Source organism: Arvicanthis niloticus, chromosome 2 (assembly GCF_011762505.2).
Source record: "Arvicanthis niloticus isolate mArvNil1 chromosome 2, mArvNil1.pat.X, whole genome shotgun sequence".
Taxonomy (NCBI): Eukaryota; Metazoa; Chordata; class Mammalia; order Rodentia; family Muridae; genus Arvicanthis; species Arvicanthis niloticus.
This window is the reverse complement of record NC_047659.1, coordinates 39668795-39812973: the sequence shown is the minus strand read 5'-3', so window position 1 is coordinate 39812973 and position 144179 is coordinate 39668795. Positions and strand designations below refer to the sequence as shown.

At 35.5% G+C, this 144179-nt stretch overlaps 1 pseudogene; it reads left to right on the top strand.

The window, feature by feature from the left end:
* The first annotated feature begins 90621 nt into the window (after positions 1 to 90621).
* Positions 90622 to 126233, top strand: LOC117703137 (elongation factor 2 pseudogene; annotated as a pseudogene).
* The last annotated feature ends 17946 nt before the right edge of the window (positions 126234 to 144179 follow it).

Here is a 144179-nt window from a genome sequence, read left to right as displayed (position 1 = left end):
AGATTAATCGTGTCTTCATTGTATGTCCATATCCAGTCCAAGAAATTCAGGTACATGATCAGTTTTTTGTTGTTGTTGTTCAAGAAACCAATTACATATGAAGGCTTTAGTACACTGAGAAATCGAGTCATTCCTTAAAAATCTTACCCAGTTCTTTCAATTCTGCTGATGTCTTCCAGATCTAAAGCATAAATTTGATTTTCTCTGGTACATTTTAGCTAAATATTTAGTTGTTTACTGATTTTCATTGTAGACATTTTATTATAGACAGAAAGTGTAAAACAGTAGTATGCAAAGTAGTTTATCTTCTGTGTGCACAGTAACTGTGTTCAGACTTGAAACACTGATCATGATTTTGAGGTTAGAATGTGAGGCTCATGAGAGAGTTGACATATCCAATTGAACATAACATAGCACTTATTTTTATCTTTGGAGACGTTTATAATTTATGCCTATCTCTTTCATATTATGATATGCCATGCCAGGATTTTGTTTATATTTGCACTTGGTTTTTTTTGACACTTTTTCAGACAGGCTAGGTTGGTTTCAGACTATCCAAAAATGACCTGGATCTTTATATTCTTGGAGGCATATTCTTTCTGGATGCTTAGTTTATAGCTATGAATCATACATTCAGTTATGAGGTGCCCAGAATCAAAGCCTGGGCTTCTTGTATGCTAGGAGAGCACTCTACCAACTGAACTATATATCTACTTATTAAGTCAGGATTTTATAATTTCTGACTGGAGCTAATTTTACCTCTCAGTCCACCTCTATGCCGATTTGTTTTCACAGACAGGATTGCAATTCCACTGTGGAAACCTCATTTCTTCCTCTATTAATAAATGTTCTCTGGAAGAACAAAACTAAAAGAAAATTTAAAATAAAAGTGGATTTAGGAAACTGGCTAAAAAAATAAAAGGTGGTCAGTCAAACAATGGTTACCTGTGTACTGGAGAAGCAGAGGAACTAGTAGTTGTTCAGCCCATGAACTCGGAAGCCTTGGTAGTCCCAATCCAGTACTGAATTCCTGGAAAATTCCTTCAGGGTTGCTGGCATTGAGTCCATGTTGGAAACATGAAGAGATCTGAGTATTGTATCAGTGGAGTATGTGTTAGAAGCATTACATACTGACTTAGGAAGAAGGGAAGGTAAGCAGGTACACATAGCTTTTGCCGTGGACCCCTGCATAACTGGGCTACTATATATTGCAAAGTGTCTGAGGTTTGATCTTTCCAAACTGCAATTAATTGCATCTAGAGATACCCTCATAGGCATGCCAAGATGTATATCTTCTAAGTGATTTTAAAGCCCCTAAACTTTACAATTTAGACCAAAATCCACACTTCCACTAAGAATCTGCCAGAGCTTCTGCTCATTGTTTCAGAAGTGTTGTGTGCTGCTTCTGAGGACTGGCCTCTTATCAACTCTCCAGAGCATCTCCTGTATCAAGGATGCAATTCATGCATTCTGTACTTCAGCTTGAATAAGTTTTCTCATTTTGTTAAGGCTATCATTCTCTTAATCACTTCTATACATTTGTGTGAATACTTTCCCTCTTTGAACACTCTCCTTTACCCTTGTCTACCTGGGACAATATTGTTTTTTATTCATGTCTCAGCTCATCTGTGATTTTCTCTATCAACTTTCCTCTCCATCAGGTTTTAAGATATCATGAAATATATAACAGGATATACCTATTTATCATATATATATATATATATATATATATATGCATGCATCTATCTATGTATCTATCTACCTACCTACCTATGCATCCATCTATCTATTTACAAATAATCTACTAATCACACTAGTTTCCTATCTGTCATCTATATATCCGTCCAGTTCATTATAAGGTCAGTATTGGTATATAGTAGACCCTATTACATTATTTGCTGAATTACAATATAAATTCTGAGTATAATTTTCATCATATAATACCTAACCCTTGTGATTTTTAATCCAGTTCCAAGGTCATTTTGCTTCTCTGTAGTTTCATCATACCAAAAATTTCTTATTTGAACTTTGACCATGAAATATCCTAGTGAAAAATCACTTTGAAAAATGACATTTTATGTTAGTTCTGTTTTTTGTTTGTTTGATTGTTTGTTTCTTCTAGGTTTTCTTAATAGTTCTTAGAATTTTAACTTATTTCAAGAATTTTTGTAAAGTTGTAAGGTAACCTCTGTGTATAATGATCTTTAGTGTTTCTGGATCTAGCCCCTTGGCAGCTCCTTGAATGCTCAGCCATTCTAACCTGATATTAAGTATTTTTATTTAGAATAAAGTCACAATGTATTTTTTTTGAGAACAATTAGCCTGGAATGGATGTTATACATATGTAATTTTTGTGTGTGTTTAGAGAAAACATATCACATTTTAGTTATTTTCTGGTATACTTTTATAATTTAATAAATATTGTTTTGACAAGATTTAGATCTTCTAAATCTATTTTGGCTCAGGGGATAATGTCCCTTAGAAAAAAACTGATCATTCAGTACTCTATATCTTTTAATTACAGAGATACCAAAATGTCTTTTTCACCCATTAGTTCAGAATTTCCTTGCTATAATATACCAAATCAGATATATATAAAGATATTATACTATCAGGTGAAGCAGAAGTAAAGAACATAACCATGACCTAAAAAAAGGCAACCAGAGATTGACAAATTTTTCCATTTAAAACAGCCTGCAAAGAATGGGCATGTAACTCAGGGTTAGTTCACTGTGCTGGGAATACTTTATGTTCAGTCTCCGGCCTTGAGAAGTCCAACCAACAAGTAGACACCACTCCCATGGGGAAAAAAATAACTACATCTAAAAGCAAAACACTAGAAAAGTAACCTTCAGAGTCTTCTAGTCTGGAAATTTTCTATTTTAATAAAGAAAATGTCTTCTACTATCAGAGGTAAGGGATGACCTAGTAACAGATGAAATAATCTTGTCCCTTTTATTGTTATCTTATTAGAACCTATCATTAGTTTCATTTATCTCCTTTATATCACTTAAATATTAAAATATATGTACAGACATAGATATCTCTATTAAAATATTATTTTGTTCATATTTTAACCTATCTATTCTGAATTAAAAAGTCACTGGTCTCTATCTACCCATAGTGACTTTTGTGCTTTGATTTTGTTGTTCTACATCTTAAGATATGAGCAGCATTCAAAGCCAATGTAGCATGCGGTTCCAATAATAGAAGTATCAGCGTCACAATGAAACAATTGTTTCTTCAAAATGTGTCACAACAAATACCTTAGGAGATGGAGTGGTGACAACACTGATGTTGTGGAAAGGATGATAATATTTTTTATTTGAATATTGTGACAGGAACAAAAATGTCCATGTTTACAATTCAATATACTTTTTGTAAAGTAGACATATCTCTGTAAAAAAAAAAAGACACAAAGCAATTGATTAGGCAGGATAAGTGGTACTTTTCATGTCAACATAAACAAAACATGTCAAGTGTGTGGTGTCACTTTCTATCTGAGTGGAGATTCCCTTTGAGCATAGTCATAGATTTGGAAGTACCAAGATAAAATACAATACTGGTACTAGGGAAAAGATAGGTCAAAATATCTGTAAATTTAAGACATGAAACTGAGTTTGATCATTCAGACTTAGGGAGGAAAGACTTTTTAGATGATAGGTTGTGGGTTAGCAGATATAATTTGCAAAGTAGATAGACAATGAATATAGTTGGCTTGTCCTTCAAGAAGAATTCAAGATGTCTTTTATCCTTTCCTTCCTCCGTACTTCCCTCCTCTTTGACCTTTCTCTCCTTTCTCCCTCTTCCTCTACTCATTTCCTCTTTCCACCTCTTCTTATTTCTCTTCCAACTCTCTTACCCTTTTTTCCTCCTCATTCATGTTGTATTTGTTTTTGTGTATTCTTTAAATAGGAAACAATCACAGTAATTCAGTACTGGAGTATGTCCTTGCAGGATATTGCTCATTTAAGAAAATTATTCTACTGTAGTGATAAAACAAAATGCCTATAAAAGAAAATAAAGAGAATCCCAAGATAGCTTTAAAATATAAATGTAAAAATTCAGGTGTGTGTATCATGGCACCAAGTGTTTTACTTTTTATGTGATAAATCTTACAAAAGTGAATCACCTATAAATCTAAGCAGATTAAGTTATTTGTGACAATACTCATTTACAAGGTACACAGTCTGTGAATCTTCCCCAAATCCAAGTAGAGAAAAGGTCTGTTAATGTATACCCCTCCCATTAACACATTTTGTTGCAAGCACAAAAAGAGGAGAAACAATTAGAAATTTCTTTCACACTATATTTTTATGTGAGAAAACACATTTTCTTACTGGTTAATAAGATTAAATATCTCTCTCAAGTTGTACATTTAACATAATTTTCTGTTACTTAAAATAAAAGGATCCTATTGATTCATGAGAAAATAAATAGTTCAATTGTGGATTTCTTTTATTTCTCCATTTTCTTTTTTTATTGAATATTTTATTTATTTATAATACAGATGTCATCCCCTTTCCCCATTTCCCCTCCCTAGAACACCCTATCCCATCCCCCCTACTCCTCTATGCTTTTATACCATTTTGATTACATGCATGTATTAAGGTCTGTTACAGGTTGAGAGTCTAACAATACAATAGATGCAAATAGTCAAGGAACAATCCAAAAAATAAACACAAATAGTCAAAGAAAAAGCAAGGCATTAAACCTAGTTACCTGAACACTCCCACGATCACTGTTTCTAAGGGCTAATCAGGATGACCAAAGTATCTGAGCCTACGTCCCTGTCCTAGCCAAAGATCATTTTCATGTCTGAAGCCTACTTTCTTGTTCTAGCCTAAAATTTAGATTCCTGTATGAAATTACTTCTTTGTTCTAGCCTAAAATTTAGGTTCTTGCCTGAGATTACTTCTTTGTTCTAGCCTAAGATTTAGATTCCTACCTGAAATTATTTCTTGGTTTTAGCCTAATGTCAGATTCCTGCCTGAAGCCTATTTCCTTGTCCTTGGCCAATGTCATATTCCTGCCATGCAGCCCATTTTCTTGTCCTTGGTCCATGTCAGCTTCTTGTCAAGCAGCCCCAAAGGCTCTCCACCTCTCCCCCTTTTTTATTTCATTAACAAGACTGAATCTGTTTTAAGTCATTCTGACAAGAATGCCTTCCTTACCCATCATGGAATATGCATTAGCAAAACAATGCACTTCTGTCTTAGTTTGGTAATGCTCTGTGCAGAATCTAACCCGTCCTTGGCTTGCCAGCCTGTTTGTGTTGAATATACCAGAGGATTTAGATAGGCATTTGAGAGAAAGAACTGATGCTCTTTATCCTATTCAAATTAGTGGAAGGAGGTTCAGAATTTAAGAGTAAGGAGCCTTCATGCCAAATACCATTGGATTCATGTTAGTTCTACAATTTACAGTGGTAGTCATTATAATTAGGAATAAGTTTAATGACACTTGCAATTTATTTGGCATAATTCTATCACCTCTCAAGGTGTTTTAACAATACATAGGGAGCTTATGAATTTCAAGAATGCTGTTCTGCTGAGCATTTGATGTGGTAGATACTACAAATAAAATTACCCATGGCCTGATGTCACTATTTCTATTTTGATCAAACTTCAAAAATGGCATATATAGCTTGATCATGCTAGCCCTTTCTGTCCTGGGAATACTTTTAATCCTGCCCATTGTGTTAAAGCTTTTCTTCAACAACATCAACCTGTTGGCAGCTAAGTACATGGCTTGAACCTGAAAATGGACCCCCAACTGTGAATTTCTAAGTTTCAAATTTCAAAATTTTGAACATTGAAAGCAGGCTTGAGGGTTATAGCTAAAGGATCCTCACTCATAACCAGTAGACCTAGGTTGTGTGCTTCAGGAAGTACAAGAGGACAGGCACAGTTAAAACAAAGACAACAAGTGAATGCAAAAATACACCAGCAACATTTTCTATTAATCATTGTTCTATTTCAAAAATGTCTGATGAATGAATCTGATCCTCCTTAGAATTAAGGGAACTATTTTTTTTTTTTGTATCATTTTTTTTTCCTTTTCCAATGTCACTAAAGCCTTGTTTTATCCATAGTTAGATATGCATATTCTTAGATCCTTTCAGGGTCTTGGACAAATTCAAGCTTCTTGTTATTTCCAAAACACATGCTTTCTGCATCCTGTCTGGAATATTTTGATTAGTTTTTGTTTGTTTGTTGTTTTTTATTTCTTTTGTTGTTGTTTTAGTCAGCAAAGCTCCTCATTATTCTTCCAGGACCTAAGATAAGTTCTGAACCTTTATGAGTTATCCTTACACCATTTACTTACTTTCATGTTGTCAAAAAGACATATCTATGCGTTTTTCTAAAATTTTGTTCTTTATGTTTATACCAATTCATAGGCCAAGAGACATGGATGTACACATAAAATGCATATGTGTGCATATATGTTCTTATATTTCTGTGTTTTGTCATGATGTATTTACCTATATCATCATATGCATGTGTGCATTCATTTAAGATCCAATCATGTGAATATTAAGAGAAAATGAAGTCTTACTAAAGAGAAATATCCAGAAACACCCTGTTACATTCCATCCTTACTTTTCAAGTTGATTTGATCTAACTGACAAATAGCATTGCCCATGCTGTCCACATTGTATTTTTTATTTTCTTCAGCCGTGCACCAATATATGCTATGTTACTAATTCTTTCACCATAGACTACCATGACCACTCTTTGAGCATTATCCATGTTTGTATTCCTGTATGCCTACATCTTTTCACTGATGATTTGTTTTGAGATTTAACTACTTTTTTCTATGTTGTAATAACTTGATCAATTTTATTGCTGTATAGTTTACCATTTTAAACATATGACAATTATAATTAATTATAATTAGTTGGCCTAGTCTTGATGAATAATGTGGATTAGAGATCATTGCATATGCTTTTTGGAACAAAAGTCACACAAACACACACATGTTTTAATGGAAATGAATGCACTTGGAGGGAGCATTTAATTTGGGGCTCATGATTCTCAAGGGTAAAGTTGGCAGGCAGGCATGGTGCTGGAGTAGTAGAGTAACTCTTTGTCTGATTGACAGTATCCTTTGCTTTGCAAACCCTTTTCATTTTCATGAGGTCCCATTTATTAATTGTTGATCTTAGTCCCTGCAGTTGTTGTGATCTCTACAGAACATTGATTAATGTGCCAATAAATTCAAGGCTATTCCCCACTTTCTCTTCTATCAGGTTTAGTGTATTTGTTTTTATGTTGATATCTTTGATACAACTTGGGCTTGAGATTTGTATAAGGTGATAAACATGGATCTATTTGCACCCTTCTACCTGCATATATGCAGTTTGACCAGCACCATTGTTGAAGATGCTGTCTTTTTTTACGGTGTATTTCTGAATTTTGTCAAAAATCAGGTGTCCACAGTTGTGTGGATTTATGTCTGGGACTTCAATATGATTCCATTGATCAATGTGTCTGGTTTTATACCAATATCATGACATCTTTATTTCTATAGCTCTGGAAAATAACTTGAAATCAGGAAAAGTGGGACCTCCAGCAGTATTCTTAATATTCAGTATTATTTTAGCTATCCTAGGTTTTTTTATTTGTTTGTTTTGGGTTTTTTGTTTGTTTGATTGTTTGTTTTTTTTTCATACAAAGTTGAGAATTGTACTTTCAAGATTTATAAAGAATTGTGGTAGTATTTTGATGGGGATTATATTGAATCTGTAGATTACTTTTGGTACGATGACCATTTTTCTATGTTAATCCCACCAATTCATTTAAGTGTGTGATGTGATTCCATCTTCTGATACATTCCTCAGTTTCTTTCTTCAAAGGGTTGAAGTTTTCATTACACACATCTTTCACTCCCTTGGTTAGAATTACCCCAGGATACTTTCATTATTGCTACTGTGAAAGTTGTTGCTTCGCTGATTTCTTTCTTAGTTATTTTTCATTTGTATATAGAAGATTTACTGATGTTTTGAATTAATCTTGCATCTAGCCACTTCACTAAGGGTTTATTAGCTATAGGAGTTCTCTGGAGGTATTTTTAAATGTATACTATCTTATCATCTTCAAATAAAAATGCTTTGATTTCTTCCTTTCTTATTTATATCCCCTTGATCTCATTTGCTTGTCTTATTTAATAGATATGGAGATAGTATACAACCTTTTCCTGTTTCTGATTTTAGTAAAATTGTCTGAATTTCTCTTTATTTAATTTGATGGTAGCTATAGGTTTGGTGTAAATTGCCTTTATTATGTTTAGGTATGTACATTGTTACCTTTATCAGTGCAGGATTCTTTTTTTTTTTAAGATTTATTTATTTATTTATTTATTTATTTATTTATTTATTTATTTTATATGAATACACTGTAGCTGTCTTCAGACACACCAGAAGAGGACATTGGATCCCATTATAGATGGTTGTGAACCACCATGTGGTTGCTGGGAATTGAACTCCGGACCCCTGGAAGAGCAGTCAGTGCTCTTAACCACTGAGCCATCTCTTCAGCCCCCTCAGTGCAGGATTCTTATTATGACTGGTTGTTGGATTTTGCCAAAGGCCTTGTACCAATCTTGAGGTAGTACACATTTCTTCTATCTGTTTTGAAAATTTATATTAAATATATTTGAAATATTTCTTGTTGTTTCATTTGGCTTTGTCCTCTTTGTGGCTTCATTTATATAGTCATAAAACCTTCTTTCCATGAGCTTGTATCTATATATTCATAAGCATATATGAATATGTATATGTAAAATCTGTGCACTTCTTTCCATCAGTACTTCTTTCTGGAATTTCTAGTGGTATTACTATAGCTCTGACTAATTTGCTGTTAAATGTACATGATGATCCATCAAAGTTACTTGTGTTTTCTTCTAGAATTTATACTTAAAATTAGATTTATATAACGAATATTTTTTATTATTTATCCATGGTAATAAAATAACACCATTTCCCTATATCCTGAAATCAGGATGGCAAATGTTAGGGAACGCCCCCCCCCATGAGTTTCTATTTCCTTAGTAGATAAGAATCTCAAATCCCTATTGCCTTAGTTTTTGCCAATGTTCTCAAGTAAGACGTATTTGTGCTGCTAAGTTTTTACAGTTGTACTTGAGAAGATAAATCTTTAGAAATAACATACATCAGAAAAGTAGCTTATATTGGCACCCAAAGATACCAATTCATGAACACATGGAACTAGTTAAATTCTGTACTAAATTCCAGGTTTTTATTAAGCATGGAGACACTCTAAGAGTTTTGCAGGTGCCAACCTCCCAGGGGCATGATCCTGAAAGAAAATCGATAGTAAAATACAGGGGCTAAGTATTTCACTGCATTTGCAGCCCTAACAATGTGGCATGCAGGACAAAATTTGCTTTCATGATTTTAAAATTGTGGTAAGAGGCAAAGGAAGTCAAAATGAAGGTACTACATCTACCTTGACTTTGGAAAAGCTAATTTAAGGGAAATATGAAATAGCGGTGGTAAATATGGGCAGATGGGTAATATTTTGCATGGAAACACAGATTGGATCCTAATAGCATTTAAAAGGTCACATCAAATGTTGTAAAAACTTAAATAAAAGTCATGTGAAACTTTTAGAGCATTGTAAGCAAGGTAAAAAAAAATGCTCAAGCTCAGTGCTACCCACCCAGCATTCTCCCTGACCTTACAGAGGAATATAGTTAGTCTCTCGGTGGTATGTATTAACTTCATTCTGGCTTTTTGTTTTTGTTATTGTTGATCTCTTCCACTCGATAAGACTTCAACTAGAATTCGCACTGGAATTTTATTTTTAACTTAACAAGCCTCAGTTATGAAATCAAGCTATCATTGTCTACTTTTTCTTTTATTCTTAGCAGATGCAGCAATATTCTCCACAAAGGTGGTGATGGCATCTTCAGTGAGCAGGTACAGAGAAGGTCCGTGAGAGTCTCTGCTGGCAAGGGAGGTCTCTATTTAAGAATAGCAAGTGATTTAAGATGGCAATGCACTCATATTATACTGAACATGCTGCTCAATTTGGCACCTGTTTGACTATGGAAAGGGCTGTTCAGCAAAGCAGTGCACGTGTCTGCAAACTGCATTGATCATAAGATGTGGTTATCTGAATCAGCCCTGAAACAAGGATGGGAAGATTTCTCTCTTGCCACTATTTTTTCCTTCCTTGAATTCACTGTCTTACTAGTGAGTGAACTTAAAACTTTTTTTCTGGATTAGTTGTTTCACATATGAAGTGAGCCAGTGTTGAAACACTGGCTTTTAAGGGAAGGACAGTGTTTTGTCCATTATAGCCAAAAGCTCCAAATACTAGCTGTTAATTGCATTTGTGCCATTTTATAGAGAAGAATAAAAAAACTGGTAACCAGCAACTTTTAATAAATACAAGCTAAAGGTGTCATATAGCTTAAAAGGATTTACCATCTTAGAAAATTTAAAAGGCAGTATATGCAATCTAAAATTAAATACATTTTTTTTAAAGAAAAATTTTCAGGCTACAATGCTAAATAGATCACAGGAAGAACCTTATAGTACTTTGGTATTCTGTATAATACTTGCAGGGAGGCCATGTACTTTCATAATTTAGTGTGATTTATTTTGGCTTTGGGTCTATTAGAAATGCATGGCTAAAAAGATGACCTCTTTTTTCCCTTTAATTTTTAACAGCAACTCTCACTGTAAGTAAGAATGATGTTTGAAAGAGGAACATTTTGTTCAGTCCTAATAGCTTTCAAATATCTATCTTTGACAGTCCGATTGAGGGGAAACCTTGAAATATCTATTTTAACTCTTTACTCTGTTTTGAAGAGGAATGTGAAATTAGATCTGAAGTGTTATTCAAATACAGCCACAGCTATTTTTAATGCCCATCAATGTCATAGATTAGTCAAAGAAACTGCAGAAGTCAAGAGGATTGAGTTGGTTAGTAACAGGTTTTTGTCACTTCTGTTATTTTTAAATGATCAAGTCTTATATTACTGTGAATTCCTCTAGCTCAATACAAAACAAAGAATTGGGGACTGAAGAGATGGTTCAATAATTAAGAGTATATACTGTTCTTGGAAAGGTCAGGAGTTTAATCCCAAACACCTACCAGAAGGGGATTGAAACTGCTTGTAATTACAGCTCTGGGGAATACAATGCCCTCTCCTGGCCTCTGAGAGCACCAGCTTTTATATATACATACACTCTTCAGTAGACACACACACACACACACACACACACACACACACACACACCACATATACACATAATTTAAAATAAGAATATAAACATGAGCCAGGTAAACATTTCTACTTCTTTTCCTTTCCCCTTTTATGGCTCTTCTTCTTTTTAAAAAACATATCCATCTTCTTGTCTTTATCTTGCATTCCTTCTCCTCTCTTAGTTTTATTCTGTCTCCCATCTCTCACTATTACAAAAATAATAAGAAACTTGTTTTTTAAATCTACAGGTTATATTCTATACATGTTGAAGTACTTGGCTGAGTGTTGAAAGAAAATGTATGTGTGCTTTATCTTCCTCTGTCTGTGAGTTCACCCTACAGTTTTTTCTACTCATTTGTCTACAGTGTTGATTATTGGAAAATTACATGTTTTCATTGAATACAATTTCAGATCTCTTCATTAAAGCTCCCCATTTCATGCATGTCTCGGTGTCAGTAGTAATTACTGTTTATAATTAAAAACGCTGCAGAACAGTGTCCATCAGCACTAACTTTTACCAAGGAAATTGGCAAAACAACTTCTTCTGTTGGACCAGTCATTTCAAGTAAACTTTCTCCATAAGTCCTTTATCAGAGCATGTCCAGATCAACTCTCACAAAAGCAAGAGGATACAGGTTACTTGTGTGTGGTTATTCAGAGTCCAGGACTATGGAGACTTGGGAGGAAGTCATCCCATCTGTCTACTGTCAAAGACTGGAAAATGAAGCACTGGTAAATTGTTGGCATAAAATCAGCTATTTGGAATAAAATTTCAAATTTAAATAAAGCTTTTAAAATTGTCTTTATAAATATGTGATAAATATCATAATCTTTGCAAATATGTACAATTTCTGTTTTGTCAGCCTAGATATTACTATTTGTTCTGAAGAGTATCTATTAATAGGCACCGTATATATACTTACAAAATAAAATTTTATTTTATTAAATAAATTAAAACTTTTAGGACAGTAACACAGTTTTTTTTTTTAACAACAAAGGTTTCTCAAGTTACTAAACTCTTCATAACTTTGATAATGATATGTCAATGTCTTTTTAATTTATTTCTCCACACCCTATTGGTTCTACAATTCTGGAGAAACTAGACATACAACAGCTTCTGCTTCACCTATCAATTCTTTGATCTTTAATTCCATTCACTATTAATTGCCCTTCCTTGTCCCATATACATTTCCCATAATCAACTGAATATTAGCTGAGCTAGTATCTCCTATTTCTTAATAATTTATACATATATTCAAATAATAAGGTCATTCTTTTGTAGAACCATGATATAAGGGCCCAAACCAGGAAATTTAATATTGATATAGTTATTATATAATATAAGCTAGAATATAATGAAAATTAAATATTTTACAACACATTTATATTTGTATTTTGCTGTGGAATTCTGATTATCAGGAAGTTAATAGATGAGATAATATTACCAGCACATCCCCAGACATAGGTAGGTGAAAACACCACTGGTACATAAATCATGATGCTGACTTTGGCTTTGAGGATAGCTAGAATAATGAAACTTAACTGATGTATTTGGTGATGGGAATTTAGCTCCTTCTTTACTGCTATCAATTCCTACATAGAGAATTGAGAAGCAGAAATTGGAGGAGGGGGTATTAGAGGATTGATTAAGGAGAGCGAAGCATTAAGTAGACATTTATTAAGATAAGATGATGGGTGGATTAGGAAAATGTATTCCAGGTGGGAATTGCAGAAATGGGGCACTTGAGGTTCATGTTTGTTTTGTTTTTCATTTTATTTGTTTTACATCCTGACTCTACTTTCCCCTCCCTCCTCTCCTCCCAGTCTTTACTGCCACCTCTACTTCTCCCCCATTCTTTTCTCCTCCTTTCTCTTCAGAAAAGGTCTTAATGATTATCAACCAGCTATGACATATCAAGTTGCAGTAAGACTAGTTACCTCCTATTCATTTTGTTTTTAAGTTATTTTATTTATTTATATTCCAGTTATTGCCCCACTCAGTTTCCCCTCTCACAGTTCCTCCTTTCATTCCTCCTCCTCCTTTTCTTCGAGAGGGCATTCCTCATACCTCCCCCCCCCCCACACACACACCAGACCTCAGACCACACACAGACTCTGTGGCCTCAAGTCTTTTCAGGATTAAGCTCATCTTCTTCCAAAGAGGCCAGACCAGGCAGACCTCTGCTATATATGTGCCGTGGTCCTGGAGCAGGCCCGTGTATGCTCCTAGTTGGTGGCTCAGTCTCTGGGAGCTTCCCGGAGTTTGGGTTAATTGAGACTGCTGGTCTTCCCTTCCCTTAATTCAATCCTAGGGGTCTCCCACTTTAGTCCAATGTTAGGGGGTAAGTATCTGCCTCTGTCTCAGTCAGCTGCTGGTAGGTCCTCTCAGGACAGGCATACAATGCTCCTTTCTGTAAGCACATCATAGCATCATTGGTAATAGTGTCAGGCCTTGGTGCCCCACATGAGATCGATCCCAAGTTGGGCTGGTCGTTGGACCACCATTCCTTCAGTCTCTTCTTCATTTTTGTCCCTGCAGTTCTTCGGGACAGGAACAATTGTGAATCAAAAATTTTGACTGTGAGTTAGTAACCTTGTACCTCCACATGAGGTCCTTTACTCACTGGTAAGTGGATATTAGCTTAAAAATACAGAAAACCTAGGATACAACCTACAGACTGCAAGAACTGTAACAAGCAGAAAGGTGCAAGTGAGGATTCTTCAATCCCACTTAGAAAGGGAAGAAAATAATCATGGGAGGCAGAGGGAGGGAGGGTCCTGGGTGAGAAAGTGTAGGGTGAGGGGAAAGAGGGAATAGGATCAGGTATGGGATGTGACAAGATAAAAGCCAGAAGGGCCAGGAGAACGAATAGAAATAAGCAGACTAGGGTCAGGGTGGGGGAACACTCTAGAAAGTACCTGAGACCCAGGAAGTGAGAGACTCTCAGGACTCATTGGAGGATGGCCTTAGCCCAAATGCCCGACACTGGGGAGAGGGAACTTGAGAAGGTTTCTCCTATTCTTTTAAGCCTAGACAAGGCAATTCAGTATGGGCCAAAGGGTTCCAAAGCAGGCGACAATGTCAGAGACAGCTCCTGCTCCTACTTTTAGGAGATTCACAAGAAGATCAAGTGAGATAACTGTAATATATGTGCAGAGGGCCTAGGTCAGACCCGCGTATGCTCCCTTATTGCAGTATAGTATTTGTGAGCCTCTATCAGTTGGTTGACTCTGCAGGTTTTCTTGTAGTATCCTTGATCCTTCTCCATCAGTTGCTGGGTAAAGCCTCCCTGATGACAACTGGCCTAGACACCAAACTATGAACACAGTAGAATATCATTAGGAATCATTTCATTACATATCCCGCATGTGGTTGGTGATGAGCCATGGAGAAATATTTATAATCTCAAAAGCAATGTCTAATGTGCAAGTGCTAATCTGTATTAGTTGATGTAGGTCACAATAGTACAAGGCTCAGTCCTTTCCCAGGATCCTAAATATTTCTGTCCCTCTAATCTGGTATAATCTGGTATAATCATCACGTTGAGTGATGGAGGAACTTATGACTATTCTTTCTGGAGAATTTGTCATGAGCTAGTCTTGCAGACACCTTGCACAGAGACCCTCTGCAGACATTTTAACTGTTCCCTCTGCCCAGGCACTGGAAGAGTCCTTGAAACTGAGGGTAGGAGGTAACTGAATTCCCCAGTTGTATATCTTCTAGCTTAGTTAGACAGAATGCAGCATGAGGTATGCTAGTCAACAGTTAACAGATAGGGAGATATCAATACACACAAAAGAATTCTTTTTCTGTTTCTAAGTGTGGTGGTGTGTAGCAGGTCACATTACAGTTTCCTGCTACTGCAGAAAGGGCCCAAGATGCTGTGCCTTCCATGCCAAAAAACTGTGAGCCAAAATGAAGCTCCCTCCCTTAAATTTTTCTTGTTTATTGTGGTTTTATTCAGAATAGCAAAGAATTGGAACCATCTTAATTGCCCACCAATGGATAGATAATGTGAGATATATATATATATACATATGTCAGCTTTAAAGAAAAATTAAAAATTTTCAGGGAATGAGTAAATAGACTATTCTTTTCTACATGCATAACCTAACCAATAGTACATGTCTATATGTAAACAGATATACATAGGGGTACAATATATTTTTAAGAAAAGAAAACAAGAAAGGCTAAATAGCAAGGTTTAAGAAAGGGCTGATTGCAGGTAACAGACAGAAGCTACGAAAGGGGATATAAAGCTAATTGCTTTTTCTTTTTCTTTTTTTTTCTAATTGCTTTTTCTAGTTCTAATTCTGTTACGGATTTTTGTTTTGTTTTGTTTTGTTTTGGTGGTGTATAAGAGCACAAAATATATTTGACACGGAAAGTGTAAAATTTAATGTGAAGCTCTGCAGTTTCCATTCCAAATGCCTATTCTAACTCTACAGAAGTTTGCCGATGCTGGGTGGAGGTGGCATATGTCTTTAATGCGAGAACTTGGGAGGCAGAGGCAAGTGGATCTCTGTGAGTTCAAGGCCAGGTTGATCAAGGGCTACACAGATAAACCCTGTTTCTAAAAACCAAAACAACAACAACTGAAAGAAGTTCATTCACTTGTAGAAATTTTGGGTCTACTGGATTGGGTGTGTGATATTTTTATTTATTTGCATGTTTTAATTTTAATTTATTTGTATGTAATAAAGTTTATAAAATGATTTTTCTTTAAAAAAATCATTTCATTACATTTCATTAGCTTTTTTTTTTTTTTTTTTGTTATTTGTGTTTGGTTCTATTGTGGGTATCTGAGCTATCCAGTGTCTAGCTCCTGGTCCTCTGAGTAGTGTCAGTGGTGGGCTCCCTCTCAAGGCATCTCAAGATGGACCAGTCACTGGTTGATCATTCCTACAGTTTACCTTTGCCTAAGCATATCTTGTAGGCAGGATAAATTGTGTTTTGAAGGGGTGTGGCTGGGTTAGTTTCCAAATCCCTCCACTCAAATATTTGCCTGGTTATCCCATATTGTTGGGAGTATTGGCTAGGGTCATCCTCATAGCTTTCTGGGAGTTTGCATTGTCCTAAGTTTCCAGCTTGTTTCAGAGATTTCTCCCTCCTGATCACAGTTGCTTCTCTCAGTACTCTGTTTCTCCATCCTCCCCATATATCATCCCTCCTGTTCTAATCCCCACCCCAACTCCTAACCCCACATAACCCCCTTTCCCCATACACCTGAGGTGTCTATTCTGTTTCCCCTTCTTAGTGAGAGTCACTCCTCAGACCAGACCAGCTCCAGAGGCTTCCTTCTTTACGTCAGTAGATTGTAGCATGGTTATTCTTTACTTTATGGCTAGTATCCACTTATAAGTGAGTATATACCAAGTTTGTTTTTCTGGGTCTGGGTTACCTCACTCAGGATAATCTTTTCTAGTTCCATCCATTTGCTGACAAGTTTCATGACGCCATCGTTTTCAAATAGTTAAGTGATACTCCACTGTGCAATTGTACCACATATTTTTACCATTCTTTGGTTGAGGGACATGGAGGTGGTTCCCAGTTTCTGACTATTATGAATAAAGATGCTCTAAACATAGTTGATCAAGTGTCCTTGTCAGATGGTGGACTGTCCTTTGGATATATACCCAAGAGTCATATAGCTGGGTCTTTAGACAGACTGGTTCCCAATTTTCTGAGAAATTGTCACATAGATTTCCAACATGGCTATACAAGTTTCACTCACACCAACAATGGGGAAGTGTTCCCCTTGCTTCACATCAGTGAGGGGAACAGCATGAGCTGTTAGTTGTTTTAGAGTATACATTGCACTCATACAGATGGTTAACACCATTCTCAGGGAGATGCGAGTAAAATCTATTCATCTCAGATGGGGAAAAAAGATGACCTACCAAAGTAAGGTACCACCTAAGTCTAACTGAGTGAACCAGTAGTTGTATTGGTTTTTTAAAAATAAGAATATATGTGGAGAATCACAGGAGAAAAAAGGACTCAAAGATATCAGCATCACTAAAAGCTTGTTCTAGCATGGGTATTAGATCATCAGATCTGGAGACCTGGAATGTACTAAACAATGTGCAGGAGGTACAGCAGGTTGGAAACAGTCTCTTTTAGGCATCTCAGGTAGTCTGAGCTTCTTCCAGATTGTGCTTCTGATCTCTAATGGTCTTTTCATTATATTTGCAGCAGATCAGCTTGTCTGAGAGTTTCTTCCATCAGTCCCAGCAGTTTGTATATGCTTGGAGATAGAGAGGACTATTGATTCTATCTAGTTTCATGGAATTTTTGAAGATTGAAGCTGTTTCCTGGGCTTAAGGAGCTTCCATGTAGGATGGGATGTTTTACGTCCATTTTATAACAGTGTGACTTATGAGCTTCCTTGAAGGATGGAAGGCTTTGTCTTACACAGAGAGAAAAAAACCATTTTTGCAATATCTGCCTATTTTACTTTAGCCATGTTTGTATTTAGGCATGATGTTTCATACGAAGAAAACATTTGTGTTTAACCAAGGATGATACCTGACGTGGTTGTATAATGAAATCACTTACCTAGTCTCATGTGTGGAAAATAGAAACAGGCTAGAGATAAGAGAAAGTTCTTGACAGAACTCCCATCTTAGGAGAGCTGTTGGAAGGACCCTGTTATGCACATGAGTGCTGCACCCGAGTAGTGTGAACTTCATTGATGCATTTTATCTGTATCTAACAATGCTCCATAGCCGGAAGTAAAGAATCTTAAAGACAAACTCCATGTCTGATTCACCATGGTACAATAAGAGCTTAGCAGATATCATAAGCAAGATGCCACAAATTTTGGTATTGTATGAAGGCTGAGAGCTTTAGGACTTTAGTTGGAAAACATGGAGATGTATGTAAACATGTCAACCCTTGAATGATACAATTTATTTTGAATAGAGTCTAGGCATTGTTAATTTTCAAAATGATCCCAAAATTCTAATACATTTGCATTACTGAAGGCTATTGTTACACTTTATTATAATCAGTTACTGAAATAATCTTTATAAATGCCTTTGAGCCATGCATTAAATATGTAATTGGTGGCATGTGCATGATATTACATGTTGGAAATTGATGAAGTGACCCATATTCTCATGCAATTTATTTTGCCCAATTCTGTCTCTGTAGATAGTTTTAAATTAACATAGATAGTTGCCCCCTACAACTAAAGAGTTTCACGTTTCTTTGTTAAGATATCAAAAGAAATATAATTCCAATTAGACTTGGGCTATACCTGATATATTCAATACTGCATTACTCTACAACAGAATTTTTATTGAATGTGGTACTACATACCTGTTAGGCCAGCACTTAAATGGCCAGAACAAAATTGTTCCAAGTTCAAATTAGGTCGAAGCTTTGTAGCGAAATTTTTATAAACCATCCAGCCACCCAAAATGTACACATATGCCACACAAATTTTAAGAATCCATACTTTTAATGTATAAATTTGTATTAGTGCATGACTTTATTGCTTTGTGGAGACTCATAGAAATCAAAGTCTAAGTAATTGTTGATTTTTAAAACCTAATGCTCTTTTATAACGAATACCTTTCTGAGCTCTCCATTGTTGAAACCATTTGAAATGCCCACTTATGGCTTGAAGCTAATTTATGAATCTAGGTATTCTGAATTCAATCTCACATGTTTTACTACTCCCCATTTATGGCCATTTCTGACACCAAAGTATTTTTCTCTAAGTTGCCAGTAATTGTGGTTTGATGGGAAGCAACTTTTGGAGGACATTTAAAGATTCAATTTTATTATGGTCCCTATTAATTTTGATAAATCTTTCAATCAAGGCAGACCTCTTTCAGCTCCCTCTGACTATCCAAACTAGTAAAACTAACCAAAAGCAGAACTGTCTGCCATAAGACAAAATTTCAGTTTGCAATTATATGCACAATTTATTGGAAACGTCACTCCATTCTGTGGCAGTTGTTTCACCAATTAGCACAAACCCGAGCATCATCAGTCAGAAGCAAACAGATGGAAGATGTTTCACACATTGCTCACAGCTTTCCATTTATCATTGCACTAAGCACAGAATGCAAGCGCTCTAAATGCAGCACATCATGAAAATAGTATCCTCTGTAAATACAGTGTTGGATTTGTTCCTATTCAGAGGACATGCAGAAAGTGCTCGAGGATATTGTACTCTGATTTCTTTCAGTCTGCAAGAGCTACGCCCCTCCCCCCACTTATGGATTGATACAAGTAGTGAAATCACTCCCAAATCTTCAGGAAATGAAAGGCTAGATCACTAATCATTGCATGCACACTTCACTTTAATATTTCATTCAGCTTTGATAGAAGATTATAATGGAAGATATTATGAAAGGGCACCACTACAATTGTTCTCAGTGGGCCATGTGTAATATTTGAAAGTACATCATCTCTGTGGGTACTTTGCAAGTTGCAGTTGTTAGATGAAGAATAAATGTTAAACTAGATTCTTTTGGCCATCCAATCAAATGCATTTATTATGTGCCCTCTGTGTGCAAAGGACTGTATTAAGCACATAGTTTGGTCCCTGCCATTATTCTTAAACTATGCTCCTGGTGTGTGTTAAGCAGAGCCGAATGGATCTTTCTAATAAAATAAAATAAAAGCATTTCTGCCTGTTTCTAGAAAAATAGGTTACTGTGCAGAATTGTATGTCATATTTTTTTCCTGCTCATTTTTTTTAGATGTTTGATGCCTGTTCCTGGTGGTTAATATTTGTAGTTCATAAAAAGAAGCTATTAAGTTATTTAAGCAGCTGAATCAAATTTACAACTTATTTGGGTTTATTACATTTTAATTTTATGTTGTGCTATCATCAAGAAAATGTGAACACCAATGTAACTTAAATTAAGATGTCCTGAAAAATGAGTCTATAATTCCTTCAAGCTGCTAAAAGTCAGCAGTTTAGACAGTTGCCTAAGATATAAATATCTACAATATAATCTTATGTATTGCAAAAGAATTAATGCATCATTATAGGCAATTAAAGAGTGGGGATTCCCAGGAAGATTGACTTACTTCTTTTTACTTGTTTATTCTTCATTTTTTTTAAAGGTTGCAGTTCAATTGTGTCTATTATTTAAATGGCAATCATTTTTTACAACTGCTTCAGATCATTTATAGACACATTCTACACATAACATGCTTTGAGATTGTCAGACAGCAGCAAATCAGTATTTAAAATTGTCAGTAAAGAGTGATCACACATTTGGTGTCAGATACTGTGTTCTACGTTCCATGCCACTTTCAGACTTCACACTCACCCTATGGAAAGATGCTTTTTTTCTGACCTCCTTTTTCCATAGGGGAAATTGAGACACAGAGATGAAGTAAACTTAACCCTGTTTACATGGCTAATTAACGACAAACCAGGGATTTAAAGCCAGGCAGTTTGGCTACAGAATGTGGGTTCTTGGCAGTTAGGCTACAATAACATTATTATGAATGTTGTAATTATTGGCTCAAAAGTGTTGTATTATTTAGTTTAACTTTTGCTGAAACTATTATACTAACCTAAACTGCTGGAAACAAATAATTATTGGCTCATGTAATTTAAGGAGTGACAGTAGCAGTTGTCCAATGATGTCACTAAGAACACAGTTCCCTTTATTTTCAATGCTGTTTCCCAAGATGGATGTCAGCAGTGACAGGGAAGCTTTCCCTTATTCACATCCAGCCAGGAAACAAGACCCGAGGCTCACTGCTCCTTCTATGGAAATCTCAAGAACCATTCTGAATGATCCAACTTAAGAGCTGACTGCCTGGGAATCAATAATTATGGTAGGAAGTGAGTTCTTTGGTATAACTGAAATTCAGGGAAATAACCTATTAAATAATGTGAAATCACACACACTTCCCAGAAGCCATGGGATCCTTGATGGAGTTCTGATAAAGGAGGAGGTGGGCATTTCAAAGGCAACATACACAGTAAACAATATGAGATGTATATATGCAATTGTTTGTGTTGAGTACAATAATTACTAGGTTACTATGTACAGGTATATGTAACAATACATATTATCTAGCAATCAATCTATCTGTCTACATCTGTATCTATCAGTTATCCTCTAGTTACCACATTTCATTAAGAATTAATTATTGAGTGGATAAAGACACCACACAAAATTTTAGTGGTCAAAGGGAATTGAAATCAGAGATAACTATAGTAAACTCATTTTGTCAAACCATCATACAAATAATGTTGACTATTGAAAAACAAAATTTGAATTTGAAACAAAACAAGAATTTGATGCTTTAGATAACTGGAACACCTAATAAAATGGAGAAAATAACATTTTTCATAAAGTGATTGCTTTCAAATATTGCAAATTGATAATATATATATTTGTTATGTGAATAATATTCCTTGGTGTCATTTTTTGCATTTTTTGCATTTTTCAGGCCTTGTTTTAAGGGAAATAAATACTTCTCAGAGACATGAAACTCACAAAGAATATAAACTGAGAAATTTCAATGCTAAGGTTATAATAGCAGCTTGTGATGTACAGGAATAAAATTCTTGTCCAAAGTAGGTATATATGCTTCATGCTCTATGCTTAAAGAGAATCGTCATAAGAAAAACCCACCTCTGGATTCTCATGTCAAGGCTACACCATTTACAAAGCACAGTAGCAAACACACAGGTGGAAGAAGAGAGAGAGAGAAAAAGATAAGTGAATTCTTTGGTATTGCTGCAGTTCAGAGCATCCTAAACTGAAATCCTTGCTCACCCATTTCAATGCTAGGACATATGGCATAGACAGTCTTGTTGAACCCAGCAATTCTGAAAGAGAAAATGACCTTACTACACTTATGTAAAAAGCCTCTTTCCCTTGTGTTCTGTGTTTCTATATCAAACCAGTCATGGTGATATGCCTCAATAAACTGTAGCATTTTCTAGATTTATACAACAGGAAATATAAGTATTTGTGAATCATTGAGGTTTTTTTTTCCTCTTCCCACCTCTCCTAAGTATGGGAAGGTATAATGTACACATGAAATCTAAAATTTCCAAGTACTTTATGTCTTTTGGTTAAAAAAAAAAGACAAAAGGAAATCCACTTCAAGTACATATTTGTACACCCACAAGTTAAAAATCCGCTTACTTATAGAATTACTGCAAAAGTGGTAAAGCTTCTATATATTTTATAGCTAGTTTTATATACTGATAAGATTTTATATTAGATCCATACGTTTGTTGTGCTTAATAAACTAACATTGCTTTATACATATGTCCTTGAGTTTCGTGCATAAGATTTTATTGTTATAATTACACCATATATACAGAATTAGCTTGAAACAGTGCAGAGAATTCTCATGTGCCCCCAGTGAGTATTCCTTATTATTGACTCCTTGCATTAGCATGGTACATTTGTCAAAATTAATGAACCATTATAGATTAGTACCACCAAATACAGTTCACATTTCACTCAACTTTATTCTATTTTTCTCTAATATCCTGGTCTTATTTCAGGGGTCTATCTAGTATATCCTATGAGTTTTAGCATTCTGTCTGATTCTGTCACATCTACCTGATTGTGAGTTCCTTAGACTATTTAGGTTACTAACTACCCTGAAAGCTTTGGTAATTATTGGTCAAGTACTTTACAAGATGATGCTGTTCATTTGAGATTATTGTACGTTCTCTCATAACTGGACTGTTTCGAGTGTGTGTAGTGTGTGTGTATGTGTGTATGTTTGTGTGTGTGTGTGTGTCTGATATCACAGTGATAATGACATTCTTAAAGTATTAAGCCAAAATTTAATCTGGTATTTTTCTGAATAAAAATACTAAATTATAAACTACTGACTACAGACATTTTACACATCACATATTTTAGTAAAAGCTTCCTATCTTTGGTGGTGGCAGTGGTGGTGGTGGTAGTGATGATGATGATGGTTATGAAGTGACTATTTAGTTTGTAAATATATTAATGCAGCATTACATCCCCTTCTGTAGACCCTTCCTCATCCAGTAGGACCCTGTGTGGGTTTTCTATTGTGCTACTGCATAGTGACTATAGTTGTATTATAAGAATCAATGTATGGTTGTACTTTGTTTTCCTAACATTACTTGATGCCTAAGATTTTCATAAAATTGCCTAGCAATTCATAAAGTGATCATGATCACTAACCATACTTATTGCTATGGATAAACAAAGAATGATATCTTGATTTTAGCCTTCAATAGAAGTATGATTTGGGTTGAAAATGATGAGTAACCAGGTTAGACAAATCTTTATGCTAAGTGTAAACAGACAATGCAAAGGTTGGTTTGCGACAGGGATATAAAGGCTTCATGAAGGAGGTAACACCAGTTTATTATACCCTGAGTAAGTTGCAGGAGATTTGAATACAGAGTAAGAATAGAAAGCAAGTTGGCTACTGGGATTTCAATTTGTCTGGGACCTCATTTTGTATATCAAACACATTATCTACATGCCTTTTATTGTATAATTATAAGTCACTGCTTGTGATTCCCCTCACCTTATTCTCAGTGGGGGATTCTTGCTTTTAATAAGGCATTCTTGTGCTGGGATCTTCACACCTCCCTGTTCACCCAACTGTCATCTTAAAATTAGTCTGTAAAAATAGCCCCTGCTCACTTTATTAGATGAGTAGTAATACCTAAAATCACTTGCTCTGCTTTTCAGTGTTATGAATAAGACCCTGAACCTTATGGTAATTCTATACTGAGCTACTCCCTGTCACTGCTTTTATGAGAAATAGCACTTCATTTCACAATTCTAGCTAGATTTATATTTTCAATACTCTTGCCTCTGCTTCCCAAATGCTAGGGGTACAGGCATGTACTACCAAAATGGACCATTTTTTAGTTTTGACTAAACAATTTCTAAATTGGGATGCAAATAATATTACAAAATGCCTGACATCTTTTAGCCTCATTACCTTTAGTAAACCTGGCTGCTTCTTATGCTAAGGTAGGCAGCAGTTTTGTTGACATTAAGAGAAGTTATAAAAATCAAGTGTCTTAGTACACTATCATAAGAAAGTGTGGCTCATGCTAATTGTCCACATGGTTTGACTAAGAATACAGTTACTTCTTTGAGCACTAAGGACCCAAGTCTAACAATCACTGTCAATGAAACTCTTTAATGCCACTTTGCCCAATACTCTCAACCCTGTGGTCAGGTTTTTTTTTTTTTTTTTCTGTCATAGTAGTCCTGGCCTTCTTTCTTGAGTTGTAGTCCTTTACTGTTGGCTTTAGTGTTTATTTAATTTTTTAAAACTTTCTTTAGTACTCAGCACTATTTCGAGAATAACATTACTAACAGATGAAGATGGTTTTTCTCTTCTGCTTTAATCAAGTCTTTAATCTAATCTGCATTAGATGCTGGAATCTGAGCTTAGCATTCACCAGGCTCTGCCGTAAACTCTTGAATTATCTGTAATAAATTTCTAGCCTGACACATTATAGTTATCTGAAAACTCTCCTTCCCATGCTGCTGTTTTATTCCTCACAGTCGATGTTATTTTGCAAGTCCAAAAATGCATGCCTTATGTGTGATGTCTTCTCTACCAATGCTGCAATGGGTGAGCATGTGCTCACTTTAAGAACTTACTCCTAAAAGAGTTTCGACACAAAGCTGGCAACCTGTGAGTAAGTTCCTGCTGCAAACTTCACATGGCAATTTCCTAATACCTTAGCCTTCCCTTGCATTTACTTACGTACGCATCTCTCCCTCCCACCAGTGTATATGTTCCTTGAGAGTATTAATCGAGCATTTAAGTTTTCCTTTATTCTTAGATCTTAGCTATTTGAAAAAGACCCCTATGGATTGATTAGTAATTTAGCAGTCAAATATTAATACTTATTTTCTCATATTTCTTTTTATTAGTATAAATTTGTGAGTTTTTATTTATTATCAAAAATCAATGCTATGCAAGCAAGAAATATGTTGTCATAGATCTAGAACATTCTAGATCACTTGTGGATTGGGAGCTCAGTGCTGGTGATGTAAGACAATGACAACAGCACCAGCTATTTGTAATTAAAAAGTATGTCTGTTTTATTATCTCAAGCCACCAATTTCTGTTTTGTTTTTTTTTTTAAAACAAGTTTCATTTCTTTGTCAAAGTATTTCTACCTGTGTTCATGACTACATCATATCTTAGTGCTATGTTCTGGTTTTATGGCCATTATATTCTATGCACATCTCAAACCTAAGATTAGGTATGGTGATGAAATCCATCAAGGATGACCTGTGTCTTCAGAATTCAGCCTGTTACCAGGTACACTACAACAGACTTGCCCATTTATTGAGAATGAAATGAAGATAGCAGAACATTTATTTTTAATTGCCTCTGATGTTCACCATGTTGTCACTTCTCACTGGGTTTCTGTGACTTCCCAGCTAGAATTTCTCTTTCATGAAAACAACAGAACAGAATTGAATTACATGAAAGAAGCTACACACCGACTCCCAGCAGTATGTTTTGACAAAACATTTTGTCTCCTTAAATTATTTCAGATACTATCGTCAAAAAACCTTGACTGTAAATAATGGGTTCATAAAACCTATCTTTAAAATTTTACCTGACAGTAATGCTGTGTAAATATCTGCACTTCTACTTCACCTTCTTCACTTGTTTACATCAGGATTTTAATGGAGTGGCTGTCACAGAACAACAGCTATAAAAACACAGTGTTTAAAATGAGAACTTTTTTCTTAAATTCAGCCATCATAAAGGTGATGTGATGGTGTTTACAGAAAAAGAAATACTGAAGAAACAGGTTTCCTAGGAGGACCTCTATAAAATTCTTAGGGTTAAGTAATATTCTAAATATTCTAAACAGCAATGACTTTTAGAACATAAATTTTGAGTTGCTAATGCAACTGAGCAAGTTGTATTTATGAATATATATATCTTCATCAATATGTACGCCAATAGACAGATAAACGTGTGTAAGTAGAAATATGTATATTTATATATGCACTTAACAATTATTGACAAAGAGGTTATGAATTTGAAAGATCAAGGAAAAGTATATGGGAGGGGTTGGAGCAAAGGGGAGACTTGATATTATTATATTATAATCTCAAAAAGTAAAAATTAAATTAAACAATTAAACAACAATGTAATTTTGGTATATGCTTTTAAAAATGCACCACATGGTAGTTCCTCAATGACATATTATTTAACTAAATATACCATGTACTCTTTAAAATAGTAGCCAGATTGTCTGAATTCAGGTCTACCTGATTTCCTTCTTCCAAAGTCATGAAAATTTTTCTGCATGAAACTTGTATTCATATTGTAAATTTTAGTTTTTTTACATATTTATATATATTGACAATATGTAAATAAATTAACAAAATATTGGTGGCTAGTTTATGTTCTGTTTATTTGTTCTCAAATCTCCATGGGTACAAACAAGACCAGGATAACATTTACAGAGTGCTTTGTATCACAAGGTCTTGGGCATTTTAGATGGATTGTTTTATATCAGATAATGAAGGAATTATTCATGACGAATCGAAAAAAACTATTTCTTAAAATTGCCATTTGTCATCTCATTACAATGCTGTAGTACTATGAACTACTAAACAAATAATTTGGTGTATTCTCTGAATTACTTTCTTTCTTTCCATGTGCCATGACACTGAGTCTTATTTCTTACTGAGAACCTGTTTTTATGTTTGATGGTTCCTTCTAAAATAAATGCTGAAACTTCCTGTTATAACACATCTTCAAATCCTATTTTAACGAGGTGAATTCTGCACCTGCTTTAGTTTGGCTTAACAATTCTGTGAAATGTGCAGCAACACTGTGACTATTATCTATTTCTTAAGAACTTAAAATTGCTCTTCATTTAAAAATACAAGGTGCCATATTTACTATCACAATGAGATTCTGAAAATGTCAAATAGAAACTCCAGATGCTCGTGTACTTTGTCAAGATTCAACATTCTGATTCCACTTTATTTTCTGTCTGCAAAATGATTGTACTAACGACTAATCATTTCAATCTATGTTCTTATTCGATACAATTCTTTTTTTCCCCAAAGAAATTTGTTTCTTTGTAAGAACTCCCAGGACAGTGTCAAATGTGGCTTGATTGATTCTAATGACATAATCTTCTTTCTTGGCAAACTCCTTCTACACTGTTAGAGAACTTCTCTGGATTAACATTTTTGAGATTATTTTAATTCTCTTTTATTCTGAATAAATCAAATTTTCTGTCTTGTCCTCTCTTGCTCATTTTATTTCATCAGAGTCTATAATTTGAAAATGGGAAGGAAATTAGATTCTGATCTACAATGAGATGATATTTCGGAGATGGTGGCATCCCTTGTGCTATTAAGGACTCCACTGACGAAGAAATGACCATCCATTTTCAACAGTCTATTTTATCCAATCACTTTATGGACATGTTCCAATTCTATGCTGCTATCATGAAACCACTCACAAAAAATGTCTTTGAGTCGGCATGAGTAAGCCCTTGAGCCCCAAGGTTGAAGTGGTATAAACAGTACAGTCCAGAAACTATTTCACTACTTGAATATATACCATTTCTTCAATGCAAGTGAAACTTCAGAAAATATTGAATTCAACCTCATATGGATGCCCATTTGCCCTCTTGCTCAACAAAAATGTCATAGCAACTCTTACCCCTAAGCTGTTTTGGAGAGCGGAAGGGCCACTGAAGGTTATAGCCTATGCATATCTTGAGTGTAATTTATTTCATCAGGGGAGCTAAATTTTGCCTCCAGTACTCACCTATAAGGGAAACTCATGGGGAGGCCCCATAAAAAAAGGAACTTAGTGGATTCATCTATCCATTTTTCTCTGGTGTCATATTTGATACACCAAATAGTCTTTTTTTTTTTTTTTTTTTTTTTTTTTTTTTTTTTTTTTTTTTTTTTTTTTTTTGGTACAACCCCAAGGTGAAGGACAAACAAAGCAAAATTGCCCTCTCATTTTTCTTTTCAAGACCAAGAACTCTTTGGCAATTTCTCCTGCTTCTCTTTAGGATGTGCTAATGGTTTTGTAGAAACAAGTGAATCAGTACTATAATATTGCATATGAGCAAAGAAGTACTTTAATATGCTTTGGGCTTTGCAGCCTTGAATAAATTACACCTTTGTTTTAAACTACAGTGTTGTCATCTAAGATACTGGAATAATAGCAATATAATTCATGGGCTAGCTTTCAGAATCTGTTATATTAGCACATAGAATGGAGTTTTGGCAACACAGAAAATGTCCATAAGTGTTAAAAATAAAGTTACCTAAAATGTGACTTACAAATATGTATAGTGGAATTAAAGAAAGGTAGGTTAATGCTTCTCAGAAATCAGTGTGTGTGTGTGTGTGTGTGTATTTATTTAAAATTTTAAGTTTTATGATTGCAGTATACCTCTGGTGAAGTACTTGCCTAACATGCTGAAGTCCCTGGTTTCAGTCCCAAATACAATTATAAGTAAATACATATTAAAATAAAACATAAATTTACATTTATTAATTTATAACATACACGCATAACAGAAATTATATGTATTAAATTTAGATTTGCATATGATCAAAGTATATTTATAAGCAAACACTTAAGTCTACACATAGTGTGTACGTAAGTCCTCTTGCTATCTTCGTCATTAGTTCCTTAAAAAAAATCTCTATTTCCTAAGAATGTATTTTGTGTCTGGAGCATAAGATTAGTCAGTACCATTAAGTTTTCACTACATATTGTTTCTCATTTTAAAATGTACTATTTGCTCTTTGTCTATTGTAAGGGTGATGGATCTTTGGGTTGTTTTCTGTCTAGGTTCTTTGCACATAAAGCATCTATGAACATTCTGTGCAGTCATTTGGTGCCCATAAGTATGCTTTCTACTGTATATATACCCAGGAACAAATTTTCAAATTACAGTTTATGAAAGTGCTCAGTATGAATATGTTTCTAAACAAGCTAAGCATGGCAATGGTGGCATTTACCTGTAACCCCAGCTACGAAAAATCATGAGGAGGGAAGATCAGGGCTCCATTGTCAGCCTAATAAGGACCATGTCTTTAAAAGCAGACATTGTTAACCTATGCATACACATGTACATTATATGTAAGCAGTATATATAGAGTGAAATATTATTTGGCCATTAAAAAAATCATGCCATTCATGACAATATAATTACACTTATAATTTATTATGCTAAGTGAAACAAACCAGTGAACAAGTGTTGTGTATTCTGTGATATTGCTTATGTGTAGATTTCTAAAAAGCGAACTCAAAGAAGGAAAGTAGAGAATTGCCTTTCCAAGGCTTAAGTGGAAGGAAATGGAAGAAAGACATACTGGTCACCAGGGACAGGAATTACTTCTGGTGATCCTCTGCCCAGAGTGATGAATACGACTAAGAATGAATGAATATTTGAAAATTTGTAAGTAAATTTTAAATGTCCTGACTATAGGTATACCCCTTCACTCAGATGATGTGAGATGTTAACATCAAATATCTTGATTGATGAAATCACTAGGCCCATTAATGTGGTAATATATTTTACAGTGTCTCTCTGGAAATGTATCTGACATTGTATTCATTAAATATCTGCAGGATTTTAAACATAATTTACATCTCAATAGAAGAGATTAGAAGTGAAGTCCAGAAGAATTCCAGCAAACTGAACTTAAGAGGTTGGCAGCCTAGGTTTCTGAGGCTTTCAAAACACTTCCTGATTAGTTGGGTTGTCAGAAGAAGTTAATGCCTTGAGGGTATAGTACTGAGCTGCAAACTTTTTGTTGGCCATACAGGAAGGTTTATCTTAGTTTCTGGGGGTTATCATATTTTTTAGATGATAATAACCTTCTTCCTTCTTTAAAGTAGTAATGGTGGGTCAAGCCTTTGTCATGTCTTATATTCCCTACCCATCTGCTGCACTATTCTTAGCCCATACCAAGCAGCTGACATCTGCCTATAATTTCAGGTCTGGAGGACAGATCTCACGCTCTCTTTTGCCCTCTACGGGAACTTGAACTCATTCTTTCCCACATCCCCTCTCTCACACACAATTTGAAAATTAAAAAAAAAAAATCTTTTTTTTTTAGAAGAGTAGAAAAACATGGGATAGGTAGGAAGATGTCATGAAGACCCAAGTTTCCCTACACAAGCATGAAAATTCAGGATAGAAGTTTGAAGTCAAGGTGTCCACAGGATGACATCCTGGAGGAACTTAAAGAAGACCACCATAAGGATACAATTTCATCAGTAGTACCCACTTTGACCCATATCATCGGTCATGGTCAAGTGATTTTAAAATATGTATATAGATATCCCTTGTCCGCACCAAACTTGAACCACTAACCCCAGGCTACAAAAATGGTGAAAATTGCATATTGATTTGAAGATATAACATGGTACTGATTGCTGATTAAGAGTGGTCTTTTTTGACCCTCACAACTTCAGGAAAATAATTTGTATGATTGTAATTATATTTCTTTTTACCTGAGAAGCTGACACATATAGTAATGGTGTTTCAAAAGTTAATATGGAAAACTGAGTAATGATTTCAAAACCATATTGATATTAACTTCAGTCTACCTTGTCTTGAATATTAAAGTCTAGATAATATTTAGCAATTTATTAAAATGATAACTATTTTTAAAACTTATTAAAATATAATCTATATTATTGTTAAACACAATATAATCTATAACATCAGGTTCCTGAGAGGAAGACATGTAGATGCCTGCAATACCTGGCTACATGGATTTATTTCCTACTTCTTAATCAAGCTGCTGTATGGAGTCATCAAATTTCTGTCAACCGTGTGCTCATCTGCCACTCACTCCTTCCACCCCATCTGGTTGAAATTAAAATATTGACAGAAATAATTTTTTCATGGGAAGTGGAAAAGCTAATAAGGGTGTTGGGACTAAATTGGTTTATGCATGCATTACTGCTGACAGTACTCTGACAATTTTTAGTTCACTTCCTCAAGTCATGCAGTAATACACTGAAATAAAATATAAGTAAAGAACTGAGCTCAGTACAAACTTAGTTTCTGTTTTGAAAATACAAAAAAAAAAAAAAAAAAAAAAAAAAAAACCACCATAAAACAAAAAAAAAAAAAAAACCTCATCTTAGTCCATAAAAGGCTACCAAATATGACATCCCATACTTTCTGGTGACCCTGGCTAGAAGATGGTGTTAAGAACATGCTTTTATTTGCTTTCACAAATACATACTTACAGCAACAGCAATAAAATATAAGAAAGACTAAAATAAAAGGGAGAAAGCTCAAAATATGTTGACATATCCTAATTGCAAATTTGTTTTGATTTTAAAACTCATGTATCCCTTACTGAAAAGGTTAAGTTTCTACCAGTTCTGACTCTGAAATTCATTTTCAGTTCAGCACAGAATATTCATCCTCATGAAAATGTCTATGCTAAGGTTTTAGGATTTCCCTGGGACATTCCTTATTATACTTGAAGACATTTGAAGACCTTTTGTGCTAATAACTATCATTAAATGATTTAGATCTATTCCTCCCAAACAAAAGCACTGCCACTGGGGCATAGATGACTCATACACACACTGATAATTTGCTTCACTTTAAAAGCTGAAGTTATATTTAAAAAAAAAAAAAAACCAGGCAGCAGATTAGATTAGCAAGAGACACATTGCCAAGAAATATGGTGATTAAGATAAATCAGCGAGTGACTACTAGAAAGGAGGTATTATAGTCAGAGCAATCTCCAGAAAAAATAGAAACTCGAAAAATAATAAGTGTTTTTTCTGGTTCTGTGTCTCTATGATCCTTACAAGATGCTCTTCTACATCTCCTCATGTAGGCTTAATATTGTCTAGAGAAGATCTTGTTTCTGTTTGTCTAATCATGTATACTGCTTGCTTAATACCCGCTTCTCTAAACTCACCTTTCTCTTAAGACCTCATGAACATATTAATCCTACTATCTCTGAGATTCAGTTATTTTGGCTCCGTGTTAGTCTTCATATGTCTCTTCCAGTGTTCACTGAATTTTATCAAATTAAGTTATACATGACTATTCATGAGTTCCCAGAATTGAAGAATTTAGTCCTTAGAAGGAAGGAGAATAGCGACTATGTCTTAATTGCATTTTTCTTATTAGCATAAAGAACAGGTAAGTTGTACTGTAGAGATGGCTCTCTGATTAAAAACAATTGCTGTTCTTCAAGAGAATTGGAGTTCATTTTGCTGAACACATATTGAACAGCCCATAACCTGTTACTCTAGTTCCGGGGCAGCAAATCCATATTCTGGACTTGGTGGAACTCTTATGCGTATATCCACACAATATATACTTGAATTTTAAAGGAATCAGTAAGTCCTTAATATATTATATTTGACTTTTGTGGATGCACAGGGCTAGATATAGGTACATACTTTAAGTCTAGTGTCACAATCCACACAGATGTCTGCTTTTCACTCTAGATTAGTCTATTCTGTTCAACTTGTGATAGGCCTTTGACAATCAATAACATTAATAAATATCCCTGCTCCCATAACTGCATAGCAGTTTCTTTAATGCATTTAATGTCTTTTTTCTTCTCTTATCTGTGAGTCAACTTACAACACAACTTTGTTCTGATGATAAAACATTGCTCCTTTGCCTGAGCATTTTAGGGCAACTTACATTTTTATTTCTTGATTTATTGCCATATTGATTCTAGACCAGCTGGCTGCATCTTTGCTTATAGGGATGAGCTATACAAGAAAAAAAAAATACACTGAATTAGAAAAGAAAGCCAACATAAATACATTTGACAGATTTAACAATTCTGTATCTGGTATAGTTTTTAAGTTATAATATTTACTCAGTAGCCTAATTATCATTTGTAGTGAACATTGTCCTGGGCCCACTGTTGTTGATTTAAAGGTGAGACAAAAGAGCTCAACAATCAGTAAGGGCCACAGGAGACATGCTATAGTAATTAGACATTCGTATTTTCAGTGTAATTAGATGTTAGCAGAGATACATAGAGCCGTGATGGAAATGAGGTGAAGGAGGATGTTTTCCACAGGAACTAAGTTTGTATATGGCTTAAGTTTTAAAATAGTGTTGATAAAGTTTCATACAATACATTTTTATCATACCTCAGCCCCCCAACAAAATTTCTCCCAGATTCTCTCCACCCCCTAACAACACAACTTTATATCCTTTTCTCATTCAAAGAAATGCAAAATATTAACAAAAAGTAAAAACAAAAATCAAAACACTGAAAGAAGAGGAAAGAGAAGGAAGAGGAGGAGGAGAAGAATTAGCAGAACAATAATTTCTTAGTCAGGTGACATGGTGTTCTTACCAAATAGACATGGTGATAACATATGAGCAGAATATCGGAGATTCTTAACAGATAAAAAGATAGAAAAGATAAAGCCTCTGAGAACTACTGAAGATAACAGATTTCTAATCACTTTTGCTCTTTACCTTCTTATTGGTCCCAATTATATGTACCTTCAATTTGTCCCAATAAGGCAGTTACTGAACTGAAAGAAACAATACAATTCTATTTGCTATCTAGATACCATGTTCAGTGCCCACTAGTATCCATTCACTTGAGGCCATTTAATAATCTTTGTGGAATCAGTTTGGAGCAACACAAAACAGGGGATGGGAAAAATGAGGTGTCTTCCAAGGGGTTACTGAAGAGACTATACGGATGGATCCTTCTGGATCTATGAGGGCAAGATTTAGGAAAACTAAGGAAACATGAGGCATTTCCCTGGATAAAGAAGCAGTAGGAGAGATAGTAGCAACCTGAGTTCTACAGAGAGAAGGAGAAAGAACAAGTATAGGACTCTAGAGGGAATTTTTGCAGATCTAAGAGAGCAGAGGCCATGGTTGTTTTGCTGAAGTATAAAACCATAGCTATTGCTGATAGACAGGCAGTGTATACCCTCAGACCAATTCTTTTCTACCTTTAGGTATCTGTGTGCCTCAGTTTCACAAAACACCTGCAGAAAAGGAAAGAATGAGATCATAAAAACCAGCCTCCAACAACACAGTTTGGCTGTACAGAAGTGACAAAGGAATATGCAGCACAGAATGAATATAAATTTGTTACCCTGGCCAAGACCTCTCAGCTTCTCCCATCACACACTCTTCTTGGATGCACAGCTGTAAAAACTGGTCTGATTTCACAAAGTTTACCAACCACTACTGGGGGGAATTATGTAAATATGAAGAGTTTGGCTGAGCAATGACTAAGGAGAGAAAGAAACATGACCTCCATCTGCAAGCAGGGGTGGGAATGGAAATGATTTCCTTTGGGAACTCAGCTGGGCTTACTGTTAAATCATTTGTATACTGTTAAATGAGTTGCATGCTGGTGGGGCAAAGAGGTCTTGGAACCGTGTTTGCTGGCTCTCTAGCTACCTCCATCATTGTCTAGAAGTATCTGAAAGGTTGAAGAGACCCCATAGAAGGCAGTGATGAGACCAGGTGTAGGAGAGAAAAAGCAGAACAAAGATACTGGAAGCTAAAAAACATGAAAGTGTTCATGGCAGAAGAAGTTAATCTTTTATTAAAATATTCTAAAGGAATAAAATATGGGGAGAACTCTTCTTTTGCATATTTAATCTCAGTGTGAGCAGCACTCAAAAAACTTGCCATCGAGTATAATTTTGTGGAGAAAAATAGTGTACATTTTGTTCTATATTTGCATAAGAAACAAGTACACTTAACAAGATTAACAAGCATTATTAAGACTTACATCTAGGGTCTGACTAATTGATATTTACTTTTACTGTATGAAATACAATTTTTGATACTGAACATTTTAACTCTCTGAAGATGAAAATTTTTTTATTTCCCTTTAGGTAAAATGCTGAATATGTAATTTTCTGAAAACCTAACTTAATAAACATTTTATGAAAAGGGGTACTGGTGTAATGCTTGCTTGGAATGAATAAACCAGAGTGTATATAAGGCTTCCTATTAAAATTTCAATGATTGTAATCATGTATTGGACATTTTAAAATGAAAAAAAATTTCAGGTTTATAATTTTCCTGACTGATCTGATGTAATCATGTGTGCACATCTAAGCATTAATTTTTGTTATTATTTATATTACCCAGTATCATCACTTCACCATAAATTATAGTATAAAACTAGATTCTGCAATGTGACTTTTTTTTAACCAGTCATGATTTGGTTCTATTCTAGGACTCTGGAATATCCAGTTCAACTGGTTGTATGCCATCCAGCCCCTGTCCAGCCTGGGCTCTCTCTCATAGTGTGGGCTTCTAGTTAGACCAGCAAATTGTTGGCCACACCCAATAATTAATACTGCCAATTATACTGCCAGATACTATTCCAAGCACTTTCAATTTAAATATCTTAAATGCACTGCAAGAATTTATTTACAGTTGAGTAAACTAAGGCTTAAGGGGCTTTAAAACCTGCTTAAGAAGTGGAGGAACCAAAGCTCTGAATCATCGTTTGTTATTTGTTTGTTTGTTTGTTTCTGTGATTCTTAACCTTGGGACAGCATCTTTAGGACTGTGGAAAGACAATCTGAAAATTAAGAGGTGGGTTGCCCATTGAGAGTTTTGGCATGTAGAACTGCCATAATAAAATCTACATTTTTAAGAATACCATGCCTGTTTCTAAGGAAGACATGGGAAAATCATGGCTAGAGATTTTAGCTTTACTTACATTTACCTAGCTTCTAAGGCTGATATGATTATATATATAAAAAAATGATTGTTCTATAGCACGTTAGTTTTCAAATCTTCTTTAAAAATATTTATTCAAATGATATTTTCTGTGGACACTAAATTTATGAAGGCCAAGTTCTGTAGAGACAGGGTAGTTTTGGGGCAAAATGCATCTAGACTGGCTGAAAATAACATTCTCCAGCCTTCTCTGTAGCCTTTCTCTTTCCCTTCCTCCCTCCCTAATCCTTCTCTCTCTCTTACTACCTTCTCTTCATTCTCCCTCTTCATTGCTTCTCTACTGCCTTCTCCTCTCTCCCTCCTTTCCCTCTCTCTCCTTCCCTTTTTCATCTCTTTTGCTTTCCTCCTTCTGATTCTCTCTTTCCTGATTTCCACTCATTCCCCCGCCCTGTCTTTAAATTGAAATTTCAGTCTACAGTCTAGTTTATTTTGGAAGTTGAGATCCTCTTGCCTCAGCTTGCTGGTGTGAACTAAGATCACTGACATGCTCGATCACATGGTGTAACCTTCTTTTGGCAGCTTTCTTTGACATTTTATAATTGGTTGACAGTAACTTTGCAAATTAGAATGGGCTACTTGCTATAACAAGCATTGGCCAAAATGTAGGTATCCTCACATGCCAAAAGCTTCTGGTATGCTTTTTTCATTTTACAGTGCAGTGTACATTACAGAAGTTCTTAACTCCATCAAGTTATTTGGAGAGCCAGCATGATAGATGTCCCATCATTTTCAATGAGTGGAATTCATGTCTCACCAGCAAATCAGAAAAGCAAACTTGAAACACACCCATTCTTCTTATCTGCTTTCGCTAGGAGTTAACAAGCCAATTCAACTTTCATTTCCTTGGCCAGAATTCATCAACTGGAACTATCCTAACTCAAGAGGTCAGATTGCCATGTTTTTGCAAAACACAGAGAGAAGAAATATATGGATGAATATCTCTGCCACGGGACTGACATTACGGACTGATCCTGAATTTCTTTTGAGTCATGTCTCACTCTAGGTACTCTCATGCAGAATGAGCCAGATGTGGTTGCTTTACTTTTTCTTTTTCTTTTCTTTTCTTTTTTTTTTTTTTTTTTTTTTTTTTGAGTGAGAATTCAGTCTAGAAATGAAATTCAGATAAAGACCTAAATAAAGACAATGGTAATAGCTTAACTTAGCAGCCTTTTAAGGGTACATCTAAAAGGGATATCACAGTAAATAATTGTGTTAAGTGGAGAGATTCTTAGTGGTACTCTCTGTTTCATAAGTGAGGAAAATAGAGCAGGAGTTATGGGAAGACTTAACTGCTGAAATATGGAACCAGAACTTGGGCTCAGGCTGCCTCACTTGAGGATCCATGCCCTTTAAAAGGGTTTCCCAAAGTTTTGAGTCATGCCAGTTGCATGGCCCTAGGGGAGGAAATTATGTAGCCATCAATCTATGGTTTTCACTGGAGAATATGTCTTCAATACCCCATGAATGACAGGTACTTTTACTATTTTACTATATTAGTTTAGTTTCCAATAAAATATAATACCTCAAAAATGATTTTAAAAGAGATGGACTATTTGACAAGGGTTAGAGTGTGGAATTAATTTGGATGGACAACTTCCAAAGGCAAGAGAAGTATTTGTTGTTATTGTGTGTTGTTGTTTGTTTTGTTTTAAAAACTACAAAAGCAAAAGGTGAAAGAAGAAAAAGCAAGAAGACCAAGAAGTGATTACATGACTGGAGTGTAGAAGGAGCATTTTGGCTAGAGGACCATCCCCCTTTATGTATTTTTTTGTTTTTGTTTTTTATTTTTTTGTTTTGTTTTGTTTTAGAAGGATTGTCAGTAAATACTTCAGCCCCACATTTAATGAGTACAACCTTTTACTTGGATGCCCATTTGCCTTCTTCTACAGTGTATTAGCATCAACTTCAGTCTCTTTGTTCTTTCATTTGCTTTGCTCAAGTCAAGCCAAATCTGAAACATCTTTACAAAGCTTCAGAATTACCTTCAATTCTTTTTTTTTTTTAAATGGATATTTTATTTACATTTCAGATGTCATCCCCTTTTTCTATTTCCTCCCCACCCAGGAACCCCCTATGCCATTCCTCCTCCTCTTGCTTCTATGAGGATGTGCCCCCATCCACCCGCCCATTCCGACCTCCCCACCCTTGAATTCCCCCATACTGGGGCATCCAGCCTTCATGAGACCAAGGACCTCCTCTCCCACCTATGCCCAACAAGGCCATCCTCCCCTACATATACAGCTGGGGCCATGGGTCCCTCCCTATGTGCTCCCAGTCTGGTGGTTTAGATCCTAGAAGCTCTGGTTGGTTGGTATTGTTGCTCTCTGCATGGGACCACAAACCCTTTAAACTCCTTCCGTCTTCTGTCTTCTCTCTTACTCCTTCATTGGGAACCCCATGATCAGTTCAATGGTTAGCTGTGAACATCTGCCTCTGTATATGTCAGGCTCTGGCAGACCTCTAAGGAGACAGCTATATCATTCTAAAGGGATCAGTGAATCTGGGGTCTCCTGCCCACTGCCTTCTTCCATCTTGGACAAGACTCTAAGACTCTTCTGTATCTTTTGGAAGAATAAGCATAAAACATGAAAATTCTATAGTCTGCACTAATTGAAATGGTTCTTCAAAATGTCGAAATCTCTTAAGGTTGTTATACTTAGTCATTTCTGTTTTCAACATTTTACTTACTATCTTATTTTTGGGCAACCTCATGCTGTGTGCCAGATTAGTTTCAAGATACAAATGTTTATGTTTCATTCTGTATATGTAGGTGTTATTTCTCTATCTGAGCTTCAATATTTTGATATAAAGTGATCCTGTTATACCATTAACCTTTCTCTTTACACATTTCATTGGCTTTCTGTTTTCTTTCTGTTTTGGTAACTAGGAGTTTTGTTTTGTTTTGTTTTCTTTATATTTTTCACAGTTATAATTCGGCAAAGGGATCATAGAAAATTTTAGGGAATAAAGACCTCCATAGAAACCTTGAGTGGGACTTGAGTGGGAGGAGTGAGAGTGTGTTTTCCAGAAGTTAATGGAAGCAATTTAAAAAAACCAGACTGACAACAATGTTAAGAAATGACACACTTTATTGATGAAAGTTTCTGTGGTTATTTTAGTGAAAGATGAAAATTAGAAACAAAATGAGTTAGACCTTGGCTGTAAAAAGCCAATGCTGTTTCTTCTAATTTCTGTACTTAAGAAACAGAGCGGTTTCATCTATTAAATTAAGCTGAAGCATGCTATCATCAACCTGCATACAAAAAAGGAAGTCTGTGAAACTTCAGTCATTTTGAACTCAGCATGGCAATACCCCCCGTGTAGTTTTATAATTCTCAATTACAATGAGTAATTTTGTGAAAGAATAAGTCCCAAAAGGGACAAGCCAAAAGGAATTGCAACATTATGGAAACTTTTATATTTTTGTGTGGAAATCACTGCTGAAGTTTCAAGCACACCTATAATCATCATGCTGTCTGCAAATTTGGAAAAGGGATTTCAAAAGGTAGAATTTTCCTTTGCTCATTGTGTTTTGTCTCTGAATTTATTTATTTAGTTTTATTACTATTAGAAACAAATGAGATGCCAGACCTATTGGAACGATGATTTTTTTCGCTTTTAATTTCACATGTCCTATTTGCTTTGTTACTATTTTTCTATCACTTCTTTATGGTTTGCCACAGATGCCTTGTTTACTCTTCAGAATAACCCTGCATTACTTAAGTGCACCAGGTAACTTGGCTAAAGTCACAAAGGCTGATGAGCATGTGAATTGAACTTTTATAAAAGTTATTTTCTATGTGATTAGTTATATATTTATGTTTTGCTGTTAGACAACTGAATATATTTAGGTACAATAGAACTTAAAGAAGGGATTACGTGTAGTTATGCATATGGATTACAGTTGTTCTGACCTGCCTTTTTCTTTGAGAGCAGTAAAGCAAACCAGGAAGAGGCCTCTCTTACCACCCTTCCCAGGAAGTCAGCTTCCCTTCCTTCCAGGTACTGAGGACAAGAGTCAATGACTTAGTTAAAATGCCAAAAGTTTTAGGAGGTTCACTGGCTATTCTCTTGACCATAAATAGTCTGTTCTGAGTGGTTTTTCAGATCTTGTTCTCAAATAGATTCATGTGACAAATCTTATAGTAGGAGAATGTAATTGATAGATATATATTTTTAATTTAAAAATTAAATCCACTTTTTATTAAAACAAACAAACAAACCTGACAAAATAACAGAGCCTGCCAAGGATACAAGAAAATAAAGAGTGAGTCAGGCCAGGTTTCTGCATGTTCATTACTGAAATGCCTGTCACCTTTTGTGGACTACTTGAAAGGGTGGGTTTTCCAAGGATGAATTGCATGAAGTTACTCATTCTTGAATGTTAAATTATAAAAGGGCACCTTCTTTTTGCCTCTAGTGAGGGCCTGATAGTTGCTGAGGGGAGTGTGAGCTAGATTTTTGTTCCGTATGTTCCCTCTGGGTGGAATATCTTAGTATTTAACCTTATTTTGAGAACTTGGTTTTCTAGGATCAACAAAGTACATGAGGTTGTCTGACTCAAGAAGGGAGAAAACAGGAGTGCATACATATAATAGAAGAGCAGTTTATCATAGGATGATTTTCCTCCTTGGGAGATTCAGTGGCCAAGAAGTTCTAGCAGCTTGATGCTTCCTGGAGCTCACTGAAGCACCATTGAATGTGAGAGAAATAGTCTAATTAAAAAGAGATTTAGTCCAGACAGGATGGCAGGTATTTAAAGATACTATGAGTGGGACCTCTGCCATTACATGAAGCCTAGAAAATGATGTAGGTGATCTTAGTTATTCATAAGAGAAATATCATTGATTGTAGACTTTTGACTTATCATCATAGACCATGAGAGCAGATAGCAAAAATCTCAATCTGTTTTGAGACAAAATATAGTGAGATTCCCAATAAGTGACTCCAAGTTTCAGATTTGGTACTTGAGCTTGGATACTTCTAATTTGTTAATAATATTAAATGTGTGTCTATTTTGTTATTATTTTATTGCTCAATCATTTACAGTTGTCCTGTGGACACTAACTGCTTCTCCTCAGATTTACACTGTCTAGATTTGTGTCCATCATTGTCTTTTTCCTGATTCAGTCAAAATCTGTCAAATTCAGCTGTTCTTCTTTAGTTCTGAGGTAGAAGCTGCAAAACAAACAGAAGAGACATTGAGCATGAGACATTGAGTCTCCATTTTCTTCCAAAATCCGGATTCCTATTCTTTGGCCCTTGTTCTCCAACATTTTGACGAATCTTTTCACTGGCTATTTCTCGTACCCAGTTAGCTGATGAAAATTTTGTTATTCACAACATTGAGGGAAATAACTAAAGCCCTAGTGTTTGTTATTGACTTTAGAATCTCTTACTTTTCAAGAGACTCCATGATAACTTTCCTTCAATGCTTAAAAATGAAGCAATTAAACTGCTGGTTTGTGTGAAACTTCATTTCAAGAAGTTAATTTCAGTCACAAATCAAGTAAATATCAAAGACAGCTGTCTGAAGCTTTTAAAGCTCAGTTTGAGAATAGTCTGTATGTTTGTGAGAAAACACCTAGAGAAAAACTGGGTAGGTATGTATAGAAATATGTAGGTTGGAAATGAAAGAACTAGTTAGATTACTTAGGCTAGGACAAAGAATAAGAAAATTAAAGATTTTCCATTCATTATTTTCTGACACCCATACCGTATGGTGATGAAAAGGCCAAAATAAGCATGAATTTTATTTTAATTAACTCCCTAAGATTTGTCTACTACTTAGGTGCCCCCTCCTACCTTCATCTCTTAGTTTATTCTTTTTAGGGCCATAAATATTATTAATCCACAGAGATTTCTTTCTGTTCCCTTTAGTTAATTAAAGATACTCTAGAATTTATCTTTTGCTACCACCAGGAGGGCACAAAAAGTGAAATATTATAAGGCTCGATAGTTCATTCATTAGCATAAAATAATCAATGGAATTGTATACCTGATTTTCTAACATATCTGCCTGATTTTTTCTTTGAGGACCAATGTAGCCAACCAAGGAAACAAGGGAGAGAAAAGAGGATGATGGAAGACTACAAAATTATGAGCTTAGACTATTGTGAATACATAGATTAGTACTTTCAGAGACTAAGCTCCAACACAGAAATAAGCTGTAATAATTCCTGTCTGGATATATCATAGTTCCTCTTCATCTGTTTCAAACTGTGTTGCTCAGTAGGGGAAGGGGCAGGAAAGCATCTGTCAAAAAAAAAAAAAAAAAAAAAGAGGAAAGAAAAAGCATGAAAGTGATGTCTTTATATTTTACTTACCATATATTAATGGTTTTATTACAAAAAGAAACTATGATGTAAACTTCATGTATCATTCACTTACAAGATTTTATACCAAACCAAGCAGAACCCAAGACTAGACAGTTTCACTATTTATATTCCTCCAAGGAAGACTCATTCTGCCCTCTTTTCCACCCTCAGTGTTTTTCTTCCTTCAGGGAGAGATTCTATATCAGTGTTTCATTTCTCCTCTGGGTGGACTTAAAGGCCAGACACATTGATTATTAATCATTATATTGGGGTTTCTCTCCTGCTTGACCAATGACACAATCTGCCGAGCGTGATAGGTGTACTCTAACTGACATCTGTACTGGAAAAGAACAGGTTATGGAATATATATCTGCACTAATAAAAAAAGCCATTTTTCAAATCCTCCTTTTGTAAGTCTTTCTAAAGAGACCACTGTGCCACAAATGCATAGGCGCAGAACCATAAATCCAGAGACTGATCGGAAAGCCCAATTTGGAACATTCTTTACTCAGACTCTTGGGACACTGCAGGCTTGACTAGAGCCACTTACTCTCTTTCTCTGGGTTGTATACTGAGGAATATCAGGGAGAAAACTTGAAAGCCAAGACTCTGTTAATGGGTTTTCATTGTTTCCTTTATTTCATTTGGTTGTACTCATTTATTTATGTATACATCTTAGACTTGAAAAAAATCATTAGTGATATCTTAAACTAGCTGAGTTTAGGGTGATGGAAGATATCTGAAGTGTGTGAACATTCTCTTAATGTTTTTATTGCAATACAAATTTAATTCCTAGGAGGGCAGAGCAGTGGGGATGGCTTATGATGATTGTGAGCATGGATTTTTAGGAAGATAAGTCTGAGTTTTGGCTCTCTGAGCCTAAATATGTTTTTTGGGCACATCATTTGGCTGCTTAGAACTTCAGTTTGGCCACTATGAGCTGAGGATACTAATAATACAACATGACATCTCAGGACCCTTCACTGTTCTTGTCCTGCCTTAGAATACACCTTTCATATATGGAGTTACGGTTACTCTCATTATGGCAGTGGGCAATGGAGTTGGATTTTGGACAGTGAATAGTTCTGGCGTTTGTTTTCTAAAGAACAATTACAGAACAATATAGTAGATGTAAACCAGAAATGTTAAGATTCCATTGAGAGCGATAGTTAGACTGATTATTATAGATGACTTCTAGCTTCTAATCTAAGATTTACTATTAGATGTTGAATTACACATTTAGAAGCAATGTTGAAAATAACACAGAGATCACAGTAAGCACATGTATTATGTATAGAATATGAAATGCGCCCACAATAGGCACATGTATTATGTATAGAGTATGCAATGTGCCCTTATCGTAACAGGTTGAATGCTGCATCCACAGCTGGCAGCAGGATGTTGCAAACTGTTTGAAACTTTGGGAGGAACTGAGTGGAAGAAGTAAGTCACCAGAGGTGTGTCTCTGAGTGTTATACCCAGTTTTCAGCCCTTTCCTCACTGTCTGCTCTGAGTGATGTGGGGAGAAATATCACTGTACTAGTACTTGAAGGAACCAGGTCCAAACCATCACTAAACTAAACTCACTGTGAGCCCAAATAAGTGTTTCCTCCTTTAAATTATTTCTCTCATGGACTTTTGACACACTCACATGAAAGTGCAACACAGACAGGGTACTTTAGTTTTGGTTTGTTCCCTTTTATCAGTCTTAGGTTGATAAGATCAGGTTGCCTTAATGCCTCAGACTTTTCATACACACTTGTGTACTTACACACCTACATGTCCCTCCTTGAGTTCTGCCAAGTCTGACTGGAAAGGACAATATGAATTTATGCTTGGTGACCCTGTGCAAGTTTCCTTTCTTTGCAGGAAAATTATGGGGACCAAAAACTTGATTTATTCTGTTAGTTTTGAACTGTGCTTCCAGGAAGTAAATTGGCTCATGGTAATCACAGTATTCATTTCTATTAAATGATCATCAATCGAGTTATTTGCCCCTTTGCATATAATTTACTATGGCTTTCTTTTCTTTCTCAATTAAAATGTTGAGCTTTGCAATGTATTTCTTTTAAAGGGATAAATACAACAGAGTTATAATTCTAAAATTATTATATTAATAATTTAACAATTTAAATAAAACCATTATTTCTTTATACTTTATTAACAGTATATATTAAGAAATATTTTATGCTATGGAAAACAATTATTTATGTAAAACCTACCTTAGAAAGAGAGAATGCTGTAACATGAGGAAACACATTTTGCCTAATGATTTTCTTTCAGGAGAAATATTGCTATCATGATCCTTTTAATTAAATAAGAATTTAGCACATTTGCATGCATGTTCTTAATGTCAGACTCTTTGGTTATCGCACTTACACCTCTGTTATTAATGCTAGCCATGGTTTGCAGATGAGGAAAAGCTAGTTATCAATGAATAATTCAGATTCCATAACTGTCAGACCTCATTATTTTAAATAGGGCCTGGTAGTTCCAGTTGTAACCAGCTAATTGCCTCGTTTAAACTTAAACTCTTAGACTATTTCACATAATTCTCAATTTCTAAAAACTTTAAATATATTTAAGATTGCTGTAATACATAGAACAATTTGCTTTAAATCAATTCAGAAGAATAAAAGTTGCTCTGCTTATGATCCAACTTCAAAAAAGCATTGAAAGTTAATTTAATCCACAGTCATGAAATGCTTATTAAATACAGAATGACAGAATGTTTTTAATTTATAAGAAAATAAAAGAGATTGGATAATTCATTTTAAAAATTGATCTCTTACATTTAAATATATTAATGAATATGTTTTCAAAAAAAAAAAGCAACTGTGGTGGCCAGAGTCTGCAGACTTTCATGCTTCCGTTGCCTACATTTTAGGTATGTTTAAGACCAAAGCTTCTGTAAAATTGCTGATGATGTGAAAATATGCATAAAGTCAGTTTTGTGGCTGTTAAGAACACTCTGCTGAGATCTCTTTTTAGCAGCCACTATTGTATGAGACATCTGCTGAGACACAATTCCCATGACCAGACTTTCAGACATACCACACACTTAGGAGTCTATTCCTGCAACATAGAACTCCTGCAATGGAAATCCTGTTTACTATCCTTATTCTGAAGAAAGATGCTTTGCCTGACCAATACTTCTTCCTTCTCTCAGTTTCTCTGTGTCGGCTCTGCAGTATGGCTTGATGGTTGCCAGCACCACCTTCTGTTTGGTCTCTGATATATTATTTATTTGTATTTTTCTCAATAAATTTCTTATGCATATAATTCTATCATTTTCTTTTTCTTGAAAGCTCCAGATCATTCCAGCACAGAGGTTAAATTTCTTCTTGTCTAATTGAAGAATCCTTTTCACAAGTCCAAGCTCTTTATTTGGCATTTATTTATCTATTATTATTTATTTCTTCAAATGCAGTGAGCACTGAAAGGGTGTGTCTTCTGATAATAGATACGCCCTTCATGTAGTTGCTGAGGCATGTGTAAAGTCTTATTTCATGCCTGCATACGAATTAAAGACACTGCTGCTTGTGGTCCTTCTTTTTCCTGTCACGCAAGTCTTCTATATGCTCTCTCGATATAAAGAGTAGCATCTGAACAGTGATATTCCTTTGCTTTCAGGACTGGGACTCATACCCAGGGCTTCAGGCATGCTGTGCAAGTGTTCCATCCCTGAGCTAATGTTGCAGCCCGAGCTGCCCCACTTTGGGCGCCAAAAATGTTGCAGCCCGAGCTGCCCCACACTTGGGAGGCAAAATGTTGTGGACCGCTCTGTCAATGTTGGAACCTGAACTGCCAAAAGCCTTAGGGGATAAACTGTTAGAACCTGCACTGCCCCAAGCTGCTCAGGTCCGCGGGTCAGGGTTCAGCAAGAGAGAGAGAGAGTGAGGATGGTCTCGAAGAATGGAGACCAGACAGAGTGTGATTCAATCCCGTTTATTCTTCAGTCTCTCTTCTGCTCTCTGAGTCCCTAGTTCCAAGTCCCTAGTTCCTAGCACCTAATCCTAGTTCCAGTTGCTAGTCTCTTTCCCAGTACAAGTGTCTAATGTCTAATGCTTAGTGTCTAATTCCAAGTTCTTCCTCCAAGTGCCAAGTGCCTAATACCTAATAATCTGTTTCCTACTCCAAGTTGTACTCAACTCTTCTGTCTGCCTCTCGACATTTATATGTCTCATTTCTAAGCCATGCCTTTAGGTCATGCCTTTAAGTCATGCCCTTAGGTCTTGTCTCTAAATCTGATCTCTAAGTCACACCCTTAAGTCACACACCTTTAAGTCTCACACACCCAAGGGAAAATCCTGGGTATCTAAAGCAAGATGTTATCAGAGTGTGCTCAGCTGTTATAGGCTAATGTAATCAAGTCTGTTGTCAGGGTATATGGCTCAAGATGGCTGCAAGGATGATAGTCACCTTCTGTTGGCTCCCCACACTGGGACTCATACCCAGGGCTTCAGGCATGCTGTGCAAGTGTTCCATCCCTAAGCTATAGTTCTTGTCCTGCCATTTTCATAATTTATTTTATCTTAAATACTTGTTTAACTTTCTTTTGAGAAAGGTTATTAACCTTTGAAAACATAAATAGCATATGATCCACTTCTATAAAACACTTGCCTTTTATATGCCCTTCACTCTTCAAACATTTGATTTAAAGTAACACTTAGCACAATGAGCTTGTGTTTTCTTTTTTTCATTTTTTTCTCTGATACATTACATCCTGAGCACAATTCTCTCCTTTCCAGTACTCCAGGTCCCTCCACCATCCTCCCCTCTCCCCAGATTCCCTCATTTTTCATTTCCCTTCAAATAAATGAGCAGGGTCCCCAGAGATACCTGCTAAATATGGCTTAACAAGTTAAAATAAGACTAGGTACAAACCCTCATTCATATCAAAGGCTGCAAGAGGCAACCCAGTAAGAGGAAAAAGTTTCCAAACAAGAAAATGTGTTAGAGACAGCCTTTACTCCAATTATTATGAGTTCCACAAGAACACCAAATTACATAAACATAAGGTCTCAATATCATAAGTTATATATAGAAGACCAAGCTCAAATTCATACAAGGTCTGTGTCTGTCACTTCAGTCTCTGTGAGCACCCATGAGCTCTCCTTAGTTGCTTCTATGGGCCTTGTTTTCTTGATGTTCTCTACCCATCTGATACCCATATCCCACTCTTTCTTCTGGGTTTCCCTGGTTCCAGCTAGAATTTGTCTATGTAACCTGGTTTATTAAGATAAAGTGGAAATATTATAACTGAGGGCAATTTTTGCACAATTAAAACATGTACAGGAGTTTGAGAAATAATTCAGTGGTTTAGAGTGCAGGTTGTTCCTTTAGGGAACTCAGGTTTTATTTCAAGCTCAGAGAAATCCTGTAACTCCAGTTCCAGAAGGTCTGATACCTTCTTCTGGTCTCTGTGGACACAAGATGGGTGAGTCATGAATACCTATGAAAGCAAAACTCGCATATACAAAAACTAAAATATTTTTAAAACAAAACAAACAAGCAAAAAGCCTGTGCAAGTAAGCTGTCTTTCATGTAAGTTATTGCTGTTTTAGAGACATCGACTCCCCTTGGCTCTTAACAGTCTTTAAACTGCCTTCTCTATGATGATACCTCAGACTTGGGGATCAGGAGCTATGGTATGTAGATCCTTTTTAGAGAAGAGGATTCAATCTCCCATTCTTGTTATGTATACAAGAGATGTTCAAAATCAAAGCAACCAAAATATCATCATGTGTAGGGAAAGACCATTGAAAAGAAAAGCTCTGAGAATCTGTCAGTTGTTGGTGGCCAGTGGGAAAGGAAGATTCACTATATTTCAAAGACCTCATCACTAAAGTCTCCAAGCACTCCAGTAGATTGTCTAACACTCATGCACATATAGGTCACTCTAAAGGAACTTTTAACTTAATTTTTAACTTAACAAGTTAAAAGACATTGAGCATATGAAACAAATTTGAGAGAATAAGGGACTAATTGGAAAGGTGAAAATGGAAGGCACACTGAATCCAAAACATTACATGCATGCAGCAATAAATATTTAATAAAAGTTGAAGAAACATGAAATTTTACTGTTAATTTTCCAAGTGTTTAGTAAGAAAACAAATACTTCTTTTGGACACTCCCTTTTAAGTTTATAGATGTCTCCGTTTGTATATCTATATCCTTCATCATCTGAAGTGTCTTGTACTATTTGAGAGATGGGGAATGCAAGGTGTGGAAAATAAAATGGGGACTCAGAAATAAATTACAAGGTTTCAGGTATACTTAAAAGATACTTTAAAGTTTTAGTATGAAGATGTTCTTATTTTAGAAATAGAGACTGAGGCCTCACATGTTTTCATAGTTCACCTTTGAGGCCATTTTTATCTTGTTTGTGAGATCTTACACAGTTATAGATGGTATCTCTATTCATATTTCTTCAGCCAGGAACCTGGGGTTCAGATGGGCACAGGCCAGAACTGTAGAAATAATAACACTCTTGCCCAACTCAGTTTTTATTTAAGTAAATTTAGTTCTTGTTTACTTTCTTTAAAGGAAATGAGATGGTATTCTTTGTATGTAAAAAACATTTTACTTTGTTTACTTTTTAAATATAAATCCAACACTGATTGCTCAGATTAATCATTTTTCTTTTAGAGCAGTAACAAATCAACTTATTTCCTTTTCTCAGAATCATAAATATATGTATACCTACTTACCAACCTATCTACCTACCTAACAACCTACTTACCTACCTACCTACCAACCTACCTATCTACTTAACTACCAACCTACTTACCTATGTATCAACCAACCAACCAACGTACCTACCAACCAACCTACATACCTACCTATTTACTTATCTACCAACTTCATACCAACCTATGTACCAACCAACCAACTAACCTACCTACCAACCAAGCTATCTACCTACCAACCAACTTATTTACCTACCTACCTACCTCCCTACCTACCTACACACACGCATAAGTGTGTGCATGTGATAATATGTTAATGTTAGACCACCTTAGCATTTTGAAAGAATGAACCTGATTGTTTTAATTCTTTGATTTTAGACAAAACAAAAAACTTCAGAAGCATTAGCACTTCCTGGATCACTTGTCCCTGTTGTATTATCTTTGTGGCCTCTGACTCAGGAATCATTTTTGTCTGCTCACTGCCATTCTGAAAGTGTAATCAGACATCATGAAAAAAACATAGTAAGTATATTTTTGTGAATTCTTATAAACCAATAGGTACCTTCCCAAGCCCCAGAAAACCCAGTAAAGATGAGATACAGACACACACAATTAATGTCTATTACAGAGGGTGTGATTTCCTCCTGTTGTGGTAAAAATGCGCAGGCACTGAAGGGTTTACCCTCTGTAACGTTACGTGTCAACTTAATTGTCTCAGATCAAGCTCTTTTTTCAAACCAAGTGGTCTAAGGAAAACTCACTTCAGCCTTGAAAGTCACACATGTGACTACACTTATGTACCGTGATGAACAAAGGCCTTCCTTGCCTATCTTGATACTGAGCTTTCCTCTTTATCTGACCTGGGTCTTTAATCAAGCTAAACATTATGATAACTGCCCAGATTCTATCAAAAATGTTCTTAAACATAACTTCTCTATTTGGCACATTTGGATAATTGCGTAAGTATAACCTAATATTTGTAGGTGCTTCCCTCAGAGTTCATCTCTTTGATGCTGTTCATAGAAGTTTGTTGTAAGATAAGAAAGTTCTTATTTAATTCTATTGATTTTGTGCCAGTGTAGTTGAAATAAAATGCTTCAACTCTCTCTGTTTTGTTTCTAAACATTCCAGTAACTCTGATCTTTAAATTCGTATTTGTAGTGTAATTAGTAGATATGGGATATTTAAATTTGTAGCTGCAAGAAAGGAAAGGAATGGAGTCATTAGGTAAGTATTCGAGTCAAGCAACATTCTGGGTTGTATGATATACTTTGGCTATTGTTTAGTGTAGAGCAAGTGATAACCTAGAACAGGTTGAAGATGATTAAATGGTCCCTGGATACATAAATCAGATTCAAGTCACAGATTTCTTGAAGTCATTGGAGCCTGGCAGAAGTGAGAATCCAGATGAGTAACTTGTTTTCCACTACATGGAGCAATTGGAACACTCACAGACACTAAAGCATAGGATTTTAGAATAACTTCTTAGGGTCACTATTGACACCTGTTCTAGTGAGGACAAATCCCTTTCTATTTTAATAGTGTGACTATTGGAAAGTTCCAAGAAGAAAGTAACTACAGTTTTCTAATGATTGAGTCAGGTTATAATGTGTACTGTGATTCTAACATATGGTACAGACGGACTGCAAGCTGCACCTGAAAAAGTTGACTGTTTTTAGCATTTGGTGTTTATATTGTGATTTTAAAATAGCTATCCCATAGCCAGAGGGTGTGTGGTCTCTCTCTCTCTCTCTCTCTCTCTCTCTCTCTCTCTCTCTCTCTCTCTCTCTCTCTCTGTGTGTGTGTGTGTGTATGTATGTGCCACTTGGACAGGTGCTTGTAAGTATGCTTGTCTGTCTCTGTGTGTCTGTGTATTTTTTGTCTTTTTGGAGACACAAAATCTAAATGAATGTTCTTTGCCTTATAAAATATAAAAATTACCCCATGACACATTTGTTAGCAACTAACAGTTAAAGACTCCTTAGTTGACATGACGACTAGAGATCTTATGGGAAGGTATCATACTTTAAAATTGATACTTTCTACTTTAACTTAAATAGGATTATTCTTACAACTTAACACCAATAACCCTGAATCCTAAAGGCCATGTTAAGAAGCAGTTAACTGCAAGAGGAAAGATCTTCTTTGATAGTCAGATATATCTTGTATTTTTGATCTCAATTGTTTTAACAATATAAGTCCTGTTTATAATTCTGAAAATTTGTCCACTGTCCATTAGCAATAGATCATCACATTGCAATTAATATAATAAAAAAAAGCAGTAAGCAATTGTGCATACACACAAAAGCAAGTCCTCTAACCTGGGCTCTGACCTTGAGTAATGCTTGTATTTCACAAAAAGCCACACAGTCCTTCTGAACACACTGCAGCCTACTCACACACATGGCCTCATGAAACAGATATCTCAATTTATCAGCTCTTTGTATTATTGTATCATTGAACAATAGATGTTTTATTCCAAGGATTATATGGATAATGACTAAGTTTGACACTGACATGCCAATAGATTTCTAGTGTCAATAGTCTCTCTCTAAATTCAAGCAATTTTTTTCAGTTTGTAGTTGAGACTCTAACGATGTGATTTCTTTGTTTTCATTGTGTACATGAAGGCATGTAAAGCACTGTAAAAATATCAGATGAGCTTTGTTTAGATAGACTGGAAGTCTTCTTAAATCTATGTGAATACTATTTTGTTTGTTTAAAGCTTTTTCATTCACTATATTTGGTTACATTTCTAACTGTGATAAGTGGGAACCTACAAAATCAGATCATGAGAATGATATGTGCATCTATGTGCATTTACCCATAATATTATTATCCATAAGATAATAATTCATGGTCAATCTTCTTTCAGATGGTCATGCTAACCATCACAGCATCATTACTGCATTATTTTAAAACAAATCCTAAATAATTTAGCATCTATTCATTGGTTAGTATACACATCGTCTTTATTTTTCGTGCAGTTTAAGCATTTTTTCAATCTGAGTTAAACAAAGTTCCAAATATTAGTTTGGATTCACATTTTTTTTATTCAAATACACTGTTTGTACTGACTTGAATTCATTCTGTCTCAAAGACTGGCCTGGAACTCTGGACCCTGAAGCCTTAGGTTATTGAATGCTATGGTTATAGGAATCTGCTGCCACATATGGATCACATATTACTTTGAATACCTCAAATCAATAGCTTCCTATTTTTGATTGCAATTTATTTAAGATAAAAATAAGATTTTCCAACATATTGGATTTTGTTTAATACCAACATTTTTATCATTTGAATTGGCTTTGGTTTGAACTTCTGCAAGGAGGCTTAAAATGTCATGCAGTGTTTTTCTGTTGCATCATTCCAGGGGATCATAATATCTATGATTCCTCTCTCTGTCTTTTTGCGATAGTGAGATTGGTCTTGATTTTGACATTATCATTCTGATATGCCCATTGTAAATGATCCTACTCAGCTTTTTAACCAATAGAATTTGTAGTTGTTGTTGATTGTTGTCTAGTCTCAATTGTTCATTAAGAGATTACATTTAATTTCTGGGCTCCAGAATTACTCTCTTTTAAAGAAAAGTATTTTTCAACATACACTATGTTTATTAAGTAAATCAGAGTGATATGTGTGAAGAAGTAATGTTCTGTAACATTTATCTCCTAGAAATGGAGAATATCCAAACATTTTTTGTTGGAATTTTAATAGACATTACTCTTCAAAATATTTTTTCCATATAAATAACTATAGGGTTGACATTTATAAGAAGTATTATGACTTGACTCTTGCTACCATGTAGGCAATGGTTTACTTTTTAAACGTCTATTATAGGATTTAATCCATTAAATGATTGGTGGAGTCAGCATATTTTGCCATCTGACATGCTTCTTTCTCATAGCAGTCCTATCCCAGAAATAAGAATAAGAGTTTTGTGTTATGCTGATGTGTATATTAGGCAACAGAAGGCAGAGAACACTGCCCACTATTTGTGGACTTGGTGGCATACTTGTGATCTAGATTTTACTTCTTCACTTTTGGCTTTGTGTTCTGTTTTGTTTTGCAATTCTTCCGATATCTTTAAATTTAGCAACTATATACACAATAATATACACAACATTAAAACTGGTAAAATACTGTTAGAACTATTTAAAATAGAAGCTATCTATGCATTTTTATTTTTGTAGGCATTTCTGTTGCATTAGTACATTCTCAAAATCCCTTTTGAATTTTAACTTTGTGATAAATACAGAATGAACAAAAACCACAAAAATAACAGGACAATTAGTTGTCTACTAAAGGGACCCAGGAAGATAATATCAATTCATTATAGTAATGAAAATTTAGATGGTATTTAAACTTTAAAATTGTCAGTGTTGACATGGCTTTAACTTCTGTCTTCTTTATGGAAGTTAATAAATAAAATGAACAAGTGTAACCTACTAAAATGCATAAGGTTTATTACAAGAATGTAATTTTTGGCTTTCAAAATAAGCAAATACATTTATTTTAAGGGATCTTACATGTATTATTTAACAAACACCTCTAAAATATTTAAAGCCTTTCCCCCACACAAACACTCTTTTAAAACTGCCTCTGATGGGTCCAGTTAGGTAGGTGTTGTATCTAGTGATGGTTATAACTTTTACTATAATCACCACAATGAATTGGTTCCACTAGAAGCCCAGTGAGAAAGATGTGAGTCCCAAAATCGACCGTAAGACCAAATTGTTCAAGCAAAACTCTATCAGTTTGTTACTAAACCTGGATGATTCTGATGCATGTTTTAAATGTATCAGAAACAGATGAATTGGCTTCTGCAGCATGATGAGCAGCTATGACAGCAGTTGGTTCCTCAAGTAAAGGACCAGCATTCACCACAAGCACCAAACTCTTGTGATCAGTGATGGGTGACAGACATACAAAGAGAATGATTGGGAGGAAACTTTTATTTAGAAAAAAACCCAATAATAGACAATAAGTGGTAATATAAAATTGAGAGAAAATTGATGGATGTACTGTAAGTACAAACAGTAAACTCCTTTGAATTTTAATGTGGTATATGTTCTGCTTAGCATCCTCATTATCGTAGGGAAGATTTTTGTCTTGAAGATGTTCTGAAGTAAATGGGGAAACATCTATAAGACAGATGCTTTAGAATCTTTGTTGCATGCAGTGACCTTTGAATAGTATGTCACCACACTTTTAACAGGACGTAAAACTCAAGACTTGTACCTATGTTATGCATTTTTAGAAGTCTTAAACAAATCATGTATTCTTATCCTCATTTTGTTTCCTATATTTGATAACACTCTATTGTATTTACTGCATATCTTAGATGAGCATTTATCTCCCTCAATATATATTCATTAGACATGCCATTTCTACTTTTAAGATGAGGAAGCCAGATTGCAGCGAGACTGCAGTCCTTGGATACTCAACTGTGAATAGTGATAGGGTCTCTCTGATTCAAAGCCATGGGTGCTTTTTAGTTTTTAATTTTAGAAGGCTAATGTTGCATGCATAGGAGCAATGCTATAGTTTATCTGAGAAGTCATGTGTTTATATGAAGACTGGTAGACATAAATATATTTGCTGAGTTATATTAACCTTAATGTTTAATGTGGAGTGACAAATGAGACTAAGTAACATGTGCTGGCCCCACAAAAGCATAGTGAACTCACAAGTGGTGAGCAGACTCAGTAGCTACTTGATGTAATTTTGAAAATTAGAGTATAATTATCTCTCTAGAAACAACCAAAAAGAAAAAAAAGGACCTTGAAATAGCTCTGCCAATCTATAAAAAATAATTTTGTGATGTAAGTATAACATTATGTATCATCTTATAGGGAAATTGGCTGAATATTTATGCTAGTTATTTTCAAGCATATTTAAATTAATTATTTGAGTATGATGTACAATGGGCTTTGATCATATTCATCATTGCTCTCCCTACTCCTTTAGATCCAATCTCTTGTTCCCTGTCCACCAACCATTGTGTCCCTTTTCTTTTCCTTGATTTTTTAATTATGTAGAAGAATTTTAATCTGGCAACATGGCCACTTTGGCAAGGGTTCACACCAAAGACCTTCTAGGTCTGAGTGATCCAGCTAGAATGACACACCTTTAATCCTTTTGGCTGGAACAAAGACATGTCCTTAGTGTACACCTTTAATCCCAAACAATAAAGTTAAAGTTACTTTGTAGAAGAAAGCATTCACGTTTGAAAATGATATCAAATTGAGAGGCAGAGAAAGTCATGAATCAGAGAAAGGTTTGATAGAATGGGGTATGCTCAACTGTCAGGAGGACAGAGAAGAAAGAGAGACAACTTAAAAAAAAAAAAGCCGCAGAGAAAAACAGAGGGAGAGGAGGCAGTTTTACCAGGGGAGTTTTACAGAGATTAGTTAAAGAGAGAACAAGCTAGACACAGGTGAAGACAGAAACAGCCAGAGAAAGAAAAGCAGCCAGAAGATTAGAACAGATTGCTCCAGTTAGTTTGAGGCCAAACAGAGCAATTCAGAAGTAGAGAGAAACCAGTTTGAATCAGTCAGCTTAGAGAGGACTTTGAGCCAGAACATATGAGTTAAATCACTCAGCCAGATTTCAGAAAGAGCTAGAAAGTGTGCACTTATTCAGCAGTAAGCCTCCTAGATGACAATTACATCAGGAGAATAAAAGTTGTATTATCAAGTCCAAATGATGCTACCCAAACATTCCTAGAAAGACGCCCTTCCACTAGAATGTGGTCAGGTATCAGGGAATAAACTCTTAGAGAAAACTGACCATTATTTTGTTAGAACAGTTACAAATAGTTTCTTGGCTCTGGAGGTAGAATTGCATGTCCAACTCTCCAGACTTGCACTAATATCTTGCATGCTTTCACAGCCATTGTGAATTCATATGTGCAGTTGCCCTGCCATGTCCAGAAGACACCACTTTCCAGTAGTCATCCATCACCTCTGGCTCATACCATCTCTGACTACTCTTCTACAATAATCCATTGTCTTTGGAGTAAGCATCTGTGTATATATGTTGTATTCAGTGCTGAACATTCATAAGTCTCATATTCTTTTCACCTTGGCCACTTGTGGGTCTCTGCTGATGCAACTACTACAAAGAGAAGCTTTTCTGACAAGGGTTGTTGAGATATCATAATTTATGGATATAAAGATATATCATTAATATTTATTTTAATGCATTGACATTCAGCAGAATAACAGTAGTAGTTTCTCCTCTAGGGTCTGTGACCTGTCTAGACATAGTTTCTTGGCTTGATAATGGTGACAGGCAGGGGTTTCCTCTTGTGGACTGGGCCTAAGTAAAATCAGAAAGTGGTTGGTTACTTCTGCAATATCCATTTTACTGTTTTTCCAGTGACTATGCTCAGTCATTGCTATAGTGACAGAGTTTATATAGGCAGGCAGCAATTACTTTTATACTTAAGCCACACGCGTAACACCTTTCAGATTTATGACAGCTAGCTAGTGTGAATGAGTGTTCCACATCAGTAGCAACTTGATCAATCCATGTTGTAAGATACAACTGTGTGATATCCTTAGCAATGGGGTATTGTTGTGAAGTTCTGTAGGGATACCAAGAACAACCTCTAATGTTTGGGGTGCAGTCTTTGGGACACCACTGGTCAACAACTCCACAAAAAAATAACCATTTTTTGAATTTTTATTTGTTAGATACTGTTGTCTTCTGTGGTCATTATTACCCTCTTATAACTCCATTTTAGCTCTTTTTATGTCTACGTATATATATTTTATGAAACTTCTACAGTAGTGGGTTTTCACATGATGTCTTTTTAAGTCTTTATTTATCCCTCCCAGTTACCTGTTGTTCTCCTCTCCACTCCAGTTTATCTTTCTTAGTCTGCGATTTTTTTTTATTTACTTACATCAGTATAGAAAAGGTATGTGTATTACCTGGTTTTGAGTGTCAACTTGACACAAGCTGGAATTATCACAGAGAAAGAGCCTCCCCTAAGGAAATGCCTCCATGAGATCCAGCCATAAAGAAATTTTCAATTAGTAATCAAGGGTTGGAGGGCCCATTGGAAGTGTTGCCATCCCTGGGCTGGTACTCTTGGGTTCTATAAGAAAGCAAGCTAAGCAAGCTAGGAGAAGTGAGCCAGTAACTAATATCCCTTCATGGAATCTGCTTCAGCTCCTGCCTCCAGGTTCCTACCCTGTGTGAGTTCCAGTCCTGACTTTCTTTGGTGATGAACAGCAATGTGGAAGTGTAAGATGAATAAACACTTTCCTCCCCAAATTGTTTCTTGGTCATGATATTTTGTGCAGAAATACAAACCCTGACTAAGACAGTATGAGACTTTACAAATCAACCTTTCCATTTAGAAGGCTATTATTGAGACAATGAAACAAGGAGACACTGAAACAATGAAACAATTGAGACAATGAAATAATGTGAGTTTTATCTTCAGAAGGTACTTATTACATATTTACTATGTGCATGGAACTAAGACAATCCATAATATAATACTATAAATGGAATATGGAGTGTACTATTGATGAAAATTGTAAGAAAACACCTCATATTTACATGCTTTATGATTAAGTATAATTCATTCAAAAGCAGTCATATGCATTTGGAACAAACCTTCTCAAGCATGTAAACAGCCTGTTGATAATTCAGCACAAGGAATGGTTAGGGTTCTCCCTAATACAGAAGAATTAATCTTTGGCTTCAGGCACTGCCAAAAAATTTCCTCTGTGCTAACAAGATTAGCCCTCTAGAAATACTTTTATTATTCTGGTTATCTCATTGGATACCATGAATATTAAATATTTTGCAATATTGATATTTTTTAAAGTGGCAATAACTTGGATTGATCAAAATCTTCACTGTGCCAGAGTTTTACTTTTTTTTTCAGAGTTTTACTTTTAACTAATATAAAAATATATTTTGTATTCTGAATAAAATTTGAAACCCATATAATCATACCTTATACTGTGGCCACTAAACACACACACAATAACTACATAAGTTCAGAAATTACTATATGCACGAGGGTCAATTTTTTTTCTGTTTTAAAAAAATTCACTTTATACTTTGATTCAGTCCTAGTTTATTTTTAAATTTTAATACCTGCTTCTGACTTTAAGCAACTTTGCTGAAAAATTACAGAATTGAAAAGACTGTAAAGCACAAATCTCCTGCAACACAATGATACTCAATATTCATAAGAATTGGAAATGAGAAAGGTGATGGGATATAAGTTTTGGCTCAGTACTTTATACTTTGGCTACTGAGTGATGGCCAAGAAGAATATGCTAGAAAGATGTTTTCCCTATTGTTTGAATCCAATATGTACTGAGGTACTTATCCTGCTGAATTTTAAAACTAAACTACTCAAAATTCATTGAAATTAACTTTGATGTGGTGCAAAATGAATGAAAACTGAAAATTGAAATCTTTACAGAAAAAGTCCAAGTAACTTGTATATGTTTTATTTTTACATTTTGAAAGAAAAAGAAAACAAGATTGTGTGAATTCTATGAAGTTATATAGGGGAGTGACGGAAAGAGCTGGAAAGAGAGAAGATAATTTGAGGAATGTGTTTCCAAAGTTGTGGGCAATAGCTCAGAGAACTGTAGAGCAGGAATTAGAAGGAGCATTGGAAAGAGGTTGGCTAAAGGCACAGATGTTCTAATGCATGACTCCCTTTATACCACCATTGGGGGAAGCTATTGTGTGTTTTCATGGCACAACAGTGAAAGGGACTGTGTTTGTGATGGTTTGTATATGCTTGAGGAGGTGAGGCCTTGTTGGAGTAGGTATGGCTTTTTGCTTGTTTGTTTGTTTGTTTGTTTTTGGAATAGGTATATCACTGTGAGTGTGGGCTTTAAGACCCTAGTCCTAGCTGCCTGGAAGCCAGTTTTCTCCTAGCAGCCTTCAGAAGAAGATATAGAACTTTAAGCTCCACCTGCACCATGCCTGCCTGGATGCCACCATGCTGCCACCTTGATGATAATAGACTGAACTTCTGAACATGTAACATGTAACATGTAAACCAACCCCAATTAAACATTGTCTATGAGTTGCCTTGGTCATAATATTTGTTCACAGCAGAAAATTCTAAGACAGTGCTTCATATATTATCTTGCTGTTTATTCATTATAATAGAATATTTTAGGGTCTCTTAACTATGTGACCAAAATGTATTTTCTTATTTTACTTACCTTTTCTGTTGCTCCCCCCACCCCCGACCACCACCACAATAGAATGTTTTATCTCTTTGTTTTTATGAGAGTTCTTATATCATGGTTACTATCCTTTTCTACTTTCGGTTTTCATAAGACTCCAGTTTAAAAATGCTAACAAGGACAACACTGTTAAAAATAAGATGAGCTCCTGAAGGGGATGAGACATTAGAGATTCATAGAACTATGCTAAGCTCTTGAAAATTATGCCAGGAGTATTTCATGCTTGTGAGAACACAATCGTCAGTGCTGTAAAACTATGCATATTGTTTCATAAGCCATTATCAACAAATAATATTTACCGAGAAGCCCTTGAGAAAATGAAACTGTTAACTGAAGGCATAATGTATTTCCAATGGCTGGTTTCCATATGGGGGCATTTTCTCACCAAATGGTTAGATAGCTCTTAAATATATTTGCATTAATGTCATCATTATTTACCTAAAAATTTAATAGGAAAGCTGAGCTCCTCTTGAAAAGGAGTAATTTCATGATTGAAGAGTAGTAATTTATTCCAATCAGATTAACAAGTTTACATAACTGTGCCTTTTCCCTCAGGAACGAGTTTGCAAAATGGAGAAATCATGAAGCCTATATGTTCATTCTCACAATTCTCTAGTATATTTGCTCTTTGAAGTATTAGATGGAATTAGTAAACTGAATTTTAAAATGTTATTGTAAAATTCCCATGTAGAGAATATAAGAAGTATCCATAGTAACTTATCAATGAACCAAATTAAACTAAAGGCTGATTGTATCTTAAGCTGTAAACCATTATTTGTATTTAAAAATCCAATGTCATCTGAAACAGGTAAAGTTTTGAAGGCTCAGATCACAAACTCTAATGATTTTTATATAACTTTTGACATCACTACCATGAATACAAGTCAATCAAAACAGCAAATTCCCATTACACAGTCACTATAAAAGTATTTAAAAACCTTCATAATTATGAGAAGACATGTTTAATCTCCTCTCTAAGTCTCTCTGTTAATACCTTTGAATCAATGTTTCAATTGATCATAAAGCATAAACTATTATAAATTATAAATAGCTTATAAGGCAAAAAGTTGGTATGTGTTGAATGTATAAAGGTTTTCATCTTTGACACTTAATCAACAGAGAAACCTTGTCTCTGAGTTGGATCTCTGCTGAAACAAAAGCAAGTAATATTATATTGAGAGAGTATAATAAGAAATGAGTTCATGCTACTAAACAATTTAATATGTACTTGCAAATGTAAAGTCTATCTAGAAGGACATACACAAAGACTATGAAGGCAAATGTAAACAACATTACAAAACATTAAAAAGCATTTATGTGTAATATATGAATGATAAATAAAACCAGATAAATGCTTCAAAATTTGAGTAAGCATTAGAAAAAAGAGTTTTTTCTAAGAGTCAATGAAATAAATCACCATAAAGAGTACACACATGATTACCTGTGTATACAGAGTTTCTGAATTAAATGCGGCAAAATATATAAAAATTCTGGTTAGTTTGGAACAAAGAGCTTTAAAATATTAAAATTAATTATATGGATGACTAGTTGAACAAAATAAAGAATAAACTTTGTAAATCCTTCTATATTCTGGTTAGTTTGGACAATATACAACTGTTGATACATAGTCTAGAAATATCATTTAATATAGCCCATTGTGCTTTCTTACCTGAAGTGTATTGTAAAGGTTCCATCATGAAGGCAGAATTCTTGGTCCTAAAACAAAAATTGCTGATGGGAAATAACTGTCTGTACATTATAGGAATTTTATGTATATTATATTTAAAGAAAATCCTGCTTTTTATCATTGGTCAAATAACAATCTGAGTACTTCCAGTTTTTTGTTTCTGTGTTCATTATGCAGCCATCTGAGATATACTAAACTAGTAACCACAGATAAATCCACCATGAGCTAGCTTGTGACTATGATTTGTTCTTTGAGGTAAGTAAGCTCTACCAGGCACATAAAATAATAATTATAAGCACTTGGCCAGTGGTACAAATGATAAAATAGTAATAAATAGGCTAAGTAATGTTCTTTCTTACATACTGAGTTTGAAACTTAGAGAAATAATCCAATAGTTCTGTGTATATAATGAATCAGTGTTGTATTTCCAGAAAATCATTAAAAATAATGGTCAGAAATTGTTTTTTTTTTATTTCAGCAGAAAAATCTTTAGAAAACTTCAGAATGGTTAGAATCAACATGCAGCTCAAGTTGCAGTTAGATGTTGCATCCTGAAGACATTTTTCCTCCCTAAAATCTGTGAATACTGAGGGGCTTTTTGCTAATTTTTCAGTATCTTCAAACAAATATTAACTTCCGTTATTGAAATAAATTCTGTTCATTTTGATTAAAAGAAGTGCCCCACATAAATAAGAAGTGCAGATCAAGATTTTACAGAAAAAGGAAGCCCTTGCTTTTTTTTTTTTTTTTTTTTTTTTTTTTAATTAAGAAGGGAAAGAAACCAGACCAATGGTATTTGACTGTATAAGTAGTCTGGAAAAGCAAGGTTTAATACATCTTCTGAAACAGAGCTAGATAATATTAATTTTCATCCCTTCCTATTTGCTGTCAATCTCAATGCTCTAGAAAGTTGCTCCATCAATCATGTCTGTTGATTTGAAAAATTGGGAATACAGCCCTAATTTTTCTTGAACTTCGGTTTAAATTCTTTAAACTAGGATTTTACTTTTATGTGACACTCTTAGCCCATCCAATTCAATGGTTAGATTTTTTTTTTTTTTAGAAATTTTAGTCTCAAAACATGGTGATCATCCAAAGATTTAGGTCTATGTGAACCAGCTGGAATACAGATTCACCATGTACCTTTAATTTCTTTAGCTGGAACAGAGACAAACCCTTAATACACACCTTTAATTCCAAACAATGTTGATTAAGTTAGTTTGTTAAAGGATTCAGCCAAGTTTGAAATCAACATCTAATTAAGGGGCAGACAAAGCAGAGAAAGACTTGACAGAATGAGTCAGAGATAGGATACACCCAGCTCTCATGTAGACAGGAAAGAGGTACTTAAGAGCAGTTCAGGGAAAGCAGAAGCAGTTTTACCTGGACAGTTTTACAGAGACAGACATCAGGTGAAGAAAAAATGAACCAAAGAAAGAAGGAGCCAGAAAATGAAGAAATTGCCAGAGTTAGTTTGAGGGCAACCAGAGCAATTCATTCAGAAGCCTAGAGAAGCCAGATTGAATCAGCCAGCTTGGAAAGAAAACTGAGCCAGGGCAGCTGGGTTGAGCTAGCCAGCCAGAATTTAGAAAACAAAAATAAAACAGTAAGAGTGAGTTTATTGGTCAGTAAGCTTCTGAGATAACAATTATGTCTTGCAAATAAAAGTTACTTTTACAGTTTTCACATGACAGCCTCTTTTTTATTATCCTGGAATCTTAGCCTATGTGACAGCTTCCAGCTTTCCTCAATGTTGCAATGTAAAGCCTCTCTTACAAACTCTACTTATTTTAGATCTTTAAAATTGTACTATCCTACTGAAAGACCAGACCAACAACTCTATCTTGGGTTCAGACTCCATCTTAGAACCTGACCTAAGGTTGAACTAGAATTAACTAACAAGCCTGCACACAGGACTAGTTTCCAGGTTATTCTCAAACAAGCTTGTACCTGGCACTTTACTCCCTAACAACCACCAATCAGGAGGAAACCAGAAGTTAAGTGTATGGTTTCACTCCCAGCACCAGCCAATTTTAAAGGGCAACAAAACACGATAATAGTCTCCCAACCAGATGAGTGCCAGGCTAGATACCCCCTTACTTGTTTGCTTGCCCATATAAATGCTTGCTTGAAACTGAGCTCAGGGATTCAGTCTCTTGTCCTGGATCAGCTGGGAGCCCAAGCTGGAGCTTGAATATCTTAGTGAGATTGCATCTGAGTCTGCTCTTTGGTGGTCTTTTGGGTTTCCTCAACAGCCACAATACTACTGTTCATGAATTTCTGAAGCTCTGGTAAGGTTAGATTTCATGGTAACTTAGAAAATTCTGCAGACATCAGTCTTTCTTCCCTACAGATCGGTTGGCTGTAATAACTTAATTCAAGCATTAACATCTCAATAACCGGAACTTCCTAGAGGGTCATTCTGCTTCCCTCATCATTGGCCATGGGATATTTCCCTTAAAGCAAACAGAGGATAAGTTAAAACAATAAATTTTCACGGTCTTGCATCCTTCTTTTCCTATTTCTCTCTGGTAATCATAGTCTTTATGATAAAACGCAGATTTCTCTTTGTGGACTCACCCAACCTTCATCTTAAATGGTTCACCCATATTTATTTTTTCTCATTTTCACTAGTTTGTATTTCCACGCTCTTCCTGTACTAAGGCAAACAGACATTTCCTCCCCAACTCCCATCTTTTGTGTTGTTTCATTTTCTTCTGAGGGTATAATGATAAATGAATGTACTGCTTAAATTGCCACTCGGTGACTAATTAAGTAATTTTGAGTTATCTGCCTGAAGTCTGCAATTCTTTAAACAAATGATGCATATATATATATATATATATATATATATATATTCTAATATGCAGATAATCTTTATGAAATGTTCAGGGGAGAAAGTAATCTACAAAACTGTGATTACAGAAAGAAACTGTATTTAAATTACACATATGCTCTGTGTTAGTAAATATAATTTTTCATAATGAACCCCAAGCTATTATAGACACTCAGTAAATTCTATGCATAGGCAGGTGCCTCCATTGTAGAATTCTTAATGATTTATATTTCTTTCTTTGTATCTTTTAAGTCAATCAATCAATTAATTTTGATAACTACTACAAACTTATATAGGAAGCAAGTTCTGTGAATGGCTGCTTGAAACACTAGCTACATATAATTCAGCAAGATGACAATGAAGTAAGGCAAAGAATGAAGACTGACTCAGCCATGTAATTGTAACTATGTACATATTAACGAGGAGAAAAATACTGATAATCTTAAACAGAAGAAAGTATATATGTTTCAGGATATTTGATCACACTGTGAACCACGAGATTATGTATTTACTGGAAAAATCTGTTTCTAGTTTTGGTGTGACTCGGTGCTAAAACAGACTTAGCACTCCTTTAATTTTAGTATTGTAAACAGGATGAAATAAAGTCAACCATAGGTCAGTAGGCAAAGCAAGCATCAGTTTACAGAGAGTGAACATAGAAAAAAATAAACCATAGAGTGTAAGAGGAACTCAGGAGGATGGGTAGAGAGATGCACCTGAAGTAGAAGGGAGGGGCATTCAGTTTGAAGGGATTTTGAGACAGTGTGGAGAAACTGAGGAGAAAGCTCACCTGGGTACTTTCTCTACCTCTCTGGGCTAGCAGGTGTTCACTCCAGCATCTGGCTCCTGAGATTTCATTGATAAAATAGAAAGTTTGAAATTTTGTTAAAAACAACAGTATATGCTTTGCAGTTTGTAGGACTGAGTAGTCTCTTATGTTTACTTAAAACTTTCATTCATGATTTATTATTTCTATCATTGAAAGTATTTCAAAAATTGAAACAGAGTGTTGTCTCACAGGTGAAGGCCCATGCTGGTAAGTGTGATGTGCTAAGACCAATCTTCAGGAAACACACATGTATAGAGACATACAAAATAAATGAATGTGAAGAAGGGTTTTAAAGAAAAGATTTAGAATATAATCTGTATGTAGATTATCATCATTTTTAGGAGAGTGATGATTTACAGAAGAATACTGAGCTAGTGTTTAGACTAAAAAATTTATTGCTCAGATAGTAAAATACATTATTATCCACATGCGTTTATAAATAAATATTTTATATATAATATATGATATATTATTAAATTAGATATTATTGCATATTATATACTACATTATATATATGTGTGTTTCATATTAATATATTATTAATATATTGTTATATCTTAATATAACATAAACATATATAGAAAAACATGAAACAGGTTTAGTGAATCTACAAAATTCTTAAGTGTGTAGAGAAGTAAAGTCAGTCTTCTTGAATAGTACTCTAGTGAATCTTCAAATACTGTTACATCTTGAAGGCCATTCTACTCTATAGACTGAAGAATTCAGAATTCAGAACATAGACTTCAAAGCCTTAGTTCCTTTATATTGGCAGATGCACTTCCTTTACTAGTCAGTTCAGCACTTTGAACTATAATTGTAACTAATATAGTCGCTTTGCAAGATTTAATAGGGGCGTATATGCCATGAGTAATTCTTTGGGAATTTTAAGAACTTTGACCTGGTACTCTCTTTACAGTTACTTAAAGAATATTTAGGAGTTGTATAATAAAAGGAGAAAATCTCTATAAAGAACAATCCTTACAAAGAATATTCTAGGTAGCAAATCATGAATGCCTTTAATTCTCCTCAACAACAATTTTAGTTACGTCATATGGTAATATCTCACTTGTTGATTTATCAGTATTTCTCACACCTTTGGTATGCATCTTTGTTTACATATAAGCATTGCTGTATACTTTTACCAGGAGTACTGAAGTTGGTGACATTAATGAATTCCCATTTAATTCAGGAATATAAGAATGTACACTTACTTATTCAACTCTAAGTTCTCAAAACTCAAAACTTGCATCACACTTGTTTGATAGCATTTATTATAAAATGAATTACTGTAATTTTTAAAGCCTGATAAGAGAGAGCAGAGCACAAATGTTGTCTTCATGGATATTTCAATTAACTCATTTTGCAAGCAATAGAAAATGTTCTCTTTTTACAGTACTCATACCTTTTATTTAGGCATGGAATATATAGCATAGCATAGTGGTTTGTGGAAATATTGAATAATGTGATTCAAACAAAACTGGGAAGCTGTTGCTATGTGTTGAGGTCAGGAGTAACTTTAGAAAAATGAGGGAGTTACTGACAGTGGGTGCAGAAAATTTCATCCTCCCAGTGTGTCCTTACTCACCACCCTTGAGGCTTGTTTATCCAGTTTTCACTGAGAAAACAGAACAGTAGCTTCAACTGGAAAAATGGGCTGGAATGCAGGCAGGGGAACTGTGGGTGAAGCTTCAAAGCAGAATGAAGTATGTGGAGAGAAAATGGGCCTGCTCATTTGGTACTGGAAATTCATAACTTTTGGAAGGGGCTAAGGACATGAAATTACTGAATTTCCATTAATTCTTTTACTTGATACTTTCTAAATATTTGTGAATACATGGTAACTATATGATTATTGCTAGCAGTACAGATCAACTGGCCTAGATATTAGCTGATTAACAAAATTTTATCCTCTTTCATGAACTTATTCTTCCTGTTTGTATCTATTAAAAGACATGAAAAGCACTAAAATTTAATCTTACATTAATTAAGTTGGCTCTATTTCTTTCAAGAAACATGAGTGACTCAATTATATGTGAAAAAGTAGGACAGTAAAGTTTACAATAATTTATAAATAAAGAAGAAATAAAGCCTATTTGTCACCTATTTCCCTATCTATCTATCTATCTATCTATCTATCTATCTATCTATCTATCTATCTATCTGAAAATAATAGCCTACCAGCCTACTAAACTTTTAAAAATAGAAATTTTCTTGGAAATTGAGAGACTTCAAAGTTGTAATTATTATTATAACTTCTCTTTAAACATACTTTATTTAAATTGGTATGGGTGTTTCTTTAGGTTAGCCTTTAAGTTGTGCAATGGCTCAAACTTAAAATACTTCTTGCATGTACCTATCCACTGGGAATACTAGGATATGCCATCATCCTTAGCACGTGGTGTTCTATGTGAATATGGGTAATTATTATAGTCAAGACCTATGTAGTCTTGTTTCTGTTATGAGGAAAACAAATTTCAGCTCACTTGATTATTAAATTTTATGTATCTACTCTAAATCAATATCATAAATTCCAGCATTACAATATACTGCCCAAAATATAGTTCAAATTTGCTGCACTGAGTAGCATGGAATTTTCTTTTTGTTCAATAAAGTGTCTCAAAAATGTTCTAATACCTGTGGTCCCATTAGTAAATGTGAAAATCTCATGCTTCCCCAGAGATCTTCAAAATACTACTTACTGAGCCTTGCTAGTTTGCACATACTCTTAAAAAAATCAAGAGGCTGCCTTTACTTCTAAAGGTATAGCTACCACATATTCCAATTGTGTGGTAAAATAATAACACCCCTTAAATTGTATGGATATTGAAGCATTTTTATTCAGCGTTCTCCATAGTTGATATTCCACTCCTGATATAAATACATGCTTGAGCTATGGGACAGGTAAGTAATGTAGAATGTCAATTGAGAATCCTGTCTTTGATAGCACCTAGATATTCTAAATCTACATAGGCAGACAAGCTTACATTCCACACTCACTTTATCAACATGTGATGCTATTGGTATGCTTTAAACTTTTTCATTGGATTCTATCAAGAAATTTGATGAGAAAGCATTGTCAGAAACTGGATATGCTGTTTGTCACAGGGGCAGAGAGGTTGAGTACAGAGTCTACTATGTCCAGTTTTTTTTTTTTTTTTATTATGTTAAGGCATCCAACTATGTATAGGGGGAAAGGCAGACATTTTGCTCTTCCTAATTGAAACTTTGTTATACACACCCACAGAGGCTTAAAGTTTTTTCTTCTTTTTGTGTTTATTCTTCTCTCATACATTACATGCTGAATGCAGTTTTCCCTCCCTTATACTCCATTCAGTCTCTCCCCCCACCTTCACTTCCTCTAAGATTCACTCCTTCTCCATTTAAACTGAAATAAAGGAGCAGGCCTCTCAGGGAGATCCACTAATCATAGCCTAACAAGTTACAATATGACGAGGCACAAATTTTCATATCAAGGCTACATGGGGCAACCCAGTTGGGGAAAAGGGTCCATCACAGGCAGAGTCAGAGACACCTCAACTCCTAGTGTTATGAGTCTCACAAGAACACCAAGCTATGCAACCATAAGGTTTATGACAAGAACCTAGTTCATACAGGGTTCGTATTGCCACTTAAGTCTTTCTGAGCTACTATGAGCCCTGCTTAGTTGATTCTGTGTACTTTTTTCCTACTTGTCTTCTACCCTCTGGCTTAATGCAATCTTTCCTCTTGCCTTCTGTGGGGTTTCCCTGGCTTTGCTTCATGTTTGGCTGTGGGTCTCTGAACTGGCTGTTCTCATTTTTGCTGCGGCCATTGCAAGTCCTAGTCCAAATGTAATCTTATTCCTTTGACTTATATAAAAGTGTATGGTACATTTTTGATGCTACCAAACATCAGGCTTTTTAGGTGATTAATATGGTTGTGAGCTCACCAAGGACAAGAAATTCACCCCTTGATCTTTGCTAGTGTATTGACAATAGAATGAAGGTCTGAATTATCTAAGTTTTAGTAACTCAACCTGGAAGAAAAAAAAGCTAAAGCCACTGTCTTAGTTAGTGTTTCTACTCCTGTGAGGGTGGTGGGGAAGCACCTCCAACAAGGCAACATGTCCTGCAATAAGGCCAGATCTTCTAATAGTGCCACTTCCTATGACCAAATATTCAAACATACGAATCTGGGGGATGGAGGGAGGGGTAAACGTATTCAAACCACCACAGCCACCTTCCTCTTGGAGAAGCTAAAAGGACTGAATAAAATGATTTACCTACACTTTCTATGAGGGCATGACACAAAAAGCATCTATCATTGCAAAGCCATTATGAGTTTTTTGGCTTAACTTTCTTCTTACATCTTTGTATTTCTTTTTGAGAGAGTGTGGATGTATGTGTGTATGTATGTGTGTATACATATGCTTTATTTTATTTTTCATCTTTGTTTGATAGTGCTCATACATCTTTACAAACAAACTGAATACACAAAGGTCACTTCATTCATATGAACAATTGTTCAGAACGACTTCTTGTAGCAGGAATGGCAGGGCTGCATCTATGTAATACTGGGGGCCACACAGCTACAGAAGCATCTCCTGCAGGAGAACCTAATAGAGGACTGTCTGAGAGATCAAGGATTGCTGGTGCAAATAATGCCAGCCAATCAGGAACTGCGATTTAGAATAAATACTTTTTTGTTACCAATGGGGTGTGGGTGGAGGGTATTACAGGAGCTTGCAGCAGTGCTCAGATGAGCATGCTGTAGCTTTTCTCATCTGCTCTGGGAGTCTGTGTCATTGACTCTGCACCAACTAGTCCCCAACCCCCAAGAGCAGGTAGGGTCAGGAGGAGGGCTGTCTAGGGCACAGGAAACAACTTATGAAGCTCAGCTATCAGCTGTAAAGAAAGTAAAAATTTGAACAATGGTATAAAATTGCCAAGACCTATCTAGTGTGGCTTTGGTCTCAGAACCCTGGCTATGGTCAGTGAAGGGATGAAGAAAGGAAAGACATACAGACACATACATGTATTGTGAAGTTGGGATGAGGTGGGTGTGTTTGAATATTACCACTACGCTTGTAACACAGAACCTCAGCCTGTTTAGTATGTATAGAATATGAGGAGGGGGTGAGAGCTAGCTAGTCCCGTAAAAGGTCTCTGTAGGCAAGTGGATTCAAGCCGAAACAAGGTCTTGTTCAGCACTCTATCATATACGCCCAACTCTATCAAGTTTCTTTTAAAAAAATAAACATACTCAATGAGCATTTACTTCCTCCACTTAACAAAGATTACCTTGATGTAAGTTAATAATAACTTCTATATAACCAAGCACTAGCATCCCACGATTAAATCATTTAAAAAAAAAAAATCGACTCTGTTCCTCTTTTTTCTCCTTTTTTTTTTTTTTTTTTTTTCATTCATACTCAGGAGTACCATCCTGTCATCCTTGCTTCCTCAGCAGGTCCTTGGTGATGCCTCCTTTGCTTCCTAAACCGAGGGCAAACCTGAGAACTATCTTCAGATACTTCTGTCTACATGTCTTCTGGTTCTGGTTCCAGAAACACTTCTCTATCTTATTCTAAGCCACTGATGCTCATTTTTTTGTGTACTCAGTCTAGACTTTTGCTTTTCGCCCCAGAATTATACACACCGATAGTCTTTGTGTACACTTAATTAACATGTCAGAGCCACATGCTAAAACCAGGCGGCATCATCCCACCCTCTCCACTGATCTTTCAGCCTTCTTAACCTTTACGGATCTCCACTCAGCCCTCAGAGTCGCCTGAGTCTTTTCTTCACTTATGCCTCAACATTCCCTGATCTTTAGAAAACTTTGTAGATTATTTCTTCAAAATATGTTTCTAATATTGCTTCTTATTCCTTTTTCTCTTCGGTCAAGGCCACCACCATTGCTTGTCTATACAGCTATCAGCTTCTTTCACAGCTTTCTTTGCTTCCATTTTTCCCCCACCAAGGAGTTTATTTTCATCAGGTATTTGTTAAATCAGTTCTACTAAACTTCATCCCATCATGGCACATTCCTGCCCACAATGCATATTTCAGGCTTTGCCTACTGATGTTACTGGATGTGCAAGCAGAGATCACTGCAGAATCTACTGAGACCAAGCTCTAGTTGTTTCTTTTTCTTCTTAAAATGCCTTGCCCAGTTCTTCAATCTGTCAGTGATTCCAACTTGGGTAATATTTCTTAACCATGGTATGTGACTTGATGTGTTAGTGTTTTGGTGGTGGCCTCATCAACAGGAGTTTTCTTTCCATGAGTACTGTTATGGTGCTTCTTCTGTAGTTCTCAAGCTTTACTTAGAGATCAGAATATGAGTGAAGACTGTTTTGAATGCTCAGAGCTGAAGTCTGTCTCACTTTGGTACTCTCATTCCTGCTTATATACATACCTTTCTTCTGTTTCTTACTTATCTATCATTACTTATTAATCACGCAATATATGTGGTACATAACAAAAATCACATTTTTCAAATATTTTTAAATTTACATTTCAATTGTTTTTCCCTTTTCAGGTCTCCCCTTTGGAAACCCCCTATACCATCCCCCCTCTGTCTCTATGAGGGTACTCCCCCACCCACCCACTCCTGTCTTCCCACTCTGGCATTCCCCTACATTAGGGCATCAGTTGACATTGTTGCTCCCCTGTGGGAGTGAAAATCCCCTCAGTTCCTTCAGTCCCTTCTTCAACTCCTCATGCTCTGTCCAATGGTTGGCTATGAGCATCCTCCTCTGTATTTGTCTGGGTCTGGCAGAGCCTCTCAGGAGACAGCCATATCAGGCTCCTGTCAGCAAGCACTTCTTTGCATCCACAATAGTGTCTGGCTTTGGTGACTGTATATGGGATGGATCCCCTGGTGGGGCAGTCTCTGGATGGCCTTTCCTTCAGTCTCTGCAACAACCCTGAGATTCCACCTCACACCAGTCAAAATGGTTAAGACAAAAATCTCAGATGACAGCAGATGCTGGTGAGGATGTGGAGGAAGAGGAACACTCATCCATTGTTGGTGGGATTGCAAGCTGGTACAACTACTCTTGAAATCAGTCTGGCAGTTCCTCAGAAAATTGGACATAGTACTAACTGAGGATCCAGCTATACCACTCCTGGGAATATACCCAGAAGATGCTCTAACATGTAATAAGGACACATGTCCCACTACATTCGTAGCACCCACATTTATAATAGCCAGAAGCTGGAAACAATTCAGATGTCCCTTAACAGAGGAATAGATACTGAAAATGTGGTACATTTACACAATGGAATATGAATCAGCTATTAAAAACAATGACTTCATGAAATTCTCAGGCAAATAGATGGAAATTGAAAATATCTTCCTGAGTGAGGTAACTCAGTCACAAAAGAATACAAATTATCTGTTCATTGATAAGTGGATATTTGCCCAAAAGTTCGGAATACCCAAGATTCAATTCATAGACCACATGAGGCTCAAGAAGAAGGAAGACCAAAGTGTGGGTTCTTCAGTGCTTCTTAGAAGGGGGAACAAAATAATCACAGGAGGAAATATGGAGACAAAAATCACATTTTCTATTATCTCAATAAAATAACTATATTGAAGACTGTTGCTGAATACTTAGTCTTTTGTTCTGACTAATTGTAAGGGTATTTTGCTACATAAACATCATTATTCATAGCATTTTATTAATTCACTCTACTGTTTTTTCTATCTTGAATTTCCAGACTTAGGATTTCTGGGAAAACTATAATTTTTAAAGTTCTTGGAAATATTAAAGAATTGCTTTCCAAATGGATTGTTGGGTTAAAGCAACTTATACTATCACCAATATTATAATTCAAGGAGAATTAAGTTGTTATTTTTTTCAAAATTTACTTGATGAAAATATAATAATGCAAACTATATAGCTCTAATTTGTTTTATTTTAAATGTTGTATATGTTTTATTTATATTTTTATTTGGTCATTTCTTATGTCACCTGCAGCTGACTTTGGTAAAATTACAATTAATATTTTTTGCTTGATTTTCTTGTCAAGTTTTAACTGTATGGTTTATAATCTTTATATATCCTATTTTGGTAATAATATCATTACTATTATACCTGTATTGATTTTAGGAACTTAGACAAATTTCATGAATACTAAACCCTCAGCAGATTTATCCATAGTTATTGAAGAGAGAAAGATTTCCTGGGTACTGTTAAATGTTTGTATTTTCTTTTCCATCTTACAGCTTATCGAGCCCACTACATATCTATAAACAAAATCTTCATGAGAGAGTTTGAAGTATTTGTTGTAAAGGTTATTTGTGAGCAGTGTTTAATGGCCCTACAAAAATGTGGCAACAGCACAAGCCAGGTGGAGCATAGAAATAGGCAGAAGCTTGATGCCTGTGCAAAGATGGCCGAGGAACACAGTTCCATTGATAAACTGTCAGTATCAATTGTACTTTTAAATTTTCCTCATCTTAGAATTTGTTCTCTGCTACCAATTTCTAGTCTAGGAGAATGACATTGATTGTAGATAATTGAGACTGAACTTTTGGGGTGATTTTAAAGGTGACTTTGAAACTCTTTATATTTTTCTTGTTGGTATTTTAAAGATCTAATGATAATGATCTTACATTTGCAAGCCAGGCAAGCTAAAGGAATCTGTCATTATTGCAGAGACCCTGTCAGAGACAATTCATTCTACTAGATTTTCTTTTTTCAGCATCAGTAGCGATTGCCATATGGTTTTCTTTCCTTTATTGTATTACATGTTCAAAAACCTTTACCCTAAAAAGTGAATTCATACTGATAGTATGCAGAAAGATCAAGTTTGTGCCACAGGAAATGTTACCATCCTAGGACTAAATGTAGTCTCTATTTATCTATGTGTTGCAACATCACAAATGTGAGGTGAGAATAAGGGATGTCTTTGGACCTAAAAAGAATTGGAGTAAGTGCAATGTAATTACCCATGCTGGACTTAACATGGAATGACAGGGTCAACATCCTCACTAACATTCAGCCTAATTGAAGAAGATTGAACCTAACATCAGCTCCTTTCCCCAAATGTGAGTTATACACCTTTTCCAAGTCTCTTTTGTTTTACCTTTATTGATAGTCTTTGAAGCAAGAGTCAGATTTTGTCTACGTTAGTTGTCTGTTACTATATAAACTATTGGTTTGGGAGGGTATATATATGTAATCCAGTCGTTACGGATTCCAAAAATTGAGAAGATCTGTAGTTTTATCAGTTTCTAAGTTTCAGAAAAGTCAGAGCTAAACATTCCCTCTCCAAACAAACAACAACAACAACAAAAACTCACTATGGATCATGGCATAGTACCAAGATGTAAACTTTGTTATTATTTTGTTCTCGACAGTTAAATTGCCTAAATATGTGAAAATGTTAAAATGCAGAATTTTGAATAATCGGCCTTTTGAAACATCTCTATTCTGTTAGAACACCATCATTCCTGGAAGTGTAATAAATTACATTTGAATCATATTTATTCTCATTTTTGCCACTAAAATATGACATTTGGAGAGCAGAGACAGTAGTATGCTCTATCTGAATAGTGCTAGCATAATGTACAAACAAGTGGCACAAAATAGACTCTCAGTGCAAAGTAGTAAAACTTCCAATGAGATTGCTTACCTTCTCACCACTTTCTGAACTCCTTCAAGAAAGAAAGAGCTACAATCTCTCTTTCTTTTTGAGATTTAGCTTTTTCTTAATCCATTCATTTCCATTTCACTTATTTCCAGATTATTCTTAATTCATGGAGTTCTAATGTCTAAATCTTTTCTTATTTCTCTTCTACTGGAAGCAACTATTGCCCTAACTAACTGCATCGAATGAACAATAAGGTTTCCAATTCTTAATGTAATGCATAGGACTTTATATTCACATCTAGTTAAGAATGATGTGAGGACCTTGCCATTGTCTATGTGGAGAAAGGTATTATTTTATATGCCAAATGAGCTGCTTGTTATGTGTTCTGAAAATGGTTTTAGATACACAGTATGGTGTTTGCATTGTTACTAAGCTGGGTATACTATCAAGGCAATCTAAAGATGAAGGAGAACCTCAAGGAATCAGGGTAGATTTAGGTTTCCTTCTGGTTGAATGATTAAGTTTCTGGTGAGACTAGGCATATAATTGAGGAACTACAGTTGGGAGCCCATAACATAAGGCAGAGGTAGAAGTATTAAATAGAAGAAAATACCATAGAAAAAAAAGAACATGCAGAGGTATGCAAATGACATGAATACATTTCTATTTTGGATATTTAAAATTTTTAAGTTAAATATTTTTTTTTGTAATTTTACCTGGTCACACTGTAACAAATATTAGGTATTAGATTCAAATAAAGGAATATCAAAACTTTCAAGCCAGTCTCTGTTGATTAAAAGTTGTCTTATTTTGCTTTGTTTAGTGGCACTTTTCAGAGTTTTGCGACTCTGTTCTAGCTCTGTCTATTTCCTGAAGCTATGAGTTCATTGCCTAGTAAAGACAGCTGTTAGTCAGTAGTACTGCAGCCAGACAAGGGGTGCTGCACATGCACAGTTTACAGCCCAATTTAAACCGATCTGTTCTCAATGTCTTCAAAGAAATATTTGGTGTCATGGGATTTACAGCCCAATCTTCTGACTGGACAAGTTCACATGATTTCAAAAATTCTTACAATAATACTTGTGCAAACATTTTTTTTTTTTGCCCCAAGATATTTGTCTTAACCCCAACAAGTTGCTTTAGTAAATCCCATTTAAGGTTTGGCTAATTTATGTTTTTATGTTAATGTGGACTTAGTGAACTGTTTCTCTCATTTTTATGACCAATACTATTTTATGCTCATTATTTGATTAACACAGTCAGGATTAGATTTGTTGTAAAATTTTATGTGTGAGTGGAAAACAAATATGATGCAACTTACTACAAAATTGTTTCATTTTAAATTTAAACATTTTTTAAGAATTTCATATGAGTTCTGTGTTTACATTATTTTCATATCTCTCTCTTTTTCAATTCCTTTTGAGATTCCATATCATGATCTCTCAGATTCTCAAACTCATGACTTCTTCTTCTGTAACTATTATTGTCACACCTCTCCCTCCTCTCTCTCTCTCTCTCTCTCTCTCTCTCTCTCTCTCTCTCTCTCTCTCTCTCTCTCTCTCTCACTCTCTTCTCAATCCTTTTTGTGTTTCTTGCATGTGCATATGTTTATGGCTAATTACTTGAAATTAGATAGCAAGGAGGCATTTCCCCATAGAAAACTGATTCTCCCTTTTTAGCAGCACTGAAAACCTTCATCTAGGATTTCCTTGTTAAATTTGCCACATCTGCATAGTGTATTGTTTTCTATAGAATGCCTCCTTTCAGATAGAGACATGTTTTTCAGTCATTCTATAAGATGACATCCAGCATCTAATGCTCGTTCCTAACACTGTCCTACAGTGTCATATGTTTACTCAGAAGAGACACATGGAAAGAGGAAAATAAATCCACACATTAAGGTGGTTGCTCTCACATACTAGTACATGTAATAGACACTACCTTTAAAATTGAAATACTTTTTTTGACAAATCTAACAACATATTACTTTGTTTGTATAGCAGTGATATACTTTCCTTCTCCTTAAGGATTGTTGGGAGAGAAACATACTGTTCTCTCATTAGCTAATCTACTCTTTTTATACTATAGCCCTTAACTATTAGGTCTCCCTAATACCAAGCAAGACTACTGTGTTGGTTAGTTTTAAGTCAACTTGTCATCACTTAGAATCATCCAAGATGAGAGTTTCAAGCGATTGTCTTTTTCCAATTACTTTGTGGATATGTATATGGGTGATTTTCTTGATTATTCATGCAGGAATTCCAAGATTTTTTGTGGGTAGCACCATTCCCTAGACAAATGGTCTTGAAATATATATCATAGAAGAAATTTAAATGCAAGCAGACATTATGTTCTTCACTATGGATGTGGTGCAGCCACCTATCTCAAGCTCCTGATTCTATTACTTTCCTAAAATTGTACACTGCAACCTGGAATTTTAAGCCAAATAAACCCATTCCTCTCTGTGATGTGTCTGACCGTGCTATGTTTATGCTTTTGAGCTATTGTTAAAAGACCGTGGAAATGATTGAAACATTGGACTGAAACAACTGTTGAGTACTCTGAGTTTAGTGGATCATTCTTACAGGGGTGTGAATCAGAGCAACGTCTACTGTGGAAGCATAGCTCATGGGATTGATTTCATAGGGGATTAAAGGCTTGATCAAGAATTGAGCCAGGAGATGTTCTATTTGTTTATCTTGGAATCTATGTGTTAATCGTGTGTAGGCTGAAAAAGGAGCTGTAACTGACAAAGAAACAAAAATCATTGAAGTAAAATCATGTGTACATAATTGGAGCATAGGAAGATGTTTCTTCAACAGAAGCTACCAAGATTGCCAGACATAAACATTTAACAGAACATGGCAATGTATAAGTGTCATACATGTTGTCATGATTTTTAATTATTTAAAGTGCAAAACTTTGTCACCTAATGGCAAGGTTGGCATCATTGCAGAGATGCCCTGAGAGGGCACTGATGAAGAAGAATACTCAATTGCAAGAGAAGACCCCAGGATACTAGAGATACCAGGCCTGTGGAATGCCTGCCAAGGATAGCTCCCATTGTAGAGTAGAATCTGCCTGTGTCTTAAAAAAAACAAACAAACAAAAAAAACAAAAAACAAAACAACAACAACAACCACAAAACTGTATATTCTGCAGATGGTAAAGAAATGGAACTTCCCAAGTCTTTTGTAGCCCGCAAGACAACAATTCATGATACACACTGAGCCACAGAATTTGGAATTACACTGCTGAATTTTGATTTTATGTTGGTACGATTGAATTGATCTGATTATTCCCTTATTGAATTATAAATTTAAGCTTCTAACTTTGTTCTTACAGGAGGCCACATTTAAGACACTTTGGACTTTTTAAAATTAAACATTTAGTTTATTATACTGTGCTTTATATTTTGATAGTAACTTGTGACCTTGGGAATAAAGGATACTATATTATTATATTATATATATATATGTTATATAAATATATATATTATATATATTTATTAACTTAATAAAGTTAAGGTATAAAAGTAATGTGTTTGTCTGTGTGACAGTTTGACAAGGGTGGATTATGATGATTTTAAATGTCAAGCTGCCACATTTTAAAATCACAAGAATAAGGAATCTAAATTAGGCAATGTTTCTATCAGGTTGGACAGTAGGCAACTATAAGAGAATGTCTCAATTGTCCTTTCATGTCGGAAGACCTAGAACATTGTGATTGACACCATTTCTTGGTTTGTGGGTCCTGAAAAATGTACAGTAGGATTAAGTTAAAAGCCATCAGACATCATAGATATATTTTTCCCCTGTTCTTGACTATGGTTATCTGACCAACTCTCTAAATCTTCTTCTGCTGGGACTCCCCTGTAATGATAAACTATAACCTGGAATTGTAAGCCAAATTAACCCTTGTCCCTGACTAGTTGCTCTTTTGTTCATAGTACTTTTTCACAGAAATGAAATGAAACTAGATGGCCATGTTCAGGTATTTGCCCAAGAGTTCTAAAACCTTGACATTTCTCTGTTCTCATACCTTTTTCTCCATCCTCTGGCTCAATCTGCAATGCACAGAGATCTTCCTGCTGTGACCCGCAGAGGAACCATCATGCCTGAATCCACATGCTTTGTTTACTTTGATTTTATGTCTGTTTGTACTGTGATACAAACTTATTGAGGTGAGATTTTTGTTGTTCTTTAGAGAGTATCTGTTTTAAGCTGTATTCTATCCCTATGGTTTATAGTACTGCCTGAAATATAAGAGGATTTTACTAAATATGTATAAAATAAAGCACTGCCTTCCCTTTTTACTATGGGTAGAACACAGAGATCACATGGCATTTATTCCACCATACTAGACAATAGGATACATACAGGTATCTACTGAAAAGGAATTTTGTTTATATATTTGCAAATTGTTTCCTTTTCTCCATATGCAAGTTATTCTTGATTTTGTCAATGTTATCAGCAAATGTTAGAGCTCAGACTAAAGCCCACATCATTAAAAAAAACAGTCTTACCATGCTGCCTTTTAAATATGGCAACTACTCTCTGCCTCAGAAGAATCTAGGTGACAAGGCATGAGCATTATCCTTTGACTTTTTAACAGACTCTCTCCCATTCATGTGGATTTCCAAACTCTATCAAAAGCATGTTGGCAGCTGGGTTCATACAAAAGAACTGTGTAATCTGGTAGTAAAATATTGCAATGCAAATAGTGAAATTCAAGCAAAATACAGAGTATAATATTGACACAGAGCCTGGCTCTTTGCCACATTAACGATTATGTGTCCTCTTCGGGAGATGTGTGATGCATTGCTGGCTGGCAGTATCGCTTGCTCTAAGGATCAGAAGAAAAAGGTTTACAAATTTCCAAATCAAGGCATTTTTTTTTCTTACTTACTCTTTTGTTTTTTGATTACCTGGCTCCTTTCCCATGGATTGTTTTGATTTTTCAGGTAGAAAACTTTGGTAGAAAAATATCATTAATGTAATATTTATAAGCATGAACTTAAAACTTATTAAGATGATACGTATACACTTCTGCATGACATGCACAAAATCGAGTAGAGAAGATGTAACGCTCTTATTTTATGCTTTCTGTAGTTATGCCATCTGATACTTCATTTTATATGTATTTTCTCTGTTTTATATTCTTGTTGTCTCCTGGGAGAAGTATTGCTGCTCACAGCATGAGTTTTTGTAATTTGATTTATTTGTCATTTTCCTCAATATTTATCAAATAAACCATGTTTGGAAGCTTTTAGACTATCCCGGTTCTTCTATCATCCTTAGCAATACATTCTTACTTTTCTTTATCCTCCTAAGATTACAAAAGTCAGGGAATAAAGAAACATTCCCTTTCTTCTTATGCTAATGGTGTGTGCAATGATAAGCATTTTTTATGATCATATGACATTATTTTCAAGAGTCTAAGCCTTCAATATGAAAGATTGATGGTATTTATATATTACCTGCATATTTACTTAATTCTCAACACACTTTTCTTTGCTGGGTAGTATTGGTGGCCATGTTTGGTGGATGGGAATCTGAGACTAAGATTCATTTAATAATCATTTTAAAGCTACAGAATTATTAAAGGCTAGCACCAAAATTTAAACAAGAAACTTCGCCTTTTTCTTAGATGCTTAAGTATCAGTAAAATGAATAGTTAGCATTGTAAATATGTGAATCTCTTAAGCTTTCCTGACTCACAATTCCTTTTTTTTTTTTTTTTTTTTTTTTTTTTTTTTTTTTTTTTTTTTTTTTTTTTTTTTTTTGGTGCAGGAGCAATTTGTACTTGCTGCCCAGCACATAGATATACAAAACACATACTTGATTATTTGCTGCTAATAAATTATGATGAAATTAACTTGTAAACATTTCTTAGGTGTACATCCATAATTCTATCTCTTGTTAAAAACAATCAACTTTGCATAGTGATGAGATGATCTGCTTGTTTATTTCATGAGAATAATCAGATTTTGGCTGTATATTTGATTCTATATGTAGCACATTTAAAGCCTTTCAGAGTTGATTGATCTTTAATTTCATTATTGCTAATTTTGAGAATGCCACTTTAAATCAATTTGTGGACCATATTAGCAGAAATATATTTATGGCACTTTTAGAAAGTGTTAGAAGTTCTGCCCCAATCCAAATTTTGTTTAGTTATTTTTTTGCTGTAAGGTTCAAGCTAGCAACTACTCAAACAGCAGTTTTTAAAACACAACAATGACAAGAGATCATAAAAAAAATCCAAATATATGCTAACATGATATTTCCTTGCTGAAGAATGATGATGAACAGATATTAAGTCTTTGTTTTCCATAAATTCACCATAAATTTTCAATAGGATGAGAAAACTCTACATACACTCAGAACTGAAGGTTGTAAAATAGTAATGTCTAATCTGAGCTAGTATGTGTCAGTCAGCATTGCTGCAGTTGCAAGGCTTGATACCCAGATTAACCATACAACAAGCAATGATGTTACCAGAAACATCTTAGATTCATCATGTATTTCGTATTTTGAATTAACTTTTGCCATTGCACACCCAGAAACCTTTTACTATTGACAAATTTTTAATGACCCTCACATTTACTTTCATATGTAGACTTACTAACAGCTTAAAAAGTGTGTTTTAGGCATTAATGATCATTCATTTCAATCATATGTTAAATACATTTCAAAGTAATCCAAGTAGATTTAGCAGGCTATGTTAAAATATTTATTTCATTAAAATAGAAAAGTTTATATTGTACATAATTTTGTAATTAAATTCTATGTATTTTATACTATGATGTTAAATTACATTATTTAATAAATTTTCTCAGGATAAAACAAAATAATGGCTCACTTTTAACTCTAATCTCTATGTAAGATATATAAATAAGTAATGTACACACTATTCAATATATCTCTTTATTAACTGGGAAATTAACTTTATTAGTACAAAGTAAAAGAAGCTTATTTTTATCTATTTTATTTGTATTTATATATGTATGATGCACACATGTGTGTATGTACATGAGTATGTGTACACATGTACAGTTGTACTTGCATGCATGTTCTGGTATGTGTGTAGAGATCAGTAAACAAACTCGGATGCCAGACCTCTATTTCCACCCATTTTAAATTGGTACCTTTTTGTTCTTGTTGTTCACTGCTATCTAGTATGTCTAGCATGTCATGGCAGGCAATATGACCAATGAGCTTCTGGAAACTCTCTTGTTTCTGCCTCTCAGCTTGATATTGGGAAAAGCACGATTATAGACACATGATACCATACCCAGCTTTATGAGCATTTTGTGGTTCTTGTGCTCGTGTGGCAAGCATTTCGTCCACTGATCAATTGCCCAAGCTAGGAAATATTTCTTGCATGGTTTTGAAAGTCTCTAAGCAGGGTAAAGAATAAAATTATAGAGGTTCCTTCTAAGCTCCAACCAATTTATCTATCCAGGCAATCTTCCCCAACCTTTTCTAAGGTCTAGTTCCATGACTCTCCCTGGACTTCCCAACCCATGCCTTCTCCCAATACATTAGATATAGCCCAGGTCCAGTATTTAATTTTTATGCTTAGTCTGGCTTTGTCTGGCTACCCCTGTCTTGTAGCCTCTATCTGGGATTCTGCCACGACCCATCCTGACTGACACCATACAGGTCCTTTCTATTGTGCATCCAACCTCTCCACCCAGCCAGATTTCTCCAGGGTCATAACAATGAGTATTCCTGACTGTCCACATCCATGCTTTCTCCTTAGCCACGCCCCTTCCTGCCTGTGCCCATCTCAGTTAGTCCAGATCCCTTAATCTAATTCCCAGGCTTTATCTGGCCACACCTGCCTGTACCACAGCCAATTTCTAGATTTCCACCTACTCTCCAACCAATAAGCTCCTCCCCACTACTTCCAACCTTTCCATAAAGTCAGATCTGCCCTATTCTCCAGGCTTGGAACAAAAGGCACATCTTGTACACTAGCCCAGTGCCCTCTCTCTACTTGACTTTGCTCCACCCAAGCTATATCCAATCTCTATGTCTAAACCACCTGCATTCTCTCTCCTCTGCTCCAATGTGCTCTGTCCATGTCAAATGTAGAACTGACAAAAGAAGTTCACATCCCCAGATCTCATAGGAAAATCACTAACAAAACAAATGGTCAAGACATCTTTTCTCCAAAAGATACTGATCCTATAGAATTGTTTGCCAATCAAAATCATCTAAATGAGAATTATCTAAATAAACCCCAGAATAAAGTTTGTTAAGAACAACCAGAAAATACATCAAAGAATTCAAGAAGTTTAAAGAAGACACAAAGAAACATCTCCATGAAATTAAGGAGAAACAACTCAAGGAGAAAAAAAATAACAGCCTGACTGATTCCAGAGAAAACATAAATGACAAAGTATCAAGGATTTGAGATCAGAATTCCATAAGAAAATCAAAGTATTGAAAAGGACTTAGGCTGAAGTGAACATAGAATTAAGAACAGCAATGCATCAACTAGAAAACTTAAGAGACGCCTTGCAAATAGAATGAATCAAGCAGAAAATAGAATAGGAGGAGTTTAAGATAGAGTCTTTAGACCAAATAAGGAATATGAGAAATATACACACTCTCTTTCTCCCCCCTCCCCCCCCCTCACACACACACAGAGAGACACTCTCTCTCCCCCCTCTCTCTCTCACATACACACACACAGAGAGAGAGAGAGAGAGAGAGAGAGAGAGAGAGAGAGAGAGAGAGAGAGAGAGAGAGAGAGAGAGTACATACAGGGAATGTTGGATAGTATTAAAAAAAAACAATACCTTTGATTTATAGGCAGAGATGATGGAAAAAACATCTCAGGTGAATGGCATTTAACAGATCTTTAATAAGAGCACAGAACAAAACTTGCCCAAAGTAAAGAAAAACACACCTACACAGAACAAGCTCATAGGACACCAAATAGACACAACAGGAAAAGAAAGTCCCTAACACATGTCATAGTTAAAACTTTAAGTATACATAACAAAGTATAGTGAAAGCTTCAGAGAGAAACCTCAAGTCACATATAAGGAAACCCCTTCAAAATAAAAGATTTCTCAGTGGAAACTGAAAGCCAGAAGAGCCTAAAGCAATGCATTCCAAATCCATAAGATGATGACGGCCTACCTACACTGACACAACCAGCAAAAATATCTGCCATAAATGAAGGAGAAAGAAAAACTTTGAAAACATAAACAGCCTAAAAACCATATCCATCAAACCAAGCACAAAGAATGTACAAGTACCAATATTTCAGGCTGGAGAGAGTAATAGGTATATCAGAGGAACTGTGGGAAGAAGTATGGTGCCATAATTATCAAAACACAAATTACCACGGAGAACACAAAAGCAACTCCAAAAGTACCAGCAACATGATGACTACAATTAACTCACATGTTTAAATAATAACTTTAAATATAAATAGCTTCAATTCTCAAATCAAAAGACACAGATTGACTTAATGAATCAACAAATAAAATTGATCTATTTGTTGTCTATGAGGAAAAAAATATATCATTGTTTTAAAGATAGGTGTCACTTTAAGTAAAAAGATGGACAAAAAAAAAAAAAAAAAAAAAAAAAAAACTGAAGGAAGTAATGCTCAAGACAAAGAACAAATAAAAAACCCTAAGAGTCACAAGTCAGATAGTGCAGAGTCAAGATGTGCCAGGATTATCTTAATTTTAATTTACTCAGGCTACTTGTCCACATTGCAAAGTGTTGAGCCTTCCTGGGGAGTTAGAGGAAGAATGAAAAGAGGTAAAATGTCTCCAAGGATAGAAGGCACAAGTCCTTAAAGACCATTAAGAGTTTAACTTCGCTTTGGAAAAGTAGAAGGCACTGTGGTTTTTTGCGTAGATACACACCCCGATGTAATGAAACATTATAGTTGTCATTATCTGAAGATTGTACTATAGTATAATAATAGCAGTTGAAATACAACAATAATTATTGACTATTACAAAAATTAAGGCAGAGACCAAAAATTAAATCATACATTGAAGATAGCCCCAAAACAGGAGAATGGATAAGATGATGTGCTTCTCCAAATATCACATGTGATAATGTGAAGATGTGTGGCCCAGGGAGTGGCACTATTAGGAGGTGTGGCCTTGATAGAGGAGATGTGTCACTGTGGGGATGGGCTTTGAGAAACCTTTCTCCTAGCTGCCTGGAAGCCAATCTTCTCCTTGAGACCTTCAGATAAAGATGCAAATCTCTTAGCTCTACATACCAGCCTGGAAGCTGCCATTCCCCCTCCTTGATGATAACAGACTGAACCTCTGAACCTGTAAGCCAGCCCCAATTAAATGTTGTTCTTATAAGAGTTGTCTTGGTCATGGTGCCTAATAAAAGCAGTAAGGACTTGCACATTCTTTCTGTCCTTTCCTTCATTCTGCAAAGGTGTGCCTCTATTTTGTCAAAACGTATATTTTAGTAGAATAGAGTGAAGGAAGATTCTGAAGTACAAATAGAAATAAGTATATTATTGGAAGTCACATACAATACTCACATGAGGAGATGAAGATTCTTCTGTAGACCAGATTCCAGCTAGTGATTTTCTAGTAGTAAAACACAATAGGAAAGAATGACTCAACGATTTCTGATCAATACTTTGGGTGAGGTTGCCATTCTAAGATGAGAAAACACAGTAGAAACAAAAAGGTTGCATGTGAAAGAGGCAGGAAGACAATGCAAATTCGTTTTTGGAAGGATTGAATTTAGGGTTCTTGTGAGAAATTCAGGTGAACTTTGCAAACAAGTGAGTAAAATGAGTAAAAAAAAATTCAGAAATGGGACATGATGATGGGAAGACTGGCTCATTAGTAGATACATGCAACTATAGGAACACTGAAGGGAATCTAAGCAGGTTTGGAAGAGGACAAGCATAGTCAGTACATAACAGAGAGGGACATCTCCATTTAAAATGTAGGCTAAGCTATGAGGTACAAAAGTATCAAGAAGGTAAGGGACAAATGATGACATTTTAGGGTAGAATGAGAGTAAGTAGTTAATCATATCTAATATGGTGAGCAGTCACAGAATTAAAGAATTTAAAGAAACCCAGTCTATCCAGCAACAGAGAGGTAATCTGTGACTGCTAACATCAAACGCAAGGAAGAAAATAAATAATATCAGTATAATAGACCTGTTTGGTCAATTAGAGAAGGATTTCTTATAGGTTGCTACTGTATTCTCAAGTATTTATTATTCCTCTTTCTGGCTCACAGCATACAAATAATAGAGATTAGTGACTGAATGCTTGTCTGAACTGGTAACTTGCTTTGCGACAGTAAATCACTGATTCCATTTAGTTTGTGCTGTGCCCCTTATACGTCTTAAACATACCGAAAAACTTAAAAAAGAAAAAACTGGCAAATTTGTTGTGTTGACTTGCATTTGTCCCTCTTGCCTACCCATAGAGGCATCTTCTTATTTTTAGTGTCACTAAGAATATTTGCCTTTGGCTGCTAATCACTAAAGAGTTGCAAAGTATCAGTTGTTGGTGACTGGCGAAATCTATTTTGGTCACGCTACAGCCTGCGTTCAAGGAATGTCACATTCCACTGAGTGCTATGGTAGATCACAATATCGTTTTACACTGAATTCCAAATGCTTTACACTCCACCACTAATATATCTGGATATGAATGCCCTAATTTGTGAGCTACATAACTCCTTTGTCCCCTGGCAATAGATGCCATGCTACACTGTCCTTCATACCCCAAAGACAGTGTTCCTTCCTTATAAAGCACCCCATTATATCCACTAGCAATGTAGAGCTTTTGTAGTCTCTCTTAGTGCTTCATTCATGTCCTTTCTAATAAAGGCCTCTTTGTCACATGCCCGTTAGTAGAACTCTCTAAATCTCAGGTTCACTAGAAGAGCTCCATGTGGAGGAAAAGAGAAAAAGTTAGCCTGTGTATATTTAGAGCAAATATAAATAACAGAATGGTTAAGTGGTGTTGTCAGTTCCTTTGCAAGGATGGTGACAACATGAAGAACTTGTAGATCGGTTTTCATGCACAGCTCTAAAACAATACCTTGCTTTACTTGCCTTAAAAAAGTGTTTACCTACTTGATATACTTTCGCCTTCTTGTTCCTTAACCTTTGACCTGAAGTTTTCGATGTTAGAAGCTTATGCATATGCAGATACCAAAAATTTCCATAAGGTTTATTGTATCAAATGAAAAAAAAAAAAGGTTTGAGTCAAATGTAAAAAAAAATTGGATTTTAGAGTCCTGGTTTATCTGTATAACACTTTAAAGGAGATTAAAATTTAAAAAAAAAAAAACATTTCTTCTGGATAGATATCTAATATCTGGGGATACTTTGTCATTTTTTTTTTCTATTTGTTACAAGAAGGAAAAAGGAAGGAAGAGAGAAAGAAAAGAAGAAAGGAAGGAGGGAAGAGAGGAAGGAAGGTTAAAAATCACAGTGGAAATAGTCAAACCAGATATTATATTAAGCTCTGGCAAATGTGTTCACCTTTTATAGTCCCCATGTTTTATAATGAAGATACTTCATTGAAACAATGATGCATACTTCAAGGGTTCCCTGGAGAGCAGTGAATCCTGTTTGGAGAGATTCATGAATATGTGCATTAGTACAATTCAACTGGAACTTGCCCTTAAAAAAAAAAATGAACCACAAGAGAAGCTGATCAGGTTCTGCTTATGTATATAATCAGAAGGTTATCATATTATCTCCCTCTCCGTGGGAAAAGCAGATGCAAATTTCTCTTAGATAAAAAAACAACGCCAAACGAAACTATTTTCCCCTCTGTGATGCTCATCATATGAAATCCTATGGAGACCTTTTAAAACTGGGTGAAAAGAACAGAAAATAAACACAGGCTTCATTTTGAAATAAATCATTGTTCTCTTTTGCATGGCCTGAATCACAGTATAAACCTTCAACTATATCTCTCTGCCTTAATTTACTGAGTCACTATCAAAACTATGTTCAAAAGGACTTCTAGATATTTCACAAAATGGGACAAATATTTCAAGCTAAACACACACACATACACACATACACACATACACACATACACACACACACACAGAGAGAGAGAGAGAGAGAGAGAGAGAGAGAGAGAGAGAGAGAGAGAGAGAGAAAGAGAGAGAGAGAGAGCTATCCTAAAGGATGAATGAGGCACACATGGCATATCTTGAAGCAGTAGTTTATTTAAAGTACAGAAAATTCCAGGATGAATATTTCCAACCAGCAGTTGGTGCCATTTCCAAGAAAAATGGTCGACCCCTACAAAATCTGTGACAATGATAAAAGTACATGTAGGTATATTTGCAGATTTATCTTTAAGTCTTTAAGATTTCAAATAAATCTGACATTATATAAAAAGAAGAAACCTGTGTCCCCCAGCCCCACAAACACTTTCAGTCATCTTGTAATAACAACAGTATGAAATTATCATTATTTAAACCTGCACACAGTTAACGGCCATCATCTACACTGTGATAAATAGAAATACTATTTTAAAGCATCAATAACTGCTATAGGAAGTTTGAAGAGGATTCTGCTTAAATTTAGGCAAAATAATTCTAATAAAAACCTTATGTATTTACTTATAGATTGCTAAGTTCTGTTCTCTGGGTATAACTCCATCAGTCTTTACAGCATTGGTGTGCAAACTTGGAGGGAAAAATAATAATTGTCTCTAATCCCTCCCCTCAATTATACTAATGTTAAAGCCTGCTTAATTCTTGGCTGGCTATTTCAAATTTTGACATGTGCATTAAGTCATGACTCCGGAATCTGGTAATGAATTGCCAAACACTGTTTCAATTCTTCATTTCTAGACAGTGTGTACATGCAGAAGAAAACAATGTTTAAGCTTGTTCATTTTATCCTCAAATCTCTGGATCCAAGACCTGCTTGGATATCTTAAAAGGCTTCCAATGATGACTGAAGGGTTTTGCCACCATTTCAGAGTGCACAGTAAGGACAAAGAATTGCTGTTAATCAGAGAGGGTATGGCACTGTAACCAAATATTAAGTTATTGCTAACTTTTCCCTGACAAGTAGTATTCATGTTTGAGAAAACTAGTATTTTGCCACACTCCAAGGAAGAAAGCATTTTATTTAGTAATAGTTCAAATAATGCAGTAAAAATGTCTCTGTGTGCATTTGAACTGGCCCTGGTGGCCTGATTCAGTATTTTGCCCATTTTCTTGGCTTTTCCAGCTTCACACACACAAAAAGAAATTGTACAAAACACTTAGCACTGTTTTTTTTTTTTTTTTCCCCAGGGCTGGTAATGGGCCTTTCACTGCACAAAGGCAGGGACAAATTATTTGGAAAGGTGAGGGTTCTCAGAAAAACCGGAAAACTCTGCTCATACATTTTGGACTCTCTCTCTCTTCACTGTTGCTGTATGTTTTCATCCCTAGAATCTCTGAGGATTTATGCTTACCGTGTAAACTGTGGAATAAGATCATTGGACAGATCCACAAACACAAATTTCACATGGAAGAGTGCTTTTAAAAGAAGGAGGGCGAATAATTCATGTTATAAGGATTTTATAAGAGTTACCTTCTGCAGAAGGTAGTTTTCACGGGCAACACTTGCTGAATCCTCTCTCTCTCTCTCTCTCTCTTTCTCTCTCTCTCTCTCTCTCTCTCTCTCTCTCTCTCTCTCTCTCTCTCTCTCTCTCTCTCTCTCTCTCTCTCTCTCTCTCTCTCTCTCGGAGAGGTGTCCGTGAGCAGGTAGAAGGTCAAAGGGTAAATTCCAATTGCTGTGACATATTTTATGAGTGCAATCATAGACAGCTTTTAGCCTTGAACAGGGAGGAAAATCTTAGAAAGGGAAGGAACAGGACTGGGCTGGTCGGGGGAAATCAAGAAGTGCTCTCCCAAATTAGCAGCTAATTGCCCCCAACCTGCCATATTTATCATTTTATTGTGCTGGACTTGAAAAGATTCGTTTTCTAATAAAGGAATCTTAGTAAAATCTCAGTTGCAAAATGCGAAGTTCTCTTTGAGATTTTGACCTCACTTTTATAAAACAAACAAACAAAAAAGGATGTTTTTTTCCCCTTTCTTGGCGGGGGGGCGGGGGGGGGGGTTGGTGCCGAGGGTTGAAGCATCCTTGACAATTTGAAAGGAGGAGGAGAGTATGTGGGAGTTAGTTCTTAGAGCAAGGCTGACAAAGCACTGCAGCAGCGGCAGGAGGTGGGAAACGCTGAGCTGCTGGAGAAGAGACAGGAGGGCCGCGAGTCTGGCTTTGTTAGAAGCCCGAACTACTGTACCCTAGCTTCCTCTATTACTGGCTCTCCCCACTTTGTGAGGACCATTTGCTGCTTTGTAATAGGCACGCAACCAGGCAAAGAGAAAAAAAAAAAAAAAGAGGGAAGGGTAACAAGAGGGAGGGAGGGAGGGAGGGAGGGAGGGAGGGAGGGAGGGACAGAGAGACAGAGACAGAGAGACAGAGACAGACAGAAAGGGAGGGAGGGAGGGAGAGAGACAGAGAGAGACAGAGAGAGAGACAGAGTGGGAGGGAGAGAGAGAGACAGAGAGAGAGGGGAGGGAGGGAGGAAGGGAGGGAGGGAGGGAGGGAGAGAGAGAGAGAGAGAGAGAGAGAGAGAGAGAGAGAGAGAGAGAGAGAGAGAGAATGAATATGAATATGAGGTGTCCGGGGCGCAGTCCAGGCAGAGCAGCTGCCAGGCCCGCCCGGCATCCCACTCCTTGCGGTCTCCAGCATGGTAGCAGCGACAGCACTGGCAGCAGCTGCAGGGAGGCCCTGCTGGTCCCCAGCCGGCAGCATGCTGGGGTCAGAATGGGGAGTCCCTCTAGCTCTCATCTTCTGAGCAAGCAAATTCTTCAGATTCCTGCACTGGGATCCTCTGGATGTCAGCTGACCAGGCAGCTAGTTCCCTGGTTCCAAACCTTCCATCTCCTGGGACACCCTAACTGCTGTGGATCTGTTCTGGGTGTCCCTGCGCAGTTCATTCCAGGCTTCTCCTCCCTCCTGGTCGGCCTCAGGGTTCGGCTCAGCACAGCCCGACAGTGCTGGCAGGAGGCAGAGCCTAAACAGGACCATCATTTTCAAAGTTGATGGGACAAACCCAGGCATAACTTGAGATGGGGACCAGTCCCAAGGCTTAAAAGAAGATGCACAAATTAGGCAATTTCACTATTAGCAGAAGCAGCGTTATGACCCTTTTTGTTGTAAAAGGGACATAAATGTAGCTGTAGATTGAATGAAGTTATAGGCCATAAAAGGGCAAGAGAGAGAAGGGAACAGATAATAGGCGCTGTCCATCTGCTCCTCCTCCCCTCCCCGTGTCAGACCTCCCCAGCAGTGTTGGTGGCAAACAGTCTATCCGCAATAATAAATGAGGGAAGGCGGAAGGATAAATGCCACCGAGCGCGGCCGTGCATTTTAGAGTGGCGACAATTGCTGTTTATTTGCTTTTCGTTTACGAAAATGACAAAGGGCAAGGTTATATGTGAGACACATCTCCGCATTGTGTTTTACTCGCGGTTTTGGGAATCAAGGTGACTGGATGCACAGTCAACTTTTCTTTATGTGAATGTGGAAAGTATTTATAATCTTCTTTCTAAAGTACAGATTTTTCTTTTTTAAAGACTTTGGCAGAACAAATTGAGCAACTTTGGCACATTTAGTCATTCTCTTTTCCTGCACTAATCCCATACCCTAAGACCAATAAATTCTCAAAGTTTATGATAATTCCTATCTGTGAAGTTTAGATCTGCTGTGCAATCATAGATTTTTGAAAATATATTTGAACGCTTCAGCTAGGAAGATTTTAGATTCTGTTTATTTGATCAGAAATTAAGTAGATTTACTCTTGTGTTTCAGTTTTTGATCCAAGGTTAAAGTCAAATCAAATTCTCCACAGCTTGACAGCGACTACAATCCACAGCCTAGAGAAGGGAAACCATTTGGTTTAGATCGAACAAATAAACTAAACTTTAAATTTTCAGTCTGCATATATATATTTATATATAAAAATAGTTATTATATATATATATACATATATATATGTACATATATACATTTTAACTAAATGGGGAAATTCATAGAGTGAAAAATGGTTTACAATAATGCCAAAGTGAAATTAATAACAAAAGTAGTAGCCTATTTTGGAATTTTAATATGTGTCATATTCTATTTTTTTTTTTTTTTTTGGTTACTCAAAATGGAGTGGAACGTGTACAAATAATAACACATTTATCATAAGTTAAGGTGATTAAGGATACTAGAAAAACAGCCATATGGCATTTATATTTAAGTTATTTTTTCCTAAATATCAGCAACATGTTGAAGCTTTTTATAAAAACCTAAATTTTTTTTAAAGATTGAGAAATGAATATCAGAACATTTCATTAGTATATATTAATGTAAGATTAAAGGACATTTTATATAATATTTGAGATTAACAAAAGCCTACATTTATTAAAATATATTTTTTATGTACCTTTCAAACACGGTCAAAAAGCATAAGTGTTGATATTTATGTTGTGATATGGACAAATAGGATTTTTGTGTTTCTGATTTCATTCAGAAATATTATGTCCCACGTTTATAATTTTTGGTATATTTTGAGGTTTAAATTAAATTAATATAGAGTTTATTCTTTATTCTCTCTGTTGGTAGTAAAATTCAAAGGCTTATTTATTCATGAACTGATCAAATTTTGTAATATCACTAGTCTTCACTAGATATTAACAGTACATGAATTTGATGTCACTGAATTTCTATAAAATAGTATGAAATGAGAAACTGATTTCACATAATAAGAAACACACTCTTTATCCACACAGTTTAAAAACACACACCATTTAAAACGTGGCTGAAATTGTATTTCTTTATAGTCAAACAAAAGCTCTCTGTACGGAGATTCAGGGATTTCTTGGGCTTTGTCTAAATTTAAAGTGCCCTCTACTGTCCAAAGAGTATAGGAGTTGGAGAGAAAATGAGAAATCTGAAATCATCTAGATAGGTAGAGGCAGGTGGAGAAAAAAATTGTAGATAACATCGCTGAGCAGAACCTGGAGCTGTTCAGTTTGCACTTCAAGTTAAAAGTTACATTAAAATTATTTGTAACATTATAATGCTCTTGATCTTTCTCTCCCCTTGGTTTTGCCTCTAAAACTGAAATTCTACTTTGGTTTCACTGTAAGAGTTAAAGTGAGGACATGGTCAATGTACAGATATGATGACTAAACATCATATCTCTGTCTAAACATCAACACCTAATATCTTCATATCTTAACTATTAAGGAAGATAATCCAGGGTGCTTTCTTCTGCATATTTCTATACCAGGACCTTCTTCTTCTCCCCCTTCTCCTTCTCTACCTTCTTGTTCATAATTATATATATATATATATATATATATATATATATATATATATATATTCCAAAGATATTATGGAGTAGCACAGAGCTAAATGATCAGTTAATTCCCTGAGGGTTGTTTTTAACGAGTCTACAAAAGGTTGGGCACCTGTTTTGTTGTTGTATCTTTAAAAACAAAAATTATGCATCTTGTAGGGATGGTGTGTGCATTTTAGTATGCTTATTCCAATATTTGATTTCAAGGAAGTCATACATTAAAAATTTTGTCATAAAAGTTGATGCTGGAACAGGTTACAGAAGAAGGAATTATCATCTGAAATGAATTGTGTTTTGCATTGTACAACTAAGCACTGAAGTTTGAGATGAAGTGATCATATAGGTGACAATTTTAGAATGTTTTGTTGCATTAAAAGTAATTTGTAGCATTTGCCATAGTTTTCAGAATATTTTGATTGAATGATAATACATAACAAAATCAGCACTTTTATGTAAATTTAGCAGTATGACATCATTGAGGTGTGTAAAGCTTAATTTGTCAATTCCGTGACATAGGCAATAAGCCTTAGTTCAATGGTTTATGAAGTATTTGGTCTACACTATAAGAGAAACAACAACAAAAAAAGATAAATTGGAAAGGAATTTTGAATAAGCGTGTAGTACATTGTGAGCTTATTCAATCCCTAGGGATTTAATGGAGTAGCTGTGGGTCAGGGAGGAGACAGCAGGATGACAGGGAGCTAAATAAAGCCTCTAGCCAACAGAATCCTAGGCTGCTTTCTCATTTCCAACACTGCCCCTCATTGTCTTCATCTCTTTCGGTCATCTTTCTGACTTCTAACTCTGCCACTCCTCAAACGGTTGTCCTTATTTCCTGCTCTAAGGAAGAGCCCATCCAACTAGGATTCCATGTTAGTGCTTTTGCCATCATGGGCAATTCATCGGGGAAATTTCTATGCTCACAAGCCAAAAAAACAGCTGAATAATAAGTAAAAGAAAGAAGCCAATCCTATCTCAAAGTGGAGATTCTCTGGCAGTGTAATTTAGGGCTAGTGCAGCAAGGAGTCACCTACCAGTTAAAAGGACAGTAGAATATTTAATGTTGGCATTGCTGGGATCAAGCAAGCTGGTCTTGTCAGTGTTTGGAAAAATCAAGCAAATTCAATGTGTCTAAGTATTTCCTCTACTCAGGAGAAATTTGTTGAACCAAATATATTATATAATCTAGCTTAATTTCTCAGAATTAACATCTCTCTTGGTTAGTATTCAGTTACTTTCCACTTCTTGGCAAAGAATTACACCGTAACATGGTTTCTGAATTCCATTAATACATCATTTTTAAAAACCTAATGCTATGGTTCATGATGTGGGTAGCTACACGGTCTATGCTTTATATTTCCTTCTCCTTCTACAATCAATTCGTTTCTAAATTCTATTAAAGATAATCTAATTTCTATTGAATCTAATATGTTTAATAATAGACCCTTGTTCTTGGACATAAATACTCTTCCTCATTATCAGTATTATTTTTAACAAAACTTTAAATAAATAGCTTGAATTTCTCTAAGCAGTGAGTTACAAAAAGGGCCTTTGGAGCCTTTTCTTCTGGGATTATGGATTTTGAGTTAAAATCATATTGCAGAGATAGAAATAACGCAGAGTTCTTTAAAGAGTTGAGTCCTTATTTTCTTGGAATACAAGAGCTGCTTTTGTTTTAATCTTTATTGAAAATGAATTCTCTCAGACAATAAATCCCGATTATACATTTCCCAGCTACCCTCATATCCCATCTTCCCATTATCCCAGTACCCCTCATCCTTCCATCAGAAAAGAACAGGCCTCCAATTGACAACAACCAAACTGGACAAAATAAAATACAGCCAGACAAGGCAAAGGCAACTTAACAGGAAGAAAGAGTCAGAGATACACCTAATACCACACTGAGAGTCCCATAGAAACACCAAGGTACCGGGAACAACATAGATGGAGAGGACATGGTCAAGAGCCAGGCAGGTGCTCTACTTACTGCTTCAGTCTGAGTGAGCTCAGATGTATCCTGTTTAATTGATTCAGTAGGTCATGTTCTCCTGGTGTCTTAGATCCCCTCTGACTCCCACAATCTCTAGTCCTCCTCTCCCAGGGAATTCCCAGAGCTCTGAGGGGAGGAACCTGATAAAAACCTCAAATGTAGACACTCTAAATAATATCTGGCTGATTGTCTCTGTATCTGCTCCCATCAGCTGCCAGAGGAAGTCTTTTTGATGAGAACTGAAAATAGAGTAGATTTTGCAGATGGAGTAGGGGAAAGTGAGGATGAATCAGTAAAGATGGGGGGTGGAGGAGGAGAGTGTGGGAATAGACAGCTGGAATTGGTGAGCACTTGGGATGTGTGGAAACCTGGTGCAATGGAAACTTCCTGGGAGCTGCTTAGTGTTTGTTGTTGCTGCTGCTGCTGCTGCTGCTGCTGCTGCTGTTTCGTTTTGTTTTTAACTGCTCAGCTATGTTTTCTGGAAGTTTATGTGGGTTGTACAGTATCCTTCCAATACGGTTTAGCTTTGCATAAGTTGGATAGGAAGTTTCTTTTGTTTACAACCAAATAAATCTAATTGTCATGATGCATACCTTCCTAAGAGAGCAAGTTATAGATTCACAAATTAAAGTTTTATGAGGTTCATCCACTGTCTTCTCATAGTATGGAAGTGTGTGTATGTGTGGTTCTTTGCCCAAGCCAACAGCATTCATGAATAAAAGACTGGGACACAGTCCCAATTCTCCTGATGGCCAATGCTTTATACCAAAGCTTTATCTTGACTCCCATGAATAGCTGAGATATGTGTTTGTCTGGCTATTTTGACATAGTTTTTATTCTCATTATCTTTATAATCTAAAACTGAGAATATAAACTGAAGTATAAAATAAAAACAATGCTTAAGGCATTGATGAAATAATTTTAGAAAATGAAATATTAAGAAACATTTGTTGCAGAGGGACTAAATATTGTACTCATGTATATGAGAAAGTAAAATGTACTGTTTTTAAAGTATAGCATTCTTGGATTTGATAAATTTATATATCTGCATAAAAATGACTGTTTACAACTTAAGAACATCGATTGGAATCCTTTTCTTTTTCTTAAGAAGCACATAGCAGACAGAAGAAAGAATGAATTCTGGAAAATTGCCTTTCCTTAAAAAACAACAGTAACAGAGCATGACACAAACATTTAATAAAGGGATGGTGTAGACTTCCTTCATTCCTGTGAACCAACAAAAATATCTCAAGGGACAGATCATTAAATCCTCCTCGGTGTTAACGCAAACAGCATCTCAGGAGGCGTTTCTGAAGGTGTGAGGCATTTATTAGAAGGATGTTTAGAAAGCTCGACTGTTTTCTCAAAAATCACTCCTGCAGAAAATAACGGGATAGTTACCAACCATTTCTGAAAGCTGTATATAATGGAAGAGATTCAGTTCATTAGAAAAATAGTAAATTATAAATGATAAAGCCTGAGAAGGAGTAAGTTGTGGGGAGAACACTTAGATTAAATATGAAAAACATAATGCAATCATCAGAGATCATTTGGTATATATTACCTTATTATTTTGTATATGTGTTGAGATCTAGCAATTTACCACAGTATTATTTTATGCTCCACTTTATTTGAAGTAAAGAAAAAAAAAGAAAGAAAAATACAAAATAAAAATGTCCACAGCATGCTGCCTTCTTATTCTCATTTTCAAAAATTTTGCATTATTAGTTAAACCTTCTGACATTCATAACATAAACCAAATTTAGAATCCTTCATTAGCTATAATTAATTCCTGTTACTTTTTTTCATTCAGGAAGGATTATTACTAAAACCATGATTTCTCTCCCAAACCTTAATTTTTCCTTGACCCAGTAATTTACATTTATTTCAATGATTCCAGATAACAAGCACTGTGTGGTTCATGTGCATTGATCCAGATTTAGGAGGCATTTTCACCATCAGTTTATTTTGTTTCTCTTAAGGGTTCTTATTTGCAATGGATAGCACTTTCTTTTTGTGGAGATTTGTCTGACTTTAAAGAAGTGTGATTTAAGGATTAGTTCAAGATCACACACATATTAGAAAATACATTTTAAAAAATACATCTTGAGACGCATAGTCTGTCACTTCTTCATACAGCCCATTTACTTTTCAATGTTTGTAAACACATATTAACTGAGTCTGGACATCCATCCTTTTAGACTCTGGTCAGGACAGCTTTTTGCCTAAGGTGTGTCAGCCTGGAGTATCAGAAATGCTTGTTTTCTAGACCATTATGCTGGGATCAATTGAGGTTGCACCCTTAGATGACCATTTAGTAACTACAGGTAGACTCTGACAAACTAAGAATCGACTTACAATTTTTCAACTTTATGATACTAAACAAAGAATATTTGTTCAGTAGCTGCTATACTTTGTATTTTGAGGACTTTTCAAAGTTTGTGATTTGTGGGCATAATAGTATACCAGCATGATACCAGGAATCAATTATGAGAATAAAACAACCGATATTGCAGAATGAGCTCAGTTGCTAGAATGACATGTTTGATAGCTCAGATGCTTGGGAATCAATCCTATCATAAGTTGAAGAGCATCTAAGCCTATTAGCTACTAATTTTCATGGAAGATTTTATTAGTTTAAAGTTTATTATGAATATGATGCTGAAACACCTTGAACGTGAAAATGAATATAACAGGTAACCCCTAGGCTAAATTCCAGGCCAGCCACTCTTTCTCATCTGAGAAACCTGCATGAGTGGCTACCACCTCTGCCTTGCTTAGAAAGAACAAACTCAAGCTAGACCCTACATGCCATAGATGGTTCTTGAGCTATTTTGAGTTTGCTATAAAACAATAGAGTTCACACCATTTGAATGAAATTACTCTCCATCTTCAATTTATACCTTAGTTTTAGGTGTTCTCATGATGTTTGGTATCACTGTGAATTTAATTTAACTACTTAACATTGTATAAATGACAGCAACCACTCAACTGTTTTTCCCCCAGTGTTAATTTCTACCTCAGAGAGCCTACATCACAGAATTTACAATTTTAGTCATCTGCTGCTGTGTCTTTGCCTTTGCTTTAGATGTTCTGCATTATGATAATATCTACACTTCAGGCTCTGACTTGATCTTCTCCTCAGCATAAAATCATTCAGAAGGTTTTTTAAATGGTATCATCATTAAGCAGATAATGAGTAGCTCGTAGTTGAATGTCTACTTCTAAGCTTGTAGCGTTTCCAGAAACCCATGTCTTGGAAATATTCTTACATGGATTTTATCATCCTCAGTCTAAGATATTAGTAAAACTTCTTAGTTCAAGCTTCTATATATATTTCAACTGAAGTATTTAAAAGCTACAAGCATCATCCACACCACCATCATTGTTGGTCCCAACTCCTATTGGTACTAGCTCTTCAGTCTCCAATTTTATTCTTGTCCTATTTAATATGTTTTTCAAATAGAAAAACAATGCACATATTTAAAATGTAACTTAAAGTATGATCCTTCTGCATACTAAACTATAAATCTACTTATTTCAAGGGAAAAATCTTATAATAAAAATGTTGATTGAACAAATATGAATTAAAGAGAAAACAACTAATTACTTTTATTAATTTATTTCTGACAACTTTTCCATTTCTTTTTTAATCAATTATTTTATTTATTTACATTTCAAATATTGTATCTCTTCCCAGTCTCCCCTCCTTAAATCCTCCATCACATCCCCCTCCTCTTTGTCTCTAAGAGGGTATTCCCCTATCAACCCACTGACGCACTCCCACCTCACCCTTCTACCATCTCCCTTCCCTGGGGCAACAAGCCTTCACAGGACCAAGAACCTTCCTTCCCACTGATGCCAGATGAGGTGATCCTCTGATACATACATAGAGGGAACCAAGGACCCAACCATGTAAACTCTTTAGTTGGTGGTTTAGTCCCTGGGAGCACTGAGGGATCTGGTTAGTTGATATTAGTGTTCTTCCTGTGGATATGCAAGAACCTTCAGCTCTTTTAGTCCTCCCCCTACCTCTTCCATTGGGTCCCTGGGCTCAGTCTATTGGTTGGCTGTGAATATCTGCATCTGTCTTAGTCAGGTGCTGGCAGAGCCTCTCAGAGGATAAACACACCAGGCTACTGTCTGCATGCACTTCTTGGAATCAGCAATAGTGTAGGGGTTTTGGGTCTGAAGATGAGATGGATCCCCAGGTGGGGCAGTGTCTGGATGGCCTTCTCATCAGTCTCTGCTCCATTATTTGTCTCTGCATTTCCTCATTCATCAGTCTCTGCTCCATTATTTGTCTCTGCATTTCCTCATTCAGGATGATATTTTCTAGTTCCATCCACTTGCCTACAGAATTTGTGAAGTTGTTATTTTTAATAGCTGAGTAGTATTCCATTGTGTAAATGTACCTCATTTTCTGTATCCATTCTTCCACTAAAGAACATCTGGGTTGTTTACAGCTTCCTACTATTATAAATAAGGCTGCTATGAACATAGTGAAGCATGTGCACTTGTTATATGTTTGAGGATCGTTTGGGTATATGCTCAGGAGTGGTATAGCTGGGACTTCAGAAAGAACTACTTCCAGTATTTTGAAGGAACTGCCAGATTCATTTCCAAAGTGGTTGTGCCAGATTGCAATCCCACCGGCAATGAAGGAGTGTTCCTCTTTTGTCACATACTCGTCAGCATCTGTTGTTTTTGATCTTAGTCATTCTGACTGGTATATGGTGAAATCTCAGGTTCATTTTGATTTTCATTTCCCTGATGACTAAGGATCTTGAACATTTCTTTAGGTGCTTTTTGGCCATTCAAGATTCCTCAGTTGAGAATTCTCTGTTTAGTTCTGTATCCCATCTTTAAATTGGGTTATTTGGGGTTTTTTTTTTTTTTTTTTTTGAAATTAGCTTCTTGAGTTCTTAATATGTTTTGGATATTAGCTCTTTATCAGATCTTGGGTTGGGAAAGAATTTTTTCTAATATGTAGGTTGCCAATTTGTCCTTTTGACTGTGCCTTTGCCTTATCGAAGCTTTCCAGTTTCATGAGGTCCCATTTATCAATTGTTAATTTTACAGCCTGAGACATTGGAGTTCTGTTTAGGAAATTTCTCCTGTGCCAATGAGTTTGAGGCTCTTTCCCACTTTATCTTCTATTTGATTCAGTGTATCTGGTTTTATGTTGAAGTCCTTGATTCACTTGGACATGAGCTTTGTGCAAGTTAATAAATAAAGATCTATTTTTATTTTTCTACATACAGACTGCCAGTTGGACCAGTACCATTTATTGAAGATGCTTTCTTTTTCCATTGTATGTTTTTGGCTTCTTTGTTGAAGTTCAAGTGTCCATAAGTGTGTGGGCTTATTTTTTTGGTCTTAATTATATTCCATTGATCAACCTGATTGTCTCTGTACCAATACCATATGGCTTTTTTTGGTCAGGAGCTACAGATGCAAATATCACCAAAAGAGTATAAGAGATAGAAAAGATAATCTCGGTTGTAGAAGATACCACAGAAGATATTGACACAACAGTCAAAAAAATACAATGCATGAAAATTCCTAACCCAAAACATCAAAGAAATTCAGAACACAGTGAAAATATCAAACCTGAGAATAATAGGAATAGAAGAGAGCAAAGATTCCCAGCTGAAAGGTCCAGAAAACATCTTCAACAAAATCATAGAAAAAACTTTCCCAACCTAAAGAAAGAGATGCCCATAAACGTACAAGAAGCCTACAGAACACCAAGTAGATTGGAGCAGAAAAGAAAATCCTCTTGCTACATAATAATCAAAATTCTAAGTGCTCATAAAAGAGAAAAAATATTAGAAGCTATAAGGGAAAAAGTCCAAGTAACATAGAAAGGCTGACTTCTCAGAATTTCACCAAACTTCTCAATAGAGACTGTAAAAGTCAGGAGATCCTGGACAGATGTCATGCAAACCCTAAGAGAATATAAATGCCACAAATGTCAAGGCTACTATACTCAGTAAAACTCTCAATCATTATAGATGGAGAAACCAAAATATTCCATGACAAAACCAAATTTAAGCAATATATATCTACTAATCCAGCTCTACAGAGGATTCTAGAAGCAAAACTTCAACACAAGTAGAATTTCTATACCAAAAAAAAAAAAAAACCCACAAGAAATTAATCATCTTACAAAAAAAACAAAAGGAGAGAATCACACACACATAAGTCATTCTCCAATAAGACACATAACAGGAGCTAACATGCATATGTCTTTAATATCTCTCAATATCAGTGGACTGAATTTCCCAATAAAATGATATAAGCTAACAGACTTGAATCTCAAGAAGATTCAAGCATTTTGCTGCACTCAAGAAACACAACTCAATGACAAAGACAGACATTACCTCAGAGTAAGAGGATGAAAAAAAAAAGTTTTTCAAGCGAATAGTTCCAAGAAACCAGCAGGAGTTGCCATTCTAATATCCAATAAAATAGACTCTCAACCAAAAGTTATCAAACAAGATGGGAAAGTCTTTCTAGAATTCCATGAGAATGAGACACATCATCCCCAAAATTTCTGGACACAATGAAGCAGTGCCAAGAAGAAAATTCATAGCACTAAGTGCCCTCATAAAAAAACTGAAGAGATCCTACACTAGCAACTTAATAGCACACCTGAAAGCCTTAGAACAAAAAGAAGCAAATACACCCAAGAATGGTTGACCCAGGAAATAAACTCAGGACTGAAATCAACCAATTAGAAACAAAGAGAACATAAAAAGAATCAACAAAACTAAAAGTTGTCTCTTTGAGAAAATCAGCAAGATAGATATACCCTTATCCAAACTAACTAGAGGACACAGAGATAGTATCCAAATTAACAAAGTCAAAAATTAAAAGGGTGACATAACAACAAAAACTGAGGAAATTTTAAAAAACCATCAGATTCTACTACAAAAGACTTTATTCAACAAAACTCGAAAATCTAGATGAAACTGATGACTTTTAAGACAGATACTATGTACCAAATTTAAATCAAAAGCAGGTAAACTACTTAAATAGTCCCATATCCCCTAAGGAAATACAAGAAGTTATTAAAAAAACTCTGAACTAAAAGAGCCCAGCACCAGATGTCTTTAGTGCAGAATTCTACCAGACCTTCAAAGAAGAGCTAATACCAACACTCCTCAAACTATTCCATACAATAGAAACAGAAGGAACACTACCTAATTCATTCTATAAAGTGTTACTCTGATATTTAAAGCATACAAAGACCCAACAAACAAAGAGAACTTCAGACCAATTTCGCTAATGAATATCAATGCAACAATACTCAACAAAATTCTGGCAAAACAAATTCAAGAAGACATCAAAAACATCATTCACCACAATCAAGTAGGCTTTATCCCAGGGATACAGGAATGGTTCAATATATGAAAATCCATTATCTAAACAAACTTGAAGAAAACAAAATTACATGATTATCTCATTAAATGCTGACAAAAGTATTTGACAAAATACAACACATGTTCATGACAAACCTATTGGAGAGATCAGGAATTCAAGACCCTTACCTAAACATAATAAAAGCAATATAAAGCAAGCCATCAACCAATATCAAATTAAATGGAGTAATCCTAATAAAATCAAGACAAGGCTGCCCACTCTTTCTGTATGTATTCAATATTGTACTCGAAATTCTAGCTAGAGCAATAAAATAACAAAATGGAAATCAAGGGGATACAAATTGGAAAAGAAGTAGTCAAGCTTACACTATTTGCAGATGATATGGTAGTATACATAGGAGATGCCAAAAAATCTACCAGAGAACTTCTACATCTGATAAACAACTTCAGCAAAGTGGCTGAATATAAAATTAACTCAAACAAATCAGTAGCTTTCTTTCATACAAATGATAAGCAGGATGAGAAAGAAATTAGTGAAGCAATGCCTTTCACAATAGCCACAAACAGTATAAAATGTTAAGCCCAGAATACCTAGGCTAGAATACCCGGTGTAGCCCAGGCTGAGATAGTTTTATTTTTGTCTGGAATCTTTATCATTTTTTATAAAAACATTTAAACTAGATTCAATGTTCTAGTTTTTTTCCCTCTGTATACACAAAGCCTTTATACAGACATTATCATGTTCAGACTTCATTCAGTTTCTGCTCATTCACTGGTATAAGAAGGTATAATTGGCTGGGTAGGTGTGGTGGCACACAGCTTTAATCCCATCACTAGGGAGGCAGAGGCAGACAAATCTCTGAGTCGAGGACCAACCTGGTCTACAAAGTGAGTCCAGGACAGACAGAGAGAGCTATTACACAGAGAAACCTTTGTCAAAAAAACTAATAAATAAATAAATAAATAAATAAATACATAAAGCATACAACCTGACTATTATGTATATTTTACTTATCCACATATTTGCCTTTTCCTTCTTATTTCAGTCCCGATATTTGAGTTTTTCTGTCTAACATCCCAGGAGATTATTATACTGTAATCCTGATAAATGATTCAAATTCAAACTGTAAACTACAAATATTATCAAATATGGATTGCTTTAATTTAATTATACATTAAATTATGATATGTTGGGAGCCATTATTATCTATCATCTATCTATCTCCCATCTATCATCATCTTTTGATCTATTTATCTAATATGTATATACTATATGCTTGTACATGTATGTACATATTCAGGTATAAAAATATCTGAGCCAAGTGTCACCAAGAATAAGGCCTGTTTGTGTTTCCTGATAGGAATTTTATTGGATATAAACTTTTAACTTTTTTTACATGTATATTAAAGTTGTAGTGAAAGAGTTCTTACTTTTTCTTTAGGATTGTACAGCAACTTTGTAATAGATATTTTTCTCCCCACTGGGAATTAAAGAGAATTATTCAGACTTATTAAGAAACTGATGATAAACTTAAAGTCAAGTAGGAGAATAAATCCTGAAAATTTGGGATATACTGACATATTCAAAATACATATTTACAGGCCTCATCTCTGAAGATGTGAGTTTTCTAAAGAAGCATAGAAGATATTCTACTAAGTAGTAGAAATGGAAAAAGACTGATCCTAAAAAGAAGTGGACATGGTGGATATAGAAAAGTCACCACTGTATACATACTGTGAACACTGAGGGCTACATAGTCCATATTGGACTAAGACTTTTCTGGAAGAAATATGAGCAGGCAGATTTGTAAAGTTCAGCAGAGTCCTACTGAGTTTTGAGGCGATAGTCTTAAAGAAATTGGGCATATCTCCTTTCTTTGTGACAGAATAATGGGGAAAGTACATCTTTCAAAATATTAAGTTGAAGGATTTGAGATGTTTGTATTTTTCTTTCACTTTTTGTAGTCCATTCCTAAAACTGTAGGGTTTTCCTTTGTAGACCAATAAAAGAGAAATTTCATTGGTTATGTTTGTAATGATACTATTGGTAAATATTTTAATAGAATATATCACATATATAATATTTGACCCCCCTCCCCCATGAAACATCTTAATAAACGTAAGTTAGATGTGCTATCAATGACTTAGTTGACCATTTTGCCACTTGCCTCCCCAGAATTACTTTGGTTATAACTTGGTCCTCCAGTATAGATGAGTGGATATCATTATCCTCTAGCTTGTTTCCTGGTTACACTATTTCTTACATGTGTTTCATTTTAAAATTGCAGACTGATCTCTTCATTTTAAAATTGCAGACTGATGTACCTATACAAACACTCCTTACATTTACTTCTGAGAAGAATGCCAACCAAAAGATATAAACAAACCAGAGTAACCCTACATTAGAATTATGTAATGAACCTCATAACTAGATGCCACCGATTTGAATTCTTTTATAAGAAAGTGTAGTAAAGACCAGAACCAGATCAAGAAGTTGCCACATAATAACAGATGTCTATAAAGCCATTGCAGATGGGATCTATGTTATAGTTCCAGGGGTATATTATTTTGAAAGTTTGACAAGTGCTTTTGTTGTATAATCCTGTTTCACAAAATTATATAATATTATTGTAATGTACCCACAAAGAAAATCTTGACTCATGGTTTTTTTTTTTCCTAAAGAACTTGGACCTGGAGAGAGAGCTCAGAAGTCTCAGCAGTTCTGGCTGCTTGTCAGAGGATCTGGGTTTGAGTCTCAGCGTGCACATGAAGGATCACAACTCTTTATAACACCATATCGACAGTATCTAGTGCCCTCTTCTGGCCACCACAGATACTACAAGCACATGGTGCACAGACATACAGGCAGGCAAAACAGTGATAAATATAAATAATAATAAAATGGAAAAAAATCTATAATTTACTAATAGGCTTATATTTTCACAAGTAAATAAAAAGAAACATAACATAAAATAAAAAACCATACATAATAAAGTCACAGAATAATTGCTCTATGGCTCAATCGAGAAGTTTGTTTTTACACAACACTTTTTCCTGTCTCTGGAATTAAACTTTAGATCTCACAAGCATGACAGGCAAATTCTTCATCATTAAACTGTGTCCCCAGGCTTCTGTAAAGGAGTTAAAAATATTTTCTTCAAGGCATACATATTTTGTGTGCTTATATTGGTCATTATACTTATTGAGTAAGGTTTGGAAAGCACCTCTTTACTTCTGGTAGTTATAAAGAAAGAAAAGATTGTCACTACAGGGGATCTAATGATTTAAAAGCAAGCACATGCATAGTAACTGATCCAAGCTATGGAAATAGAATAGAATACAATTTTTCTTCTAACTCCTAAATAAATGGTCCAAAAGTGAATATAAATTGCATTGCAAAAGAGAAATACACCCTTTAAGCCAAACTGTTAGAAAAGATTATTCAGACAAAAGGGGGCAGTTTGTGAGAGGAGAGGGACATGATTGGGATGAAGGGGAAGAAGAGAAAACTCATAAATGGTGAGTGGAAGACAGACTTGTTTTAAGTATTGGCTCAAGGGACTGTAGTTTAGGTCTGTAATCCATATGGCTGGAGACTCAATTCAGAGCTAATATTGCAGTCTTGAATTCCCAGATCCCTAGGGCACCGGGCTAGAGAGGCAGAGTCTCTATGTTGTAATCTTGACAAAAAAAAAAAAAAAAAAACCCATCTTTCCTGAGAGATATCAGGGTTTATTCTAAATGCTGCGAGCTGATTGGATGAGGTCTATCCACACTATGGAGAGAAACAAACTTCAGTAAGTATCTACTAAACATAATTCACACCTTTCAAACAACTTTACAGTAAAATATATACTAATACTTGAGCAAGCAGTGAGCATGGATGGGTTGACTACACCTAAAATTCACTTTTGCAGTGTCTCATATTATATACAAGAAGTAAACTACTATTGGGTATCGCAGTACAATCACATGTGTACAGATGAACACATACATTCATCAACTACCAGAGGCAACCACAGGAAAAGCATGACTCGTGAGACAGTTTGGTACTTTATCATCCAACACTAATTCATTCCAATATGTCTTCTGAGAGGTCAAGTTGTTATACTATCACATGGAACTAAATCCATACAATATTTTCATTTTTGCTTTTACATAATATAATCAGAGGCTACTATTTATACACTTCCCTATAAAAACAAGTAGCTATATTATCTCATTTGTTAAATACCTCAGTTCCTCTTGTCTCAAGGAGGAAAATGCTACACTGACCCTTCTTACCATCCACTATGGCTTCTGAGGGATTCATTTTCTATATTGAACTGAGTTCCTATACATACATATGCATGACATTCTCATCTGTGTTTCCACCCCTTTTCAAATTTTGGCATATTTTAAATAAAATTATTATGCATAATTAATAATTTGATAGCTAGGATTGTGGAATAGCTGATCTTGACTATTGCACAGGAAAAAAAAGGCAAGATGCATTTGACTTTGAATTGCAGTTAAATTCATTTGTTATTCTTCTCTTGAGGCTAACTTTAAACAGTTTACATGAAGTGGGCTTTGCATACGAAATAGTAATTAAAATATCATAATTTTAAAATCTCCAGCAGGTATGCATGGTTCCACTGGTACATCTCTTAAGGATCAGTAGGAGCATCTGATTCCTCCTTAAATCTGACCAGAATGATTTTCACAAGAAAAAAAAAACAGAAAGGGAACAAAAGTGGAATTATTCAATTTAGTGAACTCTGGGCAGAACAAACAATTTAATTTTAAAGTAAAATTAGCTAATAGGGAGTAAAATTTAATATTACCCAATAAGATACACATCTTTGAAGGAAACATTCAATTTGCGATAATACTAGGAAAAATGTTCGATTGGGAAGAATGTCAAAGGAGAAATTTTTGGTAATGGGGTGACCTAGAAAGAAGCCCAATAAACATGTTATGAAAGCAATATTGCTGACTGGGAGGAAGGCAGAGGGGATGTGGTCTGCTTAAGCAACAAGCCTGACAGTCAGCGTTGCTCTGCAGTCTTAGTAGGAAAATGGTTTTGGTGAGGATTGAGGAAGCAAAATTTTCTGTCCCCCACCATATAGCATGAAAGCCACTTTGCAACATCTTTAAAAAATCAGCAAAATATAATTAATCAGATTATTTACCTGTACCACTGAGAGTATGTGAAGATTAATGAGTTCATTATTGTGAAGAATTAAAACACATTGCTATATCTGAATGAAAAATGAAAATAATTATTTATGGTTTTGCTAGAATTTTGCTAGAATGTCTCAGTAGTCATAATTACTTTGGATTACAGATTTCTATTTTATATATATATGTCATAATTTGACACCAGAAAAATTATTTGACATAACAAAATTGCAACTTGAGAAAATATGCCAAAAATATGACACCACTGATAAATGATCATTTTGTACTCTTAACTGGTTAATTCTTTCTATGATTTTTTTCTTAGACTTTTAGATTGGTGCTGTATCAGCTGGTTTATGTTTTCTTTAATGGTAAATATTTGTGTGTGATTACCTATTTTCTCTTTAAGGTATACTTGAAAACACTTTGAAACAATTTAATAAAAAAATCAATGAGAATCTATACAAATTATTAATTGATAAAAACGCAGTATTTGAGTGGGATGTAATAGAAAAAAGACTTGGTAGACATTAACAGATAAAAAGCAGGCCAGAACACGTCCAGAACTCTAGAGTTGAAAATGACTTAGAAAGGTCACGAAAGTTACCAGCTCCCTGGCAGGACAACACTAAAAACTATTAAGCTCAGGAAAACCAAGCATAATGCAGAAGACAGAACAAAACAAACAAAGTGAACCCAAAGATAAATTCCTCTAGTAGGAGATATATATTTGAGGGTCTCAAATTGCTACTATTGTATCCTGTACTTCTTCCACTCTGCTAAAGGCTTCTCCATTTTTTTTTTTTTTTTATGAGATTCTTCCTATTGTTACAGTTGGCCTAACCATGTTGGTCTCTAGAAGGCAAATTGTTGGTGAAATAATACTCAAGACACTGTGTGAGGAACAACCCACATCTCCCTTGTTCTCAGTAGCTCTTTGATAGCTGTATGTGTGGCCAGTTTTCTTAAAAACAGCTTATGAAATCTTTATACTATTTCTTTCAGAGGGAAGGGATGAACACCCAACACTAGCCATTGCTGCTGACAAAGCACTATCGATCAACACCTCTCTGTTTTCATTCATGCTCACTACATTTTCTCCTTTTATCTTGTTTTATTTTCTCTTTCATCTCTTTCCTCACCAAAGTTCACCTTTTCATAGGTTGGCATTATGTTGACATCAGAGACGACACATGTCACAGAAATCTCACTTTGCAGAAATTTGTGAAGTATGAAAAGATTTGGAATAGCATTTATTTTTGTAAGAAAATCTCCACAGGGTTCATGTGTCTGGACACATCGTTAAGCAGATCATCTTGCCATACCCCCCACTTTTTGGGTAGCACACTCTCATCCCTATATTCTGGACACAGTGGGTGAACCAGGGACCATTGCTTAGCTCAGCTCAGACTACCAAAGCATCTTTCTTAATCTCATTTCTCTTTGTTATCCATGGACCATGTCATTAAACTTTTAAGTATCTTTTGAAGACTGCTACGACACATATCTTAAACAATCACTTTAATAGTATCAGTATTTCTTATGTGTGCTTATATAGAGTGTCCCCAATTCTCAGTGTTTTTTTTTAAAGAATTCTCATTGAGAATGCTCAAAATTTGTCTAATAATTTTTACATTAGCCTATCTCTGTTCAAAATGTTTTTATTTGTTTGTTTGTTTGCTTTAAGGACCAAATTGTTTCTATACAGATTTTTGTTTTATTTATAAATAAACAATTTTTGTTCTTATATGGATTGAATTATGATGGCTTAATGCATATATACATTATAAAATTATCAAGTCAGGGCTGTAATTATATATTTCAGTTGTTTATCATTTATAAGCAAAAGTCTGAAATAAATAATACTGTTATCAGTGTTGATTTTTAATCAGCCTTTTTCTTCAAGCCTTTCTAACTTGTCATACATGCTGTAGTAAACCCTAGTGGTTTTCAGGTTCTTACATATGTCCTATTTTTGCTGCTTGTACCTTTTATATGTTTTTGTTCTGGGACTGAAATACTCTGTCCAAAGTTTCTACTGGAAGAAATGGTACCCTGTATTTCCCGAGTACCTTCACTGAGGTTTGCTTTATAACACTTTTTCTAATCCAGTCTCTGTATAAATGACAGTCTTGCCATACAAGGATAAACCAGGGAACTAGAGGGAAATATTTTGAATCCATTATATATATATATATATATATATATATATATATATATATATATATATATACACACACACATATATATATATATATATATATATATATAATTAGTGTTTTGTTATTTATAAATGTAATTAATGCATTTCAAAGAAATGATATATATTAATAATTTATATTATATATATGTGTGTGTATGTTTGTGAATGTTTCTACATTGTTAGAAACTATGCATTATTTAGACAAAACTTTTATCAATGATATTTGATTTTTGTCAAATATAGTTGGACCACATTCAGTTTTATGCAATTAACACCTATATATATTTGTTTAGGACAGAATAAAGTGATTAAAAATATAATAAGAGATATCAGATGAGCTTGTGTCTTCGTGTTCTATTGCGATGAAGGTACACCACGAGCATGGAACTCTTATAAAGGAAACCATGTAACTCAGTCTGGCTTACACTTCAGAGATTTTGTCCATTATTATCATGTCAGGAAGCATGGCAGCACACAGGTATACTTGGTACTGGAGAGATAGCTGAGACTTCTACCTCCAGAAGTGCACACAGCAGGAAGAGAGAAAAACTGAACCTGGATTGAACTGCTGAAACCCAGAAGCCCACTCCCTAAGACACACTTCCTTCAGCAGCACCACACTTATTCCAACAAGGCCACACCTCCAACATTACCACTTCTATGAGTGGGGACAGGGGACATTTTCATTCAAACCACCACAGATTGTTTTTGCATATATGTTCTAGAAAAAGCTATATTCAATTTTAAAATTCATTATTTTCTTGTTTTTTGTTTGTTTGTTTTTGTTTTGGTTTGTTTTTTGTTTTTTGTTTTTTGTTTTTCGAGACAAGGTTTCTCTGTGTAGCCCTGGCTGTCCTGGAACTCACTCTGTAGACCAGGATGGCTTCGAACTCATAAATCCACCTGCCTCTGCCTCCCAAGTGCTGGGATTAAAGGTGTGCGCCACCACCGCCCGGCTCATTATTTTCAATAAGAGCAAATAGATAATTTCAGATAGGTCTTCAAAAAAGATTTGTGTATATTTTTATGGCAACATATATTTTCATCTCTCTCAGGTAAATTTCCAGCAGTATAAAAATAAAATAAGATAATTTATTGGACATCTTCTAAATTATACACTATTTCCCTTTGAAATTTCACATACCAATTATAAAATGATGAGCCATAATATAAAGATGAAATATATAAATGGATGTACATATATATAAAATTTTAAAAATAATTACTACAATCAAACAAACAATTAAGAGATGGAAAAATAACCCATAAACAGACATGGTACTCAAGAAATATGGAAAATAAGCTCATGAAAATAAGTTTAATTCTAAATTTAAAAAAAATCACAAAGAGAGGTGATTAAGCCCTTGGCTAGAAGTCTAAAATAAAAATATTAACATTATTAAAAGGTGGCAACTAATTGAAGAGAAAGGACCAAGTGCAATTTTCTCCTTGGAATGTAAAATTGTATAGTCCTCAGGAAGAAGTTTTGAAGGCTGTTATCAGTTTTTAACCTCTATATAAAAATTTAAAATTAGACTACCAGCAACATAAAACATCAATGTCAGAGAATTCCATTGATATAAAATTATCTATCTTAATGGATTGCCATTTAATATCTCTGATTTGTAGATGATAGACTAAATTCAATAAAATGAATCTGATGTAGTGGTACTGAAAATACATTTCAGTTTACATAGAAGCCCCAGGATGCAGCAATAAAATGACTGATGGCCGTATGACTAACATTTGTATAAACACATGTATTCTGCAGTCTCTAAACTGCTAGAAATGTGTTGGATTGCTGTACTTATGTTTTTATCTCACTGAATCATAATGTGATACAAATATACAGATGCAAATAAAGTCACTATGAAAGTATTGTAAACATTTTAGGTATTACTCATTATTATGGGACTATTTGTTTTTTTCCTCCCTTGACAACCTGCACAGGATTTTCTAGTACCTAGGACCACAGCAATTAGTAGTACAGCAAGATGTGCATAAAAGCAATGAGTAGCATTCACATGTCAGTGCCACCTAGCAGTTGTCTAACGGGCTTTAAGGCCCATTCAACAGGTGGGATAAAGCACCCACTACTAGAAATCTAGCCAACGTCTCCAAGCTATTTAGATCACAGATCTTAGAAAAAAAATCTATTACTCCCACATTGCTAGGTTAGCATATTTTCTTACTACATTTTAAATCTTACATCCACAGATAAGTGTAGCTACCAACCCTTATCAAAGAAGCCTCCATAGGAAATGGAGGTCTTCACAGAAAAATACAGCTGGGTACCATGCAGAGATCAAAGAATCAGGGTGAGTCCACACACTGTGGATACATCAACATCATGTCTCCCTCATCTACGGTTGGTTCAAGTAACAGTGCTGAAGGAGGGATGGAAAGATTTTTGAGAGCCAGAATACCATGAAGTTGCTAGGAAACAGTTGTTCTTGTAAACAACTGCATAAACAAGGTATTAACAATGGTAATATTTATTAATATGCTAAGATGAGATGGGGAAAGGTCACAACCCTGGACATAAAATTATAGGCAAAGATGTCTCAGAGAGAGAGAGAGAGAGAGAGAGAGAGAGAGAGAGAGAGAGAGAGAGAGAGAGAGAACACCACCGAGGAACATACTCCCTAATTGTCTGCTCAATGCAGAGTGCTCATCTCTTAAACTATATACAAACAAACAACAGAAACAGAATAGTGGATTAGGTATTCTACCCCTTTCTGGTTCATTTCTGTAGTTCACCATCTAAGAAAGTGCTCAAATCCTGATCATCCTAATGATTCCATAAGGCTTTAAAACTCTTTCTATTATAGTATACATGGTAACACATAGGCGAAGCATGTAAGCTAAGAGTGTGTTATTGTTTGTGGATTATAGAATTTAAGTCCAAGACAAAGACTTGATGAAAAGAGAAATCTCTCCAAGTCATTGCTTTCCTATGGAGCATTTGATGGGACATGAAGCCATCTCTAGTGGCCACTAACACTGAGGTATAGAGCAGGATAGCCTGTTTCTTTCAGATTTTCTCTAGATGTCTGTCCTGGACTTTGACCAAGTTCTCCCAGTTCTGCTTCTCTCCAGCATCTCATTATTACCTCATTAGGACAGACCATTCCATACTAGCCTTTAGTCTTTTACCATTTTTGAGATTTCCTTTTATTTATCATGGATGAGAGAGAGAGAGAGAGAGAAAGAGAGAGAGAGAGAGAGAGAGAGAGAGAGAGAGAGAGAGAGAGAGAGTGTGTGTGTGCACCTATGCATGCAGTGCCCATGGAGGCCAGAAGAGGGTGACAGTTCTCTGGGGACTGAAGTTATATATGGCTGTGAGATCTTATGTGGGCTTTGGGAACTGGACACAGGTCACTTGGAAGATTACTCAGTACACTGGATCCTCTTTTGCTCCTGCTTAATATTTCATAAATCTACTCAGTAATAGCTGTGTCATCTCCTAGGAAGTTTCCTCCCTGAAACTTTACTTTCGTTATACTAGAAGGCACTAAGTATGCTGCTAAAGAGAAAAGTCGTCCATTATCTTATATTTCTGTGAATGCTGTGAGATATAATAATGACTGGTGTCACAGGACATGTTCATGGGAGAAGTTAAGGCATAGATATTATGGGGATAACAAACCACCTTCATATGGTTTGGTACTGCATATCTGGCCAAGTGTCTCCATGAAGACAAAGATTATCAACCTAAGCCTAAATCTGATATTCCCATTTCTGCAAAACTGGACAAATAACAAAACTTTCTTCAAATTCATATCTCAAACCCATAAATTAATGAAGATCTTAGACAACATCTGAGAGGTTTTTTTGTTTGTTGGTTGGTTTTTGTTTTTGTTCTCTTCTGTTTTGTTTTGAATAGTACTGTGACTAATGTGCAAAGACACAACTGGTCAAAGGGAAAACAACACATGTATAAAGTCATCTTTTACATAGATGAGATCTTCTACAACATCTATATTACACATACCCCCTCAAGGCTCAGAGACCACTATAGAAGAGAAGGTTGGAAGATTGCAAGAGGCAGTGAGATAAAGGAATGAAGCAAAACAGTGGATTCAGTATGTGACAGGACCACTGAATTAATGAATTCACAGCATTTTTTTTTATTGCCTACACAAGACCTATACAAGTACAAGCCTTTTGACATTAGTTCCAACCCCTAGCTGGGAAGATGATAGCAGCTAATGTCTTCTGGGAAAGTTAGTTTTCATAACACCTGTTAAATCAACCATGTTCCAAGGAATGTCTGTGGAACTGTGAATATATGAGTAATACAAATTAGGTTCTATAGAATATATATCAAAAACAGACTTTTATCTAAGTTGGGAGTAGATGGCTTATTATAATAGGAGTAAGTGGGATGAATTAAGACATAAATGATAGATTACATTTTATAAAAATTCTCCCCAAAATAATAAAACAAATAAAATTTTGCATCTCTCAAGGATCATTTGTTTGGTTTTCTCAGAATTAATATATTCTGGAATCGATGTTTCTTGTCAGCTAGAAACATTTTGGAGCTTAAAATCTATATTTTAAGAAACTAATTTTGTTTTACCTTCTACCTACCAAGTGTCCAAAACTAAGCATCACAAATGAGGCTGTACACTTTAGTATGTCATATGAATTATGTGAATTATTTCAGCATCATGACAGAAAGTTGAGCTTGGTAGGCAACTCATTCCTCAGCAGCATTGCTTATAAAATGGATTCTAAAGAACAGGATGCATTACTGGAATGTGAACCTAGAGAACATTACTCTGGTTCAGGCAACAGAGAAAGATCAAGGATTTGAATGCAAATAAACCAGGTTTACTTTGTATGAGCTAAGGAAACCCAGAAAAATTAAAATTACTCTTTGAACCTCAAAACTTTCCATTGTAAAATAGACATAATAGCCAAATCCACCTAATGACATTTAAAAAAATAGTTATTTATTTTCTGTATATGAATACACTGTAGCTGTCTTCAAACACAGCAGATGAAGGCATCTGATTCCATTACAGATGGTTGTGAGCCACCATGTGGTTGCTGAGAATTGAACTCAGGACCTCTGGAAGAGCAGTTGGTGCTCCTAACCACTGAGCCATCTCTCCAGCCCCCACCTAATGACTAATTTTGAGGCTAAAACAAATATATAAATAACTTTGCATGCATATACTGATGAGTAATAAATGATATGCAACATTACTGTTACTTATGTAGAGTCTGGAAAATAGAGATGGTATTTTAAGACCAATTTGGAAATTGATCCAATTTGAAGGTCAAAGGCAAGATCATCAGGAATTAAGCAGAGGTTTCTGGACGGTGACATTTGTCAGTCACACATTCTCATGACAAAACCAAAAATATGTGAAAGGGGCAAGGCATTAGTGATGATTCCACATGGAATTATACACCAATGCAATGTCTCTTATGGAGTCTGCTGTCTGGAGCCGATCTTAGAACTTACTTTTCAAACAGTAACCTAGGATCAGATTCTTTATGTCAGAGAAGTTTAATGAGAGAAGCCATAAGCCAATCATCTTGACTTTTTTATTTTTTCAAATGTGTTTATTTCTAGTTTTTGTGAAAAGCCATGGAAATGTAGAGCCTAGTGTTTTATAGTTAAATTTCCACAACTTAGTGTATCGTACAACATTGATGCTGTACTTGAAAATAGATGAAGTCTGTAAATATGCAACACAATGATGTATTTTCCAGTTGTATTAGAAAAGGGAAATAATAAAGAATGTTTTATCTACCAGTTAGACAATAGATGCAAATAATCAAGGAACAAGCAAGACAATAAACACAAACAGTCAAAGAACAAGCAAGGCGATAAACAAGTCCTGTGATCACTCCTAAGATCACTATTTCTAAGGGCTTATCAGGATGACCAAAATATCTGAGCCTACTTCCCTGTCTTAGCACAAAGTCTTTTCAATTTCTGAAATAACTACAAAGAAATGCTTAACCCTGAATACATTGGTTAACAGCTCTCCTTTTTATGAACTGAATACATCTGTCTATCTATCGATCAATCGCTTTATCTATCTATATCACTGTAAAATTTAAAACATTTAGGTTTCTTAAGTTTTATGAATTTTGAATAAATTCTTATGTGAAATTTAGCTTTACAAGGATTTACAAATCATAAAATATTTAAAATCCCACAGTTATGGTGCTATCTTTATTGAAACAATGTATACCTTTGTCTAGCAGAATATGGAATGGCATCTGAGCCCTTAATTCATTAGCAATGTGGACTTGGAACAGTCCCTTGACCCTCTGCACTAAAAGTTTCTCAGCCATCCCAATGATGTGTATTTGCTTGTTGATAATGTATACCAAGCCAAACACAAGGCAGAGATTACAGTATATATTCAAGAATAGTAGCTTGTGACATGAAAAATATTGACTCTCATAAAAATTCCAATGAAATGTAACAATATTCAAACTACCAATTAAACTAATTATAATATGCCAAGATATAATTTGGAGTCATTAGGTAATAACCAGTCATGACCAATACTAAATCTTAGGACAAAACATAAACAGAACACTTTTCTTCAAACCATTATTGTTTTTGAATCCAGTCCTATATTCAACAATGAACTTCTCTGGTGATGTTTGATTTATTCATTGGTCTATTTCTTTACTCTGGTATAGTCTTGCATAACTGACATGTTTCTGTGATTGTGAATTTTAATTTTTCCTCTAAGGCAAAAGAGGGTCAGAAGTGAGAATCTTCCTTTGTAGATGCTCATTTAGCCTCTGTATCATCTGAATAATATTCAGAAAAACATATAAAGGCTTAAAATGTGAGATCTCGACTAGAACAAAGAATAGTGCTACTGTGGATAATTTACTGGAGAACAATTTTCATTGCCATTGATATACAGATCAATTAAATTACCACAATTATCCTTGTTTATAAAATGGAAGTGAGGTACCAATCTCTTACAGTTATTCAGAGAATTAAAAGTCAATACTGCACACATCATTGGTGCTGTTTACTTCTTTGCAGGTAGAAAGTTCTCGTTAATTACAGCATGTGTGATAATGACGGTTGTCATGATGTAATGCAGAGATACACCAACAGAGCTTTGAGATAGAGGAGGGGTATTTGGTTGGTACAGTAGATTAGAGATTTACAAAATCTTCCTAAATAAATGCTGTTATATTTTTGTAAGGTACTGAGAGTGGATATCCAAGACAAATATTCTTCTCTTGAAGATACATATTTTAACATCTAATTATATTATGTACCACCTAATTAGAAAGCAAGAACAGGTCCACATAAAAATATAAGGGATTTATCTGAGATACAGTACATATAATATTCACATAACTGAAGCAGCTGGAAATACGATGTAAATCATTTTACTAAGTCAGATTAAAGGTGCTATCATTCATGGTTATGTAATACTATCTATAATTTCTGTGTTAAACTTGACATTATAAATCCTTTAATCTGCGTATTTAAAAGCCATTCTATGGCTCATTTTTCAAACAGATTCCCGTTAACACATTTACTGCTAATGAAGCACTAACGTGTTCTCTCTTTCTTAGATAAATGCTGTTGAACAACATTATTATTTGCTCCTCATATAATTATTTTTTTGGCTTTTTAATTTAATTGCTTCAATAAAAAATACACCAATAATGCATTTTTAATTACACTTCCCAGGTGACCTATGTAAAAAGAGGTTTTATAATGAAGCCACAATAATTAGCCTGTCACAGTCCAGTTTGGGGCTATTGTCTAGTTGTCCTTTCCGTGGCTTGTTGTGGCATGACTAGAATTCTAAAGACCCTGTGTATTATCTCCCATAATACTTAGGAAGGTATTAAAAATGTGTGCAATACTGGCAGAAGCAGGCTTTCTAATTATTGTCAGCTATTTCTAGTGTGACGTGGTAAATTCCCTTGAGAACAGAAACAACAGCCCACTCCAGGGTTTGTAATAGGCCCTAGAGCCTAAGTAGTTGTAGACAGAGCTGTTTCCCTCCGGATAGATAATTGGTTTACATAGCAGCTCAACATCTGAACCAAACCCATTTTTTTTCTATTGTGATTTCACTGTTTACTCTAATATACATAAACTATTTTGTTATATTAAATAGTGTATGACTCATTTCTTAGCAGCTGAGTAAATTTGCATGATGTGCCTCACCTGGAATACTAATGACTCTTAGGCCTGCCCAATTTTTTTTTCAATGCTTGAAATATTAAATATTTCATTTCTTAAGAATACATGCTTACTATACATAATGAGTTCTGGCAACTTGTTAAGTGTGATTTTCTTTAAGTTCTACTTCTACATGAGAAACATTGTTCCCACTTAGCAAGACAACTGATATTCAAAAACTTTAAAGATGCTTGTGGCATAAAGGCACTGCCATTGATTATTAACAAATATGTGTTATTTGTGTGCATACAATAATTAGCGACAATATAGTGACAGATTTAAAGCAAACAAATCACATCTGCTTCCTAAAAGTGTGATTCTTGTTTTCATAGCAGAAATAAATAAGCTGGAGTACACGGAAATTTGAGATGGGCCTACGTAATTCCGCTTATCTGGGTAGCAAACTCTGGTGCTTTGCATTCTAACAATTCTAATTGTAAATGCTTCTCTTTTAAGTTTAAAAAAAAATAATCATCAGCTCAATTCTCAAGACGCAAATAAGCAAAGGCGAAAAGCATGGTTACACGTGAAAGCAGACCTCTCTACCGAATCTAGAACCTTTCACCAGCCTTCTACTCTTTCCAAAGTCCTCCTTCTCTGTGCTTGACACATCACATCTGTTTCTCCAGGCATAGGTATTGTTTGTGTATCAGTAGAACCAGGAAGAACAACAGTATCAATTAACTGAATCCCTCAAAGCTCCCAGGGACAAAACCACCAACCAAGGAGTATACATGGGCCTGTCCATGGCTCCTGTTTGATATGTAGCAGAGGACTGCCTTATCTGACATCAGTGGAAGGGAAGGCCGAGAGACACTTGGTCCTGTGGAGGCTCAATGCCCAGAGAAGGGGGATGATAGAGGGGTGAGGCAGGAATGGGTGGGTGGGGGAGCACCCTCTTAGAGACAAATGGGAGGGAGAGGAATGAGGAAGTTCATGGAGGCAAGACCAGGAAGGGGGATAACATTTAAAATGTAAACAAATAAAATGATTAATAAATGAAAAAAATGGCATCTGTTAATTCTCAGTATGGTACTTTCCATTGTCATCAGCATTTGTCTTCTGCTGTGAAGAAGACCCCTTGGATATTTCTGTGCACTCAGAATTATTAGGTTATTTGTCCAATTTGTACTTATTGTCCAAAGAATAGACACAGATGAAATATTTAAAATTCTGTTTTTTATTTTTACAGAAATAGATTATTACAAATGAATTAGAATAGAAAGTAGGAAGTATAATACATGATATATCGGAACAAATTAATTGGCTTTCCTGTGTTTTGATTTCATATCTGAAACAGGAAACCTTTCATCTCACAGTAAATTTGACAAGAATACTATGACTTCAGGCATACTCTTTAATCTTGATGAACTCAATTATTATATCTGTAAGAGGAGGAAAGGATAAACAACACCATCTTCATAGATAAAAATAGATCATTTAAAGGGCACTACAGTTGCTCGAAATGTGATATAGTACCTAAAAAATATATCCCTCCCACTTATCTCCTATAAATTGATTTTGATGTTCATTAAATTTCTATGCTTAAAACCAAACATTATGAAATGTTATGTGGGTAGACAGAGAACTACAATTATAATTCCAAATCTGAGTTTTTGATAAACAATCTTCTAAAGAGTTTATAATGACTGTATCTAGCAACACATGTAATACAGTGTAATTTCAGTGTTCTAATTTGAACACTGAAAGTATGTGTTGTGCTTTAATAAATGTTCAATAGTGAATGTATTTTGTGTATGTATACAAATGATACACATATGGCAAACACTTGTATTGAAAATAGTATTTTTCTCCTGATTATGCTTTCTGCTCCTCCTTCTCCCAGGAGCTATCACCTCTTCCATCTAGATCCCCCTCTTACTTTCTCTTCTTAATTTCTGTCTTTCATTAGAAAACAAACTAGCTTCTAAGGGATAATAATAAGATTAAAACAAACATTAGCACATTGAAATTGGATAAAACAAGCAGAAGGAAAGCACCCAAGAGAAGTTAAAAGAATCAGATACCTACTCATTGCACGCCAAAGAATTGCATAAAACACTGAACTAGAATCCATAGTATATATTCAAAGAACCTGGGTAAAATATTTCAGAACACAATTGCTAGTGTTTCAAAAAATCAACTGATAACAAATAATATCAGTTTTTTTCTAAAATAATATCAGTTTTATGTGTCTATTTATTATATAAGTAAAACATAAAAATATAAACCTATTTTACATGTAAGTATGTATGTGTGTATAGGCATACATAGGTGAAACAAAATTTAATATAATATTATTAGCCACAGTGGTTAAAAATAGTATAAAAATGGCAAACACACACACACACAAACACACACAAACACACACAAACCACACAATTTCTTAGAAGAGCAGAAAACTCCAGTAAGAAAAGCAGTCATGTGAGTGGTCAAATATCACCTTTCGACATTTTAATAAACTGTTGCTTAGATAGAAATATCAAGCTATTACTAATGGCTATTAATGTGTACATGCTTCATGTAATTTTATAGTATCGTATTTTAATATCTGTAATTTTAATGAATTGCAATTGAGGAAAGAAACAATTTTCATTTACTTTATATAACATAATTATGGATCAAATTAACCCCACACTAGTCTTAATTACATTTAGTTTCATTTGGCTGATCAAGCGATTAACATGCCGCTGTATTTTAGAAGTTAAAGAACAAATTGTTAAGATTGTTCCTCCAAAATACATGGATGTGCTCACTGCAAGTGTGGTCATGACATAAAATGATTTTCTGAAGGTTTTTTTTTTTTTTTATCTTTTTGTTGTGGTTTTGGGGTGTGTGTGTGTGTGTGTGTGTGTGTGTGTGTGTGTGTGTGTGTGTGCGCGCGCGCGTGTGTGTGTGTTTATGGTGCATTCAGTATAGCTTAAGAATAGGTGTAATGAGGAAGGCTTGCACCTGGGGTCCTCTTACAAGCTACTGCTTAATAAACTCCCCTGAATGCCACCCTTTATCCACTGCATTCAGATTGGATTCGCTGCATTTCTTTTTTTAATTGGAACTAATTTTAGGTTTGCCATTACTTATGATTAAACAGTCTCTTTACCATGCATATATTTCTTTCAGTTTATGTATTGTTACCTTTCTGATTTTCTTTAGAAAGAAAATGATTTGTCAGGAGGGGACCTTCTTTTTCCTTCATTAGGTAAGTTATATTTGTAAGGAACATAATTTTAACAGCAATAAAAATATTGGGTCTAATAATAATGGCATTCGGGACCATACAAGTATGACTGCAACTAATCCTTTTCAGCTAATTGAAAATGAGAATGGCCCTCTACAATATGTGTGTATTGTGAATAATCCTAATTAGGATAATGCAAGGGTATTTTAAAGCAGTTCAGAGGCAAGGTATAGTCTCAGCAAAACAGCTTAGCTAAAGTACAGTCCATTTAGAACTACCTTGGATCCTTTCAGAAGCTACAGCCTTCTAGTATTGAACACTGCAGAGGAAAGGTCCTTGGGAGGCATCAGTTTCAACTGTATTTAAAGAGACATAAAAATGTATGATAGTTTTAATGTTTTGCAAGAAAACCAATTTCTAAGACACAGATTCCATCCATGATAGAATATATTCCAGGGATACTTGAATAAACTCTCTGCAGGTGTATTAAATGCTTGCTTTCCAAAACTGTTCTCTGTCTCTCTTTGTCTCTCTCTGTCTCTCTCTGTCTCTCTCTCTGTCTCTGTCTCTCTCTCTCTCACACACAACACATACAGCACAATGCATGTACATGTACAAATATATGTATGTGGTGCATAAATATATATGCATACACACATATATATGTATACACACAAACACACACACACACACACAGAGAGAGAGAGAGAGAGAGAGAGAGAGAGAGAGAGAGAGAGAGAGAGAGAGAGAGAGAATCCTCAATCTGAATAAAGATAGCAGCTTTTCCAGTTTCCCTGTGACATTTCATATTGAGACTAGATTTGTCAGATGATATCAGTCACATTTGATTACATCATTTTGTGTCAAGAAACAATGATGGGTAAGACATTTTCTTTTTTATTGAAAGATACAGGACTCATCATTTTATCTTCTATGTAAATATTCTTTTTATATAGAGACTTAGAAGCAAATGTATCATCAGAATGGCACAAAATTAAGGAAAGATAATGCTGAATAATTTAAATGAGATATATTCATTGTGGTTTATTTTATCTTTTTTGTATGACAAAAAATAATTGAAGGTCTACATGTGTCTAAATCTACTAAATACAAGTTACTTAAAAAAATTGTAGATAAACTTGGGATGTTTGAAAATTAGTAGTGACTAAAGATCAACATTAATGCACTGATTTAAACAAATATTTTGAGGAATAGTATTCTATTTATTTCTATTGTGTTGACTGTATTTTTTCCAGCAAAAATAGTTATTTAAGATGTTAAAATGATAAAGTTTTTGGATAATAAGTGCATAATAATTACTTTTAATGGACTGAAAGTTGTGATACAAAGTGTTAAGTCACTTTAATATCTCACTAGAAATGGAAAGAATCTAGGAATATTTTTTCAGTCACCACTCCGACTTAAGTAAATACTATCAGAACAATAATAGCATCTGAATGAATTGTCATTGTTATTTTTTACAAAAAAAAAAAGGAATACATGGTCATACAGAAATGTGAGTTATTTCCATAAGAGGTTGTTTAAGTACTATATAAAAGTCAGCCATTGTTTGTGTTATTAGGGCATAGTTCCAAGTAAGATTTGCTCTTGTCTTGGTGTTTTCAATGAGTGGGTAATATGGGATATGTGTAGTGGAATGATTCTTATATATGAAGCTAGTAAACAAGTGCATGAAAGCAAACATAAAGCCATAATTAACAATGATATTAGTCAATTATGGTAGTCTTTGGACAGAGGTTATTTGCTTGGCTATTTTTTTTTTGTTTTGGCTTGAAAAATGTTTATGTTTTGTCTGTTTAGATACAATCACAAAATAGCCTTGCTTTTGTCTTGTGTCATGCTCACAAAGTGGCGTTGTCTGCTGTTGGTGTTCTGTGAAATCATCTGTGTTCAATAAGAGAAAACAAGCCTTAGTCAAGACACTTGAGCAGTTTGTGAAGTATGTCCAGCCAATGGCTCCTGGTCTCCAGCTCCTAATGTTGGGGGATGTTTCTTGTATCTCTGCCCCATGGTATTTTAATCTTAGCTTCTGTGCTTATGCATGGAGATTCCAACCTCTACTTCTCAAATGTAAGAAAAATCCTAATTATTTTTGTTTATATACTTCACTAGACCAATGCATACAGAGTCATAGATACATTTTCCTTCTGTATTTAATAACCACTATGATCTCTAGTTCTAAAGCTAGGTCCTTGTCTTTGTTGGCTGCCAGATTTTTATTACTGTTGACAATTCTTTGTATTCTATATATTCTAGTAAGTTTCAGTCCAGAACTTATTAGGTATCTGTCTATTAATATCCAGTAATAGTATAGTATAGTATAGTATAGTATAGTAATAGTATCCAGAACTATTAGGTATCAAGTAAGGGACATAGATAATATTTTGTGACTTTGTGTAAAAATGTTGATTATTACACATATTCCTAACCAAATAATTCAGTCACTTATAAAGTTTGTGTTTAAAATAAAATACTCTTATGACAATTTACCACTCCATCCATTAGTCATTTGTGACTAGAAAGATGCGTGACTTACAAATGCAGCCAGACACATTCTGATTTTCCTGAGTAATAAGAAAAATAAATTGAACATGGGGACCATTTGGAGCCCAATTATCAGGGGGAAAACAATGAAGCAATAATATAAACTATTTCTTATATTTTCTATTCACTTGAAACATATTCAATAGAAAACTCAAATCTAGATGCAAATCTTTTTTATTTTTTTATTGGATATATTCTTTATTTACATTCCAGGTTTCCCCTCTGGAACACGTCTGTCCCACCTCCCTCCCCCTGTTTCTATGAGGGTGTTCCCCCACCCACCCACCTACCCACCTACTCCCATCTCTCAGTCCTGGCATTCCCCTACACTGGGGCATTGAGCCTTTACCACCCATAATAATTACTTGTAAGTTTAAATAATATTACTTTAAAGAACTCATTTAGAAAGCAAGTTTAACTGACAATTTCTTAAGTTTGCAATTAATATCTTGATGAAAATATTAAAATTTCATATGATCTATATGAGAGTTCAGATCTTCTGTGACTTAAGGGATCTAATGTATTTACTAGTAAATCTAAAGAATATCAAAATAAGAAAATTATAGCACAACAGTTTATATTATGTGAGTTCCATATAGGTCAGGGCATTCTGAATGCCACTTACACAGTTTGGTGTACTTCTCAAAGTATTTTCCCATACACTTGTAAAAAAAAAAAAAAAAAAAAAAAAAAAAAAAAAAAAAAAAAAAAAAAAAAAAACTTCATTCCAGAATCTGGAAGTAAGTATAAACATCAGGAGAAACTTAGGAGTCTTAGGCTACGTGGACTTCTCTTCAGAGGTGACAGATGCCTTGCATATCACTGATGGAGCTCTGATGGTGGTGGACTATGTGTCTGGTGTGTGTGTGCAGACAGAAACAGTGCTGAGACAGGCCATTGCTGAGCGCATCAAGCCTGTGCTGATGATGAATAAGATGGACTGGGCCCTGCTATAGCTTCAGCTGGAGCCTGAGAAGCTCTACTAGACCTTGTAGTGCATTCTGGAGGAGAATGTCAATGTTATCATCTCTACCTATAGCGAGGACGAGAGCAGACCCATGATTGACCCTGTCCTGGGCACTGTATGCTTTGGTTCTGGCCTGCATGGCTGGGCCTTCACTCTGAAGCAGTTTGCAGAGCCAAGCTAGCATGGCTAAGTTAGCAGCCAAGGGTAAGGGCTAGCTTGGGGCAGCCGAGCTTGCCAAGAAAGTCAAGGATATGATGAAGCTATAGGGAGACCTGTACTTTGACCCAGCCAATTGCAAGTTCAGCAAGTCAGCCAATAGCCCAGATGGGAAGAAAGTTCCCTGCACCTTCTTCCAGCTCATCCTGGACTCCATCTTCAAGGTGTTCAATGACATCATGAACTTCAGGAAGGAGGAGACAGATAGAAAAGCTGGATATCAAACTAGACAGCGAAGATAAGTACAAGGAGGGCAAACTATTGCTCAAGGCTGTTGTGTACCCCTGGCTGTCTGTGGGTTATGCCCTTCTATAGATGATCACCATCCACTTACTGTCCTCTGTCACTGCACAGAAGTACCATTGTGAGCTGCTATATGAGGGGCCACCTGATGATGAGGCTGCCATGGGTATTAAGAGCTGCAATCCCAAAGGCCCCCTTATAATGAACATTTTTAAGATGGTGCCAACCTCTAACAAAGGCTGCTTCTCTGCCTTAGGTAGAGTGTTCTTTGGGGTGGTGTCCATGGGCCTGACCGTCCAGATCATGGGCCCCAGCAACATAACTGGGAAGAAACAAGACCTGTTCCTGAAGCCTATCCAGAGAACCCTTCTGATGATGGGCTGCTATGTGGATCTGATTAAGGATGTTCCCTGTGGAAACATTGTAGAGCTGGTTGGAGTGAACCAGTTCCTTGTGAAGACCGGGACCATCACCACCTTTGGGCACGCTCACAATATGCACGTGATGAAGTTCAGCATCATCCACTTCAGGGTGGCAGTGGAGGCCAAGAACCCAGTTGTCCTGTCCAAGCTGGTGGAGGGGCTTAAGCAGCTAGCTAAGTCTGACCCTATGGTGCAATGCATCATTGAGAAGTCTGGAGAGCTAGCTCTTCATTGCTGGCAGTTGTGAACTACACCTGGAGATCTGCCTTAAGTACCTGAAGGAGGATCATGCCTACATCCCCATCAAGAAATCTGACCCTGTTGTACTGGGAGACAGTCAGTGAGGAGTGCATAGTGCTGTGTCTGTCCAAATCCCCCAACAAGCACAATGGGCTATACATGAAGACCAGGCCCTTCCCTGACAGCCTGGAAGAGGACATCAATAAGGGTGAGGTGTCTGCCCACCAGGAGCTCAAACCATGTGCCTGCTACATGGCTGAAAAGTATGAGTGGGATGTTGCTGAAACCCACAAGATCTGGTGCTTTGGCTCTGATGGCACTGGTCCCAATATTCTCACCAACATCACCAAGGGTGCGCAGTATCTGAATGAGATCAAGGACAGTGTGGTGGCCAGTTTCCAGTGTACTACAAAGGAGGGAATTCTTTGTGAGAACATGTGTGATGTCCATGATGTGATCCTGCATGCTTGATGCAATCCATGGGGAGGTGCCCAGATCATCTCCACAGCACACCACTGCCTCTATGCTGACTGCACAGCTCTGCCTAATGGAGCCTATCTATCTGGTGGAGATCCAGTGTCCTGAGCAAGTGGTGGGTAGCATCTGTGGTATCCTGAACAGGAAGTACAGCCATCTATTTAAGGAGTCCTTGGTGGCCAGTACCCCCATGCTGGTGGTCAAGGCATACCTGTCTGTCAATGGGTCCTTTGGCTTCACTACCAACCTTCGATCCAACACTGGTGGCCAGACCTTCCCCCAGTGCGTGTTTGACCATTAGCAGATCCTGCCTGGGAACGTCTTTAGCAACAGCAGCCACCCCAGCCAAGTGGTAGCTGAGACTCAAAAGCTCAAAAGCCTGAATGAAGGCATCCCAGCCCTGGACAACTTCCTGGACAAACTGTAGGCAACCTGGTACTGCTACATACTGCACAGGGCCTGTCCATCAGAAGAAACCTTGAGACTGTCCCCCATGGTGTTCCTCTGGAGGTTGCTGGGGCCACCCTGACATCACTCAGCACTCAAACTTGCTACCAATTCTATTTATTTCTGAATTACAAGGCAGCAGGAATTGCTCTTTGTAGGCTGGACTGGTAGGCTATGGGGCGGGAGGGACACAGCTTTTAACATTTTCAGAGGGAAACTCACAGATGTCCAAAAGTCTAAATAGATCATTCAAAGGTTTAAAAAAAAAGAAATTCAACAAGATAAATTATCTCTATAAGGACTGAAGGGACAAATATACTCATACTGAATTTCAAGGAATAATTCTTTTTTATTATTGGCTATTTTATTTATTTACATTTCAGATGTTATCCCCTTTCTCCATTCACCCTCATAAACCCCCCTATTCCATCACTCCTTCTCCCTTTTTGCTTTTATACCATTTTAGTTACATGCAAGTATTAAGGTCAGTTCTAGGTTGAGAAACTAGCAATACAATAGATGCAAATAGTCAAGGAACAAGCATCAAGAATGGCATATATAGCTTCATCATGCTAGCCCCTTTTGTCCTGGGAATACGTTTATTCCTGCCCATCGTGTTAAAGCTTGTCTTTAACAACATCAACATGTTGGAAGCCAAAATATATGACTTGAAACTGAAAACAGACCACCAGACAAATTTATTAATTCAACAGGCTGGCAAAACAATGATGGGTAAGATTCTGCACAAAGCCTTACCAACCTAAGACATAAGTGCATTACATTTGATAATGAATATTCCATAATGGGTAAGGAAGGCATTCTTGTCAGAATGACCTAACACAGACTCAGTCTTGTTTATGAAATAAAAAGGGGAGAGATGTGGAGAGCTTTTGGGGCTGCTTGGCAGGAATCTGAAATTGGCCAAGGACAAGAAAATGGGCTTCAGGGAGAAATCTGACATTAGGCTAAAACAAAGAAATAATTTCAGGGAGGAATCTAAATCTTAGGCTAGAACAAAGAAATAATTTTATGCAGGAATAGAAATCTTAGGCTAGAACAAAGAAGTAGGCTTCAGTCATGAAAATGACTTAAGGCTAGGACAGAGAAATAGGTTCAGACATTTTGGTCATCCTGATAAGCCCTTAGAAATAGCGATCAAGGAATAATTCTTGAGCAAGACTCATTATAAGAAAATCATAACTCAAGAAGGCCAAAGGACATTCAGATAAATAACATACTGGTAAAACGCTAACACAGAACATGGCAGAATAACATATCACCCAATTGTTGGAGAAGGGCTAATACTTTTTCTCTTGCTATGGACATGTTGAATATCCTTAGAATAGTATCATTGAAACTTTTTATATAACATTATCTTTGTTTTCCTCATGAAAACTTGGGAATAGACTATGGACTGGTAAGTTCATTTTTGAGAAAGTATCATGTAGTCATATAGAGAAAAATGATCTATGAAGTACCAGAGACACCATAGATTATTTCCCAAATTTAAAAATTAGAGGTTTCACACTGAAAATTTCTAAGTGTTAAAAAGCAAATGCTATAAGTTTACAGACTCATTTTGGGTAATGGTAGTTAACAAAAATTTGTCACAAAGTTATTTAAAACATTAAGTTTGAGAAGGCTTTCCTAATTCATGTAATTTGACAAGACTCAAACTTTTCCAGACTTTTAGAAAGATATATTTTTACGTTTCTGCATCATACCTAAAAGAGTATCTTCCCGTTAATTTGTATGAATAAGTATGCTTTGTGATTTTTTTCATATTTGCATTGTGAAATGCCCTTTTCTTTGTTGAAGTTTCTATGATTGAATACCATGGATAGGTTGACTTAAACCACACTGATCTCTGGAAGTTCTAGAAGATAAGAGTTTGAGGTCAGGGTACCAACATGCTTTTTGAAGGCTCTCTTCCTGGTTTATAGCTAACATTCTTTTTGTGTTCTCACATATCACACACAGAGAAAAACTTCTCTATCATATATTTATAAGGTTATTAATCCAATACATAACTGGTCCAAGCTCATAAATTATCTTTCCTAATTTCTAATACTATCAGATTAGTATTAGGATTTCTATATAAAAATTTTGATTTAATTGTTTAATTCAAAAGGCCACTAAATCTTATTTTCAGAGACAACAAGAAATTATTTCATTTTGACACTGTCTTAAGGATTTCTGAGAGAAAATCTCAGTATCAGTTTTGGCTTCATGTTTATCTAAATGGACAGTTTGGTATAAACTAGATCCTTAGAACCATAGAATTACTAAGTCATAAATGGATGGTAGAGAATTTTATTCAGTCTGTCAAAATCCCACTTCCTCAAATGCTATAAAGCTGTCCTTTCCCAATCATCCTGGAATAGGTACTTCCCACAAAAATGATCACCTTTCTATCAGTTGTATCTCTAAACTACCCTTTCCAGTTTCCCTGGCATTCTAGTCAATGATTTCAGACAAAGTATCCTGTCCTTGACCAACTCTTTGCTTGCCTCCCATATTTAAAAGTCCACATAGTAGTAATATCATATCACCCAATTCAGTATTTGCCAGATGGGTTCCGTGGAATATTGACCTTACCAGATATTCTATGAATAGCAAGTCAATGAGAAAATCTTGCTATTTTTGCAATCTATCCAATTCCCTCAATGAGCCATGGTGAGTAGTGTTTTGCTAAACAGTTCTACGAAGCCTTTGAAAAAAAGCAGTCTACTTTACTTTCTAATATTTAGTATTTCTGGAGCTTTTTTGATCTCAAAACCTTTTTCAAGTAACATCTGCAATCATCTCTGTGATCTTACTGTCAAGTACAATTAATGTTGAGAATTGTGGACAATGAATTTGCTGATATGTCATATAGAAGAAGGAGGATGGGGCAATTATTTAGTGGAATAATTTAGGAGCAGTAACACAATAAGAACCAATAAGAACCAAGGGTAGAAGGATTGTTAACAGTGTGTCAGCTTGTCTTTGCTTCTTTCTACTGACCAAGCCCTAGCCTGTGGCTTCATCTCTGCCAGTTTGTTTTAACTGATGCAGGAGGATTACAGCTTCGGATAAAACTGAGTCAGTGAACATTTGTAAGAGCTCTATGGAGCCTTAAAACATCATAAATAAGATCACAACAGTTTCATTTTAAAGAAAGATGATGCATTGGGAAGAATTAGCCACAGGGAGTATTGCAGGCATTCATCTTCCTTCATTACACTTTAGAGACACACGGTTCTATGGCATGCAGGTCTGCCTGTGCCACACAGAAATAAGATGGCCCAAACCCTCTATGAATATTTAATAATTACAGATAATTTATTCTCAAGTGGAATTTACCAAAGTAGATCCTAGAAACAATTCTTTTCATTTAGATTGCAAGCAACCAGAGTGATGTAAAATCTTATTAAGCCATACCAAAAAGGAAGGAAAGTCCTGCTATTTAAGCCATATTTTACAGGTAAATGCTAGGAATTATGACTTCTAGCTGATGTTTTCTTGTTATGATTTGGTGATATTTGCAACAAGGGTTTAATACTTTTGACCTGTGTTTTATTACTTATCAGTAATTTTATAGCTAACAACCAAAGTGAAGCAAAATCTGAGAATGGACACAATTATACTGGAATTTACAGAGCATAAGTTCATCTGCCTCTGACAAGCCAATATAAAATCCCTCCAGTACGATAAAGGGTCACCCTCAAATCAGAGCTCTCTAGATTGTATGATTAGGCAATATTTTAAAAATTAAGAGAAAGTGTTTTTAGTTTTCATTGATTACAAAATAAGGCTTTAGGTTTTAGTCTCATTTTATTCTTTTTAGAATATTACCCAGTACTCTCTATAATGATAATTATTATATTTCTGAAATAAGGAATCTAGAGGAAAATATTTTTGCCAGTCAAGAAGTGATTAAAAATAAAAAAAATAAATAAAAATAAAAACTGAAAACAAAATCAGCAGGATTCCTCAGAATGTAGAACTGAGAAAATAGAATCAAGCAAGATATTATCCAACAATGATAATTTGATGGACTGTGTGCTTTTAGTATAAGTCATTCACATTCATAGGTATACACACACACATACACACACACACACACACACACACACACACACACTTAGCTAAGGACACATATATACAAATCACACCTAAGAACATGCATGGATATTGATGCTAGAAAATACAGAATGGAGCCTTTCTTTGCTTTATCATTTTACAAAGGAAGTTTGTGAGAAATGAATTCATAAAACCTCAAGAAAAAGCTACTGAGGACATCTATCTCTATTACAGTACTTTTCTATAAAACTAGGACGTATTGATGGAAGTTATACTGATGGGCATTTGATAAAACATGTGGGATGAGGCACTACTTTCAGATGAGAGAATAGTTATGTAAATTTTTCTTAACATAAAAAGAATCTTGTTAGAGCTGCCAGTGCAGTTTCTTGAAGCCACATACATACGATGATGATTAAATTTTTCTAAGAGAGAGAGCATGGGTGTTAATCCATTCTGCTACTGACAAGATGCTGTACCATGACAGGTAAGATGTTCATCTCTCTGAGCTCCACCACTGTCACTTAGATGTAAATGAGGACAGAGGAAGCCATCTCAGTGATGGAGGCCTTTGTGTATATGATCTCAGAGTGTGGTCCTATATTAGGCGATCAGTCAATCTTACCCTTCCTTTTTCTCTTCTGTCTTTTCTGGCTCCAGTCTTTTCTTTCCCTCCCTATTACTTAGCTTTCTTGTTTAGTTCTCCAGTACTCTGATCTTACTGAAGAGTCACTGTGATTTCAGCTCTAGTTTGAATCAGATGTTAGTAGGAATTCAAATGTGCCACAATAGCAGTTGCCAAAATTTAATTTACAAGGGTGAATTGAGGAAAAATAAATGTGGGGAACAGTAGTCTTGGACCCACCACTCAGACTGGCTCATGTCATCAACTCCACATAATGTACAGCCATTCAGTTGAATGATTATGTGGAACCTATCAGAGATCATGTCCTTGGAACGTGGTACAGCCATATAGGCCCCTTTCTGGCCTCCATACCCCCAACACCATGTCGGTGGTGTCTCTCCCGACTTCACTGAATTCCACATTCATAGGCGCATAGTATGCTCACAAGCCACTTCAGTGGGGTGGATCAGAGGAGGAGTTAAAAATTCACTGGCAGAACTTGAAAAAATTATGAGGCTGGTGACATTTAAGAACTTCCCTTTTCTGTAATTTTTAAATGTCAGAGAAAATTGGAGTGGCTATTAAGTCTGGGATCCTAGCACAGAGTTAGGTCAGTTTTATTTGACTAAAATTGGTTTGTTTATTTGTAGCAAGTAAGCACTGCACACCCATGTGACACATTCTGTCTTTGTTGGTGACTGCATTGCTGCTGTAAGACAAAGAGCTACAGTTCCCAGGATAAAGCAATAAACACACAAGCAGATTTGTTTTATTGCTTATGTGGATTCTTGTTTATTAACACAATAGAATGGGCAAGAAGCAAACAAGTTTGATGCACTGCACATCTGAATAGTTTTATTTTTAAGGGTCTTATCAGTAAGGCATCCATACACCTATTCAGAGGCCTTGGGGTCATCTTTAAATTAATATTGATAGTTAGATTTTTCTATAGTAATCAATAAAGCTGTGAATTGGCATTTTTTAAAAAGTATTCTCCAAAAGGGGAGGTGGGAATTCTTACATATTTCCTTAATTTTCTCATATTGCAAGGCATGAATTTTCTGAGACCCATAGTAAATATCCAGTTGTATGACACATAGTACATGGTCAGATAGAAATTTTGGATGTGAAAATCATAGGTTTAGCTATTAGTTTTCTTATCTTTTTGCAAGTATAATTGAAAGTATTTTTGTAATTACTTTATCTCCATCTTTAACTCTTGGTCAAGGGTCATTTTTATTGTTGTTTTCAGATGAAATCTGACTATTCTTGAACTAGTCTTGAACTCTGAGTTCTTACATAACAAGTAAAACTCTTGCCCAAAACTCTCAAGGGCTAGCATTATTGATGTCTCCCATCACACACAAAACACACACAGTGCCTCTTCTGTTTATTACAGGACCTTATATAAGAGAGTTGAATCATCTCATCTGAGAATGAGTGAATAGACTGATGATTTGGGCCAAGAACTGGCTATCTGTTCCTTCTACACTCCCCTATCTTATACATACACACACACACAGACCAATACACATGTACACACACACACACACACACACACACACACACACACACACACACACAGAGAGATTGATTCTGAAAATATGGAATTATATTTGAACCCAGAGATCTGCATTTGATATATTAAAATGATGAAGTTCAAAAAGACTGAGTCCTAAAAGCAACATTAGTCTTATCTTTACAAATAGCTAGGTAAACATGGAGAGAATGTCCAGGTATCTTTCCAGACACTTTACAGGTATCTTTCCAGACACTTTAGTGTACACACACACACACACACACACGCACACACACACACACACACACACGCACACCTGCACACACGCACATATGTACATGGGGATATACAAATTTGTAACTAACTTTTTACTTCATAGTGTGATTTATATAGCAAATTATTAGCCAGTTGTTTTGTTACGTGTATTTTTCTGAGTATTTTAATATATTTATGGTCTGAGAATTTCATACATATATATGATGTAGTGTAAGCACACACTCTCATCTGTTCCTCTTTCCTATTAATTCCTGAAGCCATCTTCATATACTCATCTTACTAACTATACATTTATTTACTTACATATTCATTCATTCATTCATTCATTCATTCATTCATATAACTGAATGATTTCAACTAGTTCTATCCTATAAGCATGGGTATATGACCATCTACTAAATTAGGACTTCTTACCGCAAACCATACCATTCAAGAAATCTAATTCTTCTTGTACCAACAGTCATCAACTGCAAAAGCTCCTCACCTAGGGATAGGACTTCTCCCTAACACTGCTGGAATGTTTATTGGCTTGATTTTGTTCAGGTCTTATGCACGCATCCAAGGTTCAGTGAATATATATTATATATGCTTCATGGTGTGTTAAATTTATTTTCAGTTTATCTTGTAGACATATATGGAATAATCCAGTAGCTATCCTATTTTTAAGTACAGAGAGGGTCAGCCATTAAACAGTTATTACACTTTTTTATCGATAGCAGAATTCTTCAACCTCTCAACTACAGCACAGATATAAAAAACAGAAACTGTTCTTTAAAATTAGGTGGCAATGGTGCTGTTTGCAGTGTGATCTTCCCTTACACCATGAGAGGAGGTGTAGCAAGAATGAATTTCTCTTTGCCTTTAAGGCGGCCATGTTGAAAAGCAAATGTGTGTACTCTGTTATATAAGGACATGGTAGAAGAGTATGCATGCTTTACAATGAACTTAAGAAACAAAATATGCTATTTATATATTTGATTATAGCAAAAAGGGAAAAGCACTATTTCTTAACCAAGAATTTCTTAGACTAAGGCTCCCTGGTGTTTACTATGGATAAGAGACAGATTCTCTCTCCTCTTCTGTCCTCACGACATAATCTCAAAAGTTGAAACAGTTACCTTTTATGAACAAATTTTATTAAAAAAATCTCTCCAGTTATGTCCTAACAAATTATTTATGCCTAAAACTATAGTATTAAAAGTACTTGATTTTTAGAGTTCACTGACTTTTCTGTTGTAAATATTCTTATCATGGTTGTTTTAAGCTATCATTGTCAATGATATTTAATAATAAATTTTTAAAAAGTTATCACAGTTTATGTTATGAGAAGATATAAAACACTTTTGGTACTTCACATGCTCTCATATTTAAGAATTTTGCATGGTTACAGTCACTTAAAGAATATAAACTGGACTTTAGAAAGAACCTTAAGCCTGATAATAGTAGAAAGAATTAGAAGCCTAAAACCTAAGAAGAGACAATTAATTTAAAGGTGAATTATATATGACCATAAAACCTAAATTTTCCTTTGAATTAACTACATACTAAAAGTTCCCACTGACCCTATGATTTTATGATACATTTTCATTTTCCACTTTGTACTTTGGACTCATAAATGAACCATGTATTTCATATCAGATGTTCAAACCCAATAAGCTGGACATAGTGAATACCTCTACCGTTAGGCTGTCTGTGTTAAGTACATTTTAAAAAAGCCACTTTACAGGACTCATGGGGTCACAAAGAAAGTGGCAATCACAGATCCTCCATGGGTTTGTGCTAGATCTTTTGCACAAATACTGTGTTGTTTTTTTTTTTTTTATCTTGGGGTCTTTGTGGGAATCCTATCCTATGAGAGTGTCTCTGTCTACTTTGCCTGCTGTTAGGATCCTTTTCTTCTTACTGGGTTGCCTTGAACAGCCTTAGTGTGGGGGTTTATATGTAGTCTTAGTGCATCTTATTTTGCTCTGTTCTGTTGATATCACTGGGGAGCCTATTCTTTTTGAAGAGAAATGGAAGAGCAGTGGATTTGGCAGAGAAGGGAAACTTGGAGGAGAAGAGGGAGGAGAGAATTTGCTCAAGATGTATTGTATGAGAAAAGAATAAAGAAGAAAAAGAGTCAGAAGAGAGAAGAAGAAGAAGAAGAAGAAGAAGAAGAAGAAGAAGAAGAAGAAGAAGAAGAAGAAGAAGAAGAAGAGGAGGAGGAGGAGGAGGAGGAGGAGGAGGAGGAGGAGGAGGAGGAGGAGGAGGAGGAGGAGGAGGAGGAGGAGGAGGAGGAGGAGGAAGGAGAGAGAGAGACAGTCAGAGACAGAGACAGAGACAGAACCATTTGAAGGGAACCCTGTAGGTGTCCAGGCAGGGAAGCAAACTAGGAAGATGTGAGAATGAAAACTCAGTTCAGATTGACTCTGTTTATCAGGATCAGACTTGGGGAGTCTGATGCCAGGAATTCCATTGCAAACATATTTAAAACACAGTACAATTTGTGAAAAAATTTTCCAGGCAACAATCATTCGAATTCCAGGTATCCAGGCAACAATCATTCGAATTCCATGTGTAAAAAAAGCTTAAAGTATAACTACTTAAAACTCTTTTACAATGCACTTGTGATCATGAATATGGGTTCTATAATTACAAGGCCTAAAATCTAATATGGTCTCTGACTAAGATAACATAGAGTTCAGTAGGCCATCAAATGCCTGTGACATCCACACTAAGGATGAGTTCTTTTAACTGGGGGCTAAAGATAACAGTCTGAAAAAGAGAGTCTGGGACAAACATTTTAGGTGAGGTCTGCCTCTATAGCACAAGGTGGATGAGGTCTGTCACAACAGAGAACAAAAAGGGAGATGAGGTCTCCTGCCACAAATAGCAAATCCAGGACATCAACAATATTTACTTGCAGCTTTCTGGTCAAAAAAACAAGTGTTTTCTGTCTCCTCAATTGAGGAAACTCCAAGTATTTTTAACATTTCTAGTTTCCCTAATGATCTTTGGGCAGAATGATCTTTGGGCATTGGATGCCTCCAACATCACTCAAGACAAGAATAATTCCAAAAATCTTGCAACATATTGTCTTCTGGAAATATGACTACAGTTTATTTCTAATATCCATTGTTGGGTATTAGTGGTATCTTTATTGTGTCATAGTTAGAATTTCTAGATCAAGTATGCTATGAAATTGTACAGTAACTCTAAATCATTATGTTTGATTTTAATTCATTTTTCTTATAGAAGTCAGAGATATTGAAAATGTACTCACCTCAGTCAAAGCAATAGACAATTACATCATCATATTTGGGAGAATAGGCATTCTGCAGAAGTTCATCTGTTGGGTTGGCTTCTCCTGAAGTAACTTTATTGTTTGGTAGATAGTTGAATTATCCTTGATATACATCTATATCTTAATTTCTTCTTGTAGGGACATTGGTTATGCTTGATTAGATAGTTCCCGAATTATACTTTTTAATTTATTACTTTTTCAGATCTTATCTTCAACTAGAGTCATATTTTGAAGATTATTAGGGTATCAGCATAAGTATTTAGAGCACAAAATTCAGTCCTTGTTATAAGTTAAACACAATTTTAATCTTATCCCTTGATAGGAGTCCAAGACAGGCAGAAATCTGTGAGTTTGAGGCCAAACTGGTCTACGTAGTTTCAAAACAGCCAGAGTCACATAATGGAGAGACCCTGTCTTAAAAAGAACATCTGCAAAAATAAATTAATTGTAGCATCTATTTGTTGGTAACTTACTTAATTTGCCTTGATGGTATATAATCTTGTATGTATTCTTTAATTTTGCCATCTTATTTTTATGGATTGGGATATTTGATAAAGAGAAAATAAAATCAAATCACAAGTTCAAGTTATCCACAGAGTTCAGAAGTTTCCAGAAGAAGAGAGAGCAGATGGCTAGCTAGCATGACAGTGCACTCATCCATCTAAAGGAATATGCTGAGCTATGCACATATCCATGAATCTTCAGTGAAGAGTGAACTTGGGTTTGATTAAATGTATCATTTGTTTGGCTTGTTTTAAAATGTTTATGTCCATTGTCACTGTAATCATAACTAAATATTAATACTTAAGTTAAAGATTACAACATATGGAAAATATGTGAACTTCCTGTGATCATATCCAGAGCATCACAGAACTGCTTATTCTCTTAAAGCACTACATACAAAGTGACTGTAGTGTTATTTTGTCTAATTGTGTCTAACTTTATAGTCCTATTATTCCTCATTAATTAATTTATTAACTTTAGACCCTGATCTCAGCTTTCCTCCTCCCTCTCCTCCAAGTTCCACCCTTGCAACTCCTTCCCCATTTCCCTTTTCTTCAGAGAAGGTTAGGGTACCCCGTAGGTAGCAAATCACCCTGGAAGTAGCATACCAAGACACAGCAGGTTGTAGTCCTATTTTTGGTCTTTTAAACTACTACACATAGAATTTAAAAGAGATGGTTAAAAATGAGTCTTAAAGTGTTACATTGTAGGAAAAATATCTGTGAACATATTCTATTCTTTCCTCTTTGATGCCTCAGCCCACACAACTAATACAACTGTTCCTTTTAATTAAAATTGGAAAATATAGAACTTATAAATGTAGTCTTAACCAGAGCCAAGAACAAAATCAATAGCCCACATAATTGGAAATGTTCTGTATAATGGAATAAAAATGATAAACTGGTAAATACATGGTATAATTATTAGCTTCTTTTTCTTATTTGTCTTTTCTCATTGGCAAGGATATACAAGAGATTTCCAAAATATATATTGAATAAAATAAGAAAAAATGTGAATTCCATAAGAATTTTATGCACACCTGCCTTTGCATCCCCTTCCCTTAGCTGAGGTGTCTTGTCTGACTTCAGAAGGAGAGGGCAAGCTTAGTTCTGCTAAGACATGATGTCCTAGGGTGGGTTGGTACCCACGGGGTCTTTCGCTTCTTTGAGAAGGAAAAAGGTAATGGGTAGAGGGGCGTGCAAGGGTGAGATTGGGATGAGAGGAGGAGGAAGAGGAGGACAGTGTGACTGGAAATAAATAAATAAATACATAAATACATAAATAATTTAGTTCCCTGAGCCTTTTAAATTCTTTATTCTAAAAAATTAATAACATTCTTCTGGATACTTTCTTCGATGAGTGATACATAATGGAACAGAAAATTAACTGTGTGTGTGTGTGTGTGTGTGTGTGTGTGTGGGAGTGTGTGCACTCACGTGTATATAAGGTGAATGAAGGAACTCATGCAGGCATGTATGCTCGATGTGTTAAAACCAGAGGATAGCCTTCGGTGTCATTTTTAGGACCAGTTCATTGCTATTTTTGACACAGGGTTATAACTGGCCTGGACATCACAAATCAGAGTAGGCTGGCTGACCAAGGAGCCCCTAGGACACTTCTGTGTGTTCTTCTCTTGTGCTGGGATTTTAAGCACAAACCACTAATCCATAGTTTCTAATGTGGATTCTGAGAATCACTCTCAGGTCCTTAAACTTGTATATCAAACACTTACCAATTGAGCATCTTCCCCTCCCCAAGAAACCTAGTTCTTAATGAAGCAGCTGATTAGGAGTTGAACTTTACATACCACGTAAGTAGCTCCTGGAGGGAGAGAAACTGAACTGCTGCCCACAGAAGCCCAGTGTAATTTTAAGTCGCTGAAAGCATACAAGAAACACATAAAAGAAAGTATAAAAAAGAAATTTTTACAATTGTTTAATTGTGAAATTAGACACTCTGGTTATTTTCCCAATTTTCTAATCTGTTTGAAATTATATTGACATCTTTGCATTTAATTTTGGGCTTTTGTTGCACTCTTAACAGTGGGAGAAAAGTGTCTCTGACTCTTTTACCTGCTATTGGGACCCTTAGTCTCTAACAGGGTTGTTTTGCCAAGCCTTGATATGAAGGCTTATGCCTAGTAGTGTTGTATCTTGTTATGCTGTGGTCAGTTGATATCACTGGGACTCCTGCTCTTTTCTGAAGAGAAATGGAGGAGCGGTGCATACGGAGGAGGGGAGGGAGGAGAGGCTGTGGTCAGGATGTATTGCATGAGAAAAGAGTAGAAAAACAATAAAACAAGAAATGAACAAAAACCATTAGACCTATATTTTACCACCTTTGATCTGCACATTTCTTGTGTATTATGTTACTATTTGTTACTATTTTGGATTCATAATTTCCCTTCATTCTGTTTTAAAAAAAGATGAATATTTTTACTTTCAACTCAAGTGAGATTGCCACTCTATTGATCATAAAATATATATTGTTTTTAGTAGAAGAAAGTAAGGAAGTAGATTTTGGGTGAAATAGCCCAGCTGAGTGACTAGACTCACACTTACTTGTTCATAATATATTGATTAAAATAATCAATGTTGGGGGCTGGAGAGGAGAGATGGCTCAACAGTTAAGAGCAATAACTGCTCTTCCAGAAGTCCTCAGTTCAATTCCTAGCAACCACATGGTGGCTCACAACCATCTGTAATGGTATCTGATGCCTTCTTCTGGTGTTGACAGTGTATTCATATAAGTAAGCAAGTAAATAAATAAATAAATAAATAAACCATCAATTCCTCTATATTTTTAATGAGTCATCATAATAAAAAAAATCCAGCTGTATATCTAGCAGAATATTTACAAATTTTTTTGTGGATATTTCTACCCCAATAGCAAATGAAATATATATTTTGTTATGATATGTGCACAGGTTAGTGTGGCAGGATGGAGCAAGGCATTTAGGATGCACTTAGGTTATGGATAGTGCTATTAGTGAAAGTGAAGACCCTGTGAAAGAGACCCATAGGATGCTTGTGACTTTTCTGTCCTGTGACTACCAACATATTGATCTTGTTCTCCTTGGGCACCAGGATTGTGCAGAATCCTCTTAAGTTTTGTTATAAGCAATTGTTTATACAACTTAGACTATAGCATTTTTTTATTTACAAGTACATCCCCATCTTTTGCATTTGCAATTCTAAATTGCAACATTGTTATTGTTGCACACACAAACCATAATTAGCTGAAAGAATTGATGTTAGGTCTAACCACATATACATTTCATAAAAATCTCTTTCTTGTACTTTTATGTGTTTCTTGAATGCATTCAGTGACTAAAATCACACTGGCCTTCTTTTAAATATAGGACAATTTCTTTAAAATATTGAGGCTTTTGGTGGAGTAACTTTCCACGGTTTCTGTAGAGAGAACATCAGAATGCCACTAGACCCTGTTAATAGGCTCTTCATCCAAAAAGGAATTGTTTTCTTCCATACTGCCATACCACTTCTGTGGTCCTGTTTTGACTCAGCCTCTCTCCTCTTTGATGCTCACCTAGTCTCTATTTGCTCTCATGATTATTTTACGTGAATCATAGACACAAGGGCTGTGGGTAAAATGACAGGTCATTGTATTCAGACCTCTATAGCTAGTGGATGTTATTGCCAGACACTTATATTACTCCCTTTAGAATTATGCTTAATCTCCTTTGGAATGTCTTATTGATGCTTCTTCAATGACCTCTTTGGGTAGCTATTCAATTGTTAAATTGTTCTTGCTTTTAGGACACTTTCTCTTATAAGTAATTTAAGCATGCCCTTCTTATTTCCTGTAAAACATTCTGAGTCATCTTCAAATGATTCTTCACTCTATAGTGTATTACCCAATTCTTCCCAGTAAAACACTACATGAAGCAAGCCCTCCTTACAGTATGTTGGTCATTCAGAAAAAAAACTTTAAAAGATTTGTGCCAATCCCTCATCTGTGAAAAGAATCTTTAAAAATTATTTCAGTTATAATTTCCATGATCTTTTTATGCCTACGTGTTTATTAAGAAATGCATACATGAGTATATATTTCAAACTATAATAAAGCCAAGCTTCAAATCTTTTGTGATTACATCTATTTTTTAAGGTTTTTATCATGTAGAATAATAAATTATGTATTTTAGAAAGGGTATATTGCTTGGGTCCTTTTTATCACTTTGTATAATATTTGAAAATTTATATATTCAGGTGTTTCTTCTAAAGATGTGTTACAATATTACATTACAGGTAAATATATGCCATGTCTATAGTTAAATATAGTTAATTTTGTTTCACTAGAACATGTAATTTAAAACATCCTTACTTTATATTTTATTCTTGTGGGTTTTCATATTGTATCCTCCTTTATTTCCAAAGAATGAGTAAGTATCCTTTACCTATAAAGACATTTTATGGAACTCTTGTCTTACACTTTCTTAAGCCACCATCCACACTTTAAATTTTTTTATATCTACCTCAAATTCTCACTGCTATAATTGTTTTAAAAACTTAATACTTTTACAATATTTTCTAAAAAATAAATGTACAGTTGTTTTGGAGATCAATTCACAAAGTTAAGTATTTGACTGATATATACACACAGAATAGTAGCTTCTGTGCTATTTTTATAGATGAATAGTTAATGGTGTATGTCAATAGTGGAGTCACAGTTGGCTGTTAAACTTAGGCCACCAATGAAAGAGCTTCTACCTGTCAACATCTACATTTGTTAGCACTATCAAACGGAAGTACATTCATAGGTAAATTCTTTAGGTGAAATTCTCTCCTATTTAAGGAAAGATAGCAAAAAAGTCTCTCTAGAAATCTGGTATGCTCTGAGGTCAACTGAACACAGATGAATTCTTCGTATGACTATTGTAAGGATTCAGGTTACACATATGAAATTAGTTACACTAGTACCAAACACTGAGTTCTACACACAGGCTAACAAATCTAAGATCAAGAATTATAACCAAGAAAGTTACTTTCTAGATTTTTTATTTTATAGTATAGAATGGAGTTTATTCAGGGCATTGTGAGGAGGAGCTGAAAGGGTAGTAGAGACAGAGAAAGGGAGGGGGGGAAGTTTCTAGATTTTTGATATTTAGATTTAAATTTATAGTTTTTCTTTCTCCTTATACTGTATTCTTTATCCAAGGGTAAAATAGTATACTAATAAGTTTATAGCAGTTTTATAAACTAGAACCTATAGCTAAATATATAAATAGACAATGTCACTAAATGGAGATCACAGGCAACCTGTTCATGTTGAAATTCCTGTTTTATTGGGTTTGCTTTATGTTTAGTTTATTGTGGGTGCAAACATCAAGTAGGCCAGCCTTTTTCATGAGGTTCCCAGCCTCAACAGAAGAGCATCTGCTGTGATGGAGGTACATAGTAAGATTCCCCTCATATTTAAAACACTAAAAGTGCAATCAAGCACCTCCGATATTTGAACCTTGAACTCACATTGCCTTCTCCCTGTATGAGTCTGATGGGCGTAGACTAAGCAGCCTGTGAAAGGGAAGTCAATGACAATGGGGAATTAATTGTAACATCCTCACCCTTCCATTTTCTTTCAACATTTTGTAACACACTGAAGCTTTCACAGACCTGATTAAGAAGATCCAGATTATACAGAAAATAAACACTTACCCGAACACTCTTCTTGTAATAAATCATAGTATAAGGCAGAATTATGTAAATGTAATTTCAAATGGTTACCTAAACTATCTAAGATGCTCTACCAAATGCAATGTGTGTACTTGATCCATGTCTTGGTTGTGTCCTTCCTCACTTGTCATTTGGATACTGAATATGTAGTCTCTCAGTGGTCTTTCCACTGTCCATCTTACTCTGCGCACAACTGTCTATCTACTCTACCTAACAGCAGTTTCTCCATATGGTATATGACTGTTTCTGCCGCGTCCTCCCATGAAACCATTGTTTCATTATGATTGTGGTGCTATAACACATTACCCAAAGTAGGTGTTATAAACAATAAAAAAATTCTCTCACATTTATTTAATCTTAATGTTCACAGTTATGGAGCAAGTCTATTATACATAGGTGAGTGATTTCTTCTTTATGTCTTAATTGACTTTCTCACTGAGTACTCAAACAGGCTTTTCTCCATGCATGTGTATATCTATCCCTATAAGGTCATTGAATTTGTCCTATTTAGGACTACGCACTTACCTTCTAAAATTCTTTCTTTTAATACCGTTCCCTTAGCAATGAGGATTACATAATATTAATTTGGATAATGAAGAGACAATTATGTAGGCATAAAAATTTCCAACCTACTTTGAGAAGAGTTCAACCTCTCTTCTATCCCACCAGCCACGAGAGAAGAAGTGGATGAAAAAAGTTATTAGGATGAGGGTGAAGTGGGTCTGTTTTGCAATATTTTTTTTGTGGGTGAACTCAATCTTCTTTGTCAGCAGTTCAGTTACACAGCAATCACCAAATACAAATCAGCTGCAGTCCAGTTGTCTCAGCAGGCAGACACCACACAGGAACCAACAGTTGTAGTTCAATCCTAAAGAAACTGCAAGGTTCACCCATCAGCCTGAAGTGAGGCCATGGATGCAGAAGCAGCAAACTGCCACAAGAACCTCAGGAGCAGTGTTTTTGTTTGTTTGTTTGTTTGTTTTTTGTTTTTGTTTTGGCAAGTTTTTCTCAATGGCCGCATTACCACAATTGAAGTTCAGCAACAGCCTATAAAGCAAACTAATACACATGTGTTCTTAGCAAAGAATAGCAGAGCGGGACAAACCAAACCATTGCTCCAGCTCTCACTGGCTGCGGGGTCATATTTATACTCCTCCATCATGCATCTTTGCATGTGTCTGCTGTAACAAAACCTTGTTTCACCTGTGTCTGCTTCAGGAAAATATTCTTCCACATGTCCACTTTAACAAGACATCCTTTCACCCGTGTCTGCTCTAGCAAGACATCCTTTCGCCTGTGTGTCCAAGCAAAACATCATTTGACATAACTGACTTTCCAAAGAAAGTAGAAGTTTCCACTTCACTATTCAGTATGCTTTATCTATGGTCCTTATTAATGTCAGACATCTAACTATGATACCTAAGTCTCTATATTATTTCACCTCATCCTGTCTCCCTTGACTCACTTTGAGCCACACTTGACTCAACAGGCAGTACTCAATGTACCATGCTTACCAGATTCCTCAAATACACTGTGTTTTCAGATACACTGAATTTGCTGGCTAAGCTATGTTCATATAAATCCTACTAGGATATTTCTAATTAATCCTCATAAGGACATGACTAATTTCTTCTACAAGAAACTCAGAAACTATACAGGGAGTGGTGGCACACTTCTTTGTCAGTACTCTGGACAGAGGTTAATGATTGGAGACATCTGCAAATTCAAGGCCAACTTGGGCTGCATAGAAGAATATGTCACAAATAAACAAAGGGACTAAATTATGAAACAATGAAGGACATCTGGAGAGTAATGTTCTTTTAATACTTTAATTGCCACCATTTTTCTCTTTTGATATGAGTTATATATCCTTTTTTACAGGTAAATATTACATCATATTTTAATAGTTTGATCACTTTCTTAGCTTCCTACTATGAATTATTTTAAAGGTGGGGGCCCAT